This window comes from Papaver somniferum, chromosome 2 (genome assembly GCF_003573695.1).
Source record: "Papaver somniferum cultivar HN1 chromosome 2, ASM357369v1, whole genome shotgun sequence".
NCBI lineage: Eukaryota > Viridiplantae > Streptophyta > Magnoliopsida > Ranunculales > Papaveraceae > Papaver > Papaver somniferum.
In genome coordinates, this window is record NC_039359.1 from 102,144,972 (window position 1) to 102,289,150 (window position 144,179).

At 39.4% G+C, this 144,179-nt stretch overlaps 1 protein-coding gene across 1 annotated transcript; it reads left to right on the forward strand.

The window, feature by feature from the left end:
* The first annotated feature begins 63,412 nt into the window (after positions 1-63,412).
* LOC113351693 (transcription factor MYB113-like) lies at positions 63,413-121,258 on the forward strand. The gene is made up of 4 exons (XM_026595633.1): positions 63,413-63,551; positions 63,649-63,778; positions 120,674-120,783; positions 120,867-121,258. Exons 1-4 carry the CDS (start codon positions 63,413-63,415, stop codon positions 121,256-121,258), a joined length of 771 nt encoding a protein of 256 aa, XP_026451418.1.
* Positions 121,259-144,179: the final 22,921 nt, after the last annotated feature.

Sequence of the window (144,179 nt, forward strand, 5' to 3'; positions counted from 1 at the left end):
ATTAACGTACACAGAGGAAGAAATAAGAAATTATTCTCAAAAATATTTTTCTTCATTGTGAAGATTTTTGAGGAGTTATGGCGAGATTCAATGAGGCTTAGGTGTATAAATAGGTTGCTACTATCACAGGGAAGGGCTGTCGAGAGTTGGGAGTCGAAAGGAGGGCCAGAGGAGCAGAAATCAGAGTTTTCAGAACTCTGTTGCTGCTGCTGCTGCTGCTGCCCGTGAAGAACAAGGAATCGGCCACGGTTCCTTCATCCATTTGCAACTGTTTCTTCAACTGCTCTGCAACGTTTATCTTCATCGCAACAGTTTCTTCATCATATTTTGCAACAGAGAAGTAAACCACAGCATTTAATTTTCCGTCACCTTTTGTTTCTCTGTAACAGTCCAACATCGTCTTCGCAACAGGAACTGCTGTTGCGATTTCTCTGTTGCATTGTTTACTCAATTGTAATCAACTTTGGAGCAATAATAAAACATTTTGAGATTATGATTAATATGAGGAGCTAAACCCAACATTGGGACGACGGAGGGAGTCTATTTTCGTCATTGTGGTAAATTTAATTTATTCTTTTTATGACTTTTGCACTGATTAAAAATTGAAAAATGATTTTAATTAATTAGTTATCATTTTATTTGATGCGGCATGCTTGCTTCAATGTTTGATGTCCCATGCTTACGATTTATAACTAATATTCTGAGAATCTATTTTGGCAAAATAAGAGTCCATATATTTATGTTTTGAGCAGTAATTGTTAAGAATAAATAAAATATACCACATGCATGAAGAATTGTCCAAGTCCTTAGTCCCAATACCTCTCGAACATCTTGTGACAAATTTGTACATATATTTTCGTTTTAAAATCTATTCAAGTCCGAGCAACGAACTTTTACTACCACTTTCAAAACTATAACAAAATGGCGCCGCCGACGCGGACTTGTATATAGATTGATTTATTTTTTTTAGGTTTATTATTATTTTATTTTTTAGAATTGTTTGTTCCCTTTTACGTTTCTTTTTGTCTTTATTTTGCAGGTTCAAAGTGAAAACTAAGGACTTGGAGAGGAAAAATCTTAAAGCGAAAAGCGAAAAGAGAAGAAAAAAAGGACAATTTTAGGATTTAATTTTTAATTTTTTTTTTAGAGTGTGTGAGGAAAACTGTAATTTTTTTTTTCTTTATTTATTTGGACTTTGGACTGGACTCTTGGACTTTGTTATTATTTTTTTTTAACCCTACGGAAGGGTATTATTATTAAAAAAAAAAAATTATATAAACTGTGTGCAGGGAAGGACGACGATTACTATATCGTCTCGGCCCCTCGGGTTCGTACACGGCATAGGAGTCGTGGCCCGAGTCGACGACAACGGTTCATCGCCCGTCTGGTACGGGAGGTAAGTCCAATCGAAACACCGCGAATCTCCTGCAAGCGGGTTACTGTCTGCCTTAAGGTGATAATTGTTTGAGGACGAACCGGACTGTCTTTATTCCTAGTAAAGGGCAAGGCCTGGCCAAATCAAGATAAGGGTTCGGATTTCATCACCGTTCCCTTCTTGCCCGCCTTAGGAAAACAAAACCTAACGCGAACCAAGCTTAAAATTTGGAATAGAACGAGACCGATAGGGTAACGAGCTTAATAGGAAACTCGTTCGAAAAATATTGGTTGCTCTTTAAGCACACTCCAAAGTTCATGATGGTTTCTGTGAGTTGAATGCGTGACTGCGCCGCCTTGTGATAGCGGTGAGGCCTTGGGTATCAAAGCTCCACTGAGCTTCCCTCGCCTCAATTCAACTTACTTTGACTCGGATTGATTCCAGAGGGGTTTGCTCAAATTGCAACGAATTCCCTTTCGAAAGATAGAAGCTGGTCTAGAAACAATCTAAGTGGAGCCATCATGCTTTTTGTTTGCTAGAAATCTTTAGGTTTGCTTTGGTGGAGTCGAGTCGGCCTTGTTTGTGATTGTATAGAATCCCTCTGTAGTTTATATTTCTTCGGTGATGAATCCTTTTGAGGAGACGCCACCTGCGATGACGTTGCGAGAATATATGTCTAGAAATTCTCGTTATCAAGAGACGTCTTCGGAAATGACTCTTGGTGAATATATGCGTGGGCAGCGATATATGGATACTCCAACTTTTATTGAGGAATCACCTCTAACGATCTATGAGAAATATTATAAACATAGACCATGTAGTTTGGAACAAAGATTGAGAATTCTTGAATTTCAAAAATTGTATCATGATGATGAGGATAGTGATGATGAAGAATCTGAAATATGTGGGAATAGTGATCAGGAATTTGTTACCCCAGTTGAGCCTTAATGATATATTATTTCTGTTCAGATCCTAATAATTTTAAAAATTATTCACCTATTCAAAAGGACGAGGATTTGACTAGAGATACCCCCGTTTCAGACGATGTAGTATGTCCTGTTTACGAAACCGATGATGGTTTAGAGGAACCAGTTTATCTTGAGATCGAGTCAAACGATTTAGAAACAATAGTCTTAGATGAACTAGAGATTAGCGAGGATGAACCTGACTTAGAAAAATCAATTGCCGACCTAGAAATTAGGGAGGTTATGACTAGTCTATCTAGAGACGCCGAAAACTCTAAGTTTGGGGGTGAGTATCATTCTCCATGTGCTTTAACTCTTAGTAAGGTCCCTCACTTGGGACTTGACATCAATGCCTCAACCATCTTACAAGATTATCTTCATAATCGTTTTCCAGAACCTAATGATATCCAACAAGAGTCTCAAATGTTAGAAACCCATCCTCTGGTTGATGTGGTTAACCCATGCAATAATACCAAGATTGATTTTGTTTTCCCACCAAATAGTTTTCTTCCAATTGTGGGAACGTATAGATTTCAAATGTGTCACTTATTAAGTTCTGAGACTAAGCCTAAGTACTTTAGGTTAATGGAATCGACACATTTTCCTAAGAATGACCACTACTCTCACTGTGGTCAACTATGTAAGTCATATCTGATTGACTTAGAGGATCCGCAATTATTTAGGTTATTACTTCGTGATTCTAAGTTCGTATTTGAGTTTTTACAGACTCTAAGACCTAGTGATTCGGATCCCATCTATGAAGAAACGCAGCCAATGAAAATATTCTATCAAGATCCTTTCATAGAACCTGAACCTGAACCACAATGGGACATAGGTATCTTCATCAGGAAACTAGATAAGGGTATGCAGTACATGTTCACTTTCTTGGGTTATTGTAGTTTCCTTTGGTCAGCTCTATTTAGTTTTGAAGACCCACAGTTATTTCGACTGTTACTTTATGGTTCGAGTTGACTAATCCTTTCCTAAGTCTGGCTGAAGACTTTAAACTTAGCACTTCTTGGGAGGTAACCCAATCTCACGCAACACGGTAATATCCTTCCTTAACTCTTTTACTTCAAATAGTAACCGTTTCTCCTTGTTCATGTTTTTAATTTTATCTTTAGAACATTGAGGACAATGTTAGATTTAAGTTTGGGGGTATTGGGAGAAACTTTTTAGTTGCGATAAATAAACTCCAGAGCCTAGAAATTTATGCGTATTTAGGATAGCACTAACCAATCTAAGTGGATGGAAACATTTTTGTTTTAGGAGTTGAGGAACCAATCTGACTAGATGGAAACATCTATAGAGTCTATTCATAAAAGCACAGAGCTCAGGTGTTAGAAATAACATGATAGTTTCGCCATATCTTGTCGAGTCCTTTTCACTTTCTATTTTTATTTTCTTTTATTTCAAGTGATTTGGTGGGGCACACGATTCAAGTTGTTACCTTTGCTAGGGTGAAATAGAGTGACTGAGTTACCTTTTCAAAAAAAAAAAAAAAAAAAAAAAAAAAAAAAAAAAAAGACCGGACCAGTTAGACCAATCGGAATAAGTATTAACACTTGGATAGCAATATGCGTGTGTTCTCCCTGTTTCCGTCGCCTAAGCAAGCGTGGAATGCAGGACCCGTGGGAACTATCGTGTAATCTGCTGACAAGAAGCATGCGCTTGGATCCAAAAGATCTATTCATGCCGTTAAGTTAAAAAAAAAAAATGATTATTGTTATGTGTAGTCAACTGCTGGTTCCCTTGTATTTGCCAGTTTGTTGATCTAGATTTAAGTTATTGACCACTGGTTCCCTTGTATATGCCAGTGTGTTAATATTAGTCAGACCGGTATCTCAGTCATTTAGGTTAGGTTCATCTTGGCAGAGGCCTTCAGACAGATATGGGAAACACCGTTCGCTTTTCAACCATCTACATTTTTCTTTTTCCATCTTCTTAATCTTTTCATGTGATTAGTCTGACTCCGAGTGATGTCCATCGTGAAACTATCTTAGTAGAGCTCTGTCACTTATATGAATTTTAGTATGCTTGAGTGCAAACTCGTATACAGCAATTGGAATTTCGCGTCAGGGTACTTCCTTGTAATTAATAAGTATGCCAACCAAGGAGGTTCTTTAGTGCTTTCCAAGATTTTTCGTAGATAGCTAGGGTCTGGAGTATTGGTTTTTGTGGGTACACCTCTGATAAACCCACCCGAGATTAACTCGGTCACTTTTCAAGAATAAATTTTGCTCGAGGACTAGCAAATAATAAGTTTGGGGGTATTTGATAGACACATTTTTGTGTCTAATTTGTCCTCAATGTCCGTATTGTTGGCACTCGATTTTGTACTAATTTTGTTATTTTATGTATTTGTAGGTATTTTTTGGAAATAAATATTTTAAGAAAATTCGGCTCGAAAAGTTGATTTTGGCACCCGGAGGACAAGTGTTATTCGGACTCTCGCTTTTGGATAAGGGGCGACCACTGGATAAGGGGCGACCTTCTTTCAAAATTCAAAATTTGTTTTGGCGGGAAAATTCTTTCCTTTACTGGCAGATTTTCAATTCGACATTTGAAGGTGTTTTAACGAGATTAAAGAGCTGAGACTTAATGGGTATATGTGATATGAGTATATGAAGATATTATGGTGGTTGGGATCGATCAAATTTGTCCAGAAAATCAATTCCCAATCAAAACAGAGAAAAGAATATCGTCTCATTTTTGGAAAGAAAATCACGTAAAAGATGTTGCATGTTTGTGTAGTTAAGCCCAGATATTCTCCTAGGATGCGTATCAATCAGTTTATGAAGATTTCCAAGACAATTAACGTACACAGAGGAAGAAATAAGAAATTATTCTCAAAAATATTTTTCTTCATTGTGAAGATTTTTGAGGAGTTATGGCGAGATTCAATGAGGCTTAGGTGTATAAATAGGTTGCTACTATCACAGGGAAGGGCTGTCGAGAGTTGGGAGTCGAAAGGAGGGCCAGAGGAGCAGAAATCAGAGTTTTCAGAACTCTGTTGCTGCTGCTGCTGCCCGTGAAGAACAAGGAATCGGCCACGGTTCCTTCATCCATTTGCAACTGTTTCTTCAACTGCTCTGCAACGTTTATCTTCATCGCAACAGTTTCTTCATCATATTTTGCAACAGAGAAGTAAACCACACATTTAATTTTCCGTCACCTTTTGTTTCTCTGTAACAGTCCAACATCGTCTTCGCAACAGGAACTGCTGTTGCGATTTCTCTGTTGCATTGTTTACTCAATTGTAATCAACTTTGGAGCAATAATAAAACATTTTGAGATTATGATTAATATGAGGAGCTAAACCCAACATTGGGACGACGGAGGGAGTCTATTTTCGTCATTGTGGTAAATTTAATTTATTCTTTTTATGACTTTTGCACTGATTAAAAATTGAAAAATGATTTTAATTAATTAGTTATCATTTTATTTGATGCGGCATGCTTGCTTAAATGTTTGATGTCCCATGCTTACGATTTATAACTAATATTCTGAGAATCTATTTTGGCAAAATAAGAGTCCATATATTTATGTTTTGAGCAGTAATTGTTAAGAATAAATAAAATATACCACATGCATGAAGAATTGGCCAAGTCCTTAGTCCCAATACCTCTCGAACATCTTGTGACAAATTTGTACATATTTTCGTTTTAAAATCTATTCAAGTCCGAGCAACGAACTTTTACTTACCTCTTGAAAAATACTATAACAAAATGGCGCCGCGACGGGACTTGTATATAGATTGATTTTTTTTTAGGTTTATTATTATTTTTTTAGAATTGTTTGTTCCTTTTACGTTTCTTTTTGTCTTTATTTTGCAGGTTCAAAGTGAAAACTAAGGACTTGGAGAGGAAAAATCTTAAAGCGAAAAGCGAAAAGAGAAGAAAAAAGGACAATTTTAGGATTTAATTTTTAATTTTTTTTTTAGAGTGTGTGAGGAAAACTGTAATTTTTTTCTATTTATTTATTTGGACTTTGGACTTTGGACTGGACTCTTGGACTTTGTATTATTTTTTTTTAACCCTACGGAAGGGTATTATTAAAAAAAAAAAAAATTATATAAACTGTGTGCAGGGAAGGACGACGATTACTATATCGTCTCGGCCCCTCGGGTTCGTACACGGCATAGGAGTCGTGGCCCGAGTCGACGACAACGGTTCATCGCCCGTCTGGTACGGGAGGTAAGTCCATCGAAACACTCGCGAATCTCCTGTAAGCGAGTTACTGTCTGCCTTAAGGTGATAATTGTTTGAGGACGAACCGGACTGTCTTTATTCCTAGTAAAGGGCAAGGCCTGGCCAAATCAAGATAAGGACTCGGATTTCATCACCGTTCCTTCTTGCCCGCCTTAGGAAAACAAAACCGAACGCGAACCAAGCTTAAAATTTGGAATAGAACGAGACCGATAGGGTAACGAGCTTAATAGGAAACTCGTTCGAAAAATATTGGTTGCTCTTTAAGCACACTCCAAAGTTCATGATGGTTTCTGTGAGTTGAATGCGTGACTGCGCCGCCTTGTGATAGCGGTGAGGCCTTGGGTATCAAAGCTCCACGAGCTTCCCTCGCCTCAATTCAACTTACTTTGACTCGGATTGATTCCAGAGGGGTTTGCTCAAATTGCAACGAATTCCCTTTCGAAAGATAGAAGCTGGTCTAGAAACAATCTAAGTGGAGCCATCATGCTTTTTGTTTGCTAGAAATCTTTAGGTTTGCTTTGGTGGAGTCGAGTCGGCCTTGTTTGTGATTGTATAGAATCCCTCTGTAGTTTATATTTCTTCGGTGATGAATCCTTTTGAGGAGACGCCACCTGCGATGACGTTGCGAGAATATATGTCTAGAAATTCTCGTTATCAAGAGACGTCTTCGGAAATGACTCTTGGTGAATATATGCGTGGGCAGCGATATATGGATACTCCAACTTTTATTGAGGAATCACCTCTAACGATCTATGAGAAATATTATAAACATAGACCATGTAGTTTGGAACAAAGATTGAGAATTCTTGAATTTCAAAAATTGTATCATGATGATGAGGATAGTGATGATGAAGAATCTGAAATATGTGGGAATAGTGATCAGGAATTTGTTACCCCAGTTGAGCCTTATAATGATTATATTATTTCGGTTCAGATCCTAATAATTTTAAAAATTATTCACCTATTCAAAAGGACGAGGATTTGACTAGAGATACCCCGTTTCAGACGATGTAGTATGTCCTGTTTACGAAACCGATGATGGTTTAGAGGAACCAGTTTATCTTGAGATCGAGTCAAACGATTTAGAAACAATAGTCTTAGATGAACTCGTAGAGATTAGCGAGGATGAACCTGACTTAGAAAAATCAATTGCCGACCTAGAAATTAGGGAGGTTATGACAGTCTATCTAGAGACGCCGAAAACTCTAAGTTTGGGGGTGAGTCATTCTCCATGTGCTTTAACTCTTAGTAAGGTCCCTCACTTGGGACTTGACATCAATGCCTCAACCATCTTACAAGATTATCTTCATAATCGTTTTCCAGAACCTAATGATATCCAACAAGAGTCTCAAATGTTAGAAACCCATCCTCTGGTTGATGTGGTTAACCCATGCAATAATACCAAGATTGATTTTGTTTTCCCACCAAATAGTTTTCTTCCAATTGTGGGAACGTATAGATTTCAAATGTGTCACTTATTAAGTTCTGAGACTAAGCCTAAGTACTTTAGGTTAATGGAATCGACACATTTCCTAAGAATGACCACTACTCTCACTGTGGTCAACTATGTAAGTCATATCTGATTGACTTAGAGGATCCGCAATTATTTAGGTTATTACTTCGTGATTCTAAGTTCGTATTTGAGTTTTTACAGACTCTAAGACCTAGTGATTCGGATCCCATCTATGAAGAAACGCAGCCAATGAAAATATTCTATCAAGATCCTTTCATAGAACCTGAACCTGAACCACAATGGGACATAGGTATCTTCATCAGGAAACTAGATAAGGGTATGCAGTACATGTTCACTTTCTTGGGTTATTGTAGTTTCCTTTGGTCAGCTCTATTTAGTTTTGAAGACCCACAGTTATTTCGACTGTTACTTTATGGTTCGAGTTGACTAATCCTTTCCTAAGTCTGGCTGAAGACTTTAAACTTAGCACTTCTTGGGAGGTAACCCAATCTCACGCAACACGGTAATATCCTTCCTTAACTCTTTTACTTCAAATAGTAACCGTTTCTCCTTGTTCATGTTTTTAATTTTATCTTTAGAACATTGAGGACAATGTTAGATTTAAGTTTGGGGGTATTGGGAGAAACTTTTTAGTTGCGTAATAAATAAACTCCAGAGCCTAGAAATTTATGCGTATTTAGGATAGCACTAACCAATCTAAGTGGATGGAAACATTTTTGTTTTAGGAGTTGAGGAACCAATCTGACTAGATGGAAACATCTATAGAGTCTATTCATAAAAGCACAGAGCTCAGGTGTTAGAAATAACATGATAGTTTCGCCATATCTTGTCGAGTCCTTTTCACTTTCTATTTTTATTTTTCTTTTATTTCAAGTGATTTGGTGGGGCACACGATTCAAGTTGTTACCTTTGCTAGGGTGAAATAGAGTGACTGAGTTACCTTTTCAAAAAAAAAAAAAAAAAAAAAACCGGACCAGTTAGACCAATCGGAATAAGTATTAACACTTGGATAGCAATATGCGTGTGTTCTCCCTGTTTCCGTCGCCTAAGCAAGCGTGGAATGCAGGACCCGTGGGAACTATCGTGTAATCTGCTGACAAGAAGCATGCGCTTGGATCCAAAAGATCTATTCATGCCGTTAAGTTAAAAAAAAAAAATGATTATTGTTATGTGTAGTCAACTGCTGGTTCCCTTGTATTTGCCAGTTTGTTGATCTAGATTTAAGTTATTGACCACTGGTTCCCTTGTATATGCCAGTGTGTTAATATTAGTCAGACCGGTATCTCAGTCATTTAGGTTAGGTTCATCTTGGCAGAGGCCTTCAGACAGATATGGGAAACACCGTTCGCTTTTCAACCATCTACATTTTTCTTTTTCCATCTTCTTAATCTTTTCATGTGATTAGTCTGACTCCGAGTGTGATGTCCATCGTGAAACTATCTTAGTAGAGCTCTGTCACTTATATGAATTTTAGTATGCTTGAGTGCAAACTCGTATACAGCAATTGGAATTTCGCAGGGTACTTCCTCCTGTAATTAATAAGTATGCCAACCAAGGAGGTTCTTTAGTGCTTTCCAAGATTTTTGTAGATAGCTAGGGTCTGGAGTATTGGTTTTTGTGGGTACACCTCTGATAAACCCACCCGAGATTAACTCGGTCACTTTTCAAGAATAAATTTTGCTCGAGGACTAGCAAATAATAAGTTTGGGGGTATTTGATAGACACATTTTTGTGTCTAATTTGTCCTCAATGTCCGTATTGTTGGCACTCGATTTTGTACTAATTTTGTTATTTTATGTATTTGTAGGTATTTTTGGAAATAAATATTTTAAGAAAATTCGGCTCGAAAGTTGATTTTGGCACCCGGAGGACAAGTGTTATTCGGACTCTCGCTTTTGGATAAGGGGCGACCACTGGATAAGGGGCGACCTTCTTTCAAAATTCAAAATTTGTTTTGGCGGGAAAATTCTTTCCTTTACTGGCAGATTTTCAATTCGACATTTGAAGGTGTTTTAACGAGATTAAAGAGCTGAGACTTAATGGGTATATGTGATATGAGTATATGAAGATATTATGGTGGTTGGGATCGATCAAATTTGTCCAGAAAATCAATTCCCAATCAAAACAGAGAAAAGAATATCGTCTCATTTTTGGAAAGAAAATCACGTAAAAGATGTTGCATGTTTGTGTAGTTAAGCCCAGATATTCTCCTAGGATGCGTATCAATCAGTTTATGAAGATTTCCAAGACAATTAACGTACACAGAGGAAGAAATAAGAAATTATTCTCAAAAATATTTTTCTTCATTGTGAAGATTTTTGAGGAGTTATGGCGAGATTCAATGAGGCTTAGGTGTATAAATAGGTTGCTACTATCACAGGGAAGGGCTGTCGAGAGTTGGGAGTCGAAAGGAGGGCCAGAGGAGCAGAAATCAGAGTTTTCAGAACTCTGTTGCTGTGCTGCTGCTGCCCGTGAAGAACAAGGAATCGGCCACGGTTCCTTCATCCATTTGCAACTGTTTCTTCAACTGCTCTGCAACGTTTATCTTCATCGCAACAGTTTCTTCATCATATTTTGCAACAGAGAAGTAAACCACAGCATTTAATTTTCCGTCACCATTTGTTTCTCTGTAACAGTCCAACATCGTCTTCGCAACAGGAACTGCTGTTGCGATTTCTCTGTTGCATTGTTTACTCAATTGTAATCAACTTTGGAGCAATAATAAAACATTTTGAGATTATGATTAATATGAGGAGCTAAACCCAACATTGGGACGACGGAGGGAGTCTATTTTCGTCATTGTGGTAAATTTAATTTATTCTTTTTATGACTTTTGCACTGATTAAAAATTGAAAAATGATTTTAATTAATTAGTTATCATTTTATTTGATGCGGCATGCTTGCTTAAATGTTTGATGTCCCATGCTTACGATTTATAACTAATATTCTGAGAATCTTTTGGCAAATAAGAGTCCATATATTTATGTTTGAGCAGTAATTGTTAAGAATAAATAAAATATACCACATGCATGAAGAATTGGCCAAGTCCTTAGTCCCAATACCTCTCGAACATCTTGTGACAAATTTGTACATATATTTTCGTTTTAAAATCTATTCAAGTCCGAGCAACGAACTTTTACTTACCTCTTGAAAAATACTATAACAACCATCCAAGGGTATATGTTATTATGCTGTCAGGGCTAGGTAGTCGGCATGGTTTGTAAGCTCGACCCGACCTAAATGCTAGTAGTATAAAAATATTACTTTTTAAGTACAAAGTACAAGCCATTGAATGCTCAATGGCTATAAATTTCAAAATCAAGATATTAGGTGTGTTGTTATTATAAAAGCATTCTCAACTTCATCTTCAACCTTGCATAAAGAATGGAAGTTTCAAGTGCAACACAACCAAATATTTGTAGTCTTTGTACACTGAGTGGTCATTTTGCAAACGATTATTCCTTTGAAGGTAGCAAATGCACTATTGAAGGTTGTAAGGGATTATTATTTCTCATGAAAGCTGCAATAGGAGGTGTATATCAGCCGTATGCTTCAAAATGCACTTGTTGTGGGTTTTTCTATTGGATAGATGAGCGCCTAGCTCCATATGAAGATGAAGTTGCTAAAATCAACCTTCTACCATGCACAGACCCATGTTGCGACGGTAAGATGAAGCTAATTACCTCTCCTAAGAAATTGTGTACCGGAAAAAGATATTATCTATGTCCCAAATGTGTTAGGGTTTAGTTTTTAACGTTTGTATGCTTTAATTAAGGTTTGTATTCGATGTAAATTCGGCGTTGTACTAAATTAAAAGCGTGTCGGCTGCTTTATAGTCGACACTTAAGAGTTTACAAACCATTCCGGTGAATATATGGTCGGCAGGTTTTTCCTAATACACCCTGCCAACTGTAATGTATGAGAACATCCAGAAACAAGTTTTTTTTTTCTTCTGTTTTGATCGGCATGGTTATCTTCATAGAACCCGCCAGCGGATGCACGGTCGGCAGGGTTCTCCTCATAAACCCTGTCGACTTAATGCATTAGAACATCCAGAAACAAGTTTTTTTGTCTGTTTTGGTCGGCATTGTTATTCTCAAAAACCATGCCGACCAGATAAAAGTCGGCAACCTGACGAAACCAAAACCCTGCCGACCCTGGGACACTCGGCACTGTAATAGGGAAAAACCTTGCCGACCTCCCCATGCCTATTTTCCTGTGCTTTCATGCAGTGCAGCCAGCATCCTGACGAATTAATAACATGCCGACCTTGGGAAGGCCGGCAGGGTTGTGTGAGAAATACATTTCCGACCAAAGGAGTATACACAAAATAAACCACATCCATTTAATTCATTTGTGGTACGCCAAAGTACATTACACAAAACACGAATGCGATTACAAAAGTACTCCAAAAAGATTCGTTAGTTCCTAACATAATCAATCATCACTCAAATCTATTGGAAGGAGTTCATTCAAATCTATTAAACCTCCTTTAGTCAAATATATGGGACATTTCTTAGACTCATCTAAAACATTCCAAAGTTCCATGTTGTCCTCATAAAGTTTCATCCATTCCTTGCTCTTGTTGTTTGTGAACTTCTCCCAAAAACTAAACATACAAAGAGGAGGTAATGGAAATTACTTGTTAAGTTGTAGACCAATAAAATGATTTTTATCCATCAAAGCCATGACAATTCTTCTATGTGTGAGTTGTTCCACGCAAACCGCATGTTTCGGTGCAAATGCTATTGATAGTCCCTTACTAAAAAAATGTACCACGCAATTCCACTTATCCGCCAATAGATGGCCACACTTCGGCATTGTCATCCAATGCTCCCATTTGACCGGTGCATTTCCCTCCGTGCCTTTAACACTAGTTATGAAATCTTCAAAAGTTGCTTCTTTGTCCTCCATGGAACCTTCTAGCATCATTGAGATATGAAACTCCTTGTCGTTTTCTAGTCGGGCGGCCATCTTCTTTCTTATGTATTGGCATTGGGTGAGATTCTCCTCAACCGCTCCACTTAGGTGTCCCAATTGTTGTGAGACAACGAGAAACCCACAATTTCCATCTTTTGGGACGTCTTCGGTACCAATAACGAACTCTTGAATAATTGGAGGGAGTTGTGCGCGATACTCTTGCAACACCTTTTGTACTACCTTACTTGGACGACCTCTTTTCTTTGCAACATCACCTTGGCGTGCTTGATTCTCAAGAGGTAGAGTGCCATTTGGATTCAAGTTTGAGACCGTTGGTGTAGATGAATCCTTCCTTGGCCGACCCCTTTTATTTCCAACAAATTGCACACTTGCTTGACTATCAAGAGGTGGAGTTTCATTTGGATTCAAGTTTGAAACTGTTGCTCGGCCGACCCCTTTTCTTTTTAGCCGGCTCCTCTTTGTATTGCGCCTCGGTATACTCATGTCCGGATGGATCGCACTTTGTACTCAAATGCTCTTTAATTTTTTCCCTTCCGGATTGATCGCACTTTGTACTCACATACTCTTTAATTTGTTCCCTTTCGGCTTGATTTCACTTTGTACTCAAAAACTCTGTAATTTGTTCCCTTTATTCCGCCCTCGTATTTGTGGTAGATGGTCTACCGTTAGGATCTTGTTTCGCCGGTTCTTGAAGTCCTTCCGTAAAAGGGTAAACAATCGGCATCAACTTGTGCTTCATAGTTTGTTTGTCCAACCTATTCAACTTGGGGTACTTTTCAAGGATTATTCTCACAAGTTCCATGTCACCAAACTCTTCACCGGGATCTTCTCTTGGAGCCGGTTTGAAAGATAATTGCTCCCAGTAAGGATCGATATCATCAAAAGGAATGGGAGTTTTATACCTACCAAGCATATGACGACATGGAAGTCCGATAGCCTTCACTATCCTACACTTATAAGGAGTGCTCGGGTCGTCATACTTTTTATACTTTTTAAACAAAGCGAGATGTTTCATCATAAAACGTATTTCCCAATGCGAGACGTTGCAATGTATACCAACAAGCATCCAACTATCCTCCTTAAACTCCCTCAACTTCCGGAAGCTACTTTCTTGGAATTGGTTTTTTATCGTGTTGATATCATTATTAGTGTACTCATGGATAACTTGTTGCACCGTCACAATCCCATTTTGACTTGTGAAAAGTATACCTTTTAGTCTCCCATGAGCTTGCTCTACCATACTTGTGGATTCAAGTTTTCAATGTTTATAGTCGTAAGTAAAAGTATACACAAACCTCTCTTTGTATGGCCTCAACCATTGTTTCTTGCAATATTCCACTACTTTGGGGTAATTAGTCCCCCAATCTTCCTCGAACTCCTTCAAGTTCATCTCATATCTTGCAACACTCATCGGCCAAACCACCTTATCCCACGCTTTCATGAATAACCCAAACTTGATCTCACCTTATTTCTATTCTTCGTCTTCTTTCTCTTTCTCCTTCTCTCGCTCCTCTTTAGTTAGTTTGCTAAGACGTTCATCTTCCTCTTTTTCACCTTTAGTTCCTTTCTTTGCCTTCGGTTTTTGGATATGACTTCTATAATTCTTTCTAAGATTGCATTGTATATGCCAAGTTCAAAGGAAATTTTGTGCATTGGGAAAGACTATCCTCACGGCGTTCATTATTGCTTGCTCATTATTTCGGTGACTATAACCCCGGGAGTCTCGTCTTCGTGGTAGAGAAGCTTCAAAGTTTCCAATGCCAAAATATAGCTATCATCCTTCTCACGATCCATAAAACACCATGCCACCGTGAACGATTTATTATCCGAGGTTTGTCCATCAATGTTCAACAAAGGCATGTTGTACCTATTCGTCTTATAAGTACAATCCATGAACAAAACTTGGTAAAAGCAACGCGCCAATTGAATCATATCGGGATACGCAAGAAAAATACGATCCACCTTCCCCTCCGATGACTCATGGTGTCTCACCGTGTAGTTGTATTTGACCATTGTGATTCTTCCATCACCTTTATTCCATCCCATTCAATTCTTTTAATAGTTGCCTTGGACGCATAAATTGTAGACAATGAAGAAAGATTATGCGGGTCGTCCCTCTTGAACTTACTAAGGATCTTGCATGGTTTAATTCCCAACTTGTTCTTACTTATTCGAACTCGTGCGGTTTCAACTTGGCAACTTGACAATGCCCAACAAGAGTTTCTGGATCTTTATGGTTATGCCAACCAACATCAAGTCTATTAATTCTCCACACGTTGTCGGTTTCTTTGTTCCTCCAAAAAATAATCTTGAATGGGCATCCACACTTCTTTGACTTCGTCTTGTACACCCTAGTCGTCTTCTTATCATACACATAACCCTTTCTCTTGTGACTTTCGTCCGGCGACCCATAACACTCGCATACCATTTCAAACCGCGTAGATTTTTGTTGGGTATTTTTCACTAGAACACACATCTTTTCTTTTGCTTTCTCAACAATCCATTTGACCGCGTCATTTTTATCCTCCCATTCCAAATCATTAGCGTAATGTGCGGAAGTATCAGGACCCCTAATTTTCTGAGCTTGAGGCTGATCCGTCATCGGTACCAATGCAACAATCTACAAAACATCAAAATTTATTTGATATGTATTACCAAGGTCGGCAAGGTCGACATATAAAACACTGCCGACTGCAAACAACCGGCACGTAAGAAAAATTTAACAGTGCTGATCAGACTAGAGTCGGCAAGGTTCTAAAACTTGAAAATGTCGGCTTAAGTATTTTCAAGTAACGTCTCCTGTGTTGTAAAACTTAAAGTCGGCATGGTGTAGATTTTCTACCCTGCCGACACGAATACTGCTCATGAAAAGTCGTCACGTTGTTGAAATACAAACTACGCCGGCATATTTGGTCGGCATGATCGACAAGCGTCGACCCTGCCAACCCTGTGCAGCAAAAGTGAAAAAAAAAAAACAAAAATCCATCATTTGCATGGAAAAATCACAATCTTCACCACGTATGTTGTCTCCCTAATTACTTGTAGCTCCATTCTCTTCTTCTTGGTCATTGGATTCTACGTTTGGCTCAAGATATTCATCACTTCCATACCCATCATGAGTTTGAGGAAAATAAAAGTGAGGGTCATGCATGTAATCCATTTGATCATGGTCTGGTAGATCATCATACAAGTACTCATATGTAGGAGGAAAGTTAGAAGACTTCCCCACTTCAAAATCAGGATTTGAATCACTCATATCACTTATATCACAAATTTCTCAAAACCCTAACTCCCCCCCACCCCCCAAAAAAAAACTTCCTCTACTACTTCATTCTACTTCTCTCTCTAAATTATTTCTAAAACCCAACTTATAAATCAACTAACTAATCTAATTAATTTAACTAATCTAATGATTTTAATTAATTAGTACTAATCATTGTGGAGGCATTTTAGCTATTTATAAAATACAAGGTTAAGGGGTGGCTTGGTTTTACTTCATAATGACCAGATTTTATCTTATTGGGTATACCCCAATCAAACCAGGATTCTAATCTGCGCCTCTGTCCATCATTTTGTTTTTTTGTTTTTTTTTTGTGCGGCGCTTGATTACACCTTTTCCTCACGGAAAATAGGAAGAAGGAATTAGGTCAGGGAAAAAGACCCGGTTAGACCCTAAACCTGGACCAACCCGGCCTGGTCCAATCCTGAGTCAACCCGGCCCGGTCCATTCCGACTCGAACCATCCCGAACCAAACCGGTCTAACTCCACCAGTACCAACCCGGTCGAACCCGACCCAGACAAACCGGCCCTGTCTTGTTCCAGCTTCTTTCTATGTTCCAGTATTGTTCCCGTTTCGATTTGGTTTTGGGACGTGTGTGACTAAGGATGTTCCGGTTTTGTCCATATACAGTGGGAACCAAAACCTGAGGTATGTAACTATAACTAGTGAGGGTCTTTACATTAAAAAAATTGTTGGGATTATTTATTTGGTTTTTAGAACATGCCTAGTTCTGTTTTTTTTCTTAAGATAAATTCGTACTGTATAAACAGTCAATTTAAATTATAATTATTGATCTTGACCATTAAGAATTTTGGTTTTATTGTTATTTTGTTCTCGTGAAATGATATTGGCTATGGTTGAATGATGTTTATCTTTTGTTCAATTGGTTGTACCAACTCGATTCAAATATATTTATTTGGGGTTTAAAAGTACTTGAGCATCATTATTGTGTATTTGATATTTTCTGCCCAAATTTGAATGTTTTGTGGGATGTAATCCACTTGCTCGACTATTAAAGAGTCGGTAGTTTCAAAAGATATGTTCCAATAAAATCACATGTATTCCAATTTTTGTGGAAGAACTCACAAAAGATTATATTAGTCAGATAATTTCCATTTATTTACTTCATCCATGATACTAACGAACCAGTACATGTTGAAGTATGACAACAAGAGAACTATCTTTAATTATATTCAACCTAAAGTAAGTGGTTGACATGTGTAGTGAGATTCTCTTGGCCTATTGAGATAAAGAAATTTCTCAAATTAATCTGAATGTAGCAAAATTGAAAATGGAAAGAACCCCGAAGTAATAAGGGTTAGACGTAATGACTCATATAAAATATGAGAAAAGGGACATACATATCATGGGATGAAGCTAAATATGATTATAGCTTCCATCATAAACGAAAGAGTTGGAAATGCACATGGTCATAGGTATTCGTATATGCAACGTAATGTGTGTATCACAGTAGCAACCAATTTTCACATCAACTTTAATGGCAACAAGAACTTTGCCTGGCCATTCGACTATCTTATTGAGTTGAACGAGATCCAATGTCTGCACATATGGTATGAAAACACGAGATATAAATTCTCTAAAGCACTTGAGATATATTTGGTGACACGTGATATATATTTACTCTAAAGTACTTGAGTTGAATCCCACTCGTAATAAGGTAACACCACTTATTAAAACTCTCAAGACCCAAGTGTCTAACTTATAGTTGTTTTTCTTCCACTAGCTTAAGGAATTTAAACTAGTTGTTAAACTTTTTCTTATAATGTGACTACGAGGATTGGATCATCGAGCGCAGCATTGCTCAAAATTTGTTTTCAAGATAGAACAAAGACGTCACAAAATCTCTACATGTACCGAGAGATAATCACACCTTGTTAAATTCCAAAGTAACCCATGCAAATGGATATCATGTGGAACCTCACTATGATGAGAATGTAATTGATTGCATCTTTTATAGTTTCTAATATATTTGGAAGGAAATATTTCTTAGAGAAACCAATGAGTCAATCTAGTGAAATGTAAATCACTATAGTATTTGGATTATTGAATCCATATTGACTCCGACGATGAAATATTGGGAATTGACTCATCTAGGCTTTGACATAACCATAAAGGCACTTTGGTTGTGACATGATGTTTCATTTTGAAAGGAATCATACGTACATCACTGTCTTTGAGTGGACAAGACAATGGGAAAAAGATTGACAGAATACGAAGTAACAATATATCTCTCAATAAGTGTTCTCTAAAGTATTAGATGCACAACCCCCCTTCCCATTATGCTTTTAAGTAAGAAAGCATACCATCATTTTTACAAAGTCTTCAGTAAAACAGGATCAAGACCATCCTAAGATGAAAATGGTAAACAATCCATATTACAAAGATAACAAGGTGAAATTTAGAAACATATTCATGAAGAATGCGGACCATTAAAGTGACTTATGGCTCTGGTGAATGTTTTGACATTTTGGACTAGTTATAGTTCCCAAGAAATTTGCGTTTATAAACTTCTAGCACATATTACACAATACAAAGTGCAAAGGTTCACCACCCTTATTAATGCTAGAGAATTTACATCAAAAGGACTTGATGAATATTGCATGTTTAATAGGATCAATATAGAGCATCTTATACCCAATGGTCTCGCAGAGACTACCATAAAAGGTTACAGATGGTGCCTAAGGAATAGGTTATGTGTACCAACCTATCTTTTATTGCTTTGGGAATATGCAATATTACACGCATCTTACTTAATTTGTTTTTAGAACCCAATATTAGTCAACCTTTTCTGCATACCAGTTGGTAACTGGATTTAAGACTGATATTCGTGTTGTTACGCATTTCTGGTTGCACTATATATGTGCCATGACGACTCCACATCGTACTATGATGGGTCTTCAAAACTGTTAAGTTTTTATGTTTGAAATGAGTTCCCAACAATTATCCGCATTTTAAAACTTTTGGCAGGAGATCTCTTACCACTAGATTTGCGGGTTATTGATAGGCACATTTTTGTGTCTTATATAATCTCAATTGTATATATTATTAATGCTCAATTTTATATTTATTATGTATTTTTATGTCCCTGTAGGTATTTTTGGAGAAATAAGCTTTTGCGGCGAAATTGGCTAAAAAGTGGTTTTTGCGCTCGTGGGAGAAAATTACTATACAGACTCTCACTTTGGATAAGGGGTAGCCAAATTACTAAGGGGCGTCCATTTTCAGGCAGCTGCTAAAGGGAAACCACTGCTGGATAGGGGGAGGTTATTATCTCCGTTTGAAAAATCAAATTTGGCGGGAAACTTTTCTACCACCTGTGTAATTGTCTGAATGTGATTTGAGCGATATTTACTCGGATTTTCTGGATCAGTTGGATTTGATTGGGCTTGTTATGAGTTAATAGGGTCAGTAAGGATATCCAGTAGTGAAAAGAAGGAAAGTTTCACCGAATTTCCTAAAACAGAAGACGTGAGAGGGACACAGATATTCACGGGATTGTTTGGATATGTTAGGAAGAGATATACTCGGATATTTTCCGTAGTTTGATTGCTTCGGGGTACTGCTATTGCAGCCGGTGGTGAGTCTGAGGAGGGGCAATAAGAGCTCGAGTCTGTGTGACAAATTTTTGGCAGTTGATTTTCGCGACAAAAAAACAGGGGACGTGAAGATATTATCCGGTGTCGGGTTTGAAAGAAGGAAAGATACGTGAGAGGAAAGAAAAAAATATTCTATACATATTCCATTCTATCTTTAGAGTTTGTAAAGAGCTGGAAACCGCATAAGAGAAGAACTAGAAAAGGAAAATTGCCGAGACTTTTGCCGGCAGAAACCAGAGTTTTCACCGAGATTTGATTGGCCTGTTGAGTATATATAGGGTGGTTAGAGTCCAATGCCAAAATAAGAGAGTTTGGGGGGTGAAGCAGAGGAGACGTCGGAGCTGCAGGAGAAGTTGCAGAGTATCTTCTCTGCTGGTGAAGAAGAAGACGAGCTGAACAACATAAGACCCAGTTGGACAGTCGCAGAAACCGTGATCTATACTTTCAAACTCAATAGCTTTGTAACAATTTTTTCCAACAATTATTCTGAGTTCGCAACAGTTCTGTTAGGGTTCTATGTAACAATGGGTTCTGTAACAATTATAATTGTTACAAACACACTGCTTTATACCTCTTCTTCAATAAAACACCTATTTGAGCTATGGATTATTATTTTGAGCGTGTTTTCACCATAAAGAGCTAAAACCCAACACTGGGGTGATGGAGGAAGCCATTCTCTACGCGTGTGGTAAATCTATTTAATTCCTTTATGACTTTTGCACTATTTTAAATTGATTCATGATTTTTCTTAATTGATTGTGATTTTTTTTGATGGCGTATGCTTGGTCTTAGTATTTTTGATACGTCATTCTTGTGATTTACAGTCAATCTTTTATAAAATCTACCTTGGCAAAGAATAAAGAGTCAATATTTATTATGTTATGAGCTATAATTGTCTGGAATTGATAGTTGAACCACATGAATATGAGAATCGGTGGAATCTTGAGTCTCAGTACCTCTCGATATCGTGACAGTATTTTGCATATATTTTCTAGTATTAAGTCTAAAATCAATCTCTACAAGTCTTTGAACGAACTTTATTTACCACTTGAAAAACTACATCAATTTTTGGCGCCGCCGACGCGGACTTGTATTTAGATTTGTTTTAGGTTTATTTTTATTTTTATTATTTTTTGTTCTTTTTTACGCGTTTTGGTATTTTTTTGATTCTTTTCAGATTTGGAGCGAAGCTACAAGAGAAGAAAAAATGTTATAAAAGGAAAGCATCGCCAAAGAAGGAAAGCAAAGAGGAATCCGAAAGGAGTGAAAAATAAGATTTTGTATATAGTTATTTTGTTTTATTTTTAGAAACTGTAAATAGGGTGTTTATTTGTAATTTTTCTTTTCACTTTTTGGACATTATTTTTGGACTGGATATTATTTTTTAAAACCCTATGGAAGGGTTAAGATTAAATATAAACTGTTTGCAGGGAAGGATGACAGTTACGATACTGTCTCGGCTCCTAGGGTTCGTACACTGACATCGGAGTCGGTGGCCTGAGTCGACTTCAACGGTTCATCGCCCGTCTGGTACGGGAGGTAAGACTCTATCCACCCACAAATCCCTTGTCAGTGGGTTTTATTTTGTGTGACAACTCACACCCCTGCAATAGAATGTCGAACTGGTATTACAAGAGCCAATACAACGAATATCCGACTGAGTTTCAAAATGGACGTTACTACTTTGACCATAATGTGAATAGTGGTTGGGAACATCAGCCTTTTCAAGGTTATGGCTCATACCTTGATGAGCCCAATTACTATCCACACACGCACCGGTCATACGAGCAAAATTCTTATATTTCTCCTTTAGAAGAGTCCCTCAGGAAATTAGAGGAGTCGACACGTAAGTTAGCTGAGATGAACAACTTAGTTTATGACGAAAGAGAAATTTCTATAAAGGAATCCTTCAAGGTGATAGCTGAGACGAACGAAATAATTGCTCGAAATAATCTTAATTTCCAATACAGTGTTTTCAATAGTACCCTTGAAAATGAGGATAGTTATTTGCATAATCAAGATGACGAGGATAGGATTGGTAACACTACTTTAGATGAGGTTCAACCATTTTCATGCTATTATAATGATGATTATGACGAGGATAGTATTGATGAAGAATTTGAAATATGTAGGCATAGTGATCAGGAATTTGTTACTCCAAATGAACTTTATGATGATAGTGTTATTTCTGGTTCAGATCCCGATAATTTTAATGATTATTCACCTATTCAAAAGGACGAGGATTTGATTAGAGATACCACTTCTTTAGATGATGTAGTATTTTCTTTTGATTACGAAGTCGATAATGGTTTAGAGGAACGAGTTTATTCTGAGAATACCGCTTAAGATTGACCACCAGTTTCATCGTGGTTGATTGTGTGAGTCAAAACTGATTGTGTGGTTGACCACCAGTTTCAGGTTATTATTATGTGCTTTTAAATTTTTACTTGAGTTTCTTCAGACTCTAATACTTGAACCGGATCTTAGCTTTGAGGAATTCCAACCCATGAAAATATTTTATTTGGACCCAGTTATAGAACCTGAACCTAAACCACAGCTAGATGTAGTTGTCTTAAACAGGAAACTAGACAAGGGTGTGCTTTATTTGTTTATTTTCTTGACATGTTGCAGATTCCTTTTATTTGTGATAGCTCTATTTGGTTTTGATGACCCACAGAAATTTCGGCTATTAGTTTATGATTCCATAAGGTGACTAATCCTTTCTTAGTTTGGCTGAAGACTTTAAACTTAGCACTTCTTGGGAGGTAACCCAACATTCATGCGACACAGTAATATCTTTCCTTATCTCTTTTGCTTCAAATGGTAACAGTTTCTCCTTGTTCATGCTTTTAATTTCATCTTTAGAATATTGAGGACAATGTTAGATTTAAGTTTGGGGGTATGGGAGAAACTTTTTAGTTGCAGTATGAATAAATAAACTCCAGAGCTTAGAAATTTATGCCTATTGAGGATTGCACTAACTAATCTAAGTGGATGGAAGCATTTTGATCGTAAGAGTTGAGGAACCAATCTGATTAGATGGCAACATATAAAAGAGTCTATTCATAAAAGCACATAGCTCAGGTGTTAGAAATAACATGGTAGTTTCGCCATATCTCGTTGAGTCCTTTTCACTTCCGTTTTTATTTTTCTTTTTAAATATGTTTCTAAGTGATTTGGTGGGGCTCACGATTCAAGTTGTTACCAATGCTAGGGTGAATTAGAGTGATTGAGATACCATGAAAAAAAAAGAATTTTTTTTTTTGAGACCAGATCATTTGAATAAAAGGAATAAATTCAATAAAGTCGACCACTGGTACCCTTATATATGCCAGTTGTGTTGACCTAGAGTTAGGTTATCGACCACTGGTTCCCTTGTATATGCCAGTGTGTTGATATTAGTCAGACTAGTACCTCAATCCATTAGGATAGGTTCATTTTGGCGGAGGCCTTCAGACAGATATGGGAAACGCCATTCACTTAGTAAACATCAAAACCATCTATGTTTTTCTATATCCATCTTCTTGATCTATCCATGTGATTAGTTTTGACTCCGGATATTGATGTCCATAGTGCGACTATATGAGTAGAGCTCTGTCACTTTATATGAATTTTAGTATGCTTGAGTGCAAACTCGTGTACACCAATTGGAATTTCGCATCAGGGTACTTCCTCCTGTAGTCAATAAGTATGCCAACCAAGGAGATTCTTTAGTGCCTTCCAAGGTTCTGCCTAGATAGCTAGGGTCTGGAGTGTAAAGGTTTTGTGGGTATATCTCTTGTAAGCCCTCCGGAGACAACACTCCGCCACTAGGGACACTTAGGGGTTTAAAGGCTTATTGCATACGCTAAATGCAATCGACGATGCTTGCGTCAGTGAGTTAGGATTTTATTTTATTTAATTTACTCGAGGACTAGCAAATAATAAGTTTGGGGGTATTTGATAGGCACATTTTTGTGTCTTATATAATCTTAATTGTATATATTATTAGTGCTCGATTTTATATTTATTATGGCTTTTTATGTCCCTGTAGGTATTTTTGGAGAAATAAGCTTTTGCGGCGAAATTGGCTAAAAAGTGGTTTTTGCGAGCGTGGGAGAAAATTACTATACGGACTCTCACTTTGGATAAGGGGTAGCCTAATTACTAAGGAGCGTCCATTTTCAGGCAGCTACTAAAGGGAAACCACTGCTGGATTGGGGGAGGTTATCATCTCCGTTTGAAAAATCAAATTTGGCGGGAAACTTTTCTACCACCTGTGTAATTGTCTGAATGTGATTTGAGCGATATTTACTCGGATTTTCTGGATCGGTTGGATTTGATTTGGCTTGTTATGAGTTAATAGGGTCAGTAAAGATATCCAGTAGTGAAAAGAAGGCAAGTTTTACTGAATTTCCTAAAACAGAAGACGTGAGAGGGACACAGATATTCACGGGATTGTTTGGATATGTTAGGTAGAGATATACTCGGATATTTTTCGTAGTTTGATTGCTTCGGGGTACTGCTGTTGCAGCCGGTGGTGAGTCTGAGGAGGGGCAATAAGAGCTCGAGTCTGTGTGACAAAGTTTGGCAGTTGATTTTCGCAACAACAAAACAGGGGACGTGAAGATATTATCCGGTGTCGGGTTTGAAAGAAGGAAAGATACGTGAGAGGAAAGAAAGAATTATTCTATACAAATTTCATTCTATCTTTAGAGTTTGTAAAGAGCTGGAAACTGCATAAGAGAAGAACTAGAAAAGGAAAATTGCCGAGACTTTTGCCGGAAGAAACCAGAGTTTTCACCGAGATTTGATTGGCCTGTTGAGTATATATAGGGTGGTTAGAGTCCAAGGCCAAAATAAGAGAGTTTGGGGGGTGAAGCAGAGGAGACGTCGGAGTTGCAGGAGAAGTGCAGAGTATCTTCTCTGCTGGTGAAGAAGAAGACGAGCTGAACAACATAGGACCCACTTGGACAGTCGCAGAAACCGTGATCTATACTTTCAAACTCAATAGCTTTGTAACAATTTTTTCCAACAATTATTCTGAGTTCGCAACAGTTCTGTTAGGGTTCTCTGTAACAGTGGGTTCTGTAACAATTATAACTGTTACAAACACACTGCTTTATACCTCTTCTTCAATAAAACACCTTTTTGAGCTATGGATTATTATTTTGAGCGTGTTTTCACTATAAAGAGCTAAAACCCAACACTGGGGTGATGGAGGAAGCCATTCTCTACGCGTGTGGTAAATCTATTTAATTCCTTTATGACTTTTGCACTATTTTAAATTGATTCATGATTTTTCTTAATTGGTTGTGATTTTGTTTGATGGCGTATGCTTGGTCTTAGTATTTTTGATACGTCATGCTTGTGATTTACAGTCAATCTTTTATAAAATCTACCTTGGCAAAGAATAAAGAGTCAATATTTATTATGTTATGAGCTATAATTGTCTGGAATTGATAGTTGAACCACATGAATATGAGAATCGGTGGAATCTTGAGTCTCAGTACCTCTCGATATCGTGACAGTATTTTGTATATATTTTCTAGTATTAAGTCTAAAATCAATCTCTACAAGTCTTTGAACGAACTTTATTTACCACTTGAAAAACTACATCAGTTATCACTTTAATGAGACGGTCTTCCCGTAGTTAGGGGGAGATAAGAAAAAGTATTTTCTAAGGGAACGACATGAATTTTCGTGGTGTGTTCCCACTGTGTCTCATGTTGATTCTTGTACTCCACGAATGTAAATGTGAAATGACAAAGAACAATCAATTTTCAGAATGTACACTGATGTCGCTAAAGTGACAAGATCACACATACCAGCTGCAAATATTCCTACAAGCTTAGAAATCCTCAGTATGGGGTACACCATAGACTAAGGTGTTGAAACTACACTTGGTGGAAGTGTAGTTGAGGCCGTGGCTCCATAAAGGAAGATGGAGAGACCACCAGGTTCGATCAATGCTCACCCAGAAAGGAAGTAGATGAGTAAGGCACAACGTATTTATATCATCAGAAATCATCTGATAAGATTATCTCTGAATATGTCCATGAATCAAATTGGAGGACGGTCCGAAGTTTTAAATGATTCTAGAGAAAAATGAAATCCTGACGGATTATGAGAATGCACATGAGCCAATGAAAGGATCATGCGTGCACAATGATGATATAATCTATAAATAGGTGCTCCAAAAGTAGAGCATAATAAGATCGAACCATGCTTTATTTTGATTAATTTCAAATAAATAGCATATTTGGACTACACAATCCAGGTAAAACTTAGTTCTTTGGCAAATATATGGGTATTTGGTGTGGTAGTGCTAACCAACCAAGTGTAAAGCCTATTGGACATACATTATTAATTTGTCATAAAGCATAATGAGAAGAAAGTAGTCTTAAAGTACAAATACTTTCCTTGTGGCGCGAGGTTTCTCACAAAGCCCTGGAATTGTTCTCTTGTAATGAACGTTATAGAGTTTCGCTACTTAGTTAGCTTGGTAATTTCAAAAGGACTCGAAATGCAGCATATGTATGTGGTTGTTACGTATCTCTGAAAGAATCAAGAGATAGAAGATATTTACAAAAGTACTTGATAGAATTTTGTTGCCCAAATCAAATGACTCTAAACCACAGAGTGCGTTTACAGTTAGATAGAAGCTCACTTATAGATTCAAGCAATCAAGCGGATGTGGTATACCCGTCTAAGTGGCTATTTGATTTGGAGGGGATAGACAAGTAAGTTATTTTTCCTTGCATATTCATAAGAAAGTTCCTGATTTGGAATTGTAGCTATTTATGTTGATGGTACAAACATGATGTGTATTCTTGATGTAATAAGAGACCTTAAAAGCTATTTAAAATCCGAATTTGAGATGAAAAATCTAGGGAAAGCTCGATCGAATACTGAGCTTGTGGTATATTAATCCACCAGTTTGCATATGTCTAAAGTTGTTAGGCAATTAACAAAGACATGCATCCTGATAGCACTCTCATGATTAGTCGAGGTTCAAATGTAAGTAAGTAACCATTTGGTCCAAAGGAATATGACGAAGATGTGTTGGGAGATGAAATTCCCATATCTAAGTACAATAGACGCGTTGTTGTACTTAGTATAATAATGTACTCGATTAAATTTTATATCCTCAGGGAACTTGTTAGCTAGATATAGCTCCTCGCCAACACAACGTCATTGGAATGGTATAGTGAATGTAATCATGTACTTAAAAGTAACCGTTGATATAAATTTTTTTTATCCCTACAAAGACATTAAAAGGAATGCTAATGAAAGTGCAATCCAAAAGTTGTTGATTATGAAGGAACAATAATCTCTTCTCCAACGAAAGTAATCAGAGGGAGAATGGTAGATTATTTTCTAAGTCATTACCAATATTCAGTTTCGAAAAATACATGACTAAAGGAACTGTCTGGAATAGAGCTGGCAAACAAGCCAAAACCCGCGGGTTAACCCGTGCCCGACCCGTGAAAACCCGAACCCGGCTCGGCTTGTTTCAAAACAAGCCGGGTTCGGGTTGGAGAAATGTCGGCTTGTGAGTAAACGGGTTAACCCGTCCCGACCCGTGAACCCGCGGGTTCAACCCGTTACGGACATAAAAATGCATTACGTAACCTCCAGTGCAGAACGATATGCATTACGTAATTGAAAGAGTAAATTGCGAAAAAAATCTGACTTAACCGTATGCCTATCCTTGGGTTAAATTTTATCTTCCATCGCTCTAATCTCGATAAATAATTGACGGTCTAGATTGTACACATGATAATAGTGAGGGAACATACAATCGTGTACACGATCGATGTTGACTGACCACTATCCATTTTCTTTTGGTCTCTCTCTGTCTTGCTTCGTTTCCATGAGTCGATGAGTCCATGACTCCATCATTCTTTCCCATTTTCTCTTCATTTCTGCTGCTCCACTAAGTCTTAATCCCACTATATAAACAGTGCGATTTAGGATGTTATTCTCCATCACAATCACAATGAAGTAAAGTTTGAGAAATGCTATTTTCAAAGTGTTAAGTTGTAATGGCTACTTCGAAAAGGTTAGTTTCACAAAACCCTTTTTTTTCCCTTCTGTTTTGGTTCTAAACGGAAGGGCGTAATGAATTGTGATGATAGTAACGTGGATGATTTCTGGAATGCAGCGATGACACAAGCATCTCAGGATAAAACAACTGCCATTGCTTCTCAGGTTGATAACCTTCAACTTGCAAATATGGAAGAAGATGAATGTCATCCCGATGATAATCCTAAATCACCCAAAGGCTATGATAGTGATGAAGGTCAAGATACAAGAGACTATGAGCAATTTCTACAAAGCATCTTAGATGGACAGGACAACAGTGAGGATGAAGGTAATGTTGCATTACTCTTCTATATTCATGTTAATTATTTTAACTTGTCTACCACAAAATTTAACCATGAACTCTTATTTTGTAGGTCGACAAGGTGAGGAGGACATTGGCAGGTAGCAGTGGGAGAAACGATGAAACAGTGATAGGCCATCTTGAAAGATGATCATCAATTGGGATTTACAGACGTGTTAATACGGGCTAACCCGTAAACCCGTGGGTTCAACCCGTTACGGGGATGGGTTGAAGAAATGACAACCCGTGAAGAATTTCAACCCGCGGGTTTCAACCCGTATTAACCCGTACCCGTGGAACCCGTAACGGGCCAGCCCCGGCCCGCCCGTTTGCCAGCTCTAGTCTGGAACAACTCTGAAAGTAATCAAGGGGAGATGCCGACATCGGGGGGAGGATCCAAGGATATGATGTCGACATATTTTACTTCGAACTTGAAGATGTGTTGTACTCTTTTTCCCTTTCATCGAGAATAGTTTTTCCCAAAGGTTTTTTTTTTACTCGACAAGGTTTTTAGCGAGACAACACTTAACACATCAAGTATGTTGAACGTTGAAGACATAAAGATCGCGTTGATATTACTGAAAATATCTAAATCAAAGAAATGAATGGCGATAGTTTGTTAAGAAACGTAACTTCCAGAATCAACAACAGGGTCTTATACACATTCAAGTCACCAAATTAATGTGTCATAAACTCCCTTTAACTACATTAGACTAATGAAAATTGTCTGTCATTAGGGGGGTATCTAATGGTGTGTTGAACTCTTTTCCTTCACTGAGGTTACTTTTCCCGTAGGGTTTTATTGCTCGGAAAGGTTTATAATGATACAACAACAAACACCGGGAATGTAATTTCCCAGCTAAGGCTATTGTCTCTCTCACGAGGATTTTCTGCCTTAATAGTTGTGAAGCAACTAGTCAACTTCAATGGAGAAAAGTGATCATCTGCAACAAATCACCTTTACTTGCATCTGTCATGTTGTACTCTTTTCCCTTCGTCAAGGTTTTATCCTATTGGGTTTTCCTTGTCAAAGTTTTAATGAGGCAACGTATATGCATCCAACTATGTTCTAAGTTTAATTAGTATTGTACTCTTTTTCTTTAGTTCAGGTTTTGTTCCTTAGGGGTTTTCCTGACGAAGTTTTAACGAGGCAATTAACTTAGACTCGTTGATCTTTGAAGATCGCATTGCATGTGATGAACCACATGTAAAATACGAGACAACATGTGAATTACTGCATGTGAAGAGATGTACCAAGGTATTGTCCCCCTGGGTTTTTCCTTATTAAAGTTTTAATGGAGCAATTGTTTTAGACACAATAGTCATCAAGAAGAGAACTACATTTGAAGACCTACATCTGAAGTACTGTATATGAAGTTCTATTGAACCGCACAAGGAGGAGTGTTGTAGGGCTTTATCCCATGGATGTGCGGCCCAATATAGTATCTATGGCTTTATTTCTATTGTATATCAAGGAATGTATCCATGTACCACATACTACCTCTAATAAATGGAATCTCTTTCTCTTGTGTCTCTTTATCTTTCCCATCCACTACAACATTAGGGTAATTTTAGAGTAGTCTAGAAGTTTATTTTAAGAGTTTTAATAAGTTAGGAAAGTTTCCTAAAGGTAGTAGATATCTTGGGAAACAATTTTTTGATATTTTTGTTAAGTTTAATGTTTTTTAGGGGGAGTTATCTATATAAACAGCTCCAAAAACAAAAATTAGGAGACTTTTTTTATTATTAAAATTATTTTGATTGTTAAACTATTTCAAAAAAATTACTTTTTACACAAAGGAGGTTTTGGTTGGAAACCGAGCAACAAGCTGGGCACCAACTCCTTTTTGAATAGCAACACCCGATCTATGGAAAACAAAACTACCTAGGCCACTACCAGCGTCATTACTAACTAAACAATTTTTAAGACGCTTGAACTTTGTTAAACTTTGTTTAACTTTATTGTGATTTTTATTTTTAGTCGGGTAAAACCTGAGGTCAAAATAATCATCATATCCATAGTTGTGATTCTTCGGAGTTGCGAGGCGGATCAATCGTTCATAGTCGTTATTCCTCGGAATAATTTGACGTCTGAACAATCTATCAATTACTTTTTATATTTTTATTCCACTGCCATTTTTATCTCAGTTTAAACGCTTCTGGTATACATCAGGCAGGCGAAAAGAGAACGGTGATGAAATTCGAACCCTTATATTATTTGGCCAGGCTTTTCCCTTTACTAGAACATTAAAGTCTGTATTCAGAGCCTCAACATATATGCATACAAATGCGTCCAGTAAACCCACTGACAAGGGATTCGTGTGTGGTTAGAGTCTTACCTCCCGTATCAGACGGACGATGAACTAGTTATAGTCGACTCGGGCTACCGACTCTTATGTCAGTGTACGAACCTAAGGTGAATAGAGAATATCGTAACTGTCCTACTTCCCTGTAGCAGTTTATATTTAAGACTACTCTTCCATAGGGTTAAAATAGTAAATTCCAAAGCACAAAAATGAAGTCCAAAAAAATAAAAAAGGAAAATTACACAAATAATAGCAAATAATAATACAATTTTCTAAAAATTACAAAAAGAAAATAATCTTCGTCCTCTTTTCCGTTCTTTTCTCTTCTCTTGACTCCAAGTCTTTAATCTCCAATTTCTTTTTGATCCAAAACCTATAACAAATAGGCAATACCCAAAATCGTAAAATAGAACAAAAAAAAATCTTTAAAAAAAATAAAAATAAAACCTAAAAAAAATCTAAAACCCTAAACTTAAAAACAAGTCCGCGTCGGCGGCGCGAAAAAATGATGTGGTTGTAGATAGTGGTAAAAAGTGATTCGTTTCTCAGACTTGGGAAGGATGATATTTCGACTCAAATTATAGTAATTAAACTAGAAAATTCAAAACAAAGTTGGAATCAAGATTATAAAAAGCATTGAGACTCGGGATTCCACCATTAACCAATTTGGTAGTTCAATCTAATCAATATTTAATATTCATGCAATCCTTACGTTTAAAGTGATTCTAATATGTTGCAAATTTAGATTTTCAAAGCAACAATTGTAAATTGAAAGCTTAGAACATCAAAAACCCTAGGCTAAGCATGCTCTATCAAAAGAAATCACAAATACTCCATAATATCAATTAAAATAGAAATATACCACTTTTCTTAGAACAATGGCTTCCTCCGTCGCCTCAGCTAAGGGGTTTAGATGCTCATATTAATCACTTGCTCAAAATAATGGTTCACAGCTCAAAAGTGTATTAAAAAGGGGGGAAAGTATAAAGCAGATGATTTGCAACGTTGTAACGACGTAACGAAATCAATGTGTACGGATCGTGTGTTGCAAACGTGAAGATAAACGTTGTTAAAACTGTTACAGGACGTTTGAATTTGAAGAAAAAAAAGGCAATAGAATGAATGACAATCTTGGATGGAGTTTTGTTCTTCAGCTTCTTCTTCTTCTGCTGGTGATGAACACGCTCTGCAACTCTCTGGTTCTTAGGATTTCCGGCTCTGTTATTGCTCTAAACTTCCCCTAAAACTTGTATGAACCTTCTCAGACTCAAACAAATATTTTTATACACTCACAGTCTCGTGTAACTCAAGTAAATGTCAAAAATATCTCAGTTTTTCTTTTACCAAAAGTCTCGGATTTTCTTCTTATCTTTCTTCTTTCTACGGCTCTAAATTAATCCAATCTTCCCTAAACTCTATCTAGGATGATATCAAATCGCACTGAAGATGTCATTTTCTTTATCTCCACGTACTTTCCATAAAAACCTGAGATAACCTTTATTCCCTGTTTTGCTTCAAATTCTGATTCCAACCCAATTTTTTCCAATCCAACCAACATACCATCTCTGTTTAGGCATAAGAAGTAAATCCCAATCAAAAACAACGATTGAATCTCTCCAGAAATCTTCAAAACCTCAAACCCTAATCTGCTACATTTCTCCACATTTTTCCGTCAATTCCAGAATTCGAATTTGGGAAAAAGAATGGGCTCCCCCAATCCTCGATTGGGGTGGCCCTATCTAAAATGAGGGTGCCTTAAACACTTTTCGAGTCACTTTTTCCAAAAACGTTTATTTTCCAAAACATACATACACACACATAAAACACCATAATAAGTACAAAAGTGAGCAAAATCAATATATAGAATCGAGACAAATCAGACAAAAAAATGTCTCTATCAGCAACTCTAAGGCTATAAAGGACGTCGGCTAAGGGAATCAATTGCGCAGAGGCTTGCGAGGCCCAACAGACGTAAGGAGCACAAGTGAAGCCGAATACATGGAGGGTTAATTCAATCTCAACTACATTCCATACCGAAGTCTGATAGTTAACTAGTGGTTATAGCGGCTTGATAGACATAATTTTGTGTCTGATTTTTCCCAATTCTATATTTTGTTAGTGCTTATTTTTGTACTTATTACGGTGTCTTGTGTGTGTAGGCGTTTTGGGGAAATAAATATTTTTGGAAAATTGGCTCAGAAAAATGTGTTAAAGGCACCCGGGAAAAATTACTAAAGGCACTCAGAAGAAGTGTTGAAGGCACCCCAGAAAATTACTGAAGGCACCCAGAGAAATTGATAAAAGCATATTGGATATTTATTAAGGGCACCTAACTTGCTAAAGGCACCCCTATTTCGGATAGGGGCATTCCATCTTCAACCTTTTCAAACGAATTTTTTCGGTGGAAAAAAATGCAGTCAACGGCGTAATTCCGTGGAAGCGATATGGGGTCGATTCTTTGAGATGTTCTCGCTGATTTGGATTATTAATGTGTTGTCACATCTAAACCGGGATAGTAATGGTCGCCGCTTCGATTATAAAGGTGTTTGAGGGTGAAAACAGTATCTGCTGATTTCAGTAATTTCGTGTGTGGGTGAGAAACGAGTCTAAACCCTAAACAATGTACTGCACGGGAGTACTTTATACTCGAGAGATCAATATGTACAAATCCTGGCTAAACCAAGAAATGGTCGTTCCAGACTTGCTTCAGTCACAAAAGTGAAGGAGAAGGGTTGGTCTTAGGGAGGGAAGCGAAGAGAGTGTTGAAGCCAGAATAGTTGATTCTGAAAGGTGTGGTTGTTTTACTACTTGTATCAGAAGGTAAAGCTGGATAGCCAAGATGGGAAGCTATCAGGTGATCACCGAGTGTTGTAGTGTTCTCCTGACCAAACTTTTCGTTTATTGGAAATAGGTGAAACCTATTTATACAAGTCGTAATAAAACGTACCCTGGCCTCGTAAGAAGTGGAAGCGATTGAGTGGTGGAAGAAAAATGGTAACGGGTAACGCCTGGAATTGATGTTTCCATAATGAGGATACGTTTCACCATTATTTCTTGTCATTACTAACCGCCTCACTCTTATGACACTTTTTTCTAACGGGAGTTTTGCACGCCGCACGCTGTAAACCGCCAGACCAATACCTTGATGAGCATCCCCCAGTTTGTGACATGTTTTGATGTCTCGAGGTTTTTCATGGAAAACGTGTAACATGTTGCTTATGTGTGGCAAGTTAAGATTGAGAGGCCTGCCAGTTCGGCGGCGAACTTGTACGGCTGAGATATGCATCCCAGGACAAAGGGTAGTCGTTGATCGTGGCTACCTTTCGTTTGGCGGCCAGCGGCATGGCGGAAAGGCTCGCATTGCGGCCAGCCAAATTAGGGTTTTGGCATAAACCGTGGAATTTGGCATTGCGGCCAAAAGTTGCCACAAGTTTGGTGGAGAACTTGTACGGTTGAGATTTGCGTCTCAATAGGAAGGGTAGCCATTGATCGTGGATACCTTTCGTTTAGCGGACAGCGGCATGGTGGCATGGCCGGCATGGCTCGCATACTTTAGGCGCGGCCAAATTAGGGTTTTGGCATTGCGGCCAAAAGTTGCCACAAGTTTGGTGGCGAACTTGTACGGTTGATATCTGCATCTCAGGAGAAAGGGTATCCGTTTATCGTGGCTACCTTTCGTTTGGCTGCCCGCGGCATGGTGGCATGACCGACATGGTTTTGGTGTGAAATGGAGCCGCAAGCATCGTCCGTAGTTGTTGGCTAGGATTGGAGCCGCTGGCATGGTGTAGTTTGGACGGATCCGCTGGTATGGTGTGGCTTGGAGCCGCTAGCGTGGTGCGGCTTGGACGGAGCCGCTGGCATGGTGCGGCTTGGAGCCGCTGGCGTGGTGCGGCTTGGAAGGAGCCGTTGGCGTGGTGCAGCTTGGACGGAGCCGCTGGCATGCTTTTGGCACAGTGATGTGGCTGGCATGGTTGGCATGCCTTTGGTACAATGGCATGGTTGGTATGGCTGGCATGCCTTTGGCACAGTGGTGTGGGTGGCATGGTTGGCATGCTTTTGGCACGGTGGCGTGGCTGGCATGATTGGCATGCCTTTGGCACAGTGACGTGGCTGGCATGGTTGGCATGCCTTTGGCACAGTAGCGTGGCTGGCATGCCTTTGGCACAGTGGCGTGGCTGGCATGGTTGGCATTCCTTTGACACAGTGGTGTGGCTGGCATGCCTTTGGCACGGTGGTGTGGCTGGCATGGTTGGAATTCCTTTGGCACAGTGGTGGGGCTGGCATGGTTGACATGCTTTTGGCACGGTGGCGTGGGTGGCATGGATGACATGCCTTTGGCAAGCTAGCGTGGATGGCATGATTTGCATTCCTTTGGAATCATGGCGTGGCTGGCATGGTTGGCATGCCTTTGGCACAGTGGCGTTGGCATGCCTTTGGCACAGTGGCGTGGCTGGCATGATTGGCATGCCTTTGGCACAGTGGCGTGGCTGGCATGATTTGCATGCCTTTGGCACAGTGGCGTGGATGGCATGCGTTTTGCACGGTGGCGTGGCTGGTGCATACCTTTGGCACGGTGGCGTGGCTGGCATGGCCGGTGCATACCTTTGGAACGGGGGGCTGGCATGAGCGAAGATGATGCCAGCCAATACTAAGGGTTCTGCCACGGAACGTAGTATGTATATATAAAAATAAAAAAAAGGTACCCAGTAAGTCTTGTATTGGCAAGGTGCCGAAATTTATAGCGTATTTGGGACGGTTGTCGCATTCGCGAGTCTGGGTAAATTTCACGTAGACATATTGAAAGGCTCAATAAATGTGCTAGGAGAGATATTGGTGTTTATAGATCCGTTTCCTTACAGAGTGACGTCACGTCAGACCAAGGTTTTACGATTTTAACCCTAAGCTAAAAACTACCATCAACATTAAGTCCCCTGCTTAGCTCGGAACATGGGCCTTGTTGCGAGGTAAGCATGAGATGGTGACAGACAAGGGCAAAATCGAAACGGCAAGTCATGAAAATATGGTCAGGAAGATCCGACTAACCTTTTTCGGGAGGTAAAGAGAACCCGAGACTCTGGCGTTGCCGGCTTTGCGTAAATTCGGCTCCTGGTGCTGCTAGCTAGGCCGCGGAGTGGTAGAGGTGGTTGCTGGCTGTGATGCAGACAGTTGGCGTCAGCTTGGCTTGGTCGTGCGTCATCTTGGCTAGTCTAGGGAACGCGGAGTTGTTGGCTTGGCTTGGAGCCGCTGGCGTTGCTTGGCGTGAAATAGAGCCACTGGAATGGTGCGGCTTGGAATGGAGCCGGTAGCATAGGTCGGCTTGAAATGGATCCGCTAGCATAAACTTGGCGCGGGCGCTGGCTTGGGATTGGCATGGCGTGGGCTCTGGCTTGGCGTGGGGGCTGGCATGGAGTGGCGTGAAATGGGGCCGCTGGCATGGTGCGGCTTGGAATAGAGTCGCTAGCATCGGCCGGCTTGGAATGGAGCCGCTAGCATAAACTTGGCGCGGGCGATGTCTTGGGATTGGCATGACGTGGGCGCTGTCTTGGGATTGGCATGGCGTGGGCGCTATCTTGGCGTGGGCGCTGGCATGGCATGGGCGCGGACTGTTGGCACCGTGAAGCTTTCCATTGTGGGCCTGGTTGCCTCTTTGCATGCGTAGCTCAAATAGGAAATTCTTTCCTTATTCAAATTCCAAAATTGTCACGCCTATAAAAGGGGTTAGCTCTCCTTTTTATCTCGTTTCCTTGTTGTCATGTCCTGGTGCTAGCGGCAGAGTGGTAGAAATAAAGTGGGCAAGTATATTCCAGGTATGTACTCCAGCGTTTCTCTTTCAATCTTGTTTTTTCTTTTTGTGTTGGTGCAAACCCTAGCCATATGTATACCTTTCATAAATTTGTAGAAATATTGTTCTTTTGTATTGGTGTAAACCCTAGCCATAGGTATGTCTTCCGTAAATATGTAGAAATACTTCATCGTAAACGATTCCTCTTCGAATATCACTATAGTAGCATTGACCACCTCATTAATAGTATCGGGGGCAACCATTATGCAAAGTAGGCATGCACCGTTAGGCGACTGCCATTGATTCCATGGAAAACTTGGCGTTAGGTTTTCTTTTTTCTTTTTTTTTGAGTAACTTTTCTTCGTTTTTTGCTCAGTTGTAACTATTTTGAAAGTGAAAGCAGCGTAGGAGAATTTTGTTAGGATGTCGCCTGAGAAAAGTCTTGTCATACCAAAAGACGTTGGCAACTCCAAGCCAAACATGGATGATGAATTCTTCACAATGTCTTCTTCCACATCTAGTTGAAACCATCCCAAGTATGCGTCGATCCTTATGACCGGTTTGGAGGGCGAAGGAGGGACCTGGTCGGTTCGGCAAGGGGGTGTAATACGGTTTTGTCTTTGGAGGAAAGAGTATTTCGCTTCTCCTATTGACTTTAAAATCTGTCAGAGTCCATTGCGTTCTTTGATAAATGGATGCAATTCATGATAAGTCAGGATTGCGTAAGAGCCAACTTGACCAAGGCGCAGATCATCGATGCTGTCACGGTTTCTGCAACACTTCAGATCAGGAAATACATCCCGGTCTTGGTCGTTTTTATCTTCAAATGGTGTCCATATACTCATACGGATATATGTAGGTGGGGTGATATGACCATCTCTTTAGAGAGTGTATCCATTTTTCTGAACCTTCCCATAACAGGGAACCTTGATGTCACGTTGTATGAAGATGAAGAACAGATGCACGCCGCCCTCGTTGAGAAGTCAAAGTTCGTTCGGAAAGATTATGAGACCAAGTGTTTCTACAGCTGGTGGGTGTCTCAATGGTTCCCAGATGAGCTACAGCCGGATCAAAATAATAGCACGCTTCATGCCGCGGCGTTCTTGGTTCCTTGGTTATCCAGAGACATTTTCGATGATGGATCTGGTAAGAAGGAGATAAGAAAGGAGCTCATCAAGTTCACCATCAAATTAGCGAAAGGTGTCGTTCTCCCCGTTGGCGGCTTGTTTCTTGGTTCTCTGTATACACATTTGGATCATCTGGTCGCGGACATGTGCGCTTCAAATGGTTGCATGAAAGTGGACTCGTGTGTCCATGTCGCTTTTCTCCAAGCGTGGTTGTGGGAGCATTTTGAAAAATATGCCCCCAAACCGTTGGCTTCACTTCCCGAGTCTGATGGCTCCAGGATACTTCGATGTTTGAATAGGCATCTGAGATCTAGATCATATCTGGTTGAATTTCTCGACAACTCGTACGCGGCCAACTTTCGTGCATGGGCTCCGGTGCATGCATCCATAGTTCAGGTTAACACTTTTTCTCCTGCTCCGAACATGTCTTTGCTTTCTGATAAAAAGAATATGAGCGTTGGAGAGGTTGTATTCATGAGAAGTTGTATGTATGGTCATGTGCCGTCTTTCTTTCGAGGATCTTGCAAGGAAGTCTCTTATAATATCGATAGGGCGGCTCAGCATATGGGATTTGACCGGGGGGTCCCACTCATTCGTCAGCCGGTTGCTCCAGAAGACTCGTTTCCAGCTGCTCTTGATGCTAGTGTTCTTATGCCGGGTCAAAGCCTCCCTTTTCTGCTCTCGAAGTGAAGTCCATCGACGGCCTACAAGTATAACATGTTCTGGCAGGATGAGTTTCTCTCCATCCATGGATTCGTGAATGATGTGGTAGAAAATCATCGTGGTAAGCCTTCCCCTGCGGTTTTAGCAGAGCATCCACTTTTGAGGGATCCCTCTTCGACCAAATGAAAGTCCCCTGGTCCGGACGCGGATAGTCCCCAAGGGCGGGAGCGAAGGTCAAAAGATCGTGTTGGCGGTTTTCGATCGGATTCGACGGCTCTTGTGACCTTCAGTTCTTCCAATATTCGGGTATGTATTACTCTCTTGCTGGCTTAGTTGGATTGTGTAAATCTTTGTTTCATTACTGAACGTCTGTCCTTGTTCCTTGCTCAGGGTCTCAACAGCATGAACGCCTTTACCAAGCCTGCACGTAGTCAGAAAACGACGCCTCTCCAGGCGGAGGGTGGAAATGCTGAGCCTTTCTATGGTGAAGAAGAATCCGAAAAGAAAGAAAGTTCGGAGTCCAGTGACGATGAGAATAGTTCTTCTGACAGCAGCGTCGAGTCTTCCTCCAGTGAGTCCGAAAGTGAATCGGTGAGTCTTCCACATATCTCTTTCTTTCTTTCCTATTTCTCTCCCCCCTCTTTTTTTTTGGAAGTAAAAACCAAAATCGTGATATCACCGGAGGAAACCGCTCCCGAGGATCGCCTTGAAGTAGAGACTCGCCACAATGAAGATGTGGTTGTACCTCCAATTGAGGAAACCGCGCCTGCTGGCGATTTGGACATTGAAGTTAATCATCCTGAAGGTGTCTCTGAGACCCAAGTGGTGGAGAGCACTCCAATGACTGCTGACGCAATCGTAGTTAGGAATCCTTTGCCGGTTGCTGGTTCAGTTATGGGCGCCATCTTCACTCCTCCATACCTGGTTCCTTACCTGGATCACGTGATGATCAGAGGCTTCAGTGTGCCATCCAAGTATGAGGCACTATACACTAAGATATGGGAAACATATGGACATATCTCCACGACCAAAAGGATTACTAGTCGACTTGCATTGGTCAAGCGTGTGGAGGAAGCTTTATCTTGGATTGACGTCATGTGCAACGTGACTGGTCACACTATTTCCGAGGATGTAAACTCAAACTGGAAGTTCCATCGTAACATGTGTGTAGACTTAGAGTTCAACGCTCCTTGGTTTGTTGAGGGTTTCTCTGAGATCGAAAAGTTGCAGGCCGAGGCGGTCGAAGGCCCTTTCGCGGATGATATCATACAGCAGGAGGCGGAAATCGAAAGGTTGTCCAGGAAGCTGAAGCTGAAACGGGCGGCTCTCCAAAGCACGAAGAAGGCTTTTTCTAAGAATAACAAGCCATTACTGGATGGTTTTCCTTGAATACGATTCTGTTTTCTGAACTTCTTTACTTAGGTTTTTTTTTTAGAAAGGCAAAAAACGCCTAGTTTATGGTTTGATTGATTTTTGAAAGGCGAACAGAATGCCTGGTTTATGGTTTGATTTTTTCTGGGTTTTTGAATTGGTAGATAATTGTTACCTATGAGGGTTTCAGATTATTCCTTGGAATGAATTGTTTTTAGAATAACGCCGTTTTGATCATGGTCATAAATAATAAAAATATTTCAGGAAAGCCATGGGGTGGTGAAGGTTGTGTGACAGTAGAAAGCATGATATGAAATATGGTAATATCATTCCATCAGTTTCTATTATCCATGTGAAAAATCGAAGTAGTAGATTACGTATTTTGTCTAACAAGACTTACTTGCTTTTAGGGTCTCTTAACAAAATGGATCTTCCAAACGGCAGTCTCATTTTTGTGGGCGGCACCGCCGTGACTGCGAAAAGTCCCCAGTCATTCCTAAGTCTCCAATCGTTCCAGAGCCGCCTGATAACCGAGCCGTTGATCCCCAAGCGACTAGTTTTGCTTCTACCATCTCAATATCTGGGATGAAAATAAAATCGGGAATTGGAAATTGCTATTGTTACCGAGAGATTAATCTCCCACTGTGGTCGCTAATTATTTGAGGGTGAAAATGGTTTTTGTTGATTTCGGTAATTTCGCGTGTGGGTGAGAAACGACTCTAAACCCTAAAAAATGTACTGCACATGAGTACTTTAGATTCGAGAGATCAATCTGTACAAATCCAACCTAAACCAAGAAATGGACGTTCCATACTTGCTTCGGTCACAAAAATGAAGGAGAAGGGTTGGTCTTAGGGAGGGAAGCGAAGAGAGTGTTGAAGCCATAATAGTTGATTCTGAAAGGTGTCGTTGTTTTACGACTTGTATCAGAAGGTAAAGCTGGATAGCCAAGATGGGAAGCTACCAGGTGATTTCTGAGTGTTGTAGTGTTCTCCTAACCAAACTCGTTTTTTGGTGGAAATAGGTGAAACCTATTTATACAAGTCGTAATAAAACGTACCCTGGCCTCGTAAGAAGTAGAAGCGATTGAGTGGTGGAAGAAAAATGGTAACGAGTAACGCCTGGAATTGATGTTTCCATGATGAGGATACGTTTCACCATTATTTCTTGCCATTACTAACCGCCTGACTCTTATGACACTTTCTTGTAACGGGCGTTTTGCATGCCGCACGCTGTAAACCGCCAGACCAATACCCTGATGAGCATCCCCCAGTTTGTGACATGTTTTGATGTCTCGAGTGTTTTCATGGAAAACGTGTAGCATGTTGCTTATGTGTGACAAGTTAATATTGAGAGGCCTGCCAGTTCGGCGGCGAACTTGTATGGCTGAGATATGCATCCCAGGAGAAAGGGTAGTCGTTGATCGTGGCTACCTTTCGTTTGGCGGCAAGCGGCATGGTGGCATGGACGGCATGGCTCGCATACTTTACGCGTGGCCAAATTGGGGTTTTGGCATAAACCGAGGAATTTGGCATTGCGGCCAAAAGTTGCCACAAGTTTGGTGGCGAACTTGTACGGCTGAGATCTGCATCTCAAGAGGAAGGGTAGCTGTTGATCGTGGCTACCTTTCGTTTGGCGGCCAGCGGCATGATGGCACGGCCGACATGGCTCGTATACTTTAGGCGCGGCCAAATTAGGGTTTTGGCAAAAACCGTGAATTTGGCATTGCGGCCAAAAGTTGCCACAAGTTTGGTGGAAAACTTGTATGTCTGAGATCTACATCTCAGGAAGAAGGGTAGCCATTGATCGTGGCTACCGTTTGTTTGGCGGCCAGCGACATGGTGGCATGGCCGGCATGGCTTTGGCGTGAGATGGAGCTGCAAATAACGTGTGGAGTTGTTGGCTCGGCTTGGAGCCGCTGGAAGTGTGCGGCTTGGACGGAGCCCCTGGCATGGTGCGTCTTGGACAGAGCCGCTGGCGTGGTGCGGCTTGGACGGAGGCGATGGCATGGTGCGGCTTGGAGCCGCTGGCGAGGTGCGGCTTGGACGGAGCCGCTGGCATGCCTTTGGCACAGTGGTGTGGTTGGCATGGCTGGCATGCCTTTGGCACAGTGCGTGGCTGGCATGCCTTTGGCATAGTGGTGTGGATGGCATGGTTGGCATGCTTTTGGCACGGTGGCGTGGATGGCATGGTTGGCATGCCTTTGGAACCGTGGCATGGCTGGCATGGTTGGCATTCCTTTGGCACGGTGGCGTGGCTGGCATGGTTGGCATGCCTTTGGCACGGTAGCGTGGCTGGCATGGTTGACATGCCTTTGGCACGGTGGCGTGGCTGGCATGGCTGGCATGCCTTTGGCACCGTGGCGTGGCTGGCATGGCTGGCATGCCTTTTGCACCGTGGCGTGGCTGGCATGGATGGCATGCCTTTGGCACCGTGGCGTGGCTGGCATGGCTGGCATGCCTTTGGCACCGTGGCGTGGCTGGCATGCCTTTGGCACGGTGGCGTGGCTGGCATGGCTAGCATGCCTTTGGCACGGTGGCGTGGCTGGCATGGTTAGAATGCCTTTGGCACGGTGGCGTGGCTGGCATGCCTTTGCCATGGTGGCGTAGCTGGCATGATTGGCATGCCTTTGGCACAGTGGCGTGGCTGGTGCATACCTTTGGCACGGTGGTGTGGCTGGCATGCCTTTGGTACAATGGCGTGGATGGCATGGCCGGTGCATACCTTTGGCATGGGCGGCTGGCATGAGCGAAGATGATGCCAGCCAATACTAAGGGTTCTGCCGGAGAACGTAGTATGTATAAATAAAAAAAATGTACCCAGTAAGTCTTGTATTGGAAAGGTGCCGAAATTTATAGCGTATTTGGGACGGTTGTCGCATCCGCGAGTCTGGGTAAATTTCACGTAGACATATTGAACGGCTCAATAAATATGCTAGCAGAGATATTGGTGTTTACTTCAAAGTTGTTTGTAGTAGTATGATTCGTTCAAGACTTGTGAAAGTGGTTTTTTAGATTTTTTTAATAAATAAAAATAGCGAACTAAATTAAAAAGATGTTGTGAAAATTATGGAGAGAATATGACTAGGATTCCACCATTGGTTGATATTAGTGATTTAATAAAACAATAATTATGCAACTCAACATTCAGATTGATTCTAATAGTATTGCCTAGACATGTAGATTTCCAAAAGAATAGATGTTAATCCAAGCATAGAATATCAAAACCCTAAAGCAGGCATATTCTATAAAGAGAAAATACACCTAACTAATCAAAATCATATAAACAATTTTTAGTTCAATGCAAAAATCATAATAGAGTTGTTGTAACTAATTAATAAAAATATATCACTTTTACCGAAACAACGGCTTCCTCCATAGCCCTAAGGATTGGGTTTAGCTCCGCATATTGGAAACGCACTCAGAATAATTTTTCATTGCTCAAAAGTGTTTACAAGTGATGAAATGGGAGAAAATAATGATTAAACCGGGTTTGCTCTAAACGATCCCCAAACTCTCCATCCCCTCACTGATACCCAAGACACTCTTATTTATATTGTGAAGCCAATCTTAGGTCGACAATCATCTCAATTACTCCAAAAGACCTTTGCAGTTAATGAAAGTATTTCACGGGAATATTTCCTCTCCATTTTCACACGTCTTCTGAGTTGTATGGTATATCCAAATCTTCTCATTTAATTGATCCAAATAATGAAGAGAATATCTTCAGTTAATTATGTGAATAATTCCTTCCCTGTTTTCGAAAATATCCAAAAGTATACGATTTCCTTCCATTCAAGACACGTACAAAATCTTACTATCATGGTAAGAAGATAATCATGTCTTAAAGACACAAATATCCCCATAATATCATGACCAGAATCTCACACAGTTGAGATTTCTTTTCCCGCCAAATATCTTTCCCGTGAAGAAGAAGATGGGTGTCCCTTATTCGGTCCTGGGGTGTGAATAGCAGATGCCATGAGGGGTGCCTCTAATCAGCTGCTTGGGTGCAAATATCCTTTGGGTACCCTTTATCATATGGGCGCCCCTTATCCACAAGTAAGAGTCTGAATAACACGTTCCTTCCGATGCTTTAGACGACTTTTCGAGCCGATTTTTCCAAGAATGTTTATTTCCAAAAATACCTAAAAACACATAAAATACCATAATAAGTACAAAAAATCGAGTACCAACAATACATAAAATTAAGGACAACGTACACACAAAAATGGGTCTATCATTTACAGATTTGTTTCCTTACAGAGTGACGTCACGTCAGACCAAGGTTTTACGATTTTAACCCTAAGCTAAAAACCACCATCAACAAAAGGAAGATTTCTTTTTTATTCTCAATTAAACAGGGAGGAGATATTCACTGGATTTTGATTTATTGTCAGGAAAATTGTGTGTATGTAACATGTTTGGATAGAGATAAACTCAGTCTGAGACGTATATGTATCGTGTTTGGAGTGTGCAAACTGCAAGAAGACGCGTGAAAGGGAAAGAAAATATTCCCGAGTTAAATAATTTATTGTGAGAAGATTTGGGCGATTTGCGCGTGCTATTTAAGGCCCTAGTGTGTATATAAAGGGCGGTTGGAGTCTCATAGAGGGATAAAGGGTGATTGGGGAGGTAACAGAGAGAGAAATCACGAGTTGCAGAGAAAAGTTTTTGTTGGTGCAGAACTGAAGAATGCGAAAAACATTAGCTGCTCGGAACAATCATTTCTGCAGTCGTTTATTGGCAACATTTTAAGTGTCTCATAATTGTAACAGTGCAATCTCTGTATCAATTGGATTGTGACGCCTATACAACATTGCAAATTATTTGTGTTAATTATCTTAATTTTTCCCTCTTGTAATACTTTTGAGCAATGAATACTTAGGTTTTTAATTTTCAGAGTACTACAAACTTTATCAAATTCCCTAACATGAAAATAGGGGTTCTCATTCTCCTTCCCTAAAAACATTGGGAGCATTTGTAAGGTCCCAGGTTTCAGTTCATAATTTGCCTCGGTTTCAGCTAACTTGATACAAGACGGACGAGAGGTCCTAGTTGGGTTTAGCAAAGCTTTCAAAGTTGCCATTTCTGGCACTACCAAAGAACTAGGAGTACTAGGGGTACTTTCCTCACGAAGAGACAGATTCTCAAAACTGAATTTCCAAAAGCGGGGCTCTCAAAAGAAGAGTCTTCTAGCTCCCTGCCTTCACAAGAAGAACTACTAGGTTTGTCACTAATCAAACGACCTAGAGTGTTTCTTTTCCAATCCCGTTTAAAAACTTCGGGCATACACTAGAAAAACAAAATTAAAAAGAAAAATCCTAAAAAGGAAGGGATGTTCTATGCAAACACAAACAAGGCTGACTCCACCACAACAAACCTATTGATTTCTCGCAAACAAAAAGAATGATGGCTCTACTTAGATTGTTTCTAGACCAACTTCTAATCCTTCGAACGAGAATTCGTTACAATTTAAGCAAATCCCTCTGGAATTAATCCGAGTTAAAGTAAGTTGAATAGAGGCGAGGGAAGCTCGGTGGAGCTTTGATACCCAAGGCCTCATCGGTATTACAAGGCGGCGCAGTCACGCATTCAACTTACAGAAACCGTCAAGAACTTCGAAGTATGCTTAAAAGAGTAACCAATATTTTTCGAATGACTTTCCTGTTAAGCTCGTAACCCTATCGGTCTCGTTCTAGTGAAAATTTTAGGCTTAGGTTCGCGTTTGGTGTCGTTTTCCTAAGGCGGGCAAGAAGAGAACGGTGATGAAATCCGAACCCTTATCTTGTATGGCTAGTCCTTGCCCTTTACTAGGAAATTAAAGCAGCCGTTTTCAAGTCCTCAACATATATGCATACGAAGGAAGAGAGTAACTCGCTGACAGGGGATTCGCGAATGTTTCGACAAACTTACCTCCTGTACCAGACGGGGGATGAACCTTTGTAGTCGACTCGGGCCACGAATCCTATGTCATGTACGAACCCGAGGGGCCGAGGTGATATCGTAATCACCGTCCTTCTCTGCAAACAGTTTATATTTAAACTACCCTTCCGTAGGGTTTAAAAATAACGTCCCAAAATTTAAAGTCCAAAGTCCAAAAATATAAAGTGTAAAAGAAAAAGAAAGTCTAAAAAAAAAAAATCTACAAAAATAAAAATGTCTCTCTTTTTTTTATAAAAAAAATCTTCTTCTTTCGCGCCTTTCGCTTTGCCTTTTACTCCAGTCTTTAAGTATTCACCAAAAGCTTTGGCAAAAATTTTCTTTCACTCCAAATTCCGGAATCTGAAAGGAAAAGACAAAAACCCAAAAACGTAAAGAAGAACAAATAAAATAAACACCTAAAAAAAATCTAAAAACTCTAGCCTAAAGACAAGTCCGCGTCGGCGGCGCCAAAAATTGATGTGATTTTCAATGTTGTTGTAGTAATAAGATTCGTTCAAGACTTGTGAAAGCATATTTTAGACTTAATTTTAAATAAAAAATATAGGAAACTTAAATAAAAGTGATATGAAAAATATGGAGAAGACTGAGGCTATGTATTCCACTAATTACCAATATCAAAGTGATTTATATTCTCTAATTATAATTATACAAATCCTTCATCCAAATTGATTCTTAATATTGCAAAAGTTGATTTTCTAGAAATAACAATTGTAAATCGAAAGTATGGGACATTAAAACCCTAGGCTAGCATGCTCCATCAATTGAAATAACAATTTTTTAACAAAAAACATTTTATCTATTTATTTATCAAGGCAAATAATCATATAATAATTGCATAAATTAAATAAAATAGAGATTACCACATTTCATTGGCAAAATAGCTTCCTCCGTCGCCCCAGAGGATGGGTTTAGCTCATCATTGTGTAAACTTGCTCAAAATATTGATTCATGCTTAAAATTTGTTTACAAAGATGAAATGGAGAGAAATGAAAATCGGGTGTTTGCAACGTTTATAATTGTTGCAAAACACTGTTACAAAGAACGATAAAATTGAACTGTTGTTGTTATTGTATCTCTGCGACCCTCGTGTGACTGTCGTTGTCACTGTAGCATGAACGATAGCTTCTGGTGATATTTTGTTCTTCGTGTTCTTCAGCAGCAGCAGAAATGGTGGTTCTCTGGTGCGATTTTTTCTCTTCTGTTGTTGCTCTCCGCCTCTCCCAAAATCCCTGTCCTCTTCAGTGATACCCTAATAGGCTATTTATAATCAACAGGGACAAGAATATTCGCTCATTACTCTAGAAAATCCTTCCAATACTCGGCAGTAAAAGAAAATATTCTCGGGAATATTTTCTTCCCTTTTCTTCTCCTGCACGCGTTAAATCTCTGCAAACACGTTCCAACACGTCTCTGCATGACTCAGAACATGGTGTAGTCTCACGAAACTCTCCAAATCCCGTGAATATCTCCATCCAGGTCGTGTTCGTATGTATCTTCGCTGCTTCACTTCAACACGGGTTCTAGCCAAATTTAATCGAACCGATGACCCATACCAATCCTGTTAGGCTCAGTCAAGTCTTCCCATGCAATTCCAGCTATTGAGTCTGGCTAAATTATCACCAAAAACTCGAACCAGAAATGTGTTCTTGCTGCCATTGTTTCCCGCCAAAACCAGAGTTTTGAAATGATGAAGATGGGTAGCCCTTATCCAACGTCTTGGGTACCAAATAACCAGTGGGTGCTATAGACAAATGGGCTACACATAGCCGTGGGTGCTCCTTAGCAAAAGTGGGGGTCCGTATAACAAATATCCTCCAGGGGTACTCTGAGCAACTTTTCGAGCCGAATTTTCCAACAATATTTATTTCCAAAAAATACCTACAAACCCACAAAACACCATTATAAGTACGAAATCGAGTACTAACAATACGGAACATTGAGGACAAATTAGACACAAAAATGCGTCTATCAAATACCCCCACACTTATTATTTGCTATTCCTCGAGCAAATCTAATCTAGAAAATAAAAATGACTACACTGAACACGTGCAACAAGCCGTTAAACCACTAGGTGGACCTAGTGGCGGAGTGTTGTCTTCGTAGGGTTTACCAGAGGTGTACCCACAAAACCTTTATTCCAGACCCTAGCTATCTACGCAGAACCTTGGAAAGCACTAAAGAATCTCCTTGGTTGGCATACTCTCATTGACTACAGGAGGAAGTACCCTGATGCGGAATTCCAATTGTTGTACACGAGTTTGCACTCAACATACTAAAATTCATATATAAGTGACAGAGCTCTACTCAGATAGTTTCTGTACATCATAATCGGAGTCAACCAATCACATGGAAAGATTAATAAGATGGATAAAGATATTGTTAAAAGTGATCGGTTTTTCCCATATCTGTCTGAAGGCCTCTGCCAAGGTGAACCTATCCTAATGTACTGAGATACCGGTCTGACTAACATCAACACAACTGGCATATACAAGGGGACCAGTGGTCGATAAACCTAACTCTAGGTCAACACAACTGGCATATACAAGGGCACCAGTGTTCGACTTTATTGAATTTATTCTGGTTGGTCTAATGGTCTGGTCTCTTTTTTTTTTCCTCTTTTTTTTTGGCATCTCAATCACTCTATTCCACCCTAGAAAAGGTAACAACTTGAATCGTGTGCCCCACCAAATCACTTAAAAAAACAGAAGGATTAGGATTCAACGAGATATGGCGAAGCTACCATGTTTTTTTTTAATTCTAACACCTGAGCTCTGTGCTTTTATGAATAGACTATTTAGATGTTTCCATATAATCAGATTGGTTCCTCAACTCCTACAACCAAGATGTTCCCATCCACTTAGATTGGTTAGTGCCAACCTTAATAAGCATAAATTTCTAGGCTCTGGAGTTTATTTATTGCAACTAAAAGCTAACAAAAAGTTTCTTCCCCACCCCCAAACTTAAATCTAACATTGTCCTCAATGTTTCTAATGAAAGAGCAATACCAAACAGTAAAGTAACATGAGGAATTAATCAAGAGAGAAGTCGGAAAGATAGTACCTGGGTGAAGAGAGAAATAAAAAACTAGTATACAACATACAATCGCCTCGATGGTCAATCAAGGGTAAACAGGGTCCTCCAGAGGGACCTCCTCAATATCACCTGTAGGAAAGGGATATAAAAAGTGTTTCAATCTCTGATTGTTAACCTTCGAAGAACTACTACCATCCGGTGTCTCGATTTCAGCAGCTCCATGAGGAAAGACAGTGCGAACAATAAAAGGACCCGTCCACCGAGAACGTAAATTCCCAGGAAAAAGATGCAAGCGGGTATCATACAAAAGAACTTTTTGACCTGGAGAAAATGACTTTCTTAAGATATTTCTATCATGCACAAGTTTCATTTTGTTCTTATACTCCTTAGCACTATCGTATGTATCTCTAGGAATCTCTTCCAACTCATTGAGCTGGAGTTTCCTATGGGCTCCTGCCTTGTCGAGTGAAAAAATTAGCTGCTTAACAGCCCAATAAGCTCTATGTTCTAACTCAACAGGTAAGTGACATGCCTTCCCATAAACAAGCCGATAAGGCGACATTCCAATGGGGGTCTTAAACGCAGTACGGTAAGCTCATAAGGAATCAGTAATCCTAGACGACCAGTCTTTCCGATTAGGATTAACTGTTTTCTCTAATATACATTTTATCTCCCTATTGGAAACTTCTACCTGACCACTAGTCTGTGGATGATACGGGGTAGCTACCTTATGTGTAATACCATATTTTTTCATCAAAAGCCTAAAAGGTCCATTACAAAAGTGAGACGCTCCATCACTAATTATAGCTCGCGGTGTACCAAAACGTGTAAGTATATTATTTTTCAAGAACTCAATCACAACCCTATTGTCATTGGTTTTACACACAGCCGCCTCAATCCACTTAGAGACATAGTCTACAGCGACAAGGATGTATAATTTACCAAAAGAATTAGGAAACGGACCCATAAAGTCAATACCCCACACGTCAAAGACCTCCACAAATAAAATAGGGTTCAAGGGCATCATGTTCCTATGGAAAATGGTTCCTAATTTCTTGCAACGTTCACAAGTCACACAGTAACTGTCGGAGTCTTTAAACAACGAAGGCCAATAGAATCCACACTGCAATATTTAGCAGCAGTTTTCTTAGCACTAAAGTGACCCCCACAAGCATGATCATGACAAAAGGAAGTAATACTGGACTAGTCACTCTCAGGTATACATCTCCTAATAATTTGGTCTGGACAATACTTAAACAAATAAGGATCATCCCAAAATAAGTGCTTAACCTCCGCTAAAAACCTAGAACGATCTTGTTTACCACAATGTTGGGGCATTCGACCAGTAACAAGATAGTTCACTATATTCGCATACCAAGGTAATTGGGTAATAAAGAACAATTGTTCGTCAAGAAAGTTATCCCTTATAGGAAGGGAATCATCAGGGGAACTAACAACTAGCCTAGACAAGTGGTCTGCTACAACATTTTCGGCAGCCTTTTTGTCTCTAATGTCTGGAGAAAACTCTTGCAACAAAAGGATCCACCTAATCAATCTAGGTTTTGTATCCTTCTTAGACAAAAGATATTTCAAAGCAGCATGATCAGTATATATGATGATCTTAGAACCTAAGAGATAGGGTCTAAACTTGTCTAAGGAAAACACAATGGCTAACAGTTCCTTCTCGGTAGTGGTATAGTTCAACCGGGCATCATTCAGAGTTTTGCTAGCATAGTAAATCACATGAAGTAATTTGTTTTTTCGCTGACCTAGCACAACACCAATAGAATAATCTGAAGCATCACACATGATCTCAAAGGGTAGGTTCCAATTGGGTGCCTGGACTATGGGGGCGGTAGTGAGTAAATTCTTAAGCTTCTCAAAAGCCTCTAAACAAGCATCATCAAAGACAAACTTAACATCTTTTGCAAACAAATTGCAAAGAGGTCTAGAAATTAGGCTAAAATCCTTAATGAATCGAAGATAAAAACCTGCATGCCTTAAGAATGACCTAATATCTCTTACGATTTTTGGGACCTGTAAAGTCTTAATAAGGTCAACTTTGGCTTTATCTACCTCTATACCCTTAGAAGATACGATATGCCCTAAAACAATTCCTGAACGAACCATGAAGTAACATTTCTCCCAATTAAGCACTAATTTTTTTTCCTTACACCTAATCAACACTAGTGACAAATGATGCAAGCACTCATCGAAAGACGAACCAAACACTGAAAAATCATCCATAAAGACCTCTAAGAACCATTCTACCATGTCAGAAAATATGCTCATCATGCAACGCTGAAAAGTCGCAGGGGCATTACAAAGCCCGAAAGGCATGCGTCTATACATAAAGGTACCAAAGGGACAGGTAAAAGTGGTTTTCTCCTGGTCTTCTAGGGCAATAACGATCTGATTATATCCAGAGTAGCCATCTAAAAAGCAGTAGTGACTATGTCCAGCTAATGTATCTAGCATCTGGTCGATGAAGGGAAGGGGAAAGTGGTCCTTCCTAGTGACCTTGTTCAATTTCCTATAGTCAATACAAACACGCCAACCCGTGGTCACTCGGGTCGGTATTAACTCATTGTTATCATTCTGGACTACAGTAATACCGGATTTCTTGGGTACAACCTGAACGGGGCTGACCCACTTACTGTCTGAAATGGGGTAGATAATGCCTGCATCTAACAACTTAAGGACCTCGTTTCGAACTACCTCTTTCATATTAGGGTTTAGTCGACGTTGCATCTCCCTAGAAGGTTTGGTATCACTCTCTAAATAGATCTGATGCATACAAACAGTGGGACTTATACCCTTAATGTCAGCTATGGTCCACCCTAAAGCTTCCTTGTTGTTTTGAAGGACGGTTACTAGCCTACTTTCCTGGTCACTATCCAAGACGGAAGAAATAATCACAGGTAAAGTCTCAGACGGGCCTAAAAACTATATTTCAGGGAATCTGGCAATGGTTTTAGGTCCAACTTAGGAGGCTCTTCTAATGAAGGAACTAGGGTAGACTTAGAACTGGTAGTGGTTCAAACTTAGGTTTCCATCCATTACTAGTGTCAACAAAGGGGTTGAATCTAACAAAGCATTCACCTCATTAATCACATTATCATCATCAAAATCAATCCCAAAGTGAGCTAGGCATTTCTCTAATGGATCTTCTAACAAAGTGTTTGGTAATGACTCCTCGACTAATGTTCCTATCATGTTCACCTCTTCTATGTTCGAGTCATCTAGTTCAGAGGGTAGCTTACTAATATTAAAAATGTTCAGCTCAATAGTCATATTACCAAAAGACAATTTCATAATACCATTCGACAGTTAATGATCGCATTGGATGTAGCTAAAAACGGGCGACCTAAAATTACCGGTATCTGGTTCTCTGGGTCAGGGACAGGTTGGGTATCTAGGATAACAAAATCCACTGGATAAATAAACTTGTCAACCTCTATGAGAACATCCTCGATCACACCACGAGGAATTTTAACGGACCTATCAGCTAACTGAAGTGTCATCTGGGTAGGTTTCATCTCACCAAGTCCTAGCTTAAGGTACACATGATATGGTAGTAAGTTCACACTAGCTCCTAAGTCAAGCAACGCTTTCTCAACACGGTATTTACCTATTGTGCAAGAAATGGTAGGGGACCCTGGGTCTTTATACTTAGGAGTAGTGGTATTCTGAATAATAGAACTCACCTGACTAGCTAGAAAGGCTTTCTTCTGGACATTAAGCTTTCGCTTTTGCGTACACATATCCTTGAGAAACTTGGCATAAGAGGGAATCTGCTTAATTGCATCTAGTAGTGGAAGGTTGATAGTTACCTGCTTAAAAACCTCCAATATATCATTAAAATTGGACTCCCTCTTAGTTGGAACTAGCAGCTGTGGGAATGGGGCTCTAGGGACAAAGCCGGGCTCAATATGACCCTCATTGGTCTCTTTAGAGACTCTATCAGTCTCCTCAGTTTCTGGTTCAGAAGGGTGAACTACAGCATGTTCACTATCAGGCATGGAAACCTTGTTGTCTATCACTCTACCACTCCTAAGGGTTTTAATAGCATTCACATGATCAGATGGTCTTTCACCTATTTCATTAATTCCTCTAGGGTTGGGTTGAGTCTGACTAGGAAACTTACCTCTTTCTCTTAAAGACTCATTTATCTGACTAACCTGGGTTTTCAACTCGGAAATAGCCTGAGAGTTAGCCTGACCTATTCTCTTATTTTCTTCTAAACCTTGAGCAACAGATTGCTGAAACTGCACAGTGTTACGAGTTAACACAGCAAGAGACTCTTCTAAACTCATAATCTTCTTATCTGAAGGGTTCTGAAACTGTGTGCCGGAGCTGAAGGATTCTTAGTATAGCCAAAACCTGGGGGAACCTGAGCATTACTAGACTGACCTTGATTCTGGCCCTTGGACCAAGAAAGGTTTGGATGGTTTCTCCAGCCAGGGTTATAGGTTTCTGAATATGGGTCAAACTTCTGTCGGTTATCAAACCTAGTGTTGTTATAAAGAGCATTGGCTTGCTCTTCAACAGCATGGCCTTCCCAAAAAGGCTCATTTCTTCCACTACTACCACTAGAATGACCTAATTCTAAGGCTTCTAACCTTTTGGCTATATCTGCTATTTTGGCATCTGACTCATAAGATCCTTCTACCTATTAACATTTCCTCTACTTAGAAGAATTGTTTTCTGGGATTCCCTACTATTTTCCCATTGTTGAGTCTTATTGGCGATTTCATTCAAAAATGTCATCGCTTCATCAACAGTTTTATTCTCAAACCCACTTGTGCATAAGGACTCAACCATGGTTGTTGTTGGATAATCTAAACCCTCGTAGAGGATCTGAAATAACCTAACCTTCTCCAAACCATGATGAGGACATTGAGATATCAAGTCATTAAACCTTTCTAAGTACCTATATAAAGATTCTCCCTCTTGTTGGGCAAAAGTACATATTTGTGTCCTAATAGAAGATGTTTTATGCCTTCGGAAAAACTTATGTATAAAGGCAGAAGTAAGTTGGTCATAGGTTTCAATTGACTCAGAGGCCAAACTATACATCCAATATTTGGCTTTATCTTTTAAAGAAAAGGGGAATAACCTAAGTTTCAACGCATCATCACTTAGGTTTTTAATTTTCAGAGTATTACAAACTTCCTCAAATTCCCTAACATGAAAATAGGGGTTCTCATTCTCCTTCCCTAAAAACATTGGGAGCATCTGTAAAGTCCCAGGTTTTTAGTTCATAATTTGCATCGGTTTCAGCTAACTTGATACAAGACGGACGAGAGGTCCTAGTTGGGTTTAGCAAAGCTTTCAAGACTTGTAAAAGCATATTTTAGACTTAATTTTAAATAAAAAATATAGGAAACTTAAATAAAAGTGGTATGAAAAATATGGAGAAGACTGGGGCTATGGATTCCACTAATTACCAATATCAAAATGATTTATATTCTCTAATTATAATTATGCAAATCATTTATTCAAATTGATTCTTAATATTGCAAAAGTTGATTTTTTAGAAATAACAATTGTAAATCGAAAGTATGGGACATCAAAACCCTAGGCTAATATGCTCCATCAATTGAAATAACAATTGTTTAACAAAAACCATTTTATCTATTTATTTATCAAGGCAAATAATCATATAATAATTGCATAAATTAAATAAAATAGAGATTACCCCATTTTATTGGTGAAATAGCTTCCTCCGTCGCCCCAGAGGATGGGTTTAGCTCATCATTGTGTAAACTTTCTCAAAATATTGATTCATGCTCAAAATTTGTTTACAAAGATGAAATGGAGAGAAAATAATGAAAATCGGGTGTTTGCAACGTTTATAATTGTTGCAAAACACTGTTACAAAGAACGATAAAATTGAACTGTTGATGTTGATGTATCTCTGCGACCCTCGTGTGACTGTCGTTGTCACTGTAGCATGAATGACTGCATTTGGTGGTATTTTGTTCTTCGTGTTCTTCAGCAGCAGCAGAAATGGTGGTTCTCTGGTGAGATTTTTTCTCTTCTGTTGTTGCTCTCCGCCTCTCCCAAACTCCCCGTCCTATTCAGTGATACCCTAATATGCTATTTATACTCAACAGGGACAAGAATATTCGCTCATTACTCCGGAAAATCCTTCCAATACTCGGCAGTAAAAGAAAATATTCTCTGAAATATTTTCTTTTCTTTTTCTTCTCCTGCACGCGTTAAATCTCTGCAAACACGTTCCAACACGTCTCTGCATGACTCAGAACATGGTGTAGTCTCACGAAACTCTCCAAATCCCGTGAATATCTCCATACAGGTCGTGTTCGCATGTATCTTCGCTGCTTCACTTCAACACGCGTTCTAGCTAAATTTAATTGAACCGATGACCCATACCAATCCTGTTAGGCTCAGTCAAGTCTTCCCATGCAATTCCAGCTATTGAGTCTGGCTAAATCATCACCAAAAACTCGAACCAGAAATGTGTTCTTGCTGCCATTGTTTCCCGCCAAAACCAGAGTTTTGAAACGATGAAGATGGGTAGCCCTTATCCAACGTCTTGGGTGCCAAATAACCAGTAGGTGTTATAGACAAATGGGCTACACATAGCCGTGGGTGCTCCTTAGCAAAAGTGGGGGTCCGTATAGCAAATGTCCTCCAGGGGTACTCCGAGCAACTTTTCGAGCCGAATTTTCCAACAATATTTATTTCCAAAAAATACCTACAAACCCACAAAACACCATAATAAGTACGAAATCGAGTACTAACAATACGGAACATTGAGGAAAAAATAGACACAAAAATGCATCTATCATGTAGTACATGAGATTTCCTTGTAATTGAAAAACTCTGTAACTAGTTCATTTGAAGTCATTTGAACTAGTTATGGTGAAGAAGAAAATGGTTGATATGAAATGCTCATATGGCTAACCATTTGGTTAACTGTTGTTGAACCAACAAGTGTATACGTTTGGGTACGGTTAACAAACCTAGAAGCGTGCATTATCAAGTGTGTATAACAAGCTAAGTTTTCGATCTAACGGTTGAGAAATATTAGCTTGAATCTAAATCAGGTTTTCATCTAACGGTGAATATTGAATGCTTTGTTACTAAGCTAAGATTGATTGCAAACCCTGATTTGAAAGACTATATAAAGGAGACATCTAGTATTGTGCAAAACTAATCCCCACACCTTACGTGTAATACTATTTTGCATACTAGAGTCGGTTCTCCTTAACCTTTGGTTTTCTTCTTCTAAAACCAGGTTAACGACTTAAAGACTTCATTGGGATTGTGTAGCCAGACCGATACTACTTTTATCGTAGTTGTGTGATCTGATCTTGCATCTTCTATCGTACGAGTACAATCAGATTGATTTGCTTGAGATTAATATCTCTGATAGGCAAGATATAAAAAGAAATCACAAACATATTCGTCTCATTGTTTGTGATTCCGCAACATTTTGTTTCGCTACCATACGATTAAGATAGTTGTGAGGTGATTGATAACTCTAGGTTGTTCTTCGGGAATATAAGACCCGATTATCAATTGGTTCCTGTTCACCTTGATTATTATCAAAAGACGGAACAAAACCTTTAGGGTTTATTTATGGGAGACATATTGATCCTTTGATGGACTTGTCTGTGGGAGACATATTTGTTTATTGTCAAAGCCTATGATTTTTGGGTCGTAGAAATTCTTAGTTGTGGGTGAGATCAGCTAAGGGAATCAAGTGTGCAGTATCCTGCTGGGATCAGAGGCGTAGGGAGTACAATTGTACCTTGGATCAGTGGGAGACTGTTTGGGGTTCAACTACAGTCCAGTCCGAAGTTAGCTTGGAGTAGGCTAGTGTCTGTAGTGGCTTAATACAGTGTGTGTTCAATCTGGACTAGGTCCCGGAGTTTTTCTGCATTTGCGGTTTCCTCGTTAACAAAATTTCTGGTGTCTGTGTTATTTCTATTTCTACATTATATTTGTTTATATAATTGAAATAATACATGTTGTGCATTTGAATCAATCAATTGGAAATCCGACCTTCGGTTGTTGATTGATATTGATTGATCCTTGGATATTGGTCTTTGGTACCATCCAAGTTATTCCTTGTATTTGATTAGAACTTGCAGTTCTTTCTTGAGTAAATCAAATCAAGAAGAGAGATATAAACTCGTTGATATACTTTTAATTTATTGAGTCTTGTTGATTCTCTTAAAAGTATATTCGAGTTTGTCCATACAGATTGCTAAGAGAAATATTGGGTGGTGTTGTTAGACCCACGCTTTTTCATGATGGAATCTTAAGCCTCGGTACTCTTTAAACTTGATATCATATTTGTTTAACTTTTTCTATTTTAGTATTATATATTAAATCTAGAATCAAATCATCACAAGTATTGAAAAAAATTTTCATTCACCACTTTACAAATACATCACGGCTCAATACAGTGTGGTGTTCAAAACTGGTCAAGGTCCCGGGATTTTTCTGCAAGCCTCGTTAACAAAATTCTTGTGTGTGTGTGTGTTTGCGCTTTTTACTTTTCCGCATTTTTTGATTATTGAAAGTACAGCATGATAGTGGCTGGAAAATCTGAAAAAGGGAGTTGAAAAGAGGAAAAGTAATATCAGTATGGGAGCTTTTGTTCTAAAATCCACTTAACCCTTTCAGTGGTTTTTCGATAGTAGTTGTAGTCGACAGATGATAGGTGACTTTTCATGGTTTATGAATGCAGGCGATTTTAAGGGAGGGTTGTAACCTTTGGAGACCGGAGTTGTTGCTACATTAGCGAAAAAAGAACGATCAAACTCCCTAGAGTGCCTGAAATTCATGATGTTGTTTACGTCAAAGGTATGTATTAGATCATAGCTCGGTCGAACCCACCAAGCGTTGGTATGTCAAGTTTGGTTGTCATATTTTAGTGAATCAAAACTCATGTTAAGAGTTGCTTGAATATGTACTAGAGTCAACTTCGTATAGGTTAGCTTGAAAGTTTTAGGATATGAGACATTACAAGTATTGCGAAGACTTGAAGAAGTGAAGAAGTAAGAAGATACAACAACAACATTATCCTTCCACTTGAGGTTAGTGATATTTGACTTGAACTGTTTCATTTCCTAACGTATCTTTCAAGTCATGCATATTGAAAACAAAACTGCGAAGCATGGACACTCTAGATAGACATAGTATTAAGGAATACAATATGAATTTTATTGCTTAACCATTAAACTTTGTAGATAAGACATCGACATAATCGTTTAAATGTTATTGTGATTATGTATGGGTATGAGGTGAGGATTTCATCCAAGGAAACAATGTTTTACATGTGTTTTAAGGAAGTAAGTTCATAAACTTGTTTATGAATCGAAAAGGAAATCGCCAGGCGTTATTGGGATTGTTATTCATTGCATATCTTGTGAACATCCAATATGTGTGATTTAGTATAACCGCTCATGACTTGTTTCTGTTCTTGGTAAAACTATTCACAAAGGCATGACTTATGTATTGGTATGACTTTTATTAGTGAAACTGATCTTAAGTAATCATCTGAGATGGTATGATCGAGTTTGTGATTGTGTATGACCGAATCTGGGTAAAGGGTAACCGATCCTAGTAAGAGGTGCAACACATCACAAAGGGGAATCGATCCTTGTATGAGGTGCAACAAGTGTGTAGAAGAAAGGGGAACCGATCTTATGGACATGTGAAACACGTTTTTAGGTAAAGGGGAACCGATCCTATGGACATGTGCAACACATATAAGTTAGATTCCATATATATGTGGGGACTAGTCAACTGAATTTTGGAAAGCTAGTGTGACTATGCACGGTACTCACATGGAGGTAGAGCCGAATCTTGTTTTGGTAGAACCGTTAAACCCATGATTTTTGATTGAGTGTTCTTGATCAATCACATAGTTGTTGAAAGTCAGATGAACCAATTCTAAACTTGTTTGGAAGTGTGGCAAATCGGTTTCAAGGTTGTAAGTATGAAAGAGGACTTACAAAGTAAGGATGTCGACATACTTTGAACACGTACAGTAATGTTTATCTTTTATTGTTCAAAGTTATTCCTTAATAGCTAAAGGAAGCAAATCCCAGGATCGAAATATAAATAAGTTAAGAATCTTTTATTTAAGGTTGTTAATTTTATTTTAGGAAAATAAGAATTAGTAATGTGCATTTACTAGTTAAACATTTTCCAAAGAGATTTCCGGTCAATATTTTGGACAGAGCATTTCCAGGAATTATGGAAACCGAATTTAGAATATATTGCATATCTTGAGAATATTTTCGGTTTTGGAAATTCCTTGGTGTCCAAACTTCCTTGACTATAAATACTTGAAGTTTTCATTTCTAGCAAACTAATCCTTCGTGACAGCAAACTTCCTCGGTTGTGTTGTTAATGGTGAAGCCGCCTATTCGGAGAGTAGAGTAACCTAATTAGGCGAAATCTTTTATGGCCACTCAGTATAAAGTCTTCTTTGGGATTGAGAATCTCTATTAGTACCGTTGGTAGGAAACTAGATAATTACGGTTTATCTTGTATTTTCGATTGATTTGATTGACTAATGGTGGTTGAACTTTGATTGCACCTAGTTTGTTTATGATTGAGAATCTTCTCTTATGATATAAGATTCACTCAAACTAGATCGAAGTTTCGACAGGGATCTTTAGACTGTTGTTAGTGCTAAAGACGATCTTGTGATAATCCATTGTTAACAGACTCCGTTTTGTGCGTGATTGATCACAAGAGATTCAAGTTGTTGTGTGCAGGTGTTTATTGAAGATCTAAGAAGATTTTAAGACAAAGAAGATATTGAAGATTTCTGATTTGGGGTTCATAATCTTTGGTGTGCACAATACTTGTTTCGGTATAAGAGAATCCAACTATAATCGGTTTATCCTTGTGGTAGATTGGATTGATTAGTTGTGTAGATCGGCATCAATATAATTCTTTGTGATTAAAAGTATTAATTTCAAAATCTTAACAATTACCTTTGGTAGTTGAAAACATAAGATAGATCTAAGAACATGGCGAAGGAGTTTATTGAGATAAATAGAAGAAACTTTGCCGAACTCACATCACTTGGTTGAAGAGAGTTGATACCAAACAGATTTGTTGTTCCTTTACTGTTTGGAATACGAACCAAAAGAATTGTTCCAAGTACGTGACTTATTCATAAGTTGGAGGTGTGGGAATACATACGGAACTAGGTGAACTATAGGTTTAGTTGCTTGGTCTCAACTATATGAAGTTGGTTAATTTTGTGTAGCGGTTTAATCCTGAGAGTATTCAATTCTGGACAAGGTCCTGGGGTTTTTCTGCATTTGCGGTTTCCTCGTTAGAAAAATCTTGTTGTGTAATTTACTTTTATTTCCTGCATTATAATTGTTTTATTATATTTAAAGTAAATTACACAAACTTTAATTCCTATTTACTTGATAAGAAAGCCTATTGTGTTTGGTTAAGTTCCAACCTTTTTACAAGTAAACATAATCCGTTGTTGTATTGTCTCGATCTCGTATCCATAGACGATCACACGAAGTGTGAACCGATTATTTGCACTGTCTCGACTCAGTCCATAGACAATCACTTTCGGAGAAAGGACTTATAGGTAGGAAAAATTTTAGCTTGAGGTATATGTGGTTACCCTCGCCTTTTCAGCATGATTTCCGATCTTATTTTTGTTAGTCAAATTTGTGACAAAGGCCATAAAGTTGTCTTCAATGCTAAAGGATATTATATTAAAGATAAGTCTGGAAAGTAATTTTTCATGGTATTCGTGGCATTATTCAGATTAATCTTTGTGACCAGGGTGGAGTCTATGCACTTTTGGCATGAGCGTTTTGGTCACATCAAATCGCTCTTGGCAAGATCATCAACAAAAAAACCTATGCGGGTAGTACCCAAAGTCAATATCAAGGTCGATGGTGCTTGTGGTGCTTGTCCAAAAGGTAAACAAGCTAGAACTCCAAGGATCAAGAACAAAAAGGAAAGAATTATTCCAAAAGTGACGAAGGAATTTTTCTAGGCTATGCCTATGATAGTCGTGGGTTTAGATTATACAGTCTTCGAACTAATGTCATATTGGTATCAAAAAATATTATTATTGATGACTTGAGCAACTTTCATCATGATAATCCTCCTGTTGAATTGCCTCCTGTGGAGACAATTGTGAAATTCAAAGAAGCAACAACATCAGTAGAAGTTGGACCAACGGTTGCTGATCTTGATGTGACTAGTGAAGAGGAGAAAATCCCTGATAAGGATGTTTCAACAGAACGTACCACTGCTCGACCAAAGTGGGTTCAAAAGGATCATGATACCAACAATATCATTGGGGGAACGGGCTCCACTCAAAAAATATGAGGGCAACTTCAAAATATATGCATCTTTGTATGCTACATATAGCAAGTTGAGCCTAAAAACATTGATGAAGCTCTGAATGACCTTGCCTGCGTTGATGATATGCATGTGATGAGTTAAATCAATTCAAGTGACAAGATTTCTGAAAGCTTTTCCCTTGCCCTAACAATGTAAATGTTGTAGGTACCAAATGGATATTCAAGAACAAGTCAGATAAATTCAGAATGGTGGTTCAGTATAAAGTAAGACTTATCCCTCAAGGTTATTCTCAGATTGAAGGGATTGATTTTAATGACACCTTCGCTCATGTTGCACACCTTGATTCCATACGATTTTTTATTACGTCATGCTTGTTTTTTGAAGATTAAGTTATATCAAATTAACGTAAAATCCGCATTTTTAAATAGGTGTCTGAAAGAAAAAGTTTATATTGCTCGGCCTAAAGGATTTGAAAGTCAAGAACATCGCGTTCATGTTTAAGCTCGATAAGACATTGTATGGATTAAAGCAACTACCTCGAGCTTGGTATAAATAGCTAACAATTTCTCTTCTTACAAATTTTTTTTCAAGAGATGGAGCTAATAAAACGTTGATCAAATGTGAAACTAACAAGCTAGATCAATTGGGCTGTGTAATTTTGTTTACAAAATCCTTACAAGTAGAGTCAATTTTATATATGATGGGCTAATTGATCTCTAGAAATCAATAAGTATAATTCTATTTTCTAATTAGAAAATCTCTTGTCCATGTATGTATATATAACGAGCCTACTATTCATCTCAAAATTCAATCCCGTAGTATAATTGTAATCGCTTTGTCAATTGGAGCATGCTTTTGAGAGTATTTATCGGTTGGTATGAAGATCTTTATCGGGACTGGTTCCATATTCGTACTCGCTTTTATAGAAATTGAAGGACGCACGGTACTCATTTTATTTTTTTTTACAATTGGTGTAATATATGGTAGTTTTTTTTGTTTTTTTTGATCGGTTAAAGAAAGAATTCATGGAAAAGAAAAGGTATTTAAGAGGGATACGTCAACCCAATAAATAGAAATGGAAAACAAAAAAGAAAAGAGAACCTAAAGTGAATTCGGCAATATAAGACAACAAGCAACAAGCTCAAGAAAGCCGAAATAAAGAGTCTCATAATATTATCACCATATTCGTCGTTAGATTTAACATCATTGTGTTTGATTCGTTCCAAAAGAATGTTTGTAGTTTAACGTTTCTAATGAGGCTTACTAAACTTTTCTTTTGATATCAAAGATCCTTGCATTTCGCTCTCTCCATATACACCACCATATTACAACCGCGATGTTATTTCATATTCGGCTAAGCCTTTCGTCTTCCCGATTAAACTTCCAAGACTTCACATTAATTTGTAGCGACATTTGAATTATATGTCCAACGAAAACGACATCCTTCAATAGTGTAATCTCAAATACTCAATTTCCTCCGACATTCATAAAATAAAGGCGAACTAGTTTCGTCATTTTCGTTATAAAAACAACATTCATAAAATACATGGTAGTTAGATTAACTATCGAATGTAGACGATGCATTTACTTGTAAAAAGAAATTTTGGAAACAAATATTTCAAGTTTTATTATCGTTTGGAGACAAGATGGCCGATTAAGGTTAATTATGAGCATATTGTACACAAAATTGGTTAAAAAGACCAAAATCAACAATTCCTGGGTGAAAATGACATTTAGATTTTGATACTGTTTAAATGGACAAAAATGTAAAAATAACCAGGATGTAAACAGTTTCATCCTACCCATTTTCAAATACTTTTTCTTATTTTTAATTTACATCAGGATGCATCCAGTTTCATCCTTACTATTTTTTAAGTTTAAGCCAGGATGAATCCAGTTTCATCCTTTCTATTTTTTTAGTGTCCATTTCACCCATACTAATTTTTACTCGTCCATTTGAACCATGTTTTAAAAATATTTGGACAAATGATCCATTTTCCGCATATTGTACTATTAATTGATGTTATAGAATCCACTAAATAAATTGCTCGAACAATATCAGTAGTTTGGTCTAGGGGTTTTCTTCATTTTCTTACTTATCATGAATAACTGAGTACTGAAGTTGGATCCTACATTCCTAACCAAAACTCAAATATCAAACGACAAATTACACCCAGTGAAACCTTCATTAGAGAATTCTTTCTATATCATATAAAGCAAAACAAAATACATGTGATTGTGGCTAAAAGATATGCACGTAAGTTTGTCTGCTATTTATTAGTATCCAAATTAGCCATGAAAAATTGAGCAAGTGTGAATGTGGCTAAAAGATATGCACGTAAGTTGCCTTCTACGAATTACCCAAATTAGCCATGAATTTTTTTCTAGAAACGCATTATAAATAGATTCTCATGCTCTACTTCATTATCATGCACCTTCAGACTCCATGCTTTAGAATTTTTTTCTAAACATGCATGCATAATTCTGTATATGTTGTTTCCAGTTACTTACTAGTGCGCTACTAGTAGCATTACTCTCTCAGCAAAATCTAATCACCGGTCAAAAAGAAAATTAAATGAAAACGCAGAACTACTTGATAAATCACAACAATATGGAGGGTACTTCAGCAACTTCATCATCCTTAAAAGGTCTGAGGGAAGGAGCTTGGTCTGAGGAAGACGATCTACTTCTAAGGAAATTTATTGAAAAGAATGGTCCAGGAAAATGGCGGCAAGTTCCTCTTAGAGCAGGTCTGTGCATGTAATTGACATATTTTGGATCATATTAGCTTAGTATACATCTATACAATTGGCATATTTCATACTTTTTGTTGATATGTTTCTGCAGGCCTAAATCGCTGTCGGAAAAGCTGTAGGCTGAGGTGGTTAAACTATCTACAACCAAATATCAAACGAGGAGCGTTTGAACCAGATGAAGTGGATCTCATCACCCGCATGCATAAGCTTCTTGGTAACAGGCAAGTAGTACTCTATTAAGAGCATGCAAAAGTCCACATTAACAGAAATTAAATATATATGTTAAAACCAAAACTATACTTAACTTTGAGTTTGTCTTCATGAACATTATAATTAGTGTCCGACTAGGCATATACATTTTTCTTTTGCTACCATAAAGCGCCTCTTGCGGACCATTTAGGACTACGTTGTGATTGGTGCTATACTAGCTAGCATCTAAGTTAAGAAATCATCATTGATCATGTTTTTTTTCTAAAGAACCTACAGTAGAGCTAGGAAACACTTGGGACTAATGAATCTTACGAGGATATAGGTATATAGCAATCATGGCGACTCATACACTACTTCTTTCCACCTGATCATGAATTATAGAAAATTTCTTTGAGAACGAAGCCAACAGGCGATGGTGAATTAGTCCTCCTCTTTTTCCTAAACATGCATATTGACAATGTTAATGATGTACTAGATAAGCTTTTTTTTTTTTTCTTTTGATCAAGTATACTTGATAAGCTCCAGTTGGCCAAAATTGGCAAATTTCGTATTTGCTTTTGCAAATTAAGGTTAATGATGGGAATATAAAATAGTTCGGGTATCTTTTAAAAAAACTAAGAAGCAATGAAGCAAGTGGAGTGGACTAATGTAGACTTATAGTTATGTACGTAGGGACTTTTTTCTTTAGGGAGTCATGGCAGGTCCAGCGGTCCACCCTATAACTTTAACTTTTTTGTTTAGGGAGTCACATACCAATAGACAAACTTCCAATAATAATTAGTAATTACATGGGTCAAATGAAAATTTCACCACATATTTACAACCAAAATAGAAATCTTACAAAACAAAAAACAAAAAAAAATAGAAATCCAATTAAGATTCAAGCTTAACTTTAGGTGGAATCAAATGCTAAAATATTGGGTTTAACTGCTAGTATATAGGTTTTATGGGACTCAAATTTTTACCGGTCTCTTTAATTTGAATATCATTATAACTTGGCTCGTCATTCTTTTTTGATTAGTTGGGTGATCGATTTCAAACTCAGTTTTTTTCCTGTCGGTTTTGTTTATCGGTCGAGTATACCTCTTTTTTTATGAATTCCTTACCATTAACTGATCGAACAAAAAACATTAGACAACGAGTTTTTATGTACGGACTACGGACTGAACGAGTGTAATAGTATCTATTTTGCTTTATAGCGGAAGAAATACTTGGCATTTTTAGGGGCCACTCAAAAGGAATTAGGGGCCAACAATAAAACAAAAAAGGTCACCTATATCTAAATTATCTTCACCCCTTATCTCCCATATTTCGTAATGACAAAATTACCCTTCAATATTCGGTAGTTTGAGTAGGATTCGGGTGATCAAAAAAACTTGACGATTTTTTTTTTTACTTTTGAGTTTTTGAGTTTTTTTTTCGAACTTTGGTACAACCATAATTGGTAGTAAAGTGTGTTACTCTAACTTCCGAATGTAGATTGCTCCCAAAATGAGATTTTGCCAAAATCCTTTAATTTTCGACTTTGATACAACCATAATCGGTAGTTAAGTGTGTGTTACTTTAACTTCCGAATGTATATTGGCCCCAAAATTATATTTTGCCAAAATCCTTCAATTTTCGAACTTTGGTACAACCATAATCGGTAGTAAATTGTGTTACTTTAATCTCCGAATATATTCAATATTCGAATTTTAGTACTACCATAATCGGTAGTAAATTTAACTTCCGAATGTATATTGGCCCCAAAATGGGATTTTGCCAAAATCATTTGATTTTCGAACTTTGGTACAACCATAATCGGTAGTAAAGTGTGTTACTTTAACCTCCAAATATATTCAATTTTCGAATTTGTGGTGCTACCATAATCGGTAGTAAATTGTGTTAGTTTAACTTCCGAATGTATATTGGCCCCAAAATGAGTTTTTGCCAAAATCCTTCAATTTTCGAATTCTTGTACTGCCATAATCGGTAGTAAATTATGTTCATTATCTATCGATTGTGTTTAATTTTAGTACAGAAAATTTGAAGCAGGAACACAATCGTTAGATAACAATCAATTTACCTACCGATTATGGTTGATGTTCTTCATTTCTAAAGAACATCAACCATAATCGGTAGATAAACTGATTGTTATCTACCGATTATGTTCCTGCTACTGCAAATCTTAGAAATTTTTCGATCAAATTTCTGATTTCAAACAATCAAATCATAATTTTGGATCACAATTACTATCATTTGTCTGTTTTGTTTGTTTAACTCATTTTTTTGTTTTTTGATGTTCTAAGTTAAAGGTTAATGAATTTTGGGTTTTAAGTTTAAACAATCGATCATCAAATTTGTTTGATCGATGATCTTGGGTTTCAATCAAAATTAAAATAATGAAAAAAGAATTCACTGGTAGAAAAAAGAAGAAAAAGAGGAATGATATGATTATGAAAATAAAGGATATATGTTTAGATTTAGTATAAAGATGAAGGAAAATATAGATAATTTCTATGTTTTTAAGATACTCCTTAACCCCTTCAATGAGCGGGAATAAAAGAGTGGCCTCTAATTCTCTTTGAATGGACCCTAAAAGTGCTTGGAAAAAATAGGGTAGTCAGACCACACTTTTTGGGCAGGCATTTAATGTAGTTGAATGCATCGATAAAAGCCTTGTATATCTATTTGTTTCCTTTGTGGAACCACTTGGAGGAGTGGACCATAGGAGATTTATCCAAAGTGTACCTTGATAATAAACTCAGTGACAAGTGATGTCTTCTGGAAATCCCATATCGTGGAGGAACTTCCGGAACAAACATGTTCTTTTCTGTATGTACATCGTTCATCATCCACCACGTGTACAGAAAGAGACACGTGGAAGGCATGCAAAACAAGATATCAAAACATGATAACAAGCATCTCATCAGAAGATGCCACCGGTCAGCAGATCTGACGGTCAGGGACAGAAGATCACAGAGGTATGATGGCTTAGAGGAGCACCAGATAATACCCCTTGGGTGTTAATACACCCAATCCCGAGGAAGATCCCATATCAACGGCTGAGAGGAAGTTTGACTGACACAAATGTGACCAGACAAAGAGACACTTGTCTGACACGAGCAGACATCCATCTACCCGCATTAAATATCAAAGAGATATACACGTGTCAATTAGCTCGTGGAAGAGGCGAGGATAACCCTTCGTATTCAAGCTTAGGACGCAGCATATGCCGAAGACCTCTGCGTAATGGGCACAAAGCACAAGAAGATAAGATTACAACGACACCTCAGAAGTGGTACCCACGTTCCAACCCTATAAATACCCCTCTCCACTAAGAGAGAAGGGGTCGACCGATCCAGAGAAAAGAGAGGAGAATATAGGAGAGAGAAATAGGAAGAGTAAGTGATCCCCCTACTTCCACAGACATATGGGTACTCTAAAGTCATTTGACTATCTTTATAATCATTCAATACATAGTGAAACACCAACCCCGTGGATGTAGGCCTTAGTGCCGAACCACGTAAATCTTTCTCTCATTTATATTTCAGCACTTTACATTCAGCATTGAACGTCATGTGCTTTACATTTATGTTTGATTCTCTGTTTACCCCTTTTATACGAACATTATTCATGATAATATTCGACTAGACAATGACAAGACCGAAGGCTTAGAGTCAATGAATCGATATAATCATCCCCTTTACATATACGATGTGCGATTTCAGAATTAGAATGTGTGCGATTTCAGATTTCAGAATGTGTGCGAATATTGTTTGTGAACACGTGGATGGCTTCGAGATTTATGTGTTCACAATCTGGCGCTAGAAACAAGACTTTGTCCCGGTAAAAGATTTATCTTATCCTGTGATTTCACATTAAACGCGCATTATGGTTGTGCCCTATTCTGGGTTCAGCGTGCTTTCAAAACCTTTTTTATTCTGGGTTCATGGTCTTCATTTTCACAAACACCATTTCAAAGCAGACAAATCCACGGCTATCTATCACAGATTTGCACGTGAGGCGTTTTTCTTTTAAAACTAAGACTTAATAATCCAGATTCATGACTTCTCGCTACGGATTTGCCTTTTCAAGAGTTTTCCTTTTCAAAAGTAGTCTGAAAACAAGGTCCATGATTGTTTATTAGAGGATTTGCATTGCGAAAACTAGACCGATGGAGTCTTTATGTTTCTCTTTTATTAAGGCCCTTGGGCAGCTCATTTCCTTTTATTCCACAAATTTTGCGGATACGAATGGCACTAACCCGATCCTCGTGAATATATTTGGTTCTCTTTATTTATTCCCCTATGCAGAAAAGGACTAAAAATGGAAAAGATACTAGAGGCAGGAAAAACCAAAGCCTCATCAAAAGAGACACCGAGGATTACCCCGGTCATGACCCGAAGCAAGCAGAAAGGAGACAAAGCTAAAACAGCTACTCAGAGGCAGGATGTTGCCGGAATCACCTCACATATGAACACTAACTCCATTGCAGCCGCGGCTCTCAAAGCAACAGCCACAAAGAATAACGCAACTGTTGCGGCCCTCCAGGCTACAGAAGCTAACAAGACTTTGGTTTCAAACCAAATCCATCAACAAAGAGAAGGGGTGGCAGAATCTGTGACACATCAGCCCGCACATCCACAAGTCTTCGGAATGCCGTCAACCAACGATCAGAATCAAACCATACCAGTGGTTTTAGTACCACGGGTGGAAGCTCAACCGAGGGGACCAAACTTGGAGATACCAACAATTGAAGCTGATCCTCTACCACCCTTAATACACACAGTAGACGAAGGGGGAACTATGGCCGTAGGGGTACAAGCCGGAACTCCCAATCAGGGATCAAACCAGTCCCACCAACTGATGGTAGAGCTCGAAGAATTTAAAAAGAGACAGCAGGTCTACGCAGATGTCGTAGCTCTTCTGGCCAGAGAGAACCAAGACTTGAAAGATAGGATTTCCCAAAGCACGAAGACTAGCCAACAACTGGACGAAGCAAATTCTAAGGCACCAGAGCCTAATCGAGACCGAAGAATCATCCTAGCAAACGCCTCTAGGGGAAGCAGTGCATCCGATCCGGAATATGCCGCCGAAGACTTAGACTATTATGACAGTGAAGTTCGAAGAAAGAAACGCTCAACTGAGCATGAGAACGTGGGACATTGCCGCGTAATGGAAGAGCTGCATGATGAAATGATGGCTGAGATCAGGCAGTTAAAAGCCAGAAAAGGCGGAGGAAGGCTTGAAGAGGTGATGAAATCTCGTGTTCCGAAGCCGCAGGGCCCTCACTTACAGCGCAGATAGGAAGAGGCTACGAAAGCAATTCGAATACCACTGCGAATTATACAAGATTGATGTCGTAGAGGTGTACGAGCACGAAGAGTGGATGGACGCACCTATCGTCTTCGATACTGAAGATATCGAAGAATATATGGACGACCATAACGATCCCTTGGTCCTCACACTACCAGTGGCCGGATGTAACCTCAAAAATATCCTCATCGATGGGGGAAGCTCAGTGAACGTTCTATTCTACGACGCCTTCAAACAGATGAAGCTCCATGATGAACAGCTGATGACCTCTTATTACACCATCTACGGGTTCAACGGAGCGCCCACAAAGCCATTGGGAGACATCGTGTTGCAGGTGAACGCCGGGCCCATGAAAGTATAAACACGATTCAGCGTGGTAGACGCCCCATCCCCCTATAATTCCATTATTGGACGAAAGTGGGTGCATAAACTCAAGGGAGTGGCAGCAACTTACTACCAATATCTCAGGTTCCCTACACCCTAGGGAGTAATGGAAATCAAGGGAGATCGGGTCTCTGCAAAAGAGTGCCAGGCCACTCAGGATCGTATCAACAACGAACAGGAAGAGCAGCGAAAAACCCGAAGGATCAAAAATAAAGAAGCTGCGAAAGAAAAGGCCATAGACCTGTTCCTCAAGGAAACCGCAGGGAAGGGATTGACAAAAGATGATAATGTCCTCAACACAGAGGCAAGTACTTCAGCAGCCAACGAAGGGCAGAAACATACCAAATAGCAATTAAAGAACGTCTCAGTCCTTGGGGACCCGAAGCCGGTGTTCACACCAGTGGATCCCGTAAAAGAAATCAACATAGGAACGGAAGAAAACCCGAAGATGATCAAAGTAGGGACCATAATGGACGAAGAAAGAGAAGATTCCTTAACCAAATTACTTAAAGAATACGCGGATGTATTCGCCTGGAAGTTAGGAGACATGTCGGGGATTGATCCAAAAATAATCCAACACGAGCTGCGCATCAAACCAGGCACGTCACCTTTCAGGCAGAAAATAATAAAAGTTGCACCAGAGTATCATAAGGTAGTAGAAAAAGAACTTCGGAAACTACTAGAAGCAGGCTTCATCAAGGAAGTCAAATACCCTACATGGATCTCCAACATGGTCGTCGTTCCTAAGAAAAATGGAGGGGTTAGGATATGCATCGACTTTACTAACCTCAACAAGGCATGTCCAAAAGACAGCTATCCCCTACCGAGCATAGATCAACTGGTTTAAGCAGTGGAAGGGTACGAAGAGCTGTCATTCATGGACGGATATTCTGGTTACAACCAAGTAGCCCTGGCAGAAGAAGATCAACTACACACAACATTCTACACCCCGCATGGCCTTTATTTATACACTAGAATGCCCTTTGGACTTCGAAACGCAGGGGCAACTTACCAGAGAATGGTCGATGCTATCTTCATGCCATGGATTGGTAGTACCCTAGAAGTCTACGTTGATGACATGCTCGTCAAAAGTAGGCTTCAAAGATCACCACCAGGACCTGAGAGATATTTTCGAAGCAATGAGGAAACATCACATGAAAGTAAATCCTGAAAAATGCACCTTCGGTGTCACCTCAGGGAAGTTCCTCGGATATCTGGTAACAAAAAGGGGTATTGAGGTAGACCCCGCGAAGATTCAGGCCACAGTGGAAATGTCATCTCCGAAGAATTTAAAAGAAGTGCAAAAGCTCAATGGGTCCTTAGCAGCCTTGGGCATATTTATTGCCCGATCCTCGGACAAATGCAAACATTTTTCCAATATTCTCAAAAAAGGGAGTAAGTTTGAATGGACCGCAGAATGCGAAGAAGCCTTCCAAAGAATCAAGGAATACCTGGCTTCAATTCAAATCCTGCAGAAGCCTAATCCTGATGAGGTTTTGGCATTGTACATAGCAGCGACAGAAGACGCAGTTAGCGCAGTGTTGGTCAAAACCAATACGAAGATAGAACAACCTATCTATTATGTCAGCAAGACCCTCAATTCTGCGGAAAGGAATTACACGAAGATCGAACAACTCATCCTGGCATTAGTATGGGCTACTCAAAAGCTGAGAACCTATTTCCTAACTCACTTCATCCGCGTCCCATGCAAAGCACCACTGGAGTCCTCAAAAGCGCGGAAAAGTAGGTAGAATAGCCAAGTGGAATACCCACCTGTACCAATTCAACATCATTCATGAAATTCAACATTCCCAAAAATCCCAAGTATTGGCGGATTTCTTAGCAGACCTCCCCCTGGACAACGATGAAGATATTAGGGGAATACCAGAAGCCGACGAGGAAAGCAAGGATCCAGTTGATGTCCTCGAACCCGCGAGTCAAAGACAATGGGAAGTCTTCGTTGATGGTTCCAAAAATAAGGAAGGGGCATAAATAGGCATTGTCATCACCACCCAAACTGTAGAAAGGATCGTACAGGCACTCAGGTTAGAATTCAAAGAGCATACTAACAACATCGTCGAATACGAGACAGTCGTACATGCCCTCCGCTTGATAATAGAGATGGACGTAACTGATGTAAGACTGACAAGTGATTCGCAGCTTGTCATACGGCAAATAGGGATCGAATACAATGTGTAAGACGACACCCTCTCAGCTTACATGGCCTTGGTCCAAACATTGGCATCACAAATTCCGAACATAAAGTTCCGGCACTTATGCAGAAGAGATCTCAGGCACGCGGATGCCCTAGCATATATATCATCCATGCTGAAGGACAAGAGTATCGAAGCTATCAAAATAACAAGGGTATACGAGCCTTCGATTTCATCACAATTTTCCTTTGCTACAAACCAAGATACAGTGGAAGAAAATATCGAAGATCAGGTGGGAGAAGACATCCGTAACGATTTTGACGAAGAAGATATCCTGTCAAGAGCAAATCAAGACGAAGATTTCAACAACGAAGATGATTGGAGAATGATGATCCATGCGTTTCTCAAGGATGGAACCTTACCCTCGGATCATAAACAAACCAGGAAAATACTCTCCAAAGTAGGAAGATTTGATCTTCGGGATGGGGTCTTGTACAAGAAATCTTTCCTCGGACCGTTACTACGTTGCTTATCCAGGAAAGAGGGGCATCGAATTCTAAACGACATCCATTATGGTGACGCAAGGAATCATAGCGGCATGACATCACTAGCCGACAAAGCAAAATTCAAGGATATTACTGGCCCACAATGATACAAGATGCTGCAAGAATGTCCCGACGATGTGAAGAATGTCAGCGTTTCGCCAAAAAGATACGCGCACCAGCAACAACGTTGAATTCTTTGGATAGTCCATGTCCATTTGTAAAATGGGGCATAGATATCGTTGGGCCTTTCATCGAAGGATCAGGAAAAAGACGATTTTTGATAGTAGCCACGGACTACTTCAGTAAATGGGTGGAAGCCAAAGCCTTAGCCAGGATCAGAGACGTGGACGTGTTTACTTTCATATTCCAAAACATTATTTGCAGGTTCGGCATACCAGCGGAAATCGTGTCCGATAATGGTAAACAATTACAGGGGAAAAACATAGACATGCTCTTCGACACTTTCAAAATAAGGAAAAACAAGTCCACCCCCATATACCCTCAAAGCAACGGACAAGCGGAAGCTACTAACAAAACCATCTCCCTTATCCTCAAAAAGCAATTAGACGAACACAAGGGGCGATGGTGTGAACAGCTACACAATGTATTATGGGCATACAGGACAACAAGAAGATCTGCCACTGGGGAGTCCCCATTTCTCCTCACTTATGGAGCTGAAGAAGTCATCCCAACAGATATCCTCATGCCAACCACAAAGAGCGAAGCATGGGAGAAAAATCTCACAACAGACATGATGTTAGAGAGACTGGACGACCTGGAAGAAAGGAGGGAAGCATCATTGAAAAGATGGAAAATTATCAACGGAGATTAGCGAGAGAGTACAACAAAAAGGTTAAGCTTTGAAATTTTGTAGAAGGGCAGTATGTGCTAAGAACAATTCTGCAGTATCAACGAGAGAAGAAATGGGGAAAGTTAGCACCTACATGGGGAGGACCTTTTATAATACACGACATTGCGGGAAACGGTTCCTACTATCTTCGCAATCTGAAAGGCGAGGTCCTCCGGCACCCTTGCAATGCTAAATGGCTCAAACCGTACTACCCATAGGAGCAGCGCAGCTTTGCATCTGCGTGAAGAATACCAGAAGAAGAAGGCAGCGTAACCGATTTACATGTTTCTATCTCTGGACGAGGAGTAGCAGGCCTCAACCTATCAATCAAACAAACTTTTTGGGAAATCTTCAAGCAAACGAAATGGTCAAAAGGCCCGCTGGGTGAACGCATGTACATTACATAATAAATTAATAATATTGGGGAAAGTAGTTAATCTACAATCTCTTAGGGCTCCCCTATCAGTGTCTATGAGTGTAAGACCAGGGGGAAGGCACCCAGCAGAAAGAGCTACCCAACCAATTTTAAGGAAGAGGGTCAACGGAATGGGTGCATGTAAACATTTCAAATAAGCATCCCATATCCTAGAACGCTGCCTCGGCCCCCACTGTTTGGGAATCCTCTGGCCCAGGATTCGCCAGCGGGGTGACAGGTCTCAAGACGATCACGAAGGTATTTACCTTCGGTGTCGCACCCAAACACTCTCAACTTTTTACAAAGCAAGTTATTTCTAGTTTAACACTTCACAATACTTAAAATAAAAATGAATTGATAACGCAGGTATGCCAAAAGGATGATCCATTTCATAAAGAGTTGATTACAAGTTCAGCAAATAAGATAAAGCAGGAAACACATCAAAAAAATATCCGAAATTATATAATCAACAAGGATCAACTTTATATGACTAATAAAAGAAATCTACTTAGACGATACAGCTCCATCAACAGGGTTGTCTCTGCGAGATGAAGGTACGCTACCACCTGAAGAAGACCCAGAAGAACCAGGCAAAGGCGCGGGAAGGGGACGACACGGATAATTCTTGACAAGACCATGTTCGACTTTAAGATCAAGTTCAATCTTATCTAGGACTTTGTTGGTCTCTCCAGCCAACTGACATCGAGCTTTATAAGTGATAACAGCGGTCCGCTGGTTGGCCTGAGACAGCAATGCAGATAGGCGTTCGGCCTCTTTGGAGGCAATCTCCGCTGCTTCCTCACGAGACGCGGCCAACCATTTGAAATAGTTGGCTTGTCCTTCCTGCTGCACTAAGGCAGATTGAGTTTTTTTAAGCTCATCATTTGCTGCGTGAAGCTGTCCCTCGAGTGCTGAAAACAAGAAATACCAAGGGGTTAAAACGAAGAAATAACAGAATCACACTCGATAAAACGAGGTTATACCTTCGACATTAGACGAAGCCTCTTCATACTCATTAACAACTGCGTCCCGAGCCTCATCAAGAAAGTCATATTCGTCGGATAGTTTCTTATAATCCATTTGAAGGTTCGTAAGAGCAAATTGACTCATGTCTAAGTCTACCTGCTTCATTGAATCCAAGTGACGAAGATGGTTGACTTCGTCATTCATCTCCCCCATCCTTTTATGGAGTCGATACACATTCACTTCAAGATCTCTTTCAGATTCCACTTGGCAAGCAACATCAGCTCGAGACGCTGCTAGGGATTTACTAAGAGCACCAACCTCAGCCCTAGCATTATCTCTTTCCTCGGAAATATGCAGCATACTATCCCTAACCCCGGGGCCTAAGAAAGAACGAGCCTGTTGTAACTCTCCTTCCAAAAAGCGCACTCTAGCCTCTAAGTCCGAAGCATGTCCTCGAGCATCACGCAGGTTTTCACGCGTCCATAGCAGCGTATCATTAAACAGACGACGGTCATGATTGTACTTATTCTGCATATCAACCATCAGTGTTCGCTTTTCACGCCACTCAGCTGCTAAGGCGTTGTGCTCATCATCACGAGCATTCCACTTTACGGCTTCTCTTTTCAACTTACTCACCAACTCTGCAATGCGGGATTTCTGTCGTTCCCTTTCTTTCCGAAGACATATGAGCTCGGGGACTCCACCCACTGAAGATAGGGTGGGGAGACTGAGACAGAACACCAAAGTACAAATAGGGAATCACGAGGAGTAAAAGACCAATAAAAAACACGAACCTGTGAGGGACGATACATTTCTGCGAGCTTGCTCCAATTCGTTGCGGACTATAGCAAGTTCCGAACGAAGACTCTCCTCGGCATTACCCAGACGCTCCTTTTCCTTCAGGCGACCCTTCAGTTTACTTATTTCCATCTCGGCCGCAGATAGTTCTTCTTCTCTATGACGAAGCTTAGCCTCCAACTTTAAAGACTTTGCTTTGAAGAATTGGTATAGAACATGGTTACAATGTTCGCTCATCATCATCTATGTCACAAACGAAAAACATTATTATACCCAAGGGATCGGATATCGCGAAGATTACAATGTTCGTATATCATGAGGGAATCAGTACAAGGATTTACCTCTAAGACACGCTGCTGGGGAAAACCGTATTGGTACCCATCAGCTATGGCCATCATATCAGCAACAGAGGAGGGAGGGTCAACCACTAGGTTAGCTTCTGAAGCTCTCAGATTCTTCTCCCACATCTCAGCAACGCGGACTTCAGAAGACACTTGCATCATCTGACGAGTATAAGCGTCAGAATTCTTCTCACCAGGGACCACTGGGGCAGGGTTGGGGACGAACATCAGATTTTTCTTCTTAAGCCAAGACAAAATGGCATCTTCGCCTTCAGGCATTAGCGATTAAGGGAAATCCTCTGAAGGAGATTCAACCGCAGACTTCCCTTTGGTTGTTCTCCCCTCTCTCGCGCAAGTCTCGACATCACCAGCCTCGGTATGACCACCGGCGTTTTCAGCCTGCTGACCGGTGGCATCTTCTTTACCAATATCCCCAAGCACATCCCAATCATCATTTGGGGAAAGCAATGAGAAGTCTTCGGCAAGACCCATGGCAGCATTCACATCAAAGGATTCCCCCGCGGAATATGTCCTACCAAAAGAAAATTCAGGGGAAATAACGGGCAGAGTACCCACACCAACAATATTATCGCCAACAGGGGCAGATCCACCCACGCCAGTACCACCAATAGTAATATTACCCTCAGACTCACCATCACCACCCGCGGAAATTTCTTCTTCACCATCACCACCCGCGGCAACTTCTTCTTCACCATTACCACCTTCGTCATCAGGGTGAGAAGTATCGGTACGCTCTTCTCCATCGGACATTTCTTCATCCTCGGCATACCCTTCGTTTACAGGACTCGTAACCTCCTCATAAACCTCAGCCTCACCGGTAACCACAGTAGAAAATTGTTTGGGTCCAAGTTTCTTCTTCTTCAACACCTACAAACCAGTACACATCCCCACAAAGGCTCATTTTTTTCCCTCACTTCAAAAATGAAAATTATTTCAAGCAAGGAAAAAGGGGCAAATAGAATAGAGAATATAAGAAGAAACTATACCTTGGCAGCAGCAGCACTCTTCGGTGGATGGGTAGCACCAGAACCCTCCTCCTCATCTCCATCAACGACATCAAGAGCGTAAGGAAAATTCATGCCCGCGAAATTCGTACGCCAAGGACATAAATCTCCATAACGAGCAGGAGGAGTTTCACGAGGCTTGCTGTTTTCAGAAGGACGCCAACCGCGCGGACCAGGAATCCAACCATAAGCCCAAGGACCAACTACCTCAATAACAGTAGCATGCCATTCAAAATCATGGTCACGCTTAATCCTTTCATGAGCAGGAAAGAGTTTACGTTTAGCAGATCCCTCAGTACCAGGAACATATTTCATCTTGGCATCACTCACCTCACTCAAAAGACGAATTTCACCACGAGGAGCAGCAGTGTTACGAAGACTAACACTCCACGGCTTACGGTTTTGACTGTTGACATAATCTCCAAAGGAACTGTTAAAATTCGGAGGAGTGTACCACTCTCTCTCAGCAGGATTTGGAACATAGCAGGTCATCATAGTCTCTCCCTTGCTTCGCAGGTAACATTCCTTCAGTACACGAAGATAATTCCCAGATAGTTGTGACACGGAACGATTATGAGTGTTTGTGGAAGAGCCTTAGCGACTAGCCAACACGTCATAATAAAAGGAGTCACCCGACTTATATAGGGGCAACATGAGACCCGCCTCGAAGGCTCCAACCGTAGTCAATAGATGAAACTCGTCAAACTGATACTTAGCAAGGAGCTCGTAAGTGATATCATCGTCAGGGCATAGAAGCAAACCTCAAAAGATTGAAGCTCATGTTTTTCCTTGAACATATCAAGATCAATATGCTTGAAAGTGACCTTCTTCTTACCAACTGAAATGCTGCGTATCACGGGGACAGTTTCTTCTTCGTCTGCGGAATCAGAAGTAGGACTCAATTCCGAAGCTTTCCTTTTAGAAGGAAGATTTTTAGACGGATCATCTCTCGACATAGTACCCTTGGAGTACTTCCCTTTGAAATAAATCGTGGGAGGAGGCGGCAAAGATTTCTGCGGAGGCACTGAAGGAGGAGCCATAGAACGAAGGGGAGGAACATCCAATGTTTCATTACGAGGAGGAGGAGCCCGCGTACTCCTAAAGTCATCACGAGGGGGAGCCTGCGTACTCCTAGAATCTTCACGAGGACGAGAAGGGGCACGGTTAACATCATACCTAGACCCAGAAGGACCCTTCGGCACATCCCCTTTCTTAGTAGGCACAACCTTCGCACCAGAGGAATATGAAACCCTATGACCCCGAGGATCCGATTGTGAAGACTTGTAAGGACCGTCCCCGAGTGGAGATCTGTCAGAATCTCGACGCGGAGGGGATCTTGGCGAACTAGACGGCGGGGTTTGGTAAGGAGCCCGCGGACGATCAGACATATCTACAAGGAAACACAAAAACAGTTTAGAGAAGAATACGAGGAGATCACTAAAGATCAAAAAACCCATATTTGATGGTTCGTCCGGATAAACATTAAAAACCCTAAGAACTAAAAATAACCAGAAATACTTCATCAAACTCCAGGGATAATACTTAGATACAGACTCACAGACTTTGTAACAAAGAACAGGGGCAAGCATATATGCTTCGACATGTGTGTTCTTCATCACAAAGCCAAGAATACAGCAGCAGGAAACAAACGGGTAGATACATAGATAAATCAATGATGAGAAGCTAATGGAAAACCCCATACCTGTATAGAAGAGGACGACAAGCACCAACCACAGTCGAAGAAAGGAGGATCAGAGATATCAAAAGCTAGTTGTCTGCGATACAGGGGTAACAACAGTCGAGAGCGAAAGAGACAGAAAATTGAATGTTGTTATCTTCCTCACAAGAATGACGATAATAAATGACTAAAGAACAAGAAGAGGATGAACACTGACAAGAAGAGGATAAAAGTTTTTTTTTCACATTCTCTTTCCTATTTATAAAGCTAGAGAAGACAATAACTGTCCCTCGTACCAAGGAGCAGTTATGGGGAAAGGTAATGCAAAGTGGGAAACGTGCTCGTATTTATAGGGGAAGTTATTTCAGGAGAGATAAAACGTGTAGGACGACCTTTCTTCTTCTAAATTGCAAAATGCGCCCAAGTCAGAAGAAGAGGGGCAAATTGTATGTACACCGTTCATCATCCACCACGTGTACAGAAAGAGACACGTGGAAGGCATGCAAAACAAGATATCAAAACATGATAACAAGCATCTCATCAGAAGATGCCACCGGTCAGCAGATCTGACGGTCAGGGACTGATGAGTGCCAAATAATGTATATATTTATCCCTTTTTGTTGGCATTTTAACTCATCTTTTATGCATTAATTCTACATTTTATCCCATATTCTGTATTTTCATTGTTTTCAAGAATAAATATTTTTATTAATTAATTTTGCATTTTTAGGTAATAAATAAAGTTCGGATGAGTCGCGGAGCGAAAAGAGCAGAAAAGTAGTGAAAAGCCGGGAGAAATTACGCAAGGAAGCCGCGAAGAATGGTGCGCACAACCTCATTTTCTACACACAAAAGCGCCTCCGTTCTCAGCCGTCAGATCAGTTCCCAGAAGCATCCGATGGTCGCTCCTTCATAGAGCATCAAAATCTGAAGTCTCTGCCAAGCACCACAGCGCTGAAATTCCAAGCCTTCAGATTAGATGGTAGTTGAATCCAACGGTCGCTCCCTTGTTGTTCATCAACGTTTGATATCTCCGCCTTACACTACAACACCTAACCCCATCTAGAGCCGTTAACTTCGTTGTATCAAAAAATCTGACGGTCTCTACAATCTTCACTTCACATCACCGTCCGATCTATCTACCAGCTTCGCATCCAGTGACTCAGCGTCACAGAACATCAAGATTGGATGAAGCCGCCTCACACCCTAGCGACCGAACCCATCCACCTAACCAAACACCCTTCTCTCCCAAACCATCGAACCCTTTCTTCTCCGCCATTACCCTGCTGCAGAACCACCTTCTTCACCTGCCGCACCACCATCATCACCACCTCTCCCTGACGCCCCCAAATCACTCCACTAATTTCTCCCCAACTCTATTCTACCTAAACCCATCACGTACCATCTCTTTAATCATCATTTACAACCTCAATTTCTCATCTCTCTGCCTGAAACCCTAGGTGAGAAATTGGTGATATAAATGATGATTAAAGCATCAATTGGAGCTCGAGAGGAACGAGAAGAAGCAGGAGAAGATTGGGTCGACGAGATGGAGCGAATATCTCATCAACAGTAGGTAAATCAATTTCACCAAACCCTAGTTCTACTGATTTTGGGGGAAAATTGGGGGAAAACCTAATTATGTGTAATGGGTATAAATTGATGTCATATGAAGTATGTAGAGGAGACTGTATACCTCTCTGGACTAGCCAGTAGAGAATTTGCTACAATTTTTATGAACTTCAAATTTTAGTTGCTTATCAGTGACAGTTGAAAATTGCTTCTGTTTGTAGTTATCTGATATGTTGCAATTTGTGTTTAATTTATATCATATGATGAATGTGAATGTTTTATACATGGTTAGCATGAGCTAATCAGCTTCAGGCCAAGGCTCAGTGAAGCCTTGTGCACTGTCAAGTGTGAATGAGCTAGGATAGTTACTTCCTGTTGCTGTGTTTTGATTGTGCAAATGAGAGATGCCAATGTTCATAGAGCCTGTGATTGGCTGTACTGTCAAAAGACAGCCAATGCTAGGGGTAGACTAGTGAGCAATTTGGTGTTCTTCCATTTCTAGTTGTATGCTTAGGAATGAACATAACCTAGAAACATGTCACTTGATTAGGACACAAGGTGGATCATAAGCCTTGGCTTACCCACCAATTCCCTCTCTGTAACTTTTATTTTTCAGTCCTGTGTGCTTGTATTTCAGTTACTTTTCTTGCTTTTTATTTTCTTGCACCTTGTAGCTTTTGTGCACTGAAGTCAGTGCATAATCCTCACCCTGCCCTTGGCTGCCAAGCCTTGGTTATTTGCTGCTTTTCTTGGCTGTTTCTTTGCTGCTTTACCTTCCAAGCCTTGGTTCCTTGTCTGTTATCTTTCCCTGCTGTGGTTCTTAGCCTGTTTCTCTATTGCTTTACCTTGCATTCTTGTCTGTTTGCCTGAAACCTTGCCTGCCCTTAGCTCACTACACACCTTAGCTAGGAAAACTTCTCATATGCTCCTCTCCCTGTGGACAAACCCCTACTCACCCTTTTATTACAAATCTTGACCTTGTATACTTGCAAGTGTATTGTGTGCTTCTTAATCATCACACCAAGTGTATTGTGACGCATCCGATGGTCGCTCCTTCATAGAGCATCAAAATCTGAAGTCTCTGCCAAGCACCACAGCGCCGAAATTCCAAGCCTTCAGATTAGATGGTAGTTGAATCCAACGGTCGCTCCCTTGCTGTGCATCGAAGTTTGATATCTCCGCCTTACACTACAGTACCTAACTCCATCAAGTACCGTTCATTTTGTTGTATCATATAATCTGACGGTCGCTCCTCGCTTGCCTCCGAATCACCATCCGATCTACCTACCATCTTCGCATCTCGCAGCTCAGAGTCACAGAACATCAAGACTCGATGAAGCCGCCTCACACCCTAGCAACCGAACCTATACCACCTACCCAAACAACCCCCTTCTCCCAAACAGTCGAGCCATCACCTACACCACCCCCCTCTGCAGAACCATCTCCCTGCAACCATGTCCTGCCACCGCCTTCTTCACCTGCCGCACCACCATCATCACCACCTCTCCCTGACGCCCCCAAATCACTCCACTAATTTCTCCCCAACTCTATTCTACCTAAACCCATCACGTACCATCTCTTTAATCATCATTTACAACCTCAATTTCTCATCTCTCTGCCTGAAACCCTAGGTGAGAAATTGGTGATATAAATGATGATTAAAGCATCAATTGGAGCTCGAGAGAAACGAGAAGAAGCAGGAGAAGATTGGGTCGACGAGATGGAGCGAATATCTCATCAACAGTAGGTAAATCAATTTCACCAAACCCTAGTTCTACTGATTTTGGGGGAAAATTGGGGGAAAACCCAAAAATGTGTAATGGGTATAAATTAGTGTTATGTGAAGTGTGTAGAGGAGACTATTTACCTCTCTGGACTAGCCAGTAGAGAATTTGCTAAAATTTTATGAATTTCAAATTTCAGTGTTCTTCTCAGTTAACAGTTGCAAGTTGCTTATGTGTTGAATTATCTGATATGTTGCTAGTTATGTATGAATTATCTATGTTAGTGTATGCATGTTGTCACTTCATGGTTAGCATGAGCTAATCATCTTCAGGCCAAGGCTCAGTGAAGCCTTGTGCACTGTCAAGTGTGAATGAGCTAGATAGTTCTTCCCTGCTGTGTTTAGATTGTGCAAATGAGAGATGTCAATGTTCATAGAGCCTGTGATTGGCTGTACTGTCAAAAGACAGCCAATGCTAGGGGTAGACTAGTGAGCAAGTTGGTGTTCTTTCATTTCTAGTTGTATGCTTAGGATTGAACATAACCTAGACCATGTCACTTGATTAGGATACAAGGTGGATCATAAGCCTTGGCTTACCACCACTTCTCTTTCAGTCAATCTTAATTTCAGTCACTTTTAATTTCAGTCCTGTATGCTTGTATTTCAGTTACTTTTCTTGCCTTTCATTTTCATGCATTTTGTAGCTATTGTGCACTGAAGTCAGTGCACTGAACTCAACCTGCCCTTGGCTTCCAAGCCTTGGTTATTTGCTGCTTCTTTTAGCTGTTTCTTTGCTGCTTTACTTTCCAAGCCTTGGTTCATATCAGTTACATGTTTAGCTCACTGCCATAGTGCATTGCCACTCTTATTAGTCTAGGAAAACTTCTCATATGTTCCTCTCCCTGTGGACAAACCCCTACTCACTCTTTTATTACAAATATTGACCTTGTATACTTGCAAGCATATTGTGTGCATCTTAGAATTCACACCAAGTTTTTGGCGCCGCTGCCGGGGAGCTGGCTGCCATATTTTTGAAGTTTTCATAGCTGTTGTGGCCTTGTTGTGCTTGCATAGTTGTGTGTGTTCATTGCTATCTTGTTCACTTGCTAACTGCTGCTGGAGCTGTGCATTATTTGTTGTTGCTGCCAAGCCTGCTGCAAAGCCTGCTGCTGCTGTTGCTGCTGTGCTGTGCTGTTGCTGTGCTGTGCTGTTGCTGCCAAGCCAAAGTCTGCTGCTGCTGTTGCTGCTGGTGAACCAAAGCAACTGCTGCTGCCAAGTGAAGCTGCTGGGCTGCCAACTGAAGTGAAGCTGCTGGGCTCTGCCTTCTTCTAGTGGGCTTGTACTTTTCTGAATTGGGCTTCACCAAGTGCTGCTGGGCTCTGCCTCCTTTTGTTGCTGGGCTCGTGGTCTTCTGTGAGCTGGGCTTCGTTGTTGCTGCTGCTGGGCTCTGCTCCACCTGTTGCAGCTGGGCTTGAACTTGTACGTGAGCTGCTAGGACGATCCTAAAGCCCAACTGGGCCTTGCAACTAAAAGGGGACTAAAAGCCTATCTTTTTGGGCTTCCCTCCAAAAACAAGTAAGCCTAACCCATGAGTTAACCCACTTGGGCCTCATTTAAATTCAAATTTGGGCTTGTAATAATTTATTTAATTATTTATTTTGGGATTGTAATAATTTTTATTTTCTTTTTCTTTTTTTTATTTGGGATTGTAATAATTTTTTTTTTATTTTCTTTTTTGTTTTTCTTTATTTTTCTTTTATTTTTCTTTTTTCTTTTATGGGTTTGTTTAAATTATTATTATTGTTTGTATTTTCTTTTATGAGTTGTGATAATTTATGATAGGTTTAGTTCAAAAAATTTTCAAAAACCCAAAATTTGTAAACCAAAAAAAAAACAAAATCCCTTCTTTAAACCAAAACCCATTCAAAAACCAAATCTTCATAACCCTTGGGCCAAATTGTTTCCGATTGCTCTGTCTGACCAACATGTTAGTTAAGGTACCTACTAGGACATGATTGTGACCTACAGAGACCAGACAAACAGACTTGTTAGAATTAACCCAGACGAACCTATCGAAATTCTAAGTTCTGAGGGAGACAGTCCAGATCAACCAGAAACAATGGGAGAACCACGTACCCTCAAGGATTATATGTACCCAACTAGAGCCAGTCAACCGTCCTGTATTTTGCTGCCCGAGGCTAATGGCCATTATGAGCTGAAATCTAGCACAATACAGATGCTTCCTATTTTTAGAGGTGTTGAGAATGAAAACCCTTACCACCACGTGAGAGAATTCGAGGAAATTTGTGGAACTCTGCGTTTCACTCAAATGACCGACGAAACCCTGAAGTTAAGGCTTTTTCATTTTTCCCTGAAAGATAAGGCAAGGCCTGGCTTTATGCTTTACAGCCTCAATCCATCATGACATGGGATGACCTCATAAAGGAGTTTTTCAAAAAGTTTTTCCCGAACCACAAGACTGCGACAATTCGTCAAAGTCTGAATAGCTTTGTGCAATTAGAAGGTGAGACCTTAGCTAGATACCTGGAGAGATTCAATGAATTATTGCTCCAATGTCCCCATCATGGTTTTGAAAAATGGAGACTTGTGCAAATTTTGTATGAAGGTCTAGATGTGTCCACCCGAACAACGGTTGAGTCGATGTGTAATGGTCTATTCGTAGATAAAACTGCTGACGCGTCTTGGGACTTCTTAATTGAAGTAGCTGAAAAGACGCAACAGTGGGAATCCATCCGTGAAACCAGAAAGACTACATCCGAAGCAAAGGCTTTTAGGATTGAAGCGGATTTTGAGGGTAGAGCAAACATGGCATCAATAGTTAGGAGATTAGAAGAGTTAGAACAACATAAAAATTCAAAACCTTCCACCACTACTCTCCGAGAACATGTCGCTTCATCTGTTTGTGCTGCTTGTAACGACCCCAACCATCAATTCCAAAATTGTCCCGATTTGCTTGCAGTCCAGGAGTCTAGGCTTGAACAGGCACATGCCATGTTTCAAAAACCAGAGCATAACCCTTATTCACAGACCTACAATCCAGGATGGAGAAACCACCCTAACTTTTCAAGGTCAAAAGGACCCACTCAAGGAGGACCATCTCAACCAAATCAGAGCTATCAAAACAATCAGGGATATCAGAACAATCAAGGTTATCAACACCCGAGAAACCCTCAACAACAATCAAACTCTCAACAACAATCATATCCTCAACAAAATACAGACAAGAGATTATCCACCCTAGAGGAGATGTTCCAGAGTTTGATGCAAAGTCAGAAAAATCTAGATCAAAAGATGGATCAAATATGTGAGAGAGAAAAGGGTAAACTTCCGAGCCAACCCCAACAAAATCCAAAGAGGATATTTCAAACAGGCACAACATCCTGCACTGAAACCTCACCTGATCAAATCCATGCCATTACCACCCTCCGAAGTGGTAAAGTCATCGAGAACAACGTAGGCGAACCTAATGAGTCTGATACAAATTCCACGCTGTCTCCACAACCCCAGAAAACCAAAGAATCTGAGCAAGTTGGAAAATCTGACAATTCTACTGCTGTGAATGTCCCTTTGCCAACTCATCTTCCTGTTGCTCCATTTCCTCAAAGATTGATCTATCAACAGAAAAGTACCCATTACAATGAGATGTTAGATCTGTTCAAGAGAGTCAACATCAACATTCCTTTTCTTGAAGCAATCAAGCAAATCCCTGCTTATGCCAAATTCCTCAAAGACTTGTGCACTCAAAAGCGCAAGCTCAATGTGCAAAAACGTGCTTTCTTAGCTGAGCAGGTAAGTTCCATCATTCTGAACAAAACTCCACCCAAGTTTAGGGATCCAGGATGTCCAACAATTTCTTGCACTATAGGAGAACACACGGTCAATAAAGCGTTATTAGACCTAGGTGCAAGTGTTAACCTACTGCCATATTCTGTTTATGAGCAGTTAGGTCTTGGGGAGTTGAAACCAACATCTATCACTCTACAACTGGCAGACCGATTTGTCAAGATTCCTCGTGGAGTGGTCGAAGACGTTTTGATCAAGGTTGACAAATTCTATTTTCCCGTAGACTTCATTGTCTTAGACACTCAACCTGTACAAAACCCAGACTGTCACATTCCTGTCATCTTAGGACGTCCTTTCTTGGCTACGTCCAACGCGATCATCAACTGTCGGAATGGAGTGTTAAAACTGTCTTTTGGTAACATGACGGTAGAATTGAATGTGTTCGATATTAGTCAACAACCTGTGAATCTTGATGATGATGATGTGCATGAAGTTAATATGATTGAAGGATTAATGCAAGATTCGTTGACTAACATTCTATCCGTCGACCCCTTTCAAGCATGTATGGAGAACTTTAACCCTGATTCCTATGATGATGCATACTGTAGTGACGTCCTATCTCTGCTCAAATCTGTACCTCAAATGGACGTCACTGAAAGGAAATATGAAATGGAACCACCCCTACTCTCTGATTCCAAGCTTATTCCATCCATTGTTGAGCCACCCAAGCTTGAATTGAAAACGTTGCCTAGTACGTTGAAGTACGCATTCCTAGGTTCTTCTGATACTTTACCTGTCATTATTTCATCATGTTTAGACACGGAACAGGAAAGTAAGCTTTTAGAAGTACTTAAGGAACACAAAGAGGCCTTAGGATGGACCATCTCAGATCTCAAAGGAATTAGTCCCACCATTTGCATGCACCACATTAACCTTGAAGAGAATGCCAAACCATCGAGGGAAATGCAAAGGAGACTTAATCCTAACATGAGAGATGTAGTCAAAGGAGAGATCCTGAAACTACTTGATGCGGGTATCATATACCCAATTCCCGATAGCAAATGGGTTAGTCCCATTCAAGTTGTGCCTAAGAAGTCAGGCATTACTGTTGTTCAGAACGACAAGAATGAATTAGTCCCTACTCGTACAATCACAGGATGGCGAGTATGCATCGACTACAGGAAGTTGAACACAGTAACAAGGAAGGATCACTTCCCGCTCCCTTTCATTGACCAAATACTAGAACGTGTGTCTGGACACAGTCACTACTGTTTTCTAGATGGCTTTTCCGGTTATAACCCCATTTTGATTGTGGAGATTTTTGATGTTTGGGGGATAGACTTCATGGGTCCATTTCCCATGTCTGACAGCAAGTTGTACATCCTAGTCGCAGTTGATTACGTTTCTAAGTGGGTAGAAGCCATAGCAACCAGAACAAATGACCACAAGGTGGTACTTTCATTTCTAAAGGAGAACATATTTTCACGTTTTGGTACCCCTAGAGCTATCATCAGTGACGGCGGTTCACATTTTCGTAACAAGTACTTTGAGTCTTTAGTACGCAAGTATGGCATAACTCACAAGGTTGCTACTCCGTACCACCCTCAGACTAGTGGACAAGTGGAAGTGTCTAATAGGGAAATTAAGCACATTCTGGAGAAGACGGTCAACCCGTCCAGGAAAGATTGGTCGTTGAGATTGAATGATGCTTTATGGGCCTATAGAACAGCTTACAAGACACCAATTGGCATGTCCCCCTATCGTCTAGTGTATGGAAAGCCGTGCCATCTACCTGTGGAATTAGAACATCGTGCCTACTGGGCAATCAAAGAGCTGAACTTCTCTCTGGACGAAGCTGGAATTCAACGGAAACTTCAACTCAATGAGTTGGAAGAATTGAGAAATGAGGCTTATGACAGTGCCAAGCTGTACAAGCAAAAGATGAAGATATTTCATGACAAGCGTATTCTACGCAAATCCTTCACTCCTGGTCAGAAAGTCTTGCTGTATGATTCCCGATTACATCTTTTTCCAGGAAAACTGCGTTCCAGATGGAAGGGTCCGTACCTAGTACGCACAGTTTTTCCTCATGGAGCTGTAGAGCTGGAGGATGTCTCCAACAAGAACGTTTTCAAAGTCAACGGGCAGAGATTAAAGCCATTCCTTGAGCCATTTCCACCCGACATTGAAACAACCGACCTGGAGGACCCAGTCTATGTGGACTAAACTGGTCCACTCTTTCCCTAAGAAACCAAAAAAATTTTCCAAATCTTTCCCTAAAAACCAAAATTTTTCGTTTTCCCATCAAAACCAAATATTTCCCAACAAAACCAAATTTTTTCCAAAAAGTCCAATCCCATTAAAAACCAAATTTTCTTGTAGATAATGTGTTAGTTAAATTTCCTTTTGTGTATATTTTGTGCTCATCCATTGTGACTCCTAATATGATGGATTTTTGCCTTGAATAACGGAGTTTTAATTCTGCTTTCGCCGAAATCGGGTATTCTCTCTCCTTTTACTCTACTCAGCATGTCCCTTTCCATATGTTGCATTTTAATTCTTTCCATATTTTGAAACATTGAGGACAATGTTTAGTTTAGGTTTGGGGGTATAGAGTAGATACCATGATAATTTGCTATAATTGAAAACAAACTCCTTCTTCTTTTTGAAAAAAATTGAAAAATTCCAAAAAGAGTAAAAAATCAAAATTCAAAAAAATTAAAAAAAAAAAAATTGAAAAAAAATCATAAAAATGGAGCTCATTTACCTTGAAATGTTGACTCTTGTGCAAATATGTATTTTTATTAGGAGTCTTAGTCTAGATATTTAGGCACCCTGATTCTAGCACAATTCACATAGTGATAAGAAATTTGCACGCGCACGATCTACAAATACATGTATGGCCTCGATCTTCAAGGTGTTGGATAGGAAGTTACGATTGCCAATCACTTTAGAATACTGAACGAAACTTGACTAGCTTGTTCTTTGGTTGGTTGGGATAGAAGGTGGAGGTTACATTAAGAAAGACAACCATCGAATTTAACTGGGTGCATCAAAAAGGGCTACCTCTTGCAAAGTGTCATGTAATCTTTTGTTTCCTTTTGTATATGTATCAAAAGTGTTTCCTTGTTCAAAAAAAAAAAAAAAAAAAAAAAAAAAAAAAAAAAAAAAAAAAAAAAAAAAAAAAAAAAAAAAAAAAAAAAAAAAAAAAAAAAAAAAAAAAAAAAAAAAAAAAAAAAAAAAAAAAAAAAAAAAAAAAATCAAGTATTTATCAATTCCATCATCTCTTGTTCCAAAAATAAAAAGAGATTTGTCAATGTAAATAAGAGTCATGTAAAGAGTTATTTTGTTGTTTTTTGTAATAAGCAAGGAGGGTGTATGCCATTGATGTACAACGCGAGTAATTGTGAAATACCTCCAACTCATTCACAATTCTCGTAAAGTCCGGACAGCTAGCTAGATTTCGACCTCAGTTCTTAGCCTGAGAAACTATCTCTTGGTGATTAGTAGTCATGACTTCAGATCTTTCTTTACACATGTGTAGATACACTTTACACTCTTATCACATGTCTTTTTTTGTTATCAGTGCTAGGATTGTGCCTTCGATAGCTGGATTGACATCTCCATTTTGCTGTGAGCTTAAACTGTTTTGCACATGTCACGTTTGATGGAATCTGAGCTTATATTTTGACCTAGAACTTTGTAGGTACGTTCTAAGCAAACCTTCACGAGACTTCAACTCGTCCACTAGGGACACTTAGTGGTTTAAAAGGCTTAGTGCATACGCTAAATGCATTCGAGAGACCAGCGACAGTGGTATAGTTAGGATTTCCTTAGTTTTGTTTTACTTGAGGACAAGTAAAATTCAGGTTTGGGGGTATTTGATGAGTGCCAAATAATGTATATATTTATCCCTTTTTGTTGGCATTTTAACTCATCTTTTATGCATTAATTCTACATTTTATCCCATATTCTGTATTTTCATTGTTTTCAAGAATAAATATTTTTATTAATTAATTTTGCATTTTTAGGTAATAAATAAAGTTCGGATGAGTCGCGGAGCGAAAAGAGCAGAAAAGTAGTGAAAAGCCGGGAGAAATTACGCAAGGAAGCCGCGAAGAATGGTGCGCACAACCTCATTTTCTACACACAAAAGCGCCTCCGTTCTCAGCCGTCAGATCAGTTCCCAGAAGCATCCGATGGTCGCTCCTTCATAGAGCATCAAAATCTGAAGTCTCTGCCAAGCACCACAGTGCTGAAATTCCAAGCCTTCAGATTAGATGGTAGTTGAATCCAACGGTCGCTCCCTTGCTGTTCATCAACGTTTGATATCTCCGCCTTACACTACAACACCTAACCCCATCTAGAGCCGTTAACTTCGTTGTATCAAAAAATCTGACGGTCTCTACAATCTTCACTTCACATCACCGTCCGATCTATCTACCAGCTTCGCATCCAGTGACTCAGCGTCACAGAACATCAAGATTGGATGAAGCCGCCTCACACCCTAGCGACCGAACCCATCCACCTAACCAAACACCCTTCTCTCCCAAACCATCGAACCCTTTCTTCTCCGCCATTACCCTGCTGCAGAACCACCTTCTTCACCTGCCGCACCACCATCATCACCACCTCTCCCTGACGCCCCCAAATCACTCCACTAATTTCTCCCCAACTCTATTCTACCTAAACCCATCACGTACCATCTCTTTAATCATCATTTACAACCTCAATTTCTCATCTCTCTGCCTGAAACCCTAGGTGAGAAATTGGTGATATAAATGATGATTAAAGCATCAATTGGAGCTCGAGAGAAACGAGAAGAAGCAGGAGAAGATTGGGTCGACGAGATGGAGCGAATATCTCATCAACAGTAGGTAAATCAATTTCACCAAACCCTAGTTCTACTGATTTTGGGGGAAAATTTGGGGAAAACCCAAAAATGTGTAATGGGTATAAATTAGTGTTATGTGAAGTGTGTAGAGGAGACTATTTACCTCTCTGGACTAGCCAGTAGAGAATTTGCTAAAATTTTATGAATTTCAAATTTCAGTGTTCTTCTCAGTTAACAGTTGCAAGTTGCTTATGTGTTGAATTATCTGATATGTTGCTAGTTATGTATGAATTATCTATGTTAGTGTATGCATGTTGTCACTTCATGGTTAGCATGAGCTAATCATCTTCAGGCCAAGGCTCAGTGAAGCCTTGTGCACTGTCAAGTGTGAATGAGCTAGATAGTTCTTCCCTGCTGTGTTTAGATTGTGCAAATGAGAGATGTCAATGTTCATAGAGCCTGTGATTGGCTGTACTGTCAAAAGACAGCCAACGCTAGGGGTAGACTAGTGAGCAAGTTGGTGTTCTTTCATTTCTAGTTGTATGCTTAGGATTGAACATAACCTAGACCATGTCACTTGATTAGGATACAAGGTGGATCATAAGCCTTGGCTTACCACCACTTCTCTTTCAGTCAATCTTAATTTCAGTCACTTTTAATTTCAGTCCTGTATGCTTGTATTTCAGTTACTTTTCTTGCCTTTCATTTTCATGCATTTTGTAGCTATTGTGCACTGAAGTCAGTGCACTGAACTCAACCTGCCCTTGGCTTCCAAGCCTTGGTTATTTGCTGCTTCTTTTAGCTGTTTCTTTGCTGCTTTACTTTCCAAGCCTTGGTTCATATCAGTTACATGTTTAGCTCACTGCCATAGTGCATTGCCACTCTTATTAGTCTAGGAAAACTTCTCATATGCTCCTCTCCCTGTGGACAAACCCCTACTCACTCTTTTATTACAAATATTGACCTTGTATACTTGCAAGCATATTGTGTGCATCTTAGAATTCACACCAGGGACAGAAGATCACAGAGGTATGATGGCTTAGAGGAGCACCAGATAATACCCCTTGGGTGTTAATACACCCAATCCCGAGGAAGATCCCATATCAACGGCTGAGAGGAAGTTTGACTGACACAAATGTGACCATACAAAGAGACACTTGTCTGACACGAGCAGACATCCATCTACCCGCATTAAATATCAAAGAGATATACACGTGTCAATTAGCTCGTGGAAGAGGCGAGGATAACCCTTCGTATTCAATCTTAGGCCACAGCATATGCCGAAGACCTCTGCGTAATGGGCACAAAGCACAAGAAGATAAGATTAAAATGACACCTCAGAAGTGGTACCCACGTTCCAACCCTATAAATACCCCTCTCCACTAAGAGAGAAGGGGTCTACCGATCCAGAGAAAAGAGAGGAGAATATAGGAGAGAGAAATAGGAAGAGTAAGTGATCCCCCTACTTCCACAGACCTATGGGTACTCTAAAGTCATTTGACTATCTTTGTAATCATTCAATACATAGTGAAACACCAACCCCCGTGGATGTAGGCCTTAGTGCCGAACCACGTAAATCTTTCTCTCATTTATATTTCAGCACTTTACATTCAGCATTGAACGTCATGTGTTTTACATTTATGTTTGATTCTCTGTTTACCCCTTTTATACGAACATTATTCATGATAATATTGGACTAGACAATGACAAGACCGAAGGCTTAGAGTCAATGAATAGATATAATCATCCCCTTTACATATACGATGTGCGATTTCATAATTAGAATGTGTGCGATTTCAGATTTCAGAATGTGTGTGAATATTGTTTGTGAACACGTGGATGGCTTCGAGATTTATGTGTTCACAATCTGGCGCTAGAAACAGGACTTTGTCCCGGTAAAAGATTTATCTTATCCTGTGATTTCACATTAAACGCGCATTATGGTTGTGCCCTATTCTGGATTCAGCGTGCTTTCAAAACCTTTTTTATTCTGGGTTCATGGTCTTCATTTTCACAAACACCATTTCAAAGCAGACAAATCCACGGCTATCTATCACAGATTTGCACGTGAGGCGTTTTTCTTTTAAAACTGAGACTTAATAATCCAGATTCATGAGTTCTCGCTACGGATTTGCCTTTTCAAGAGTTTTCCTTTTCAAAAGTAGTCTGAAAACAAGGTCCATGATTGTTTATTAGAGGATTTGCATTGCGAAAACTAGACTGATGGAGTCTTTATGTTTCTCTTTTATTAAGGCCCTTGGGCAGCTCATTTCCTTTTATTCCACAAATTTTGCGGATACGAATGGCACTAACCCGATCCTCGTGGATATCTTTGGTTCTCTTTATTTATTCCCTTATGCAGAAAAGGACTAAAAATGGAAAAGATACTAGAGGCAGGAAAAACCAAAGCCTCATCAAAGGAGACACCGAGGATTACCCCGGTCATGACCTGAAGCAAGCAGAAAGGAGACAAAGCTAAAACCGCTACTCAGAGGCAGGATGTTGCGGGAATCACCTCACATATGAACATTAACTCCATTGCAGCCGCGGCTCTCAAAGCAACAGCCACAAAGAATAACGCTACTGTTGCGGCCCTCAAGGCTACAGAAGCTAACAAGACTTTGGTTTCAAACCAAATCCATCAACAAAGAGAAGGGGTGGCAGAATCTGTGAAACATCAGCCCGCACATCCACCAGTCTTCGGAATGCCGTCAACCAACGGTCAGAATCAAACCATACCAGTGGTTTTAGTACCACGGGTGGAAGCTCAACCGAGGGGACCAAACTTGGAGATACCAACAATTGAAGCTGATCCTCTACCACCCTTAATACACACAGTAGACGAAGGGGGAACTATGGCCGTAGGGGTACAAGCCGGAACTCCCAATCAGGGATCAAACCAGTGCCACCAACTGATGGTAGAGCTCGAAGAATTGAAAAAGAGACAGCAGGTCTACGCAGATGTCGTAGCTCTTCTGGCCAGAGAGAACCAAGACTTGAAAGATAGGATTTCCCAAAGCACGAAGACTAGCCAACAACTGGACGAAGCAAATTCTAAGGCACCAGAGCCTAATCGAGACCGAAGAATCATCCTAGCAAACGCCGCTAGGGGAAGCAGTGCATCCGATCCGGAATATGCCGCCGAAGACTTAGACTATTATGACAGTGAAGTTCGAAGAAAGAAACGCTCAACTGAGCATGAGAACGTGGGACATTGCCGCGTAATGGAAGAGCTGCATGATGAAATGATGGCTGAGATCAGGCAGTTAAAAGCCAGAAAAGGCGGAGGAAGGCTTGAAGAGGTGATGAAAGAAGCTAACTCCACGCCCCTAACTCATCGCCTGTAAAATACCCCCATTCCGTTAAAGTGCCATGTCCCAACTTTTGAATGCTATGACGGATCCAGTGATCCCGCGGCACATATCCGGTATTATAATCGTATCTTAACCCGGTATTATAATCGTATCTTAATGCCGTCCTCTGTAGGTATTTCCCGTCAAGTCTGAAGGGATCGGCTTTGTCTTGGTTTGACAACCTGCCACCTGATTCCATCAACTCCTACGATCAACTCGCAGAGAAATTCTTGAGAACCTACATGTACAACAAAGCTGTCAACACCGGAATGGATAAACTTTTTTCTCTGGTAATTGGTTACAAGGAGAACACGAGGGAATACACCAACATATGGCACAAGATCTGCCAAGCCATAGGGAGTGCGGATCCCGTAGTAAGCATCAACTGCTACAAGTGGGGATTAGACCGAATGAGTCCACTATTTGTTGAGATCCACGGAAGCGTACCTAAGACAGAAGGATATCTTCAAATAATTATTGAGAAGTATGCTCGTCTTGAAGAAATCCAGCGTGAGAACCCGAGGGCACAAACGCAGAGGTCTCATCGTACCAATTCCGCGGAACAAAGCAGCGGGGCCAAAAGAAATAGCTCAGTGGAACGACCGCACGAAGATAGGAAGGAACGAAGAGATGAACGACGAAAAGACGATCGAAAATTCGAAGATCAGGTTTACACGAAGCTCAATGCTAGCTACGCTCGGATCTTGCGAGAGATCAAAGGAAGGGAAAATTTGGAGTGGCCGTGGTCTAAGGGAAAACAGCCCCCAAGGACCGAGAAGTCTAAAGATTACTGTGAGTATCATTGCTTCAATGAACACCAGACCGAGAAATGCAAAAACCTCAAACTAATGATCCAAAAATTGATTGATGCTGCGAAAGAAAAGGCCATAGACCTGTTCCTCAAGGAAACCGCAAGGAAGGGTTTGACAAAAGATGATAATGTCCTTAACACAGAGGCAAGTACTTCAGCAGCCAACGAAGGACAGAAACATACCAAATAGCAATTAAAGAACGTCTCAGTCCTTGGGGACCCGAAGCCGGTGTTCACACCAGTGGATCCCGTAAAAGAAATCAACATAGGAACGGAAGAAAACCCGAAGATGATCAAAGTAGGGACCATAATGGACGAAGAAAGAGAAGATTCCTTAACCAAATTACTTAAAGAATACGCGGATGTATTCGCCTGGAAGTTAGGAGACATGTTGGGGATTGATCCAAAAATAATCCAACACGAGCTGCGCATCAAACCAGGCACGTCACCTTTCAGGCAGAAAATAAGAAAAGTTGCACCAGAGTATCATAAGGTAGTAGAAAAAGAACTTCGGAAACTACTAGAAGCAGGCTTCATCAAGGAAGTCAAATACCCTACATGGATCTCCAACATGGTCGTCGTTCCTAAGAAAAATGGAGGGGTTAGGATATGCATCGACTTTACTAACCTCAACAAGGCATGTCCAAAAGACAGCTATCCCCCACCGAGCATAGATCAACTGGTTGAAGCAGTGGAAGGGTACGAAGAGCTGTCATTCATGGACGGATATTCTGGTTACAACCAAGTAGCCCTGGCAGAAGAAGATCAACTACACACAACATTCTACACCACGCATGGCCTTTATTGCTACACTAGAATGCCCTTTGGACTTCGAAACGCAGGGGCAACTTACCAGAGAATGGTCGATGCTATCTTCATGCCATGGATTGGTAGTACCCTAGAAGTCTACGTTGATGACATGCTCGTCAAAAGTAGGCTGCAAAGATCACCACCAGGACCTGAGAGATATTTTCGAAGCAATGAGGAAACATCACATGAAAGTAAATCCTGAAAAATGCACCTTCGGTGTCACCTCAGGGAAGTTCCTCGGATATCTAGTAACAAAAAGGGGTATTGAGGTATTAGGGAAGTTCCTCGGATATCTGGTAACAAAAAGGGGTATTTCAACATCATTCATGAAATTCAACATTCCCAAAAATCCCAAGTATTGGCGGATTTCTTAGCATACCTCCCCCTGGACAACGATGAAGATATTAGGGGAATACCAGAAGCCGACGAGGAAAGCAAGGATCCAGTTGATGTCCTCGAACCCGCGAGTCAAAGACAATGGGAAGTCTTCGTTGATGGTTCCAAAAATAAGGAAGGGGCAGAAATAGGCATTGTCATCACCACCCAAACTGTAGAAAGGATCGTACAGGCACTCAGGTTAGAATTCAAAGAGCATACTAACAACATCGTCGAATACGAGACAGTCGTACATGCCCTCCGCTTGATAATAGAGATGGAGGTAACTGATGTAAGACTGACAAGTGATTCGCAGCTTGTCATACGGAAAATAGGGATCGAATACAATGTGTACGACGACACCCTCTCAGCTTACATGGCCTTGGTCCAAACATTGGCATCACAAATTCCGAACATCAAGTTCCGGCACTTATGCAGAAGGGGTCTCAGGCACGCGGATGCCCTAGCATATATATCATCCATGCTGAAGGACAAGAGTATCGAAGCTATCAAAATAACAAGGGTATACGAGCCTTCGATTTCATCACAATTTTCCTTTGCTACAAATCAAGATACAGTGGAAGAAAATATCGAAGATCAGGTGGGAGAAGACATCCGTAACGATTTTGACGAAGAAGATATCCTGTCAAGAGAAAATCAAGACGAAGATTTCAACAACGAAGATGATTGGAGAATGATGATCCATGCGTTTCTCAAGGATGGAACCTTACCCTCGGATCATAAACAAACCAGGAAAATACTCTCCGAAGTAGGAAGATTTGATCTTCGGGATGGGGTCTTGTACAAGAAATCTTTCCTCGGACCGTTACTACGTTGCTTATCCAGGAAAGAGGGGCATCGAATTCTAAACGACATCCATTATGGTGACGCAAGGAATCATAGCGGCATGACATCACTAGCCGACAAAGCAAAATTCAAGGATATTACTGGCCCACAATGATACAAGATGCTGCAAGAATGTCCCGACGATGTGAAGAATGTCAGCGTTTCGCCAAAAAGATACACGCACCAGCAACAACGTTGAATTCTGTGGATAGTCCGTGTCCATTTGCAAAATGGGGCATAAATATCGTTGGGCCTTTCATCGAAGGATCAGGAAAAAGACGATTTTTGATAGTAGCCACAGACTACTTCAGTAAATGGGTGGAAGCCAAAGCCTTAGCCAGGATCAGAGACGTGGACGTGTTTACTTTCATATTCCAAAAAATTATTTGCATGTTCGGCATACCAGCGGAAATCGTGTCCGATAATGGTAAACAATTACAGGGGAAAACATAGACATGCTCTTCGACACTTTCAAAATAAGGAAAAACAAGTCCACCCCCATATACCCTCAAAGCAACGGACAAGCGGAATCTACTAACAAAACCATCTCCCTTATCCTCAAAAAGCAATTAGACGAACACAAGGGGCGATGGTGTGAACAGCTACATAATGTATTATGGGCATACAGGACAACAGGAAGATCTTCCACTGGGGAGTCCCCATTTCTCCTCACTTATGAAGCTGAAGCAGTCATCCCAACAGAGAACCTCATGCCAACCACAAAGAGCGAAGCATGGGAGAAAAATCTCACAACAGACATGATGTTAGAGAGACTGGACGACCTGGAAGAAAGGAGGGAAGCATCATTGCAAAATATGGAAAATTATCAACGGAGATTAGCGAGAGAGTACAACAAAAAGGTTAAGCTTTGAAATTTTTTAGAAGGGCATTATGTGCTAAGAACAATTCTGCAGTATCAACGAGAGAAGAAATGGGGAAAGTTAGCAACTACATGGGAAGGACCTTTTATAATACACGACATTGCGGGAAACGGTTCCTACTATCTTCGCAATCTGAAAGGCGAGGTCCTCCGGCACCCTTGCAATGCTAAATGGCTCAAACCGTACTACCCATAGGAGCAGCGCAGCTTCGCATCTGCGTGAAGAATACCATAAGAAGAAGGCAGCGTAACCGATTTACATGTTTCTATCTCTGGACGAGGAGTAGCAGGCCTCAACCTATCAATCAAACAAACTTTTTGGGAAATCTTCAAGCAAACGAAATGGTCAAAAGGCCCGCTGGGTGAACGCATGTACATTACATAATAAATTAATAATATTGGGGAAAGTAGTTAATCTACAATCTCTCAGGGCTCCCCTATCAGTGTCTATGAGTGTAAGACCAGGGGGAAGGCACCCAGCAGAAAGAGCTACCCAACCAATTTTAAGGCAGCGGGTCAACGGAATGGGTGCATGTAAATATTTCAAATAAGCATCCCATATCCTAGAACGCTGCCTCGGCCCCCACTGTTTGGGAATCCTCTGGCCCAGGATTCGCCAGCGGGGTGACAGGTCTCAAGACGATCACGAAGGTATTTACCTTCGGTGTCGCACCCAAACACTCTCAACTTTTTACAAAGCAAGTTATTTCTAGTTTAACACTTCACAATACTTAAAATAAAAATGAATTGATAACGCAGGTATGCCAAAAGGATGATCCATTTCATAAAGAGTTGATTACAGGTTCAGAAAATAAGATAAAGCAGGAAACGCATCAAAAAAATATCCGAAATTATATAATCAACAAGGATCAACTTTATATGACTAATAAAAGAAATCTACTTAGACGATACAGCTCCATCAACAGGGTTTCTCTGCGAGATGAAGGTACGCTACCACCTGAAAAAAACCCAGAAGAACCAGGCAAAGGCGCGGGAAGGGGACGACGCGGATAATTCTTGACAAGACCATGTTCGACTTTAAGATCAAGTTCAATCTTATCTAGGACTTTGTTGGTCTCTCCAGCCAACTGACATCGAGCTTTATAAGTGATAACAGTGGTCCGCTGGTTGGCCTGAGACAGCAATGCAGATAGGCGTTCCGCCTCTTTGGAAGCAATCTCCGCTGCTTCCTCACGAGACGCGGCCAACCCTTTGAAATAGTTGGCTTGTCCTTCCTGCTGCACTAAGGCAGATTGAGTTTTTTTAAGCTCATCATTTACTGCGTGAAGCTGTCCCTCGAGTGCTGAAAACAAGAAATACCAAGGGGTTAAAACGAAGAAATAGCAGAATCACACTCGATAAAACGAGGTTATACCTTCGACATTAGCCGAAGCCTCTTCATACTCATTAACAACTGCGTCCCGATCCTCATCAAGAAAGTCATATTCGTCGGATAGTTTCTTATAATCCGTTTGAAGGTTCGTAAGAGCAAATTGACTCGTGTCTAAGTCTACCTGCTTCATTGAATCCAAGTGACGAAGATGGTTGACTTCGTCATTCATATCCCCCATCATTTTATGGAGTCGATACACATTCACTTCAAGATCTCTTTCAGATTCCACTTGGCGAGCAACATCAGCTCGAGACGCTGCTAGGGATTTACTAAAAGCACCAACCTCAGCCCTAGCATTATCTCTTTCCTCGGAAATATGCAGCATACTATCCCTAACCCCTGGGCCTAAGAAAGAACGAGCCTGTTGTAACTCTCCTTCCAAAAAGCGCACTCTAGCCTCTAAGTCTGAAGCATGTCCTCGAGCATCACGCAGGTTTTCGCGCGTCCATAGCAGCGTATCATTAAATAGACGACGGTCATGATTGTACTTATTCTGCATATCAACCATCAGTGTTCGCTTTTCACGCCACTCAGCTGCTAAGGAGTTGTGCTCATCATCACGAGCATTCCACTTTACGTCTTCGCTTTTCAACTTACTCACCAACTCTGCAATGCGGGATTTCTGTCGTTCCCTTTCTTTCCGAAGACATATGAGCTCGGGGACTCCACCCACTGAAGATAGGGTGGGGAGACTGAGACAGAACACCAAAGTACAAATAGGGAATCACGAGGAGTAAAAGACCAATAAAAAACACGAACCTGTGAGTGCGTGTCACATCTTCATGTCAGTGTGGCTCCCCTCCCAGATCCTCATTCTGAGAGACCAACTAAATCCTTGCAGATCTTTAGCTTGTCTGGTGTAACTCCCTTGGTAAACATATACGCCGGACTCTTCGAACCAAGAATCTTCTCGAGCTTCAACTCTCCTTATTCTAAGAAATCCCGAAGGAAATGATAACGAATATCTATATGCTTCGTCCTAGCATGATAGGCTGAGTTCTTGGATAAATATATAGCGCTTTGACTGTCGCTAAACAGAACACTATCTCGTTGTTCCTTTCCCAACTCATCTAACAAACCTCGTAACCAAATCATCTCCTTGCTCGCTTCTGTTACTGCTACGTACTCCGCTTTCGTAGTAGACAATGTTACCAACTTCTGTAACCGTTAGTTCCAACTCACTGCAGCTGACCCCATAGTATAAACATAAATGGTCGTACTTCGCCTTTTATATACATCACCTGCGAAGTCTGCATCCACATAACCCCTCAAGATAGAACCACCTTTTCCATAACACAATGTTACGTTTGTGTTACCTCTCAAATACCTGAGAATCCACTTCACAGCTTCCCAATGTTGTTTTCCTGGGTTGCTTGCATATCTACTCATTACTCCCACTGCATGTGCAATATCCGGTCTCGTGCACACCATACCATACATTAGACTCCCAATCGCCGATGAAATATGGTACGTTATCCATGTACTCCTTTTCTTCATTTGTCTTCGCACACTGCATACTTGAAAGACGAATTTCACTTCCAAGTGGAGAACTAACTGGTTTAGCATTATCCATATTGAACATTTTCAACACTCGTTCAATATATTCAGCCTGACTAAGCATAAGTACACCCTTATCTCTGTCTCTTATGATCCTCATACCAAGAATCTGCTTTGCTTCACCAAGATCTTTCGTAGCAAACTCACTTGCTAATTGTTTCTTCAAATTCTCAACTTCTTGTAGAGATGTTCCGTCAACCAACATATCATCCACGTACAGTAATAATATGATGTAGTCAGAACCGCACCTTTTGAAGTAACAACAATGATCTGCATTACACCGTGAGTAACCACCTCTATGCATGAAGTTATCAAACTTCTCGTACCACTGTCCCGGGGCTTGTTTTAAACCATACAAACTCTTCTTTAGCTTGCACACCATCTCTTCCTTGCCTTTTACTATGAATCCTTCTGGCTGCTTCATGTAAATTTCTTCATCTAGGTCACCATGTAGAAAAGTTGTCTTTACATCCAACTGTTCAAGGTAGAGATCTTCAGAAGCCACTAGACTTAACACTACTCGAATAGTAGTCATCTTCACAACTGGAGAAAATATCTCGTTGTAATCAACACCAGGTTTTTGCTGGAAACCTTTCACAACCAACCTCGCTTTGTAACGAATATCTCCATTTTCTTCAGACTTCATCTGATAAACCCACTTGTTATGCAACGCCTTCTTACCTCTTGGTAATTTTACTAACACCCAAGTGTCATTCTCCTCAAGTGAATTCATCTCATCTTCCATAGCAAGTTGCCACTTTCCTGAATCATCAGCCACTAGTGCTTCTTTAATATCTTCAGTTTCACCTCCATCCGTAAGTAATAGATAATTCAGAGCATACCTTGGGTTTGGTTTTGGAGTTCTTGATAATCTTCGTACTTCCTGTACAACTATAGGAGTAACTCCCACTGCAGTAGAAGTCTCTTCACCTTGTACTTCTCTGTCATCAGCAACACCGTGCCCTTCTTGTACCACACTTTTTCCAGAAACATCATCAATATCGATATACAACTCCTTATAGACGTTGCTTGATCCGATATCTTCAACTTGTGTTTTATTCCTGTCCTTGTACAACTCATTCTCATTAAAAGTGACGTCTCTACTTCTAATAACTTTGTGACCCTCGTAGTCCCAAAGTTTATATCCAAAAGCGTCATTTCCTTAACCAAGAAATATACACTTCTTTGCTTGAGCACCTATCTTAGACCTCTCACCAGACCATTAGACCAACCAGAATAAATTCAATAAAGTCGACCACTGGTGCCCTTGTATATGCCAGTTGTGTTGACCTAGAGTTAGGTTTATCGACCACTGCTCCCCTTGTATATGCCAGTTGTGTTGATATTAGTCAGACCTGTATCTCAGTCCATTAGGATAGGTTCACTTTGGCAGAGGCCTTCAGACAGATATGGGAAACACCATTCACTTTTAATCATCTCTTTATCCATCTTCTTAATCTTTCCATGTGATTGGTTGACTTCAGTTATGATGTCTAGAAACTATCTGAGTAGAGCTCTGTCACTTATATATGAATTATAGTATGCTGAGTGCAAACTCGTGTACAGCAATTGGAAATTCGCATCAGGGTACTTCCTCCTATAGTCAATGTTTGTATGCCAACCAAGGAGATTCTTTAGTGCCTTCCAAGGTTCTGCCTAGATAGCTAGGGTCTGGAGTAATGGTTTTGTGGGTACACCTCTGTTAAACCCTCCGGAGACAACACTCCGCCGCTAGGGCCACCTAGTGGTTTAACGGCTTGCTGCACGTGCTAAGTGTAGTCATTTTATTTTCTAGATTAGTTTTGCTCGAGGACTAGCAAATACTAAGTTTGGGGGTATTTGATAGACACATTTTTGTGTGTACGTTGTCCTTAATTTCATGTATTGATGGTACTCGATTTTGTACTAACATTGTGTTTTTATGTATTTTTAGGAAATAAACATTTTCAGAAAAATTGGCTCGAAAAAGTGTTAAAGGCAACCCGGAGGACATTTACTATTCGGAGATGCGTTGAGAGATTATCCTGTCACGAGTTAGAATCAATATATTTCGAGAAATATGCATGTTGGAACACGTCAACACTAAACAGACGCGTGATAAGCTAAAACAGGGAACAAATATATTTTCGTTTCACTTACTGCTGGTGTTACTGTGGGAAATATACGTGCAGAAAAGAAAAAAATAGGAAATTATTCCCGAGAATAATATTCCTTCACTGTGAAGATTTTGAGGAGTAATTGGAGATATTTTACAGCTCATTCATGTGCAGAAAAGAAAAAAATAGGAAATTATTCCCGAGAATAATATTCCTTCACTGTGAAGATTTTGAGGAGTAATTGGAGATACTTTACAGCTCATTCATGCGTGCAGAAAAGAAAAAATAGGAAATTATTCCCGAGAATAATATTCCTTCACTGTGAAGATTTTGAGGAGTAATTGGAGATATTTGTGGTTACTGCTGGGTTATAAACATCTCCTGAGATGTAAGAGAAGGGGGATGAGTGATTAGGGAGTGATTATGGAGAGTTTGGGGATCGTTTAGAGCAAACCCGGTTTAGTCATTATTTTCTCCCATTTCATCACTTGTAAACACTTTTGAGCAATGAAAAATTATTCTGAGTGCGTTTCCAATATGCGGAGCTAAACCCAATCCTTGGGGATATGGAGGAAGCTGTTGTTTCGGTAAAAGTGATATATTTTTCTTAATTAATTACAACAACTCTATTATGATTTTTGCATTGAACTAAAACTTGTTTATATGATTTTGATTAGTTAGGTGTATTTTCTCTTGATAGAATATGCTTGCTTTAGGGTTTTGATATTCTATGCTTGGATTAACATCTATTCTTTTGGAAATCTACATGTCTAGGCAATACTATTATAATCAATCTGAATGTTGAGTTGCATAATTATTGTTTTATTAAATCACTAATATCAACCAATGGTGGAATCCTAGTCCTATTCTCTCCATAATTTTCACAACATCTTTTTAAATTAGTTCGTTATTTTTAGTTATTAAAAAAAAATCTAAAAATCAGCTTTCACAAGTCTTGAACGAATCATACTACTACAACAACTTTGAAAACACATCAAATTTTTGGCGCCGCCGACGCGGACTTGTCTTTAGGCTAGAGTTTTTAGATTTTTTTTTTTAAGGTTTTTATTTTTATTTGTTCTTCTTTACGTTTTTGGGTTTTTGTCTTTTTCTTACAGAATTCGGAATTTAGAGCGAAAGAAAATTTTCCTAAAGCTTTTGGTGAACACTTAAAGACTTCGAGTAAAAGGAAAAGCGAAAGGAGCGAAAGGAGAAGATTTTTTTTATTTTTAAAGAGAAAAAAAAAAAGAGAGACATTTTTTTTTTCTTTAGACTTTCTTTTTCTTTTGCACTTTATATTTTTGGACTTTGGACTTTAAATTTTGGGACATTATTTTTTTAAACCCTACGGAAGGGTAGTTTAAATATAAACTGTTTGCAGAGAAGGACGGTGATTACGATATCACCTCGGCCTCTCGGGTTCGTAAATGACATAAGAGTCGTGGCCCGAGTCGACTACAAAGGTTCATCCCCCGTCTGGTACGTGAGGTAAGTTTGTCGAAACACTCGCGAATCCCCTGTCAGCGAGTTATTGTCTTCCTTCGTATGCATATATGTTGAGGACTTGACAACGGCTGCTTTAATTTCCTAGTAAATGTCAAGGACTGGCCATACAAGATAAGGGTTCGGATTTCATCACCGTTCTCTTCTTGCCCGCCTTAGGAAAACGACACCAAACGCGAACCTAAGCCTAAAATTTTGACTAGAACGAGACCGATAGGGTAACGAGCTTAACAGGAAAGTCATTCGAAAGATATTGGTTACTCTTTTAAGCATACTTCGAAGTTCTTGACGGTTACTGTAAGTTGAATGCATGACTGTGCCGCCTTGTAATACTGGTGAGGCCTTGGGTATCAAAGCTCCACCGAGCTTCCCTCGCCTCTATTCAACTTAATTTAACTCGGATTCATTCCAGAGGGGTTTACTTAAATTGTAAAGAATTCCCGTTCGAAGGATTAGAAGCTGGTCTAGAAACAATCTAAGTGGAGCCATCATGCTTTTTGTTTGCTAGAAATCAGTAGGTTTGCCGTGGTGGAGTCAGCCTTATTTGTGTTTGCATAGAACATCCTTTCCTTTTTAGGGCTTTTCTTTTTGATTTTTTTTCTAGTGTATGCCCGAAGTTTTTAAACGGGCTTGGAAAAGAAACACTCTAGGTCGTTTGATTGGTGAAAAACCTAGTAGTTCTTCTTGTGAATGCGGGGAGTTCGAAGACTCTTCTTTTGAGAGCCCCGTTTTTGGAAACTTCAGTTTTGAGAATCTGTCTCTTCGTGAGGAAATTACCCCTAGTACTCCTAGTCCTTTGGTAGTGCCAGAAATGGCAACTTTGAAAGCTTTGCTAAACCAAACTAGGACCTCTCGACCGTCTTGTATCAAGTTAACTGAAACCGAGGCAAATTATGAACTGAAACCTGGGACTTTACAGATGCTCCCAATGTTTTTAGGGAAGGAGAATGAGAACCCCTATTTTCATGTTAGGGAATTTGAGGAAGTTTGTAGTACTCTGAAAATTAAAAACCTAAGTGATGATGCGTTGAAACTTAGGCTATTCCCCTTTTCCTTAAAAGATAAAGCCAAATCTTGGCTGTATAGTTTGGACTCTGAGTCAATTGAAACCTATGACTAACTTACTTCTGCCTTTATACATAAGTTTTTCCCAAGGCATAAAACATCGTCTATTAGGACACAAATATGTACTTTTTCCCAACAAGAGGGAGAATCTTTATATATGTACTTAGAAAGGTTCAATGACTTGATATCTCAATGTCCTCACTATGGTTTGGAGAATGTTAGGTTAGTTCAGATCCTCTACGAGGGTTTAGATTATTCAACAACAACCATGGTTGAGTCATTATGTACAGGTGGGTTTGAGAATAAAACTGTTGATGAAGCGGTGACATTTTTGAATGAAATCGCCGATAAGACCCAACAATTGGAAAATAGTAGGGAACCCCAAAAAACAATTCTTCTAAGTAGAGGAAATGTTAATAGGGTAGAAGGATCTTATGATTCAGATGCCAAAATAGCAGTTATAGCCAAAAGGTTAGAAGCCTTAGAATTAGGTCATTCTAGTGGTAGTAGTGGAAGAAATGATCCTTTTTGGGAAGGCCATGCTGTTGAAGAGCAAGCCAATGCCCTTTATAACAACACTAGGTTTGATAACCAACAGAAGTTTGACCCATACTCAGAAACCTATAACCCTGGCTGGAGAAACCATCCAAACCTTTCTTGGTCCAAGGGCCAGAATCAAGGTCAGTCTAGTAATGCTCAGGTTCCCCCAGGTTTTAGCTATACTAAGAATCCTTCAGCTCCGGCACAGTTTCAGAACCCTTCGGATAAGAAGATTATGAGTTTAGAAAAGTCTCTTGCTTTGTTAACTCGTAACACTGTGTACTTTCAGCAATCTGTTGCTCAAGGTTTAGAAGAAAATAAGAGAATATGTCAGGCTAACTCTCAGGCTATTTCCGAGTTGAAAACCCAGGTTAGTCAGATAAATGAGACATTTAGAGAAAAAGGAAAGTTTCCTAGTCAACCACAACCCAACCCTAGAGGAGTCCATTAAATATCTTTATCTGGTGAGAAATCATCAAACCATGTGAACTCGATAACAACCCTTAAGAGTGGTAAAACGGTAGACAATAAGGTAGCCATGCCTAGTGGACATACTGTAGTTCCACCTTCTACTTCCCAAGAGGATCTCGTAGACGAGGAAACTGAAACAGTCTCTAAGGATTCCCAAGAAATTCCCGATAGGTCTACCTTTGTGCCTAGAGCCCCATAATTTGTTAGCCCCAACAAAGAAGGAGTCGACTTTCAACGAGATAATGGAAACATTTAAGCAGGTGAACATCAACATTCCGCTATTAGAAGCAATTAGGCAGATGCCTGCTTATGCCAAGTTCCTTAAAGATCTTTGTACACGAAAGTGTAAGCTTAATGTCCATAAGAAAGCTTTTTTAGTTGGTCAGGTAAGTTCCATTCTTCTAAACCAAACACCCCCTCAGTATAAGGATCCTGGATGCCCCACCATATGTTGTGCGATTGGTAATCACATGGTCGATAAAGCTTTACTTGACTTAGGAGCTAGTGTTAACTTACTCCTGTATCATGTATACACCCAGCTAGGTCTTGGTAAGTTGAAACCGACTAAAATGACACTACAATTAGCTGATAGGTCTGTCAAAGTCCCTCGTGGTGTCATAGAGGATGTTCTGATTGAGGTTGATAAGTTTATTTATCCTGTGGATTTCGTTGTTCTAGACACCCAGCCTGTTCAGGACCCAAATCGTCAAATCCTAATGATTTTAGGTCGCCCATTTTTAGCCACAGCTAACGCTGTCATCAACTGTAGGACTGGGATTATGAACATATCCTTTGGTAATATGTCCACTGAACTAAATGTCTTTAATGTTACTAGACAACCTTCTGAGAATGGTGATTTAGAAGAAGTAAATATGATTAGCACTTTAGTTCAGGATTTGGTTCAGGATAATTGGCTTGACACTTTACTGGTGGATTCTTTAGATGATTTTGAGGAAACCATTCTCTTAGATCAGATATGTGATCAATCTTTAGAAGAAGCTCTTGAGTATTTTAAAGATTCTATGGACCCAGAAATTCAGGCAATAGTTTTAGGTTTTTCTGAGAATAATGATGACCCTAAGTTTGGGGGTAGAGAACTAGAAGAATCTCTTGAGTATTTTAAGGACTATGAAGATCCGGAAATTCAAGAAATAGTTAGAGGTTTGTCTGTGAACCCTAAGTTCGAGGGTAGTGATGGTTCTTGTGATTGTATCGTATCCCTAATTAGATTCCCTAACTTGGGACTCGATCCTTATACATCTGAGATATTACTTGAGTCTTTTCAGACTCCGCAACCCGATCCTCCTGATACTGTCCAGGAGGTAACCCAGGTATTAGAGACCCGTTTTTCGGATGAATCTATTTATCGAGACACACATATAAAGTTCAATTACGCGCCGCAGATAAACCCAGTTGTCTTGACAGAAACCTTAGATGAGGACGTGCTCCTTCTTTTCATTTTTATGAATCAGTGCAGTTGTCTCATACTGGTGTCAGCTTTACTTGGTCTTATGGACCCACAATTGTTTCGACTGTTGATATATGACTTTGGAAGGTGAAAATCCTTTTTGAGGTATTTGATGTCTAGCTAAAGACTTTAAATTTATCATTTCCTGGGAGGTACTCATGCTTACGGTAATATCCTTCCTTATTTCCTTTTCCATCCATCAAGTGGTGACAGTTTCTTATTGTTCATTTCATCTTTAGAACATTGAGGAAAATGTTAGATTTAAGTTTGGGGGTGGGGAAGAAACTTTTTGTTAGCTCTTAGATGCAACAAATAAACTCCAGAGCCTAGAAATTTATGCTTATTAAGGTTGGCACTAACCAATCTAAGTGGATGGAAACATCTTGGTTGTAGGAGTTGAGGAACCAATCTGATTAGATGGAAACATCTAAAGAGTCTATGCATAAAAGCACAGAGCTCAGGTGTTAGAATTAAAAAAAAAACATGGTAGTTTCGCCATATCTCATTGAATCCTAATCCTTCTGTTTTTATTTTTTAAGTGATTTGGTGGGACACACGATTCAAGTTGTTACCTTTGCTAGGGTGGAATAGAGTAACTGATTTACCAACATCAAAAAAAAAAGAAGAAAAAAAAGGACCAGCCTATTAGACCAACCAGAATAAATTCAATAAAGTCGACCACTGGTGCCCTTGTATATGCCAGTTGTGTTGACCTAGAGTTAGGTTTATCGACCACTGCTCCCCTTGTATATGCCAGTAGTGTTGATATTAGTCAGACCTGTATCTCAGTCCATTAGGATAGGTTCACTTTGGCAGAGGCCTTCAGACAGATATGGGAAACACCATTCACTTTTAATCATCTCTTTATCCATCTTCTTAATCTTTCCATGTGATTGGTTGACTTCAGTTATGATGTCTAGAAACTATCTGAGTAGAGCTCTGTCACTTATATATGAATTATAGTATGCTGAGTGCAAACTCGTGTACAGCAATTGGAAATTCGCATCAGGGTACTTCCTCCTATAGTCAATGTTTGTATGCCAACCAAGGAGATTCTTTAGTGCCTTTCAAGGTTCTGTGTAGATAGCTAGGGTCTGGAGTAATATTTTTGTGGGTACACCTCTGGTAAACCCTCCGGAGACAACACTCCGCCGCTAGGGCCACCTAGCGGTTTAACGTCTTGCTGCACGTGTTAAGTGTAGTCATTTTATTTTCTAGATTAGTTTTGCTCGAGGACTAGCAAATAATAGGTTTGGGGGTATTTGATAGACACATTTTTGTATATACGTTGTCCTTAATTTCATGTATTGCTGGTACTCGATTTTGTACTAATATTGTGTTTTTATGTATTTTTAGGAAATAAACATTTTCGGAAAAATTGGCTCGAAAAAGTGTTAAAGGCAACCCGGAGGACATTTACTATTCGGAGCTGCGTTGAGTGATTATCCTGTCACGAGTTAGAATCAATATATTTCGAGAAATATGCATGTTGGAACACGTCAACACCAAACAGACGCGTGATAAGCTAAAACAGGGAACAAATATATTTTCGTTTCACTTACTGTTGGTGTTACTGTGGGAAATATACGTGCCGAAAAGAAAAAAATAGGAAATTATTCCCGAGAATAATATTCCTTCACTGTGAAGATTTTGAGGAGTAATTGGAGATATTTTACAGCTCATTCATGAATACAGAAAAGAAAAAAATAGGAAATTATTTCCGAGAAAAATATTCCTTCACTGTGAAGATTTTGAGGAGTAATTGGAGATATTTTACAGCTCATTCATGCATGCAGAAAAGAAAAAAATAGGAAATTATTCCCGAGAATAATATTCCTTCACTGTGAAGATTTTGAGGAGTAATTGGTGATATTTGTGGTTACTGCTGGGTTATAAATAGCTCCTGAGATGTAAGAGAAGGGGGATGAGTGATTAGGGATAGGCCTGTCAATGGAAATCCGTTAACCATTAGCCGAATCCGATTACCCGGTTGCCGTTACGTTTAGTTCCATTATATCCGTTATCCGTTACCGATAATGTAGCGGTTAATTTTATCCGACGGTGACGGCAACGAAAGACCTATTTCCGTTAGCCTTAGTTCCGTTAACCGCTAACGTGTGCCTAGCACGTGTAACATTCATCTATACCTAGGTTACTATACTCGAATGAACATCATTTTCATCTTCTTCTGTTCTTCAACTCACAAACAAGAGATGAAAATTGAAATTAGGGTTTTCAATTCGTGAAATTAATCATGACCCAAAGCGAAAGAGGAGCATCCAATTGCGTTGGTTCATCAAAAAGAAGTCATCCCTCTCAATCACTTTCAGTTGCATCTGAATTACCTTCTGCATCTCAAGTTCAACAATCAGGAATTCAATCAACACATGCTGTTGTTGCAACAGAAGAAGCAGTAGAAGAAATAGAAGTAGATGAAGATCCAATTATAGCTGAAGCAAAGAAGAAACTGCGTGCAGTAAGGTCTGATGTTTGGGATGATTTTGAAAGGTTAACTGAAAAGAAGATGGTAAAAGGTAAGGAGATTGGGATACTTGTAGCTAAATGCAAACATTGTAATAAGAGAATGACTTCACCCAGTAGCCAAGGAACCAGCAAATTGCATTACCATGCCAAAACTTGCCAAAAAAATCCTGCAAACAAGAAAGGACAAACAAAGATTACTACAGTCAGAACAGGTAATGCACAAACTAAGCTTGCTAATTGGAAGTATGATGCTGATGCTACTAGGATACTAGTTGCCAAAATGATTGCTAAACATGGTTATCCAATAACTATAGTTGAGCATCCATATTTTGTTGAGTTTGTGAAGTCTTTAAATCCTGCTGCTAAACTTTACACTAGGAATACAGTTAGGGAAGATATCATGAAACTAAGAACTGAGTTCAAAAAAGAATTACAAGACCAATTTGAGACAATTACATCTAAGTGTAGTTTAACAACAGATATGTGGTCATGTAAGCATACAAAGGATGGTTATTGCTGTGTGACAATGCATTACATAGATGATGATTGGAAACTGATTAAGAAAACACTTGCATATACTTTAGTGCCATCACCACATTCTGGAGAAGTTCTAGCATCTGTAGTGAAATCAGTATGTCTAGCTTGGAACATAGATACTAAGCTTTTTGTTGTTGCTGCTGACAATGCTAGCTCCAACAATGTTATGATGGACCATCTGAAGAAATGGCTTGATAACAAAGACTGTTTAGTTCTTAATGGGGATATGTTCCAAATGAGGTGTAGTAATCATGTATTACACTTGATTGTAGGGTGTGGAATGAGAGTGGATGCTCCATTTATAGATGCAGTTAGAGAGTGTGTAAAATATGTCAAAGCAAGTCAGGCTAGAAAAGAGAGATTTGAATTTTCTATTGCTCAAGTTAAGCTTCCTTCTTCAAGGTCTGTGGGTTTAGATGTGGATACCAGGTGGAACTCCACCTATAAGATGCTAAAGGATGCAATCTTTCTGAGACAAGCTTTTGTTAGGCTAGCTGATTTAGATAATGACTTCAAGATACTACCAACCTCTAAGGAGTGGGAACAAGGAGTACACATATGTGAATGTTTGGAATTGTTTGATGTCATTTCAACCAAATTTGCTGGGATTAAGTATCTCACAGCAAATTTATATTATAATGGGGTGCAAGAAGTTAATAGATGCATTAAGATATGGGAATCAAGTCAGCATGAGTACATCAGAGACATGGCCAATAATATGAGGATGAAATTTGATAGCTACTGGAAAGAAAGTAACACTTTGATGGGCATTGGGGTTGTTTTAGATCCTAGGTACAAAGCTAAATGGGTGGAGTTTGTTATGAAGAGAGTATATGGTGTGGATCACTATAAAAGTCACTATAACAAATTTGAGCTTGCACTCAATGCTCTTTTCTGTGCTTATGAAACAAACACTACAGCTCCAGATTATTTTGATACTGCAATGCATTCAACTGCATTTGAGAGCTGTGCAGGTACAAGTACAACAACATCATATGGATTTGGTTATGATGATTTCATTATGGAAAAAAATATGTTTGAGGTTGAGAAGTCAGAATTGGAGACATACTTAGCAGAACCAGTTCTTCCTAAAGGCACAGCTGCTGAAGAAATGAGGTTTGATATCTTAAGTTGGTGGAAGAATCATTCTGCTAAGTACCCAATTCTCTCAAGGATTGCAAGAGATGTATTGGCTGTTCCAGTGACAAGTGTAGCATCAGAATCCATGTTTAGTATTGGTGGCAGAGTTCTCACATCTCACAGGAGTTCATTAGCTCCAGATCTTGTTGAAGCTTTTCTTTGTTTGGGTGATTGGCTGCCAGATCTCACTCTCAGTGAGAGCAATAGTTGTGTTACTGGTAAGTTTCCTTATATCTTAATATTTTACTAGATTTTACTGATAGTTGTGACTGCACTGACATTGCCACTTTTATTGGCTTATTGCACTGACATTGCCACTTTTATTGGCTTATTGCACTGACATTGCCACTTTGCCAACTTAAGTTGCTTCACTGACATCACTGTCTAACACTTTTCATTTTCCTTTCAAAATGCAGAAGTTGAGGACTAAGGAGGAATGCAGTTGGCATTGGCAGTGGAGAATTTGGAGATGGAGGAATGCATTTGCAGTTGCAGATGCAGTTGGCATCCCTTTGTCTTTTCTTTTGCAAAAACTTGGTTTTTTTCTTTTGATAGAACATGTGATGATCTGAACATGTAATTTGGTTTAGAACATGAACATCTGTATGTTTTAGAACTTGTTTGCTTGGATTTAGAACTATTCTATGTAATTGGTTTGTGTTTTAAACCTGCTTTTGTGTTGTCCTGTGACATACCGGTTAATACCGGAAAATTAACCGTTAGCCGATAAGTCCGACGTTACGGCAATGGTTTTGGATTTTACAATTCCGTCGGCATTTAACGGATAACGGTTAACCTCTAATTTAAACGGCAAACGGTAGCGGTAGAGCCATTATTTGTTACGTTAAGTGTCGTTGACAGGCCTAATTAGGGAGTGATTATGGAGAGTTTGGGGATCGTTTAGAGCAAACCCGGTTTAATCATTATTTTCTCCCATTTCATCACTTGTAAACACTTTTGAGCAATGAAAAATTATTCTGAGTGTGTTTCCAATATGCGGAGCTAAACCCAATCCTTGGGGCTATGGAGGAAGCCGTTGTTTCGGTAAAAGTGATATATTTTTATTAATTAATTACAACAACTCTATTATGATTTTTGCATTGAATTAAAAATTGTTTATATGATTTTGATTAGTTAGGTGTATTTTCTCTTGATAGAATATGCTTGCTTTAGGGTTTTGATATTCTATGCTTGGATTAACATCTATTCTTTTGGAAATCTACATGTCTAGGCAATACTATTAGAATCAATCTGAATGTTGAGTTGCATAATTATTGTTTTATTAAATCACTAATATCAACCAATGGTGGAATCCTAGTCCTATTCTCTCCATAATTTTCACAACATCTTTTTAAATTAGTTCGCTATTTTTATTTATTAAAAAAAAATATAAAAATCCGCTTTCACAAGTCTTGAACGAATCATACTACTACAACAACTTTGAAAACACATCAAATCTCCCCCTAGACTTTCATCTAGATTTGTTGTTGTTGTTCCGATTTGAACTCCTGCCTCTATATTCTTGTTGCAAACTTAAGGCCGAATTTGAAGAACTAGAAACATAACCTTGTTCTATTCTTCTCTCCTCTTCAGCAATTAACCTTTGATGCACATCATCAAGTTTCAACTTCTCGCTACCTGCGGAATTACTAATGGTTGTTCTTGCGGTTTCCCAACTCTTTGGTAATGACGACAACAACCTTAAAGCTTGAACTTCATCATCAAAAGTAACACTAACTTTTGAAAGATGAGAAATAATTGATTTAAATTTCTCAAGATGTGCTGAAATCGCTTCACCTTCTTGCATCTTCAGATTAAATAATTATTCACACAACATAATCTTCCCCGAGGCTGATGACTTTTGATACAACTTTTCAAGTTTATCCATAAGATCCTTCGTACTAGTTTCATCTTGTACGTTATTGTAGACTTCCTCCGTTAGACATCTACGGATCACGGCTATACACTTGCGATCAAGAGTTGTCCATTCATCGTCTTTGCGTGCTCCCTTTTTCGCAACTCCACCCAATGGATCAGCAATGTCTTTCTCATATAGGTAGTCTTCCATCTGAGACTTCCAAAACGCAAAGTTCTTCCCATTAAAAACTTTAACCCTAGCTACTAGCTACCGTACTTTTGTTATTATCACCCATAACTCCCACTCCAATCGTACTAAGATAAACCCTAAAGCTCTAACCCGAGCTCTGATACCAGTTGTCAGGATTTTCTTAGGGAATCACTGACAACCGCGGAATAAGGGATCTTGAAATATTATGATGAATAATAAGTAAACCAAGCACAAGCAACTATGAAAATACGAGAAAAATAAATCAACTCACAAGACACAAGATTTATAGTGGTTCGACCAATACATACAGCGTGTGTATATTGTCTACGTCCACTTTGAGCCGCACCAACTCAAATACACTATGAAGAAAAACGAATACAACGTCGTGTGAATCCCAGCAAACCATTGGTTACACCGCAACAATTACCCAAGACGATAAACTTGTCTCTTGTTCCTCACCAATATGTTCTCACAACGAAACCCTAGCTTTAGCCCTAAAATTTATACAAGAAATCTCTCACCGATCTCTCAATCGTTTTCTACACAATAATTCTACAAAGCCTAGATACCTATTTACATAGGTTACAAAATTGGCCACCAAGAATTCTAACCGTTTTAGGAAACCCCTTTCCCAAAACAGTCACGGCTAACTTAGGAAATAATTAGTTTTCAATTAACTAACAATAATGATGATTAAATTGTCTCATGGAGGGTCCAACTTATAGCAAATTAGTTCTCCTTCAATTCCAGCAAGTAGAAAGGTAGCGTAGTTGTACTGTGGAGTTTGGCAAGTTTTAGCAGTGGAGCTGGTTTGACTGGCTACTTTCAGATAGGCGTCTGGATCTGGCTTTCACATATCCAAAAAGAAAAAAAATTCGTGACCGTATTTCAATTTAATACTCCCTCTGTTTTTGGAAAAGAATTACTTTCACTTTTTCATTTTAGTCTAAAAATAGGTCAAATTAAAAGAGTGAAAGTATCTCTTTTCCAGAAACGGAGGAAATAGTTATCAAGATTTGTTGTTAGAGAATGCACGAATAAATATTAGCGACTAGAGTACGGTTAAATGACGTTTCTTTCCTTTTTCACACCAAGGATAAACCAAGAGAAAATGGTATACGGAGGACAAATTGCGAGAGAAGAAATCCCGATAAACACAATAATGGGGCTCATTTGTACCTTTTACCATCCCAAATCTAGAAAAGCTTTCCTTCTAGCCATGGGATCTTCGCTCGGGACATTTCTTAGTAATTCTAGCAGCTCCTTAACCAAATATAGTTCACGTAAATAATTGACCATCATAATTATATTTTTTGTGTCTTCAAAAAAGAAATACTCTCATAATTTACACATATTTTGAGAGAAGTAAAGGAAAGATAATTTTTATTTTCATTTTTGTTCTAATATAGTTCATGGATAGAATAGGATTTAACAAGACGGATTACATATGTATATTTTTTTAAATGGTCATTTTGAATGATATATGTACATCTTTTTAACAATGTTTAAATGGTCAATTTGAATGGTATATACATCTTTTTAGCAATGTGACATGAGATTATGAGTCTAAGATTGTGCAACCCTCTAAAACCAGGGTGCACATTCCTTCCATGGTTATTCATCCAAATCAGTATACATTTTTCCCCGAAACCACCTCATATATAGTTTCCTATTTTACTTTTTTTTTATTGTTTTAATTACATTTAAATCGGAAAAAACGAGTTAAATTTCCTCCATTTACACTTTTTTTCCTCTGTTTATATCTTCTCATCTCCTCTACCCACCGCCCTCGATGTCGGCGCGTAATCAAAACAAAGATAAAAAAAATGGGGTTTTATGGTTGATAAAAAACAAGATTTGGGTTTTAGTTACTGAATTAAACAAACAAAAAATAGGTTTCAACATAAATTCTTTATTTTGAATTTATCAAAGCAACCATAAACAAGATAGATCAACAACTTCAACATGTCAATTCTTACTTTGAAAGGAAAATAGTCCCACATCGCTAGAATCTGTTTAATTAACTTAAATATAATATGGAAGGGCGCTCCACTCATTGTCAATTGGTTTTGAGTTGGATGCCCGCAAAGTTTAACATGGTATTAGAGTTAAAGCTCCAAACCCGGACCTGCGTACGCCGGGTGTAGGCCGAGTTACTGGCCGAAGTGTTTAACCGATTTTGTCACTTGTACACCCAGGGTGTAGGCCGATATTGGCCGAGGTGTTACTCCCCGATTTTAATCACTCACATGTACATCTGTTATTGATTGACTGGTTACTCGTACGTAAACCCACGTGGTAGGTCGAGTGACTGGCCTTATATGTGAGGGGCGTGTGAAAGGACAATAGTCCCATATCACTAGAATCCGCTTAATTAACTTAAATATAATATGGATGGGCCGCTCCACTCATTGCCAATTAGTTTTGAGTTGGATGCCTGCATACTTTAGCACTTACTTTTGAATCCAATCATCACAAATCATTACAATCATGTATATATATACATATGCTAAGACAGTGTTAGTTGGGCACATGGTAAAGATGGTAAAGATTGAGTTCATGTTCTTGCATCAGAAGAACATGGTTCGTTTTTTGTTTGGATTTGATGGTTTTAAATTTATGATCCTGATGCTCCTGAGTTTTAATGGGTAATCATTATGAAGAATGTTTTTGATGAACTTGAAGGTTTGTTTTTGAATGTTGAATTTGGAATCATATGAGCAGCCAATGGATAATAGTGAAACTAAATTTAATTTAGAAGAAGAGAAGAGGTAATTGAAACTTGGGTTATTGAAAAAATATTAAATCCCATTGTAAGCACGAGATCGCTATTTTTATTTAAAGTGAAACTTGGGTTATCGAAAATCAAAAAGGTAATCATTGCTTTTCCTTTGATGATGTAGTACGATGGATAAGGAAAACATTATACTATAAAAAATATTTGTTGTTAGAAATAGATAAGATCGGGGAAAATATGGAGTGCAGACTTTAAAAACAAAAATAAAAACTAAAAACTAAAACTGAATACCAAAGAAATAAATTTGACCAATGGTATGGGCCGAAATATGCATCCCGTTTTTAGAGGGATGCATAAATTCGGATTTGGCCTTAAACATAAGTGCACCTTTGTGTACCACAACTAAACCAGGTTGTACATTCTCCCGGTCACTATTGGTCTATTTTTACTCTAGTTATTTACTTAGTTAATTTCTTTAGGCATCAATTTGGGAATGGAAGTAAAAACTGGAAGTAGAACCAAATCATTATTAAGTATTAACTACACAAGTCGAGTGCATGTATATAGCAAATCAATGTCTGAATTTCAAATGCACATGAGATTTTTTACAAACTCAATTCGTAAAAAACAAAATGGAGAGGTACCTCACTGCACGTGGATTTCCATTAAGATTAAACCAAAATGATCAATATGAAAGACAAATAAAGAAAAATAAGTATGTACTTGAAACCCAAGGAATCATTTTACTTTGGACAATAATTCGACAATGAAAAATCATCGTTACCTGGGATTATAGAGACCAATGATAGAGGAGCTTCAGAGAGGAAATTGAGAGAAAAAAAATCTTCTGATTTATATTTGTCTTTCTTTATCTCGACTAAATCCCCAAACTAAATCGAACTAAACCCTCGTTTTTCAATTCTTCTCTCTTTCTATGATCTCGGAGAGAAAAAAGAATAATTTTTTGGGAGATGAAAATCATGATTCATTTCTGCTATTGTTAAAGGAGATATCTAACGGTTGAATTTCAATGTTGATTAATGACTGAGATTGGATGTGCGGACATTGAATGATATATGGTAAGAAAAAAAAAACGCTTAGCAGATATTTTTCCTTTTCTTCCAAATTTTCTAGACGTCATTGATTTCTATTATCATCTGACCTTCATGGAATTTGGTTTTTTAATAAACCTTCGCAAACACTCACAAAAGAAAGAAAAACAAAAGATAAACAAGTTTTAATTTTCTTTTATGATATAAAACAAATTCATGTAAATCAAACAACTAAAAACATAATTACGTGCACATTCCCGCTTTTTATTTAATTTCTGATATTGATTTCGTTGATGTTACCGTTGATTCAACCTATGTTGTTGGAAACGTTTCTACCGATTTTTATAACAAAACCCATGCTTGATTAATCTCCAAAACTGTTTCTTCTGGTTATACCACAAAACCCACTGAAATTGATGTTCAACCAACCCATTTTTCAATCTTAAATGTTTCAACTAATTGTAGTGCAAACCCATTGATCTAGCGCCTGAAAATAAATCAGAAACCATTGGTTCATGCTTTAGAATGATATTTTATGATGCTGAGAAACGAGTAAGAAAAATGTTAAGAAGGAAGAAACAAATTTAGGATTTTGTGCTAAATTCTTTGTTTCTCGGATTTTCCTATTTCCGATGTAGGTATCTATTTTAACGGGTAACTAGGATTAGAAATATAACTTATAAGGATAGAATGTGCACCCCAGGTTGACATGGGTGCACATAGTTGAACTCCAAAAAGATTGTTACAATGCATATTCATATTACAAAAGATAAAAAATTGTAATTACATGCGAGGTTGCACTAGAGTGTCCCCAAAGTGTGATGCATGAGAGCTTGGAAAAAATACTAACCCTACTAGAATTAGTAATACAGTTTATCTTATTTGCCACCCCTAATATATCTATTTTTCAACTCTATTTAAATCTTATATCCTTATTTTTCATGTTTACTCTGTAACAATAACAGTTCTAAAATATCGTAAATACCTTTACCTAATTGATTTCTGTTTACACCTTATGTTTATTTGATACACCTAGACACCTAAAAAACCCCAACACCCGATTCTTTATTCACTTACCTTATAACCATAAACGTTTTATGTTCCACTTCCACTGCACAACTACTATTACTACTAGTCCACCATTATGATCATGGATGAACTATCTCATTCTCTTTCATAATCAAATGTCTTTATATTTCATACCTGGTGATACATTATCATCTACACTATTAAGTTTTTGTTTAGACATTTCGTAAAATACCTTGGGTGTATGATTTCCCTTCTTTTCCATTTTTCTTGATGCCTCTCAAACAAAAAAAAAAACCTTTGTAAATCCTTATTATTTATCTCTTTTTCAATTACATCAATTCGATTAAGTACAAAACTTATACGATTTTAGAGGCTCAATTCTGGTAATTGATCTTATCCTGATTATCAAAAATAACTTTTGCTCTGATTTTTTTTAATATCAATGGAAAATAAGATCCATTTCCAGTTGACTTGACTTTTTGGATATATCGTAGAATTTTGTAAATAAATTTGGAAATGGTGGGAAATAGGAAGATATACAGTGGTAATTAGGAATATCAGAATAAAAAAAATACGTTGTTGTTTTGGTTCGACAAAATGGTGAACTTTTTTTATCTCACACTTTCAGGCTTTGCCGCTAGTTGCACGGATTATAGTTTTACAACACTTCTTAGGTGATTGTATATGTCCGCGTTTGATACGTGTGATGAATGACGTAAGCTCATACATTGGATCACTTATTTTCTGCTTCACTGGAAATTAATATAGTAGTAGTAAAGGACTTTCATATATAGTAATAAACTCTTTAGTCACTAAATGTTTCCTGAGGGGGATTCGTAAAAGGTTTTAAGCAAAACTATTGATAAAAGCCATTAAAATGTTTAAAATCAAACAAAGAAGAGAAATTTGATCAAAGAATCCTTCGTCGTTACTAAACAATCATCAAACTGTATATCCGTTAATTTTTCATTAATCATACGCACGTTATCAAGAATTGTAAGATAGCAAGTACGCTCAGTTATCCCCAAAATTCCTAGTATCACCGGATAAGGAAGCAATATGGATTTTGTTCGTTCAAGCCCTCATAAAGCCCGCTCTCAAGGTGTACCCAGTCAAGTGTTACAAGTTTAATGAATTTAGGTTGATCTTAGCATATCAATACTTCTAGCGCAAGGTCTTGCTTACTAGTGCTATCCTTAAACATGATTGATCTACAAAAATGTTATGCAAGGTCTCATTTTCTTAGTTAATATCGATTTAATTGTTGGATTAAAACAATACTGCAACTACACCTAATTACTCTAAATAATAAAGACAAGCAACAGGGGGTGAAAACTCCAAATTAATTCATATATATTGGCTAAAATAATGTTTGAAAAATTGAATTCATCCTTACTCAATACAAGATTAGCTATGACCATCAATGTAGTAACACGCGTGGTACACAAAATTAGAGAATTAAGAATCAAACTAATATTGCCAGAGCAAAACTTCATAAACCTAGCATTTTGTTTCTTGTTGTTCTAGTTCCAAAGCTTGACGTAAAGTTAAAAGTTTCACCAATTTGCTCTTTTGGAGTCTCTTAATATACCTAGAAGTTTAGAAAGGAACATGTACAATCTCATGCACCAAAATTTGCAAAATAGAATATTCCCAAGTTAGGGTAAATATTTCTTACAAGACAAGACCAAAGCACAACTTCTTGTTTTTCTTCTTGTACAGACCCAATCAGGCCCAACAACAAACAAATATCAAATCCAGGTTGGTTTTAGTAGTTTCACATCTTCATTTAATATTGAAACCGAGTAATTAATGGCTCGTGGATATCTTGTTTCATTCTCGACTGAAATGTAAAAGGCTCCTGGTTTTGAACAAGTTTTACAGAGATAACGAGCAACAACAATAATTCTGAGCAACAACTCGGTTTTGGGTCCTTCTATACTAGCAGTTCATCTCTCCATTGGTATTTTTAAAGTTATTATTATTTTTTAGATGATTCACTTAACATGGTAAACAAAACACACATAAAAAAAAGTGTAGTGCAAAGGAGTAATATACAAGAAATATATAGTTTGTATTAAAATTATATACACTTATTTGCGTGTTGGAAAATAATAGACATATTGATGATACAATTATATATGTCAGGAGCATCTTCACGTAGTATATTACCTTGTACTAATAACATTTACATACGCTTATAAAGTATAGATTTTTGAATAAAATGTTTATAAAACTCAACTCTACTGAATAATTATGTCAAATACATTTATTTAATGTTATTTTCTTGTGTTTTTTTCTCCAGATGGTCCTTAATTGCGGGTAGAGTTTCGGGAAGAACAGCGAATGATATTAAAAATTTATATAATACTTATTTGAAAAAAACTTATTCAGCAAACAAACAAAAGAAATTATACAAAAGTAACAATGGAGATCATCGACAAGTTCATGACCGTAGACGTCCTCCTCCGATATTAGTATCATCGATAATAATGATACAACTACTCCGAAGACAAAAGTTTTAAGACCTTTACCTCGAACCTTCTCCAAGAGATCTCAATGGACTCTAAACAAAGCATCAACATCAGTGCCAACAATAGGGATGGAAAATAACACTATTACTGCAAAAATTAGTACTTCGCCGACTAATGAAAATTTTAATAATCTTGAAGAGTTAACAAATAATAATTTATTATCAGTCGATGATTATTTTCCTCAGTTATCATCAAAAAACGTTAATAGCACAGATGATTACTACTGTAGTTTTGATGTTGGTCAAGGGGCAGATAAAGGATGTAAAGTTGGGGATTACTGGAACAATGATATGTATCTCGACGATGATCTATGGAAAATATTAGGGGAAGACGAAGAAGGACACTTTATCATATAATCAAGGACACTTTAGAAAATAAGAAATGCACACGTAGGAACAATAAAATCATAAAAATTAAATGGTTTGTCTTTATAAGACAATTTCATAGTGCAATTTAGTATAATATTTTTTTTACCCAGTTGTGTCATGTGAGCTCAGATCTAAGCTCCTCTTTCCTCCTAGGTTCGGGATCTATAGTTCTTTTATTTATTTATTTCTGAGTTTGTAGAATTTTAGGGTGTTATTTCTTATTTGCTTGTACTTGAGTAATGGTGCTTATTACCTGCGAATTAACGGTTCCTGGGTTTCAATACATGTGTAATTCGCCATACTTAATTTATAATTAATTTTCTTTACTTTTTTATGAGTTAGTGGATTTTATATTGAGTTGTCATTGGTTAATTTGATCAAAATGATAATATAGATTCCTTATTGTTAGAGCACTTCTCGTCCGAACTGGAAAACGTTGCTATCTCAACCTTGTTTGTCAAGTTTAATTGATCAAAACTATTGTTAGAGCATTGCTCGGTCGAACTCGCATGCGCTGCTATCTCAAGCATGTTTGTCAGTGTTAGTTATCAAAACTATAAGCCTTGATTTCTAGTATATTATAGCTAAGTCTCGGACTAGGATATAAAGTGTAGTTGAGCTCAAGGAATTCATGGCGATTCATCATACAAGTAGAAGAACTACTCAAGGAACCGGTGTAACTTCTCGATAAAAAGGTATGTGAAGAATGGAACTTATCTGTCACTCAAAATTATATCTACTCTATCTCCTACTCTTTGAGACAAGAAGTCGTATGCTATATATATAGACTTGGATTATACACATTTGGTATTTCGAGCCAAGTATACCTCGCCTATCTATATCTCGAAATATGTGTTGGTAAGCTTTTCGCTTCGATCAAGTTTATCTTTTCCATGTGACGAAAGTCATGATATGTTTCAATCATCTTGAAAATTGCTTTGACGAGAAATGGTGTAACAACTGTATAACGTCCTCTAAGAATGTTTCAATGATTGAAATGAGAGTTTAGATTACATAACCAATGGTGGACATAAGCATTGTTGTGGAAAAACATTTATTTATAAGTCTTATTCCTTGAACCAAAGTTTGCGAACTTTGTTGATCAAGAGAACCGGAAGAATGGCATGAGCCAAGTCCGCGAACTGCCGAAGTTCTCAAACCCGAGAATTTCTGTTAGAGTTGACAAACTTCTTGCGTGAATCTAAGTCTGCGAACCCAGTCCACGAACCGACGAAGTTCTCATACCCGAGAATTTCTACTGGAGTTTGTAAACTCTGCCCGATAACTTAAGTCCGCGAACCTAGTCTGCGAACTTGAGAAGGTTATATATCTGAAGATGATTTCTGAACTTAAACTTACAAATACTAAGGAATGCAGTTCGCAAACCGTGGCTATAAAAGTTCATGAACCAATTCAAGTGAATCAAATCATCTTTGCTTCAATTGTGTCTTGTGTAGTACATGAGATTTCCTTGCAATTGAACAACTCTCTAACTAGTTCATTTTGAATTCATTTGAACTAGTTATGGTGAAGAAGAACATGGTTGATATGAAATGCTCATATGGCTAACCTTTTGGTCAACTATTGTTGAACCAACAAGTGAATACGTTTGGGTACGGTTAACAAACCCAAAAGCGTGCATTGTCAAGTGTGTAACTGATGAGTGCCAAATATTGTATATATTTATCCCTTTTTGTTGGCATTTTAACTCATCTTTTGTGCATTAATTCTACATTTTATCCCATATTCTGTATTTTCATCATTTTCAAGAATAAATATTTTTCTTACTTAATTTTGCATTTTTAGGTAATAAATAAAGATTGGATGAGTTGCGGAGCAAAAAGAGCAGAAAAGTGGTGAAAAGCCGGGAGAAATTACGCAAGGAAGCCGCAAAGAATGGAGCGCACGTCCAAAAAGGCTAGCAATGGGCTTAACAAGGAAGAGATTGTTCTCACAAGAAGAAATGGGCTCAGAATTATCCCAAGCCCAACTTATCTCCCAAGCCAAATAACAAGACCCAAAGCCCATTCTCCTGTAGCCGTCAGATTGGATCCATCTACATCCAATGGTCGCAGCATCGTCAGTGCATCGAGGTCTGAAGATCCTGCTTCACACTACAGCACCTAACTCCATCTGGTGCCGTTAAATTCGTTGTATCTCGCAATCCAACGGTCGGTTAATCCAGTATCCTTGACGCCGTTCGATTCCTTCCAAATTCCACCATCCACCGCTCAGCTTCGCCGAACATCGAACTCGATGATCTCGCTACACACCATAGTGACCGAACCCTATGACCTAGCCAAACAGCCCCTTCTTCCCATTCTATCGACCTCCTCCTTCTTCTCCATCCCTCTGCAGAGAAACTACCACCACCACCATACCTCACCTGCTACTTCCATCATCCATCGCTCCTGTCACCACCATTTCTACCACCAACTCCTCTGTCTCAATCACCTATACATCCCCCTACTCTCTAGCCATCTATTACATCAGCCCATCACCCCTCTTTCTCGCTGGAACCCTAGGCGTGAAGAGTTGATGAGATAGATGAGGCTATAGATTGAAATTGAGGGCAGAGAAGGATCGAGAGAGAAGAGAAGAGGCATGGGTCACCACCAATTCAACGGATTTGGTGAGTAAATTTCGGATTTTCAAAACCCTAATTTCAAAATTAGGGTTCACAAAAATTGGGTATTTTGTATGTTATAAATAGAGAGTGTGTAGAGCAATTTAAGGGTGTTCTTGGACTAGCCAAGTTACCAATTAGGTTTAATTTCAATTTTAATTTCAACTGTTTAATTTTAGGGTTTCAAAATTTCAATTAGATTTCAATTTAGGGTTTCAATTTTAATTCCCTGTTATGTTTCAATTCTAATTTCACTGCATATGTTCAATGTGTGATGTTCCTGTTAATGTTAAATGTTGTTTACATATGTCCTGTTAATATGTGTTGTTCCTGTTAAATGTTGGTGTTCCATGTAATGTTAGTTTAGTGGAATGTTAGGCTAGAAATCTCAGTGCATTGTGTTGATTGAGTAGTGGGGAGAAACTAGTGCTCACTAGTGACAATGAGCAAGCTAGTTCTCTTCCCACTCTAGATGAATGCCTAAAGCCATTGCCTTGGCTTTGCTTTTCTTTCCTTTTTTTTAACTGTTTTGTTACTTCTTCTTCTCCCTGCCCTTGGCTAACAGCCTTGGTTTATTTGGTTTTGTTTCCAGTTACCTTTGCTTCACTATCACATTTACTTTACTTTCTGTCACTAATTCAGTTACACCAAAACAGCTCAGTTGTGTTTTAACACAACACAAAAATCTCTAGGAAAACAACAATAGCTCCCTCCAAGTCCCTGTGGACAAACCCCTGCTTATTCACTTTCTACTTTAGATCCTGTGCACTTGCAGGTGTAAATATAACCATAGTTTTAGGTTTAATTCCTTAGCTATCAAGTTTTTGGCGCCGCTGCCGGGGAGCTGGCTGCCATATTTTTGAAGTTTTCATAGCTGTTGTGGCCTTGTTGTACTTGCATAGTTGTGTGTGTTCATTGCTATCTTGTTCACTTGCTAACTGCTGCTGGAGCTGTGCATTATTTGTTGTTGCTGCCAAGCCTGCTGCAAAGCCTGCTGCAAAGCCTGTTGCTGCTGTTGCTGTTGCTGCTGTTGCTGCTGGTGCTGGTGCCTTCTCTGCCAAGCTGTGCTGTGTTGTTGCTGCCAAGCCAAAGTCTGCTGCTGCTGTTGCTGTTGCTGCTGCTGGTGAACCAAAGCAACTGCTGCTGCCAAGTGAAGCTGCTGGGCTGCCAACTGAAGTGAAGCTGCTGGGCTCTGCCCTCTTCTAGTGGGCTTGTACTTTTCTGAATTGGGCTTCACCAAGTGCTGCTGGGCTCTGCCTCCTTTTGTTGCTGGGCTCGTGGTCTTCTGTGAGCTGGGCTTCGTTGCTGCTTCTGCTGGGCTCTTCTCCACCTGTTGCTGCTGGGCTTGGACGTGAGCTGCTAGGACGATCCTAAAGCCCAACTGGGCTGTGCAACTAAAAGGGGACTAAAAGCCTATTTTTGGGCTTCCCTCCAAAAAACAAGTAAGCCTAACCCATGAGTTAACCCACTTGGGCCTCATTTAAATTCAAATTTGGGCTTGTAATAATTAATTTAATTATTTATTTGGGATTGTAATAATTTTTATTTCTTTTTCTTTTTCTTTTCTTTATTTTTCTTATTTGGGACTGTAATTATTTTTTTTTTGTTTTCTTTTATTTTTCTTTTTTTCTTTTATGGGTTTGTTTTAATTATTATTATTGTTTTTATTTTCTTTTATGAGTTGTGATAATTTATGCTAGGTTTAGTTCAAAAATTTTTTTCCAAAGCCCAAAATTTTTTTAAAACCAAAAACAAAACCCCTTCTTTAAACCAAAACCCATTCAAAACCAAATCTTCATAACCCTTGTGGGCCAAACTGTTTCCGATTGCTCTGTCTGACCAACATGTTAGTTAAGGTACCTACTAGGACATGATTGTGACCTACAGAGACCAGACAAACAGACTTGTTAGAATTAACCCAGACGAACCTATCGAAATTCTAAGTTCTGAGGGAGACAGTCCAGATCAACCAGAAACAATGGGAGAACCACGTACTCTCAAGGATTATATGTACCCAACTAGAGCCAGTCAACCTTCTTGTATTTTGCTGCCCGAGGCTAATGGCCATTATGAGCTGAAATCTAGCACAATACAGATGCTTCCTATTTTTAGAGGTGTGGAGAATGAAAACCCGTACCACCACGTGAGAGAATTCGAGGAAATTTGTGGAACTCTGCGTTTCACTCAAATGACCGACGAAACCCTGAAGTTAAGGCTTTTTCCTTTCTCCCTGAAAGATAAGGCAAAGGCCTGGCTCTATGCTTTACAGCCTCAATCCATCATGACATGGGATGACCTCATAAAGGAGTTTTTCAAAAAGTTTTTCCCGAACCACAAGACTGCGACAATTCGTCAAAGTCTGAATAGCTTTGTGCAATTAGAAGGTGAGACCTTAGCTAGATACCTGGAGAGATTCAATGAATTATTGCTCCAATGTCCCCATCATGGTTTTGAAAAATGGAGACTTGTGCAAATTTTGTATGAAGGTCTAGATGTGTCCACCCGAACAACGGTTGAGTCGATGTGTAATGGTCTATTCGTAGATAAAACTGCTGACGCGTCTTGGGACTTCTTAATTGAAGTAGCTGAAAAGACGCAACAGTGGGAATCCATCCGTGAAACCAGAAAGACTACATCCGAAGCAAAGGCTTTTAGGATTGAAGCGGATTTCGAGGGAAGAGCAAACATGGCATCAATAGTTAGGAGATTAGAAGAGTTAGAACTACATAAAAATTCAAAACCTTCCACCACTACTCTCCGAGAACATGTCGCTTCGTCTGTTTGTGCTGCTTGTAACGACCCCAACCATCAATTCCAAAATTGTCCAGATTTGCTTGCAGTCCAGGAGTCTAGGCTTGAACAGGCACATGCCATGTTTCAAAAACCAGAGCATAACCCTTATTCACAGACCTACAATCCAGGATGGAGAAACCACCCTAACTTTTCATGGTCAAAAGGACCCACTCAAGGAGGACCATCTCAACCCAATCAAAGCTATCAAAACAATCAGGGATATCAGAACAATCAAGGTTATCAACACCCGAGAAATCCTCAGCAACAATCAAACTCTCAACAACAATCATATCCTCAACAAAATACAGACAAGAGATTATCCACCCTAGAGGAAATGTTTCAGAGTTTGATGCAAAGTCAGAAAAATCTAGATCAAAAGATGGATCAAATATGTGAGAGAGAAAAGGGTAAACTTCCGAGCCAACCCCAACAAAATCCAAAGAGGATATTTCAAACAGGCACAACATCCTGCACTGAAACCTCACCTGATCAAATCCATGCCATTACCACCCTCCGAAGTGGTAAAGTCATCGAGAACAACGTAGGCGAACCTAATGAGTCTGATACAAATTCCACGTTGTCTCCACAACCCCAGAAAACCAAAGAATCTGAGCAAGTTGGAAAATCTGACAATTCTACTGCTGTGAATGTCCCTTTGCCAACTCATTCTCCTGTTGCCCCATTTCCTCAAAGATTGATCTATCAACAGAAAAGTACCCATTACAATGAGATGTTAGATCTGTTCAAGAGAGTCAATATCAACATTCCTTTTCTGGAAGCAATCAAGCAAATTCCTGCTTATGCCAAATTCCTCAAAGACTTGTGCACTCAAAAGCGCAAGCTCAATGTGCAAAAACGTGCTTTCTTAGCTGAGCAGGTAAGTTCCATCATTCTGAACAAAACTCCACCCAAGTTTAGGGATCCAGGATGTCCAACAATTTCTTGCACTATAGGAGAACACACGGTCAATAAAGCGTTATTAGACCTAGGTGCAAGTGTTAACCTACTGCCATATTCTGTTTATGAGCAGTTGGGTCTTGGGGAGTTGAAACCAACATCTATCACTCTACAACTGGCAGACCGATCTGTCAAGATTCCTCGTGGAGTGGTCGAAGATGTTTTGATCAAGGTTGACAAATTCTATTTTCCCGTAGACTTCATTGTCTTAGACACTCAACCTGTACAAAACCCAGACTGTCACATTCCTGTCATCTTAGGACGTCCTTTCTTGGCTACGTCCAACGCGATCATTAATTGTCGGAATGGAGTGTTAAAACTGTCTTTTGGTAACATGACAGTAGAATTGAATGTGTTCGATATTAGTCAACAACCTGTGAATCTTGATGATGATGATGTGCATGAAGTTAATATGATTGAAGGATTAATGCAAGATTCGTTGACTAACATTCTATCCGTCGACCCCTTTCAAGCATGTATGGAGAACTTTAACCCAGATTCCTATGATGATGCATACTGTAGTGACGTCCTATCTCTGCTCGAATCTGTACCTCAAATGGACATCACTGAAAGGAAATATGAAGTGGAACCACCCTTACTCTCTGATTCCAAGCTCATTCCATCCATTGTTGAGCCACCCAAGCTTGAATTGAAAACATTGCCTAGTACGTTGAAGTACGCATTCCTAGGTTCTTCTGATACTTTACCCGTCATTATTTCATCATGTTTAGACACGGAACAGGAAAGTAAGCTTTTAGAAGTACTTAAGGAACAGAAAGAGGCCTTAGGATGGACCATATCAGATCTCAAAGGAATTAGTCCCACCATTTGCATGCACCACTGGTGTAAAAGGAAAAGAACTACCTAAACTAGCCTGCAAGTATACAGAGTTGTTGTAGATAGGTGGAGTAAGAAAGGGTTTGTCCACAGGGACTTGGAGGATTTGCTGAAGTTCTCTTTGGGGAGTTTCTAAGGTTATCTGAGTTCAAGGGAGGGTACTAAGGCTTTTGATTCCACTACTTGACCCTAGGCTAAGGAAATTGTGATGCAATGTATGTCTTGTTCTTTCATGAAAGATTACAATGAAGAATAGAGTAACTAACCTAGCTAAATGACCCCTAGCATCAGTTGTCTTTCAACAGCACAACTGATCACAAGTATTTAGCTCAACTAGCTAACTGAGCTTAAGGCAATCTCTCTAATGGATTAAATTCTTACAACTGACCTAGCTGCACTCCTAGCATCAGCTGTCTTCTAACAGCACAGCTGATCACAAGTGAAGTAACTCAAGTGGCATTTCATTAATCCTAAGGCAGTTAAATCATTCCAAGACAATACATATACATTTACTATCCTAGCATATGATCAAGAGCTTCCTCTAAGCCCTAGCAAAAGAATTAGAACATGAACATGCTTATAATCATGATATTATCACATATGCACATGCTCCACATTATAACAGTACACTTCACAGTCAATTTTTATGCATCACAAATATTCCACATGAACTGAAAATGTAACTGATATATGAAGTAAAATGAAAACTAAAACATGTGTTCACTGGCTAGCCCAGAGATGTCCCCAGTTACAACCCAACAATACATATTTATACCCACAGACCCAAATTCCCAAAACTACAAAATTAGGGTTCTTCCCCAAAAATCAGTTGAATTAGGGTTACCTAATTTTTTGAAATTGATCCTTGAAATCGTCGACCCATGCCTTGTAATTGCTCCCTGACCTCTTCTCATGCGCCAATTGCAACTCTAGGTTACCTAATTCATCAGTTTTTCACGCCTAGGGTTTCAGACAAAGAAGCGTGAAAAAGTGAGAAAATAGGGAACTAGAGGGCTAGGGGGGAGATGGGTTTTGGTTGTTGGGCGATAGGGTGATGATGGTGGCGGAACTAGGGTGGCTGTGGCAGGGAGAAGGTGGTGGCGACAGTTGCAGGGAGAGGTGGTTTTGCAGCAGGGTAAGGTGGAGGAGATGGGTTCGATAGAATGGGAGAAGGGTCTGTTTGTTTGGGGTGTAGGTGCTCGGTCGCTAGGGTGTGAGGCGGGTCCATCAAGAGATGATGTTTCGTGAGATGGGCCGTGGGATGTGAAGCTGGTAGGTGGATCGGATGGTTCCTCCTGATGAGGTTGGTAGCGACCGTCAGATTTTTTGATACAACGAAGTTAACGGTTCTAGATGGGGTTAGGTGTTGTAGTGTAAGGCGGAGATATCAAACGTTGATGAACAGCAAGGGAGCGACCGTTGGATTCAACTACCATCTAATCTGAAGGCTTGGAATTTCAGCGCTGTGGTGCTTGGCAGAGACTTCAGATTTTGATGCTCTATGAAGGAGCGACCATCGGATGCTTCTGGGAACTGATATGAAGGCTGAGAACGGAGGCGCTTTTGTGTGTAGAAAATGAGGTTGTGCGCACCATTCTTCGCGGCTTCCTTGCGTAATTTCTCCCGGCTTTTCACTACTTTTCTGCTCTTTTCGCTCCGCGACTCATCCGAACTTTATTTATTACCTAAAAATGCAAAATTAATTAATAAAAATATTTATTCTTGAAAACAATGAAAATACAGAATATGGGATAAAATGTAGAATTAATGCATAAAAGATGAGTTAAAATGCCAACAAAAAGGGATAAATATATACAATATTTGGCACTCATCAGTGCTTCCTCTGCCAAGCTGCTGCTGCTGCTGTTGCTGCTGCCAAGCCTGCTGGGCTGCCAACTGAAGCTGTCAACTGGGCTTGTGCACCCTCTGCTGCTGGGCTCTGAACCAACTGAGCTGGGCTTGAACCAACTGAGCTGGGCTTAGTAACCTCAATCTCGCTGGGCTTGCAACTTCTGCTCCTGGGCTTCGCTGCAGATTCTGCTGGGCTCTGCTCCACCTGTTGCTGCTGGGCTTGGACGTGAGCTGCTTAGGACGATCATAAAGCCCAACTGGGCTGTGCAACTAAAAGGGGACTAAAAGCCTATTTTTGGGCTTCCCTCCAAAAAACAAGTAAGCCTAACCCATGAGTTAACCCACTTGGGCCTCATTTAAATTCAAATTCGGGCTTGTAATAATTAATTTAATTATTTATTTGGGATTGTAATAATTTTTATTTTCTTTTTCTTTTTTATTTGGGACTGTAATTATTTTTTTTTGTTTTCTTTTATTTTTCTTTTTTCTTTTATGGGTGTTTCAATTATTATTATTGTTTTTATTTTCTTTTATGAGTTGTGATAATTTATGCTAGGTTTAGTTCAAAATTTTTTTTCCAAAGCCCAAATTTTTTTAAACCAAAAACAAAACCCCTTCTTTAAACCAAAACCCATTCAAAACCAAATCTTCATAACCCTTGTGGGCCAAACTGTTTCCGATTGCTCTGTCTGACCAACATGTTAGTTAAGGTACCTACTAGGACATGATTGTGACCTACAGAGACCAGACAAACAGACTTGTTAGAATTAACCCAGACGAACCTATCGAAATTCTAAGTTCTGAGGGAGACAGTCCAGATCAACCAGAAACAATGGGAGAACCCCGTACCCTCAAGGATTATATGTACCCAACTAGAGCCAGTCAACCTTCTTGTATTGTGCTACCCGAGGCTAATGGCCATTATGAGATGAAATCAAGCACAATACAGATGCTTCCTATTTTTAGAGGTGTTGAGAATGAAAACCCGTACCACCACGTGAGAGAATTCGAGGAAATTTGTGGAACTCTGCGTTTCACTCAAATGTCCGACGAAACCCTAAAGTTAAGGCTTTTTCCTTTCTCCCTGAAAGATAAGGCAAAGGCCTGGCTTTATGCTTTACAGCCTCAATCCATCATGACATGGGATGACCTCATAAAGGAATTTTTCAAAAAGTTTTTCCCGAACCACAAGACTGCGACAATTCGTCAAAGTCTGAATAGCTTTGTGCAATTAGAAGGTGAGACCTTAGCTAGATACTTGGAGAGATTCAATGAATTATTGCTCCAATGTCCCCATCATGGTTTTGAAAAATGGAGACTTGTGCAAATTTTGTATGAAGGTCTAGATGTGTCCACCCGAACAACGGGTGAGTCGATGTGTAATGGTCTATTCGTAGATAAAACTGCTGACGCGTCTTGGGACTTCTTGATTGAAGTAGCTGAAAAGACGCAACAGTGGGAATCCATCCGTGAAACCAGAAAGACTACATCCGAAGCAAAGGCTTTTAGGATTGAAGCGGATTTCGAGGGAAGAGCAAACATGGCATCAATAGTTAGGAGATTAGAAGAGTTAGAACTACATAAAAATTCAAAACCTTCCACCACTACTCTCCGAGAACATGTCGCTTCGTCTGTTTGTGCTGCTTGTAACGACCCCAACCATCAATTCCAAAATTGTCCAGATTTGCTTGCAGTCCAGGAGTCTAGGCTTGAACAGGCACATGCCATGTTTCAAAAACCAGAGCATAACCCTTATTCACAGACCTACAATCCAGGATGGAGAAACCACCCTAACTTTTCATGGTCAAAAGGACCCACTCAAGGAGGACCATCTCAACCCAATCAGAGCTATCAAAACAATCAGGGATATCAGAACAATCAAGGTTATCAACACCCGAGAAACCCTCAACAACAATCAAACTCTCAACAACAATCATATCCTCAACAAAATACAGACAAGAGATTGTCCACCGTAGAGGAAATGTTTCAGAGTTTGATGCAAAGTCAGAAAAATCTAGATCAAAAGATGGATCAAATATGTGAGAGAGAAAAGGGTAAACTTCCGAGCCAACCCCAACAAAATCCAAAGAGGATATTTCAAACAGGCACAACATCCTGCACTGAAACCTCACCCGATCAAGTCCATGCCATTACCACCCTCCGAAGTGGTAAAGTCATCGAGAACAACGTGGGCGAACCTAATGAATCTGATACAAATTCCACGCTGTCTCCACAACCCCAGAAAACCAAAGAATCTGAGCAAGTTGGAAAATCTGACAATTCTACTGCTGTGAATGTCCCTTTGCCAACTCATTCTCCTGTTGCCCCATTTCCTCAAAGATTGATCTATCAACAGAAAAGTACCCATTACAATGAGATGTTAGATCTGTTCAAGAGAGTCAACATCAACATTCCTTTTCTTGAAGCAATCAAGCAAATCCCTGCTTATGCCAAATTCCTCAAAGACTTGTGCACTCAAAAGCGCAAGCTCAATGTGCAAAAACGTGCTTTCTTAGCTGAGCAGGTGAGTTCCATCATTCTGAACAAAACTCCACCCAAGTTTAGGGATCCAAGATGTCCAACAATTTCTTGCACTATAGGAGAACACAAGGTCAATAAAGCGTTATTAGACCTAGGTGCAAGTGTTAACCTACTGCCATATTCTGTTTATGAGCAGTTAGGTCTTGGGGAGTTGAAACCAACATCTATCACTCTACAACTGGCAGACCGATCTGTCAAGATTCCTCGTGGAGTGGTCGAAGATGTTTTGATCAAGGTTGACAAATTCTATTTTCCCGTAGACTTCATTGTCTTAGACACTCAACCTGTACAAAACCCAGACTGTCACATTCCTGTCATCTTAGGACGTCCTTTCTTGGCTACGTCCAACGCGATCATTAATTGTCGTAATGGAGTGTTGAAACTGTCTTTTGGTAACATGACGGTAGAATTGAATGTGTTCGATATTAGTCAACAACCTGTGAATCTTGATGATGATGATGTGCATGAAGTTAATATGATTGAAGGATTAATGCAAGATTCGTTGACTAACATTCTATCCGTCGACCCCTTTCAAGCATGTATGGAGAACTTTAACCCTGATTCCTATGATGATGCATACTGTAGTGACGTCATATCTCTGCTCGAATCTGTACCTCAAATGGACGTCACTGAAAGGAAATATGAAGTGGAACCACCCCTACTCTCTGATTCCAAGCTTATTCCATCCATTGTTGAGCCACCCAAGCTTGAATTGAAAACGTTGCCTAGTACGTTGAAGTACGCATTCCTAGGTTCTTCTGATACTTTACCTGTCATTATTTCATCATGTTTAGACACGGAACAGGAAAGTAAGCTTTTAGAAGTACTTAAGGAACACAAAGAGGCCTTAGGATGGACCATCTCAGATCTCAAAGGAATTAGTCCCACCATCTGCATGCACCACATTAACCTTGAAGAGAATGCCAAACCATCGAGGGAAATGCAAAGGAGACTTAATCCTAACATGAGAGATGTAGTCAAAGGAGAGATCCTGAAACTACTTGATGCGGGTATCATATACCCAATTCCCGATAGCAAATGGGTTAGTCCCATTCAAGTTGTGCCTAAGAAGTCAGGCATTACTGTAGTTCAGAACGACAAGAATGAATTAGTCCCTACTCGTACAACCACAGGATGGCGAGTATGCATCGACTACAGGAAGTTGAACACAGTAACAAGGAAGGATCACTTCCGCTCCCTTTCATTGACCAAATGCTAGAACGTGTGTCTGGACACAGTCACTACTGTTTTCTAGATTGCTTTTCCGGTTATAACCAAATTCACATTGCTCCGGAAGATCAGGAAAAAACTACATTCACGTGTCCATTTGGGACGTTTGCTTATAGACGTATGCCCTTCGGGTTGTGTAATGCACCTGCTACTTTTCAGCGTTGCATGATGAGCATTTTTTTCTGACATGATAGATAGTTTTCTCGAGATCTTTATGGATGATTTCTCTGTTTTTGGTTCCTCGTTTGACGAATGTTTGAAGCATCTTGCCCTCGTGATATCCAGATGTAAAGAAAAGAACCTTGTTCCAAATTGGGAAAAATGCCATTTTATGGTGAATTCAGGAATAGTTCTAGGACACATCATCTCAGAAAAAGGAATTGAAGTGGATAAAGCTAAAGTTGACCTCATTCAACATCTACCACAACCTCGCTCTGTGAAGGAGATCAGATCATTTCTAGGTCATGCTGGTTTTTACCGGCGATTCATCAAAGATTTCAGCAAAATCTCCAGACCTCTGTGCAGTCTTCTCTCCAAAGATGTTGCCTTCAATTTCGATGCTGCTTGTGTGAAGGCATGGGAGGAATTAAAAACCCTTCTCACCACCGCTCCTATAGTCCGACCACCCGATTGGAAGCTTCCGTTCGAACTTATGTGTGATGCCTCTGATTATGCTGTTGGTGCTGTTTTAGGACAGCGAGTTGATAGACTACCATATGTGATATACTATGCTAGCAAAACCCTTAATGATGCCCAACTCAATTATTCAACTACCGAGAAGGAATTGCTTGCCGTCGTTTTCGCATTAGACAAGTTTAGATCTTATCTGATAGGGTCTAAGATCATCATATACACAGACCACGCGGCTTTGAAGTATCTTCTTTCCAAGAAGGATGCTAAAGCTCGCCTTATTCGATGGATACTCTTATTACAGGAATTCGATCTCGAAATCCGTGATAAGAAAGGTTGTGAGAATGTGGTTGCTGATCATTTGTCTAGATTAACTGTAGAGTCTATTGATGAATGTGAGCTGATTAGAGAATCATTCCCAGATGAACAGCTGATGTCTATCTCAGACCTTCCTTGGTTTGCTGATATTGTTAACTACCTCGCTACAGGTAGGATGCCCTCACGTTGGTCGAGACAAGACCGCTCTAAATTCCTGGCTGAAGTCAAACATTTCCTTTGGGATGACCCATATTTGTTTAAGTACTGTCCAGACCAAATCATTAGGAGATGCGTCCCCAACACTGAACAGAAAGATGTGATATCTTTCTGTCATGACCAAGCATGTGGAGGCCATTTCAGTGCCAAGAAAACTGCTGCAAAGATCTTGCAGTGTGGATTCTATTGGCCATCATTGTTCAAGGATTGCCATGATTATTGTGTTGCTTGTGAACGCTGTCAAAAGCTATGAAGCATTTCGAGGAGAAACATGATGCCATTGAACCCCATTTTGATTGTGGAGATTTTTGATGTTTGGGGGATAGACTTCATGGGTCCATTTCCCATGTCTGACAGCAAGTTGTACATCTTAGTCGCCGTTGATTACGTTTCTAAGTGGGTAGAAGCCATAGCAACCAGAACAAATGACCACAAGGTGGTACTTTCATTTCTAAAGGAGAACATATTTGCACGTTTTGGTACCCCTAGAGCTATCATCAGTGACGGCGGTTCACATTTTCGTAACAAGTACTTTGAGTCTTTAGTACGCAAGTATGGCATAACTCACAAGGTTGCTACTCCGTACCACCCTCAGACTAGTGGACAAGTGGAAGTGTCTAATAGGGAAATTAAGCACATTCTGGAGAAGACGGTCAACCCGTCCAGGAAAGATTGGTCATTGAGATTGAATGATGCTTTGTGGGCCTATAGAACAGCTTATAAGACACCAATTGGCATGTCCCCCTATCGTCTAGTGTATGGAAAGCCATGTCATCTACCTGTGGAATTAGAACATCGTGCCTACTGGGCAATCAAAGAGCTGAACTTTTCTCTTGACGAAGCTGGAATTCAACGGAAACTTCAACTCAACGAGTTGGAAGAATTGAGAAATGAGGCTTATGACAGTGCCAAGCTGTACAAGCAGAAGATGAAGATGTTTCATGACAAGCGTATTCTACGCAAATCCTTCACTCCTGGTCAGAAAGTCTTGCTGTATGACTCCCGATTACATCTTTTTCCAGGAAAACTGCGTTCCAGATGGAAGGGTCCGTACCTAGTACGCACAGTTTATCCTCATGGAGCTGTAGAGCTAGAGGATGTCTCCAACAAGAACGTTTTCAAAGTCAACGGGCAGAGATTAAAGCCATTCCTTGAGCCATTTCCACCCGACATTGAAACAACCAACCTGGAGGACCCAGTCTATGTGGACTAAACTGGTCCACTCTTTCCCTAAATAACCAAAAAAGTTTTCCAACTCTTTCCCTAAAAACCAAAATTTTTCGTTTTCCCATCAAAACCAAAAATTGTCTTTTTCCCAACAAAACCTAATTTTTTTTCCAAAAAGTCCAATCCCATTAAAAACCAAAATTTTCTTGTAGATAATGTGTTAGTTAAATTTCCTTTTTTGTGTATATTTTGTGCTCATCCATTGTGACTGCTAATATGATGGATTTTTGCCTTGAATAACGGAGTTTTAATCGAGCTGCCACCGTGCAATCGGGTATTCTCTCTCCTTTTACTCTACTCAGCATGTTCCTCTTCATATATTGTTTTATAATTCTTTCCACACTTTGAAACATTGAGGACAATGTTTAGTTTAGGTTTGGGGGTATAGAGTAGATACCATGATAATTTGCCATAATTGAAAACGAACTCCTCCTTCTTTTTGAAAAAATTGAAAAATTCCAAAAAAATTAAAAAATTCAAAAATTCAAAAAAATTAAAAAATGAAAAAATCATTAAAATGGAGCTCATTTACCTTGAAATGTTGACTCTTGTGCAAATATGTATTTTTATTAGGAGTCTTAGTCTAGATATTTAGGCACCCTGATTCTAGCACAATTCACATAGTGATAAGAAATTTGCACGCGCACGATCTACCAATACATGTATGGCCTCGATCTTCAAGGTGTTTGATAGGAAGTTACGATTGCCAATCACTTTAGAATACTGAACGAAACTTGACTAGCTTGTTCTTTGGTTGGTTGGGATAGAAGGTGGAGGTTACATTAAGAAAGACAACCATCGAATTTAACTGGGTGCATCAAAAAGGGCTACCTCTTGCAAAGTGTCATGTAATTTTTTGTTTCCTTTTGTATATGTATCAAAAGTGTATCAGTGCTTAAAAAAAAAAAAAAAAAAAAAAAAAAAAAAAAAAAAAAAAAAAAAAAAAAAAAAAAAAAAAAAAAAAAAAAAAAAAAAAAAAAAAAAAAAAAAAAAAAAAAAAAAAAAAAAAAAAAAAAAAAAAAAAATCAAGTATTTATCAATTCCATCATCTCTTGTTCAAAAAATAAAAAGAGAACAGTCAATGTAAATAAGAGTCATGTAAATAGGCATCTTTTGTTGTTTCGTTGTAATAAGCAAGGAGGGTGTATGCCATTGATGTACAACGCGAGAAATTGTGAAATACCTCCAACTCATTCACAATTCTCGTAAAGTCCGGACAGCTAGCTAGATTTCGACCTCAGTTCTTAGCCTGAGAAACTATCTCTTGGTGATTAGTAGTCATAACTTCAGATCTTTCTTTACACATGTGTAGATACACTTTACACTCTTATCACATGTCTTTTTTTTGTTATCAGTGCTAGGATTGTGTCTTCGATAGCTAGATTGACATCTCCATTTTGCTGTGAGCTTAACTGTTTTGCACATGTCACGTTTGATGGAATCTGAGCTTATATTTTGACCTAGAACTTTGTAGGTACGTTCTAAGCAAACCTTCACGAGACTTCAACTCGTCCACTAGGGACGCTTAGTGGTTTAAAAGGCTTAGTGCATACGCTAAATGCATTCGAGAGACCAGCGACAGTGGTATAGTTAGGATTTCCTTAGTTTTGTTTTACTTGAGGACAAGTAAAATTCAGGTTTGGGGGTATTTGATGAGTGCCAAATATTGTATATATTTATCCCTTTTTGTTGGCATTTTAACTCATCTTTTGTGCATTAATTCTACATTTTATCCCATATTCTGTATTTTCATCGTTTTCAAGAATAAATATTTTTCTTACTTAATTTTGCATTTTTAGGTAATAAATAAAGATTGGATGAGTTGCGGAGCAAAAAGAGCAGAAAAGTGGTGAAAAGCCGGGAGAAATTACGCAAGGAAGCCGCAAAGAATGGAGCGCACGTCCAAAAAGGCTAGCAATGGGCTTAACAAGGAAGAGATTGTTCTCACAAGAAGAAATGGGCTCAGAATTATCCCAAGCCCAACTTATCTCCCAAGCCAAATAACAAGACCCAAAGCCCATTCTCCTGTAGCCGTCAGATTGGATCCATCTACATCCAATGGTCGCAGCATCGTCAGTGCATCGAGGTCTGAAGATCCTGCTTCACACTACAGCACCTAACTCCATCTGGTGCCGTTAAATTCGTTGTATCTCGCAATCCAACGGTCGGTTAATCCAGTATCCTTGACGTCGTTCGATTCCTTCCAAATTCCACCATCCACCGCTCAGCTTCGCCGAACATCGAACTCGATGATCTCGCTACACACCATAGTGACCGAACCCTATGACCTAGCCAAACAGCCCCTTATTCCCATTCTATCGACCTCCTCCTTCTTCTCCATCCCTCTGCAGAGAAACTACCACCACCACCATACCTCACCTGCTACTTCCATCATCCATCGCTCCTGTCACCACCATTTCTACCACCAACTCCTCTGTCTCAATCACCTATACATCCCCCTACTCTCTAGCCATCTATTACATCAGCCCATCACCCCTCTTTCTCGCTGGAACCCTAGGCGTGAAGAGTTGATGAGATAGATGAGGCTATAGATTGAAATTGAGGGCAGAGAAGGATCGAGAGAGAAGAGAAGAGGCATGGGTCACCACCAATTCAACGGATTTGGTGAGTAAATTTCGGATTTTCAAAACCCTAATTTCAAAATTAGGGTTCACAAAAATTGGGTATTTTGTATGTTATAAATAGAGAGTGTGTAGAGCAATTTAAGGGTGTTCTTGGACTAGCCAAGTTACCAATTAGGTTTAATTTCAATTTCAATTTTAATTTCAACTGTTTAATTTTAGGGTTTCAAAATTTCAATTAGATTTCAATTTAGGGTTTCAATTTTAATTCCCTGTTATGTTTCAATTCTAATTTCACTGCATATGTTCAATGTGTGATGTTCCTGTTAATGTTAAATGTTGTTTACATATGTCCTGTTAATATGTGTTGTTCCTGTTAAATGTTGGTGTTCCATGTAATGTTAGTTTAGTGGAATGTTAGGCTAGAAATCTCAGTGCATTGTGTTGATTGAGTAGTGGGGAGAAACTAGTGCTCACTAGTGACAATGAGCAAGCTAGTTCTCTTCCCACTCTAGATGAATGCCTAAAGCCATTGCCTTGGCTTTGCTTTTCTTTCCTTTTTTTTAACTGTTTTGTTACTTCTTCTTCTCCCTGCCCTTGGCTAACAGCCTTGGTTTATTTGGTTTTGTTTCCAGTTACCTTTGCTTCACTATCACATTTACTTTACTTTCTGTCACTAATTCAGTTACACCAAAACAGCTCAGTTGTGTTTTAACACAACACAAAAATCTCTAGGAAAACAACAATAGCTCCCTCCAAGTCCCTGTGGACAAACCCCTGCTTATTCACTTTCTACTTTAGATCCTGTGCACTTGCAGGTGTAAATATAACCATAGTTTTAGGTTTAATTCCTTAGCTATCAGTAACAAGCTAAGTTTTCGATCTAACGGTTGAGAAATATTAGCTTGAATCTAAATCAGGTTTTCATCTCACGGTGGATATTGATTGCTTTGTTACCAAGGTAACCTAATTGAAAACCCTGATTTGAAAGACCATATAAAGGAGACATATAGTATTGTGCAAAACTAATCTCCACACCTTACGTGTGATACTAGTTTGTGTGCTAGAGTCGATTATCCTTTAACCTTTGGTTTTCTTCTTCTAAAACCAGGTTAACGACTTAAAGACTTCATTGGGATTGTGAAGCCAAACTGATACTACTTTTATCGTAGTTGTGTGATCTGATCTTGCATCTTCTATCGTACGAGTACAATCAGATTGATTGGCTTGAGATTGATATCTCCGATAGGAAAGATATAAAAAGTAATCACAAACATCTTCGTCTCATTGTTTGTGATTCCACAACATCTTGTTTCGCTACCATACGATTAATATTGTTGTGAGGTGATTGATAACTCTAGGTTGTTCTTCGGGAATATAAGACCGGATTATCAATTGGTTCTTGTTCACCTTGATTATTATCAAAATATGGAACAAAACCTTTAGGGTTTATCCGTGGGAGACAAATTGATTCTTTGATAGACTTGTCTGTGGGAGACATACTTGTTTATTGTCAAAGCCTGCGATTTTGGGTCGTAGCAACTCTTAGTTGTGGGTGAGATCAGCTAAGGGAATCAAGGGCGCAGTATCCTGGTGGGATCAGAGGCGTAGGGAGTACAACTGTACCTTGAATCAGTGGGAGACTGATTGGGGTTCAACTACAGTCCAGTCCGAAGTTAGCTTGGAGTAGGCTAGTCTTTGTAGCGGCTTAATATAGTGTGTGTTCAATCTCGACTAGGTCGCTAGGTTTTTCTGCATTTGCGGTTTCCTCGTTAACAAAATTTCTGGTGTATGTGTTATTTCAATTTTCGCATTATATTGTTTTATCTTTATAATACAGGTTGTGCGTTAGATCATCAATTAGAGTAATCCAATATTGGTTGTTGATTGTCATTGGTTAATCCTTGGATATTGGTCTTTGGTACCATCCAAGTTATTCCTTGCATTTGTTTAGAACTCGCAGTTCCTGCTTGAGTAAATCAAATCAAGAGAGAGATATAAACTCGTTGATATACTTTTAATTGATTGAGTCTTGTTGGTTCTCTTAAAAGTATATTCGAGTTTGTCCATACAGATTTCTATGCATAATATTGGATGGTGTTGTTAGACCCCCGCTTTTTCAATTGGTATCAGAGCAGGCAAATACGTTTAAGACCTTACAAGTATGTGTTTGTAGCGATCTGACTCTATGGACAGTAGTACTATCTTAATAAATGCACCACCAGATCCAGGGATTTCAGAATTCTCTTCCATGACTAATTTAATAAAACCTGTATAAGAAATTCTATCTGAACCTCCATCAGGTTTAAAATCCCTTGAAGTGTTTTCAGGGATTGAAAAGAAGCTTGAGAGCTTATCTCTTGATGTTGATTTATACCTCCAGAAAGAGCAAGAATCTCTTGACAGGCTAAATCAAGTTATGATGAATAATATTCATGTTGAGGTTGATATTGATTTACTAATCAGTGAGAGCAATGCTCCTCCTCTGCATAATCCAATTAGTTGTGATAAACTAAACGAATTACAAGAGGAGTTTAAATCTCAGTCATCTGAGTGTATCACCTCAAAGAATGAATTAATTCATTGCTCAATTCTTGATACTTCTTATCAAGATAGTAGTATTGTCTTCTTTTATGAAGAATCTATGACGTCTCTTTTTATCAAAAGAGTTTCCCTTAGCAGTACTAAAAACTATCTGCAGAAATTTCTTTTATAAGTTGGAAATCAAGAAATCAGAAACACAAATCTTTTTGGGTTCTCTCGAAGTTCTTTGATAGACTTATAAAAACAGTTCCTTGGGTGTTTCTCAACACTACAAGATTTAAGATTTGTTGGAAAGAAACTCTTTATTGGTGCCATGGTGAGCAAGACATTGTTCACCTCAACACAAATTTTTGGTGTTGAAAGTGCATCCTCACCAAGAAATGCCCTGCTATGTATACGGTGAGGGAAGCACAACAACTGGGCGCACATATTATATTCTGTAAGGCTGTAGAATTCAATTGGAATTTTCTAAAAAGGTATTTCTATAAACTTGAGCAAGTTTTATGTTTTTATTACTTGTTTGAGTACTTATAATGATATGATGTAATTTCAAGTTGAGTTGTAGTAAAAAGTTCGTTGAGACTTGTGAAAGCAAAGATTTCGGATTTAATGAAATTTAAAAACAAACAAGACTTAATTCAAGATTATTAGGAATAACCAAGACACTGATTCCACTATCACACATGAATAAATTATGGAAAATAATCCAAAACTCTAATTATCTTTTAAGTCCCTTATTTCTTAATTCACAATTAATCAAACATATTCTCAAATATTAATTGTATTCCCAAAGCATAGACTATCAATTGATTAAACAAAGTATATTCCATCAAATTGAATCACAAGTAATTAAGAAAATTATGTAAACATTTAAAAACTCTGCAAGAGCAGTGATTGAGTGAATTACAATTAAAAATTTGAGAAAATAAAATAGTTACCAATTATTCATGCGTGAATAGCTTCCTCATTGGCTTGGTTGTGGGAGACTTAGCTCATTATCATGTTGGAAACACGCTCAAAATTTGATTTCATTGCTCAAATGGTGTTTACAAATGATGAAAAGGGAGAAATAATTCAAAACCGGGTTTGTAACGTTTATAATCGTTGTAAACAAAAGAACGATACAGAGGATGCGTCACTGTTACTGTAGCTCTAAGACTGTCGCTGAGCAGTCGCAAATACTGTAGCAAAAACGACTGCTTTTGTGGGTCTATGTTCTTCGTGTTCTTCAATGGCAGCAGCAGCAGCAGGTTTCTCTGGTGATTGTGTTTCGCCTCTGTGATGTTCCAAATCCTTCCCAAACTCTCCGTAACCCTTCTAAGATGCCATAACACGCTTTATATACACAACAACTTCAAAATATCTCGTAATAATGTCTCCAAATTCTCTCACAGCAAAGCCATTACTCGGGAATATATTATTTCCAAAGTTATGGTTTTAAATCCTTCTTTACATCCTTCACGTGTCTATTGCAACTCAGAGTTCTCCATACACGTGCAGTACACGAATTAGAGTCCCAGCAGCACACGAAATTCATAGCAAGTCCCGTGAAAACTCTCCATTGAACGTGTTGCTCTGTTTGCTTCAAACCCACGATGCAGCCAACTCTAACCGAAACCATCGACCATATCATCCCTGTTTGGTCCAAACAGGCCCAAAGCAACCAAACCCAGTGATTGATTATCGCTCAAACTCCTCGGAATTCGAAACAGAGCTTTATGTTTGAAGATAAACCCGAGATTCTATTTTTCTTCAACTCCACCATTATAGCCAATTCTGGTTGAAACCATCGATCATACCATGCATGTTAAGCTTAAACAGGCCTTCCCATGAAATTTCAACCATTGAGTCTCCTTGAATCTTCTCCAAAATCGAACTGTTGAAGAAGAACCAAATTTCCCGCCAAAAACATAATTTGAATGTTGAAGATGAAGTTCCCTGAATCCGTTCTGCGGGTGCCTTTAACACCGGGTGCTCTGGGGGTGCCCTTATCCAAAAATGAGGGTGTCTTTAGTAATTTTCCAGGGTGCCTTTAACAACTTTTCGAGCCAAAATTTCCAAAAGTTTGTATTTCCCAAAAATACCTACAAACACATAAAACACCAAAATAAGTACGAAATCGAGTACCAACAATACAGAAAATTGAGGACAACTTAGACACAAAAATGTGTCTATCAAATATCCCCAAACTTATTATTTGCTAGTCCTCGAGCAAATCTAATATAAAATGACTACACTTAGCACGTGCAGCAAGCCGTTAAACCGCTAGATGGCCCTAGCGGTGGAGTGTTGTCTCCGGAGGGTTTACCAGAGGTGTACCCGCAAAACCTTTACTCCAGACCCTAGCTATATATGCAGAACCTTGGAAGGCACTAAAGAATCTCCTTGGTTGGCATACAAACATTGACTATAGGAGGAAGTACCCTGACGCGAATTTCCAATTGATGTACACGAGTTTGCACTCGGCATACTATAATTCATATATAAGTGACAGAGCTCTACTCAGATAGTTTCTAGACATCATAACCGGAGTCAACCAATCATATGGAAAGATTAA

Excerpts from the sequence above, each read along its gene's own strand:
- LOC113351693 (XM_026595633.1), top strand. The coding sequence starts at position 63,413 with ATGGAGGGTACTTCAGCAACTTCATCATCCTTAAAAGGTCTGAGGGAA. Across the intron at positions 63,552-63,648 it reads GCAAGTTCCTCTTAGAGCAG|GCCTAAATCGCTGTCGGAAA; the intron begins GTCTGTGCATGT and ends ATGTTTCTGCAG. Across the intron at positions 63,779-120,673 it reads CATAAGCTTCTTGGTAACAG|ATGGTCCTTAATTGCGGGTA; the intron begins GCAAGTAGTACT and ends TTTTTTCTCCAG.